The 142,934-nt window shown below is 36.1% G+C and overlaps 8 protein-coding genes across 13 annotated transcripts in view; 5 read left to right on the top strand and 3 right to left on the bottom strand.

The window, feature by feature from the left end:
• Positions 1–7,404, top strand: part of LOC127875123 (uncharacterized) — a 9,092-nt gene extending 1,688 nt beyond the window's left edge. The window contains exons 1-3 of the mRNA XM_052419953.1: positions 1–175; positions 1,619–2,616; positions 3,161–7,404. The exon at positions 1–175 is cut by the window's left edge and continues 1,688 nt beyond it. Coding sequence (XP_052275913.1) covers positions 1–175; positions 1,619–2,616; positions 3,161–3,513 — 1,526 coding nt within the window. The 3' untranslated portion in view covers positions 3,514–7,404. The remainder of the gene's footprint in view (positions 176–1,618; positions 2,617–3,160) is intronic.
• LOC127875134 (peptidyl-prolyl cis-trans isomerase FKBP2-like) overlaps positions 1–20,345 on the top strand; it is a 30,553-nt gene extending 10,208 nt beyond the window's left edge. For all 3 annotated transcript variants that reach the window (XM_052419970.1, XM_052419971.1, XM_052419973.1), the window contains exons 2-5: positions 10,442–10,619; positions 12,509–12,624; positions 17,150–17,232; positions 19,539–20,345. In XM_052419970.1, the coding sequence (XP_052275930.1) occupies positions 10,455–10,619; positions 12,509–12,624; positions 17,150–17,232; positions 19,539–19,600 (426 nt within the window). In that variant the 5' untranslated portion in view covers positions 10,442–10,454 and the 3' untranslated portion in view covers positions 19,601–20,345. The remainder of the gene's footprint in view (positions 1–10,441; positions 10,620–12,508; positions 12,625–17,149; positions 17,233–19,538) is intronic.
• A 1,437-nt stretch (positions 20,346–21,782) lies between these two features.
• LOC127875129 (AN1-type zinc finger protein 3 homolog) lies at positions 21,783–36,589 on the bottom strand. 4 transcript variants are annotated; one of them, XR_008047298.1, is made up of 7 exons: positions 36,411–36,589; positions 34,351–34,391; positions 33,883–33,939; positions 32,893–33,310; positions 31,273–31,406; positions 24,206–27,942; positions 21,783–24,060 (listed from the first exon to the last, which is right to left on the bottom strand). XR_008047298.1 is itself a non-coding variant. In XM_052419963.1 (6 exons), exons 1-6 carry the CDS (start codon positions 36,464–36,466, stop codon positions 27,791–27,793), a joined length of 858 nt encoding a protein of 285 aa, XP_052275923.1. In that variant the 5' UTR covers positions 36,467–36,589; the 3' UTR covers positions 21,783–27,790. The 4 variants fall into 4 exon arrangements, 2 of the variants coding, with proteins under 2 accessions (XP_052275923.1, XP_052275924.1); XR_008047299.1 differs by having other exon boundaries at positions 21,783–24,103; positions 24,394–27,942; XM_052419963.1 differs by having other exon boundaries at positions 21,783–27,942.
• Positions 36,590–36,599: 10 nt separating this feature from the next.
• Positions 36,600–86,072, top strand: LOC127875119 (mis18-binding protein 1-like). The gene is made up of 18 exons (XM_052419946.1): positions 36,600–36,813; positions 43,559–43,686; positions 43,902–44,338; positions 44,953–45,064; positions 45,809–45,939; positions 47,736–47,832; positions 48,346–48,371; positions 49,800–49,880; positions 50,626–50,842; positions 51,167–51,291; positions 52,435–52,797; positions 53,562–53,749; positions 63,286–64,199; positions 66,304–66,452; positions 72,371–72,516; positions 74,833–75,017; positions 76,930–77,023; positions 79,938–86,072. Exons 2-18 carry the CDS (start codon positions 43,559–43,561, stop codon positions 80,076–80,078), a joined length of 3,534 nt encoding a protein of 1,177 aa, XP_052275906.1. The 5' UTR covers positions 36,600–36,813; the 3' UTR covers positions 80,079–86,072.
• A 944-nt stretch (positions 86,073–87,016) lies between these two features.
• LOC127875128 (uncharacterized) lies at positions 87,017–92,912 on the top strand. The gene is made up of 3 exons (XM_052419962.1): positions 87,017–87,182; positions 90,337–90,538; positions 91,358–92,912. The coding sequence occupies exons 2-3, from the start codon at positions 90,344–90,346 to the stop codon at positions 92,306–92,308; spliced, it is 1,146 nt and encodes a 381-aa protein (XP_052275922.1). The 5' UTR covers positions 87,017–87,182; positions 90,337–90,343; the 3' UTR covers positions 92,309–92,912.
• Positions 92,913–94,033: 1,121 nt separating this feature from the next.
• LOC127875125 (cytochrome P450 2C23-like) lies at positions 94,034–102,642 on the bottom strand. The gene is made up of 6 exons (XM_052419958.1): positions 101,906–102,642; positions 101,488–101,773; positions 100,415–100,644; positions 99,878–100,097; positions 94,583–94,803; positions 94,034–94,331 (listed from the first exon to the last, which is right to left on the bottom strand). The coding sequence occupies exons 1-6, from the start codon at positions 102,243–102,245 to the stop codon at positions 94,141–94,143; spliced, it is 1,488 nt and encodes a 495-aa protein (XP_052275918.1). The 5' UTR covers positions 102,246–102,642; the 3' UTR covers positions 94,034–94,140.
• Positions 102,643–124,436: 21,794 nt separating this feature from the next.
• LOC127872382 (cytochrome P450 2J2-like) lies at positions 124,437–126,707 on the top strand. The gene is made up of 4 exons (XM_052415713.1): positions 124,437–124,639; positions 125,269–125,498; positions 125,801–126,012; positions 126,514–126,707. Exons 1-4 carry the CDS (start codon positions 124,437–124,439, stop codon positions 126,631–126,633), a joined length of 765 nt encoding a protein of 254 aa, XP_052271673.1. The 3' UTR covers positions 126,634–126,707.
• A 13,642-nt stretch (positions 126,708–140,349) lies between these two features.
• Positions 140,350–142,934, bottom strand: part of LOC127875127 (MAM and LDL-receptor class A domain-containing protein 1-like) — a 17,322-nt gene continuing 14,737 nt past the window's right edge. The window contains exon 10 of the mRNA XM_052419961.1: positions 140,350–140,617. Within this exon, the coding sequence (XP_052275921.1) occupies positions 140,428–140,617 (190 nt within the window). The 3' untranslated portion in view covers positions 140,350–140,427. The remainder of the gene's footprint in view (positions 140,618–142,934) is intronic.

Raw genomic sequence — 142,934 nt, 5'->3', positions numbered from 1 at the left:
ATTTGTTTATCAAGCATTCTCCTCATGGAAGGGGTGATATGAAGAAATGGCCAGTGGTCAAGAAGTTGGAAGATTTTCTTCTTAAATGTGATGTTCATAAAGAAGAAAACATTGCAAGTTTTTGCCAAGACCATAGCAAGCTGTGCTGCAATACTTGTGCTTTCCATTATCACAGGTATTTATATTATATTTGTCTGAAAAACTTTTAAGACAAAAAGTGTATTGTTTTATACTACTTTGAAATGAACTTAAATACTTGGGTATTCAAAAATAAATTAATAATATTTATAACACTGATGTTATTTTAATATTACAAACATATATATATATATATATATATATATATATATATATAAATTACAGTTTAGTTAGAGGAAAAATCCAGTAAGATTGTCCTGCTTTAATTAATGTGAAATTGCACACATAAAACATTAATGTCAACTATCTACTTTTGAAATATTAAAAAATTATTTAAAAAAAAAAAGACCGAGATCATAGAAGTAATGACATTTCAATACTTGTCACACTATTTTGTATGATATGAGCCATTAAACCCACACACCTTGAAATACAATACATGGCATAGTAAATTGAAGTATAAATAAAAAACATATTTAATATATGCCAATTTGAATATGTCTGGTGGTTAAAAGGTAGAACTCCGTCTCTTTTGCGCTTTAAAACTTAAAAATAATCGCGTTTGTCGAAATGGACGTATACGTCTATAAATCCTACTTTCGGTTTTAAATGTGGTACCGTTTGAAAAATAACAAATACTTGCTAACTAGGCTAAACATTTAATTTTATCTATGTCAATTAGAATATATCTGGTAGTTACAAGGTAGAAATCCGTCTTGTTTGCGCTTAAACTTAAAAATAATCGCGTCGGTCGAAATGTATGTATACGTAAAGAAATCCTACTTTCGGTTTTAAAATTCAAAAAAATAAATTACTGGCTAACTAGGCTATAGATTTAATGGCAATTTTGCACACTTTCAAATTGCATCTATATGTATTGATTAACATGTACTTCATTTCAAGGTGTGTGGCTTTAAAGTTAATGTATGGTACAAAATAACAAAGATTCACACATTATTAACAAAATACATGTAGATAATCAATGAATTTGTCTTTTATGCCCCCCTTCAAAGAAGAGGGGGTTTATTGATTTGCTGGATGTCGGTCGGTCTGTCTGTCGGTAGACCAGTTCGTTTCCTATCAATAAATAGTCAATAAATTGACTGATTGGCTTGAAACTTCACATATGCATTGGCCTTGGACAGTAGATGACCCCTATGAAAATTGGGGTCACTAGGTCAACGGTCATGGTCTCTGTCACAATAAGTGGACAAATTGTTTCTGATCAATAACTCGTCAACGAATCAACCGATTGGCTTGATACTTCCCATGTGCATTGGCATTGGGCAGTAGATGACCCCTATTGAAACTTGGGTCACTAGTTTAAAGCCCTGTTTGGGGGGCATATGTCTCCGACAACAGAACTCTTAATTACCAAGCTTTTTTTATCAGAGTTACATTGATCAATCTGTACAAAATTAGAATGTTTGCATGATTTATGAATTACTGGTTTTAATAAAGATAAAATGTTTTCTTACAGGCAATGTAAAACGGTGATGCTTTTATCTGACTTGGTTAAAATTACCTCCACAGACCTCAACAAAGTATTAGTTACTATCCAAACTTCTCTGGCAGAACTGAAGAAACTTCAGGACAATCAGAAAGCTAACATCCAGTCTGTGCAAATTTCATATGATGAGCAGTTGCACAAGATACAGGAAACTCGAAAAAAAATACTTGCAGCCTTAGACATGCTTGAAAAGAAGACTTTGCAGGAAATGACAGATACACTGACAAAACTACAAGCCTCTCTAAAAATTGATGTTGACAAATGTTCAACTCTTGGAAATGAATTAAAACAACTAAGAGACGCTATTCAGGACATAAACGATAAAAGCAAGCAAGAACTATCTTTTATAGCCAGCATTAAATGCAAGGACAAAATACAGCAGTTTGAAAACTATCTAAAGAAGAACTTTGCTCAACTTAAATCTTCTATAACTTTCGAGCCTAATAGTGAAATTATGCAGTACCTTTCCAAGTTGTCAGGTCTTGGGAAGATCGAACACAATACCCAGTCATTTACTGCAGTGGGCAGTGCAGACCAAATCATAAGGATTGATGGGAAGTCTGATATTGATGTACACATACAGGGTGATTCAACTTGCCATATCATAGACATATGTGTTCTCCCTAGTGGAGAGGTCCTTGTTTTAGACAACAATAATAATAATATTAAGCTGTTAAACCAGGATTACCAGGTGGTGAGTCACTGTAGTGTGTCTGATGCGGCACAGTACATGTGTCAGATCACAGCAAGTGAGGTTGGTGTTACTGTCCGTGCAGAGATCCAGTTTATCAAAGTCAACAACAACCAGCTGGTGAAAGACAGAAAGCTAAAGTTTCAACATAAATGTAATGGTATTGCCTTCCACCAGGAAGACCTGTTTGTTACCTCTAGGAGATCACTGTACAAGTATTCCCTGGATGGTAAACTAGTCAGTAAACTTCACCATGATTACTCAGATACATTGACAGGTAAGAATCATGGTGATTTTATCTCTTTTAACAGGAACATATTATTATCACAGCAAGGAAGTCCAAATTATGCAGTATAACTCATACTAATAGTTATTAATATATATTGACTGTCACTCCATGGTCTATGGTCTATGAAAAGAAAGTTCATGACTGTGAAAAGAACAGTTTTTGACCTGTTATTTTTATATTTCATTGTTATCAAATAAACATACAAGTGTAATATGGTACATGTATGTAATTAAACTTGTTTCTATATATTTTATACAGTCATGTGTCCTTCATTGATGCAAACAACAAACAAACAAGAATATAAAAAAAACACTTCATTTATGTGATTATAATTTTAGCAGGTTGCTTTTGTAACTGATTAAACAGTACTAGACATGAAAATTTCATGATTTTTTCTACATAAATATATTGTCCTTAAGTAGAAGTTACCAACACAACTTAATTCATAATTTTACACATGTATACAGTATGTTTTTGTGATTTTCACTCAAAATTACGCCAAAAGTTTGTAATAATGTTTCCTGTTTTGCAGTAGCGCGCTGTGCATTGAGCCCGACAGGTGACAAGTTGTATATCACAAAAACCTTCCAGAACAAGCTCCTCACACTGGCCAGGGATGGATCAGTCCTGGCCACATTCGAGGACCCTGAACTGAAAAGGCCTATGGGTGTACATGTGACACCTGCAGGCCAGGTGCTGGTATGTGGATATAATTCCAACACGATCCTACAGATTGACAGCCAGGGTAGTAGGAAGCTGGCCACTCTGGCTACAGAGAGGGATGGGCTTCAGAACCCACGGTCAGTCTGCTACAACAGCAACACTGACTCCATGATTGTGGGAAAGGAGGTTAATAACAAGATCCTTGTGTACAAAGTGATATAGCTTATCTTTCTTGTATCTAATGTGTGTAATCATGAGTGATACAAATTACAATAAAATTAGCTGTCAATCAGATAGTGCCATGTTACTATTCAAGAATGTTATTTTATAGTATATGTGCAGTAATAAGTGATATAAATGACAATAACTGATTGTGTAATAGTGTTATGTTGCAATACAAGAATGAATTTAAAGTGTAGATACTTTGACAACTTTTGTTGTGAGTTTGTTGTCAAGATAAGTTGTTTAGAAGTGTTTTGTTTATAAGCGTTTTGTTTATATATTATACAGTTATTTGGAATACGATTTGTTCCTTGAATTGTCCTTTGAAAATTGAATATTGAACTCATAATTTTGATGTAACGACTCCTTGATGTAGTGTAGCTTTTTCTGTGAGAGGTTTGGGAGGAAGCCGGACTGCAACGCCAAATAAAGAAACACCATTTATTTACAAAGAAGGAATGCAGTCAAATATACAAATACAATACACAAATTACTTAAAATCACTAATACACATTTACATAGGGAATAAGTCAAATTTAAGTCTATAGAGCCACTCGCTTTGAAACCAAATGTTAATGTACTAAACTGTAACAAACATAATTATTAAATTGATATTAATTAACAGACTTAATTTTATTGCATTGAAATAGTAATACAATTAATGTAAGTATGCATGTTTTATTTCAAAACTGACTTATCACTGAAACTGACAAAAATTCTGAATAAATCATTATATTACCATAAAACAGTTAAGTATTTGAAACTTAAAGTAAAACAATTTAAATCAAATATAATGTAGTAAAATCAGTTTTTTACCTGCAACGCCAAATAGAAAAACACCATTTATTTATAAAGAAGGAATGCAGTACAGATGGAGGTCTGCATTGCCTTTTTATACTAGTTTGGTGTAACCTAGGAATTTGTTGCATAATTGGCGTTACCATGTGGTTATAGAAAAACAATACAGAAAACATTTGTTGTCAAATCAAATCCACAATAAACAACACTATTATAAAGGAACCTTGATAAAGAAGTAAAACATATTGCATCATTAAAATGTTTGTTGATTGGCATGGAATGTTGTATCAATACAATGACAAAGGCTATGAGACAAACTTGTTAATACATGTAACAACCATTAATCTTATATCAGTAAGAATGCATTATAACAGATTTCTTAGTTCAAGTAACTGCTTATTACAAATGTCTTTGTACATGGATCCACAATCAAGCTGTGAAACTGTAAAGTTATGCAATAAGATTTATAAGCATTATTGAGAAAATTGGAAATATGCAATAAGTTTTTATAATCATTATTGATAAAATTAGAAAGTTTCAATATTAGGAACAACCTAGGGGGCAAAGGAACAAATCCCTATGAAAATACTTATATTTTTCTTTAAATAATGTTATTACTCATACTATGTTTAGAATTTAATTTATAAGATGTGTAACAACGAGATGATTTTTATGCCCCCAGAACATAGGTTATGGGGGCATATTAAAATCACTCCGTCCTTTAGTTAGATAGTCTCTCTGCCCCGATTAGTTTCCGCTCCATAAGTCAAGCATTGTCATCAGATCTTCACCAAACTTCATGAAAATGTGTAAGGCAATAACATCTAGGTCAAGTTGATAATCAGCCAAATTGACCCAGACACTCTTGAGTTACACCCCTTGAATCATCATAATTTTTTTTTTTTTTCTCATTTCCGCCTAATAACTCGAGCAATTGCCATCAGATCTTCACCAAACTTCATGAAAATGTGTAAGGCAATAACATCTAGGTCAAGTTTGATAATCAGCCAAATTTACCCTGGCACTTCTGATTACGGCCCTTGAATCATAAAAAAATTGCTTTTCCGCTCAATTACTCAAGTAATTGTCATCGGATCGTCACCAAACTTCATGAAAATGTGTTAGGAAATAAGATCTACATGAAGATACATTATCAGCCTAATTGACTCATGGGTCCACTTTTAGGTTTCGAAATCTGTGTTCAGGTTTCGAAAAAGCGTTCTTTGGGGGCATATGTCTTGGGATGGAGACAGATCTTGTTATCCCCCGCCAGAGGCGGAGGGATATTGTTTTGGCGTTGTCCGTCCGTCTGGCTGTCCGTCCGTCCGTCCGGCACTTTTGTGTCCGGAGCCATATCTTGGAAGTGCTTTGGCGGAATTCATTGAAACTTCGTATGAGTATATATTTGCATAAGAAGATGATGCACGCCAAATGGCATTGTACACCATCCGTTAAAAACAGAGTTATGGCCCTTTGTATCTTGAAAAAATGCTTTTTACTATAGGCACTTTTGTGTCCGGAGCCATATCTTGGAAGTGCTTTGGCGGATTTCATTCAAACTTGGTATGAGTATATATATGCATAAGAGGATGATGCACGCCAAATGGCATTGTAAACATCTGTTAAAAACAGAGTTATGGCCCTTTGTATCTTGAAAAAATGCTTTTTACTATAGGCACTTTTGTGTCCGGAGCCATATCTTGGAAGTGCTTTGGCGGATTTCATTGAAACTTGGTATGAGTATATATATGCATAAGAAGATGATGCACGCCAAATAGCATTGTATACCATCTGTTAAAAACAGAGTTATGGCCCTTTGTATCTTGAAAAAATGCTTTTTACTATAGGCACTTTTGTGTCCGGAGCCATATCTTGGAAGTGCTTTGGCGGATTTCATTGAAACTTGGTATGAGTATATATCCCCTGCCAGAGGCGGAGGGATATTGTTTTGGCGTTGTCCGGCTGTCCGTCCGACACTTTTGTCTCCGGAGCCATATTTTGGAAGTGCTTTGGCGTATTTCATTGACACTTTGTTTGAGAATATATATGCATAAGAGGATGATTCACGCCAAATGGCATTGTACACCATCTGTTAAAACCAGAGTTATGGCCCTTTGTATCTTGAAAAAATGCTTTTTACTATAGGCACTTTTGTGTCCGAAGCCATATCTTGGAAGTGCTTTGGCGGATTTAATTGAAACTTGGTATGAGTATATATATCCCGCCAGAGGCAGAGGGATATTGTTTTGGCGTTGTCCAGCTGTCCGTCCGTCACTTTTGTGTCCAGAGCCATATCTTGGAAGTGCTTTGGCTGATTTCATTGAAACTTGGTAGAAGTATATATATATGGATAAGAAGATGATGCACGCCAAATGGCATTGTACACCATCTGTAAATAACGGAGTTATGGCCCTTGATATCTTGAAAAAATGCTTTTTACTATAAGGCTATAGTGTCCTCCGTCCGTCCATCTGTCAGTATGTTCATCCGTTCAATTTGCACCCATCCTCAAACAAAGCATATGTTGCGGGGGATATCAATTTTACGAATTTGCTTGTTTATTACAAGATTTATTTGCAAGCACTCGTTGACAAACAGACAATATTTGCATGGGAACAATGATTTTTTTGTCCTCAAAGTGTTAATTTAACAACCCATTGACAATGTTAAAACATCTGATTTTTAGCTCACCCAAGCACAACGTGCTCATGGTGAGCTTTTTGGATCACTTGTTGTCTGTTGTGCGTCATCTGTCGTGGGTCGTCAACATTTTGCCTTGTTTATACTCTAGAGACCACATTTTTTGTCTGATCTTCATGAAACTTGGATCATGTGAGGTCAAAAACGAGGTCACTAGGTCAAATTAACGAAAACGCTTGTTAACACTCTAGAAGTCACATTTATTGTCCAATCTTCATGAAACTTGGTCTTAACATTTGTCTGAATGTTTTCTCAGCTGAGTTCGTAAATGGTTTCGCTTGATTGAAAAACATGGCCACCAGGGGGCAGGGCAGTTTTCCTTATATGGCTATAGTAAATTGGTCAGAACATTTGTTCTTATGATAGCTTGGCTGAGTTCGAAAAATGGTTCCTTTCGTTAAAAAAAAAGGCTGCCAGCTGGTGGTGCAGTTTTCCTTATATGGCTGTAGTAAAACCTTGTTAACACTCACATTTATGGTCCAATCTTCATGTAAATTGAACAGAACATTTGTTCTTATAATAGTTAATAAGCTGAGTTCGAAAATCGTTCCAGTCCTTCAAAAAACATGGCCGCCAAGGGGCGGGGCAGTTTTCCTTATATGGCTATAGTGCAACCTTGTTAACACTCTGGAGTAACATTTATAGTTTCATTGTCATGAAACTTGGTCAGAATATTTGTCCCAATTATTTCTCAGCTGAGTTCGAAAATGGTTCCGGTCCGTTGAAAAACATGTCTGCCAGGGGGCTGGGCAGTTTTCCTTATATGGCTGTAGTGAAACCTTGTTAACACTCTAGAAGTAAAATTGTATTGTCAATCTTCATGAAAATTGGTAAAAATATTTGTCCCAATGATGTCTCAGCTGAGTACAAAAATGGGTCTGGCCTGTTGAACAACATGGCTGCCAGGGGGCGCAGCAGTTTTTCTTATATGGCTATAGAGAAACCTTGTTAACACTCTTAGTAACATTTATATTCCAATCTACATGAAACTTGGCAAGAACATTTGTTCTTATGATAGCTCAGCTCAGTTTGAAAATGGTTGCGGTCTGTTCATAAACATGGCCACCAGGCGGTTGGGCAGTTTTCCTTATATGGCTATAGTATAACCTTGTTTAAACTATATTACCTTGACCTTATTAAATATGAACAATTTCCCCATGATGGCTTACTGTCAAGCACTCAAATAGTCGAGTGTGCTGTCTTCTGACAGCTCTTGTTTAAACAAGCTTTAACTGATTTATGAGAATAATCATAAAAATAAGATCTCAAATATACTGAAGCAAATAAATTCAAAATAAATCGGTATTCATGTTATACATTTGAGACGGGTTATATTTACCAAAATTGTGTTTGGAAAAAGTTATCTCTATTTGTGATAAACCAGTCTGGTAGTATGGCTTATTCCCTTTAAAAGCCGGGAAACAGAAAACAGGAAGCAAATAATATTAGAGCAAATAAGTTGTATTTTTTCGGTGATATAAAAATTATATAATGCAAGAAGATAGAGAACAATGTTCTACGAAATAAGGACTTTCGCAGCGTATCTTTTTCAGAGGTATTCATATACGTGTGACGTAGCATTTGTTGAAGTGTCTATGTAACTGAAGTGGTCTATGAATGCATTGCGAAAATATATGACGCAGGCAGAATTATTTTCCAGTGTAATAGATATGTTAAATACTATGTATATATTTTTGTCAGAAAACCGATACAAATAATGGTCAAGTGACCTGCGGTGCAGTGTCGGGCTTTTGCTCATATTAACATTTTTGTAAAATGTTTGAAATAAAAAATACAATGTGCATTAAAACCTGTGTTAAACTATGAAGATGTATGTCTGATATCATGGTGTCCATGAGGTGAAACTTTTTTGTCACAAAAAAATTGTGCGGATTTTAATTTTATTTTGTGAAAGTATTGAAATAAGAAACGGTGCATTAAACTCTAGATGTGTTTGGTATTTGTGTGTATGCATACATTTCTTGTCTAGAACTCATTACCAAATGAATAGTTTGAATAAGGTAAAAGTTGACCACGGTACAAGTTAACTATCTTGCAAGTTGCAGACATTCCCAAAAGTGTTGGACCGTCGGACCTGACCGACGTTTTAAAGACAGGTCTGATTGAAAATGCCATGTTGCCGGTCCGAATGTCCGGGAAATAATTCAAGAAGAAAAGTTGATTTATTTTATAGAATTCGTTCCTGTGAGCGATCATTTGAGAACGAATATTCCTGGGCATTCCGGAAATTTGCGCTTGGTACCAATTTCGTCCTTATTTTAATTATCGATTTCTAATTGGTTAGCGGCTGGCAAAGAATGAACGTTAACTGACGAAACCTATTCGCTACTTTCCGAAAAATCTTACGATTCTGCGAAATGCTGCTTATGTCCGCCATCTTGAAATTTTAAGTGATCGATTTATAGCAATGTTACGCACTGCAGTAGCATATTGTAAAGCACTAACGGAATTATATATTGATTACATATTTGCTAGGTTACTGGTTACTCGTTTACATTTTCTACATTCAAACGATTTGTATAAAGCACATGTTATTATATGTGCAAAACATGTACATGTTTTTGGAGTGTCGTATTCGGATACAGTATGATTTGTCAATTTAAATTTATTTTCCATGTTCTTTATAACATTTTTATAGAATGACGATACACATACGGTGATACGGATGGTATGGTTTATAATATTTTGCATTGTAGTCACCAGAAATTGCAACTAGAAATACTACAAAAAAAGTACAATAAGCTAGGTCACGGGGTGTCCCCATAGGGACTTGGCCCTTAATCCCGGTTGGGGTCCTGCGGTCCCAGACCCCTAGCTTAATTTTCCGGATTTCAAATTTGGGTCAATTGACACACATGAAATTAAGAAAACAAATATGTGACCATACAACTTATCGACTTAGGAAAACAACCAACACTTAGTATTAATGGAGCATCTGAGTTGTTGCCGAACGACATAACACTTAACTTCGCAAATATATAAATACGATATATATGATTGTACATTGATGTTTCGGTCCTATGAATCCCAGTCCGGTCCTGCAAGTTATCTAAGACTACTGGACCGGATGTCCTGTGGACTTAAAATACTTTTGGGAATGTCTGAAGTTGACTAAAATACGTACAAGTTGACCATGGTACCAGTTGAATTGGTTACCAGTTGACTTAAAACCCATGTGATATATCTATCTGTGCATTTAGTTTTCTTGTAAGGGATTTTTATATAAAAAAAGTCAATCACTCATTTTACCAATTGCGTATTGGTACAGTATTAATTCAATATAACATGAATGTAAAATAAAGCTCAACTTGGCTCAATGTTTTACTTTCCATTGAAAGAAGATGTCACAACACTATAACTACATTCTCATTTGAGTTCATTGCCATCATGATCAATGTTTGTGTTTCAGACATAGGACCAACATGAAGTTTGACGTTGTCTTTCTTTTGGTGGTGCTGATTGCATTGGCAAAGACAGATGATGATGAAGAAAAAAAGCCAAAGAAGTTGCAGATTGGCATTAAGAAACGTGTGGATTCATGTCCAATAAAGTCTCGGAAAGGAGATACACTCCACATGCAATATAGGGTGTGTACCAATGAAATTGTTGATTTAAATTGTCTTTACAGATATTTACGAATACTATATTTTCTTTCATCAATATTACTGGAAATTATAAGATTTAAATTGTATATTTATGTTTTTAGGGCTCCACTTGTACTGATCAGATCATCATTTATAAATATAACATTATCATATAGAGAATACTAGGTCAGTGCCGAATAAAGCAAAGTTTATTTTGCGAGGCTTAGAAAATCTGAACCACGAGCGTTGGCGAGTGGTTCAGATTTTCGTGCCGAGCAAGATAAACTTTGCTTTATTCGGCACCGACCTAGTATTCGATTTATCCCATCAATTTTCTTAGTCGTAAATTATTTCTTTAAACATAGAATAGGAAAATCGAACTAGACGGAAAATTCCAAAGATATTTTAAGCAAACATTGTTTCATTATTTTAATTGTGTCGAGCCTAATACATTACAAAAAGATCAGTAACCAACCTGTTTTTTCGTTAATCATACCTCTACGTCCCCGATTTTTAAGAAATAATGAAAAAAAGAGACACTAAACAACTGCATCTTTAGCGTGAAACTACATGCATTGTGTCGTATGACGTGTTAATAATGACGTCACGAGTACGCGCACTTAATATTTGTAAATAATGTTTATTTGCTTTTTGAGTTGCATTATGTGATAAAACTATATTACATCTTGGTATCAAATTGTTTGTTTTGTTGAATCTGATTCGATTTTACTAAAAATGATTACTTTATAGTTGATTCCGAGTAATATGAACATTCTTTGCCGCGCGTGACAGCTATATTTCAGCACTGCTGAAATAAAGGAAAATTTATTCCACAGTGGTTTATTTCGACAATGCACGTCTGATGATGGGATAAAACCTATTCAAAGACTTAACTCTTTCAGTTCTGAAACCGAATTTTGAAGGCCTTTGCAAACAGTTTGCATCCAGATGAGACGCTACAGAACGTGGCGTCTCATCAGGATCCAAACTGTTTGCCATTCTGATAGTATTCTTTGAAAAAAATCGAAGAAAATGCTAATTTTATAAATTCAGCAGACAACATTTTAGCAGACGACAAATTTCCCAGCATGCAAAGGGTTAATACCCCACTTAATAAATGTTGGGTTGCAGTTGAATACTCTAAAAATATGCAGTATAGTGTCATCTTTTTTTTCAGTGTTAGCTTTTGGGATCATCCTAGCCATTCGTTTCTCAGCGGTCATGCACTAGGTCAAATTATAGAAAATGCCTCTGAGCATTAGGGTCAACATTTGTTGCTTGTTCTCATTTCAACTTTATCAGATATCTGCCCTAATTATGTATTGGTCAAGTTTAAAACTGGGTTATTTGCTTTCTTTGTGAGCAGATGCGACATTATTTGCCGAATCACCTTGAAACTTGCTCTGAATATTTGTTCTAATGATGTCTTGATTTAATTTAGAAATGGTTTTTGAAACATCTCAAAAACCGATAAAAAACAATTCAAGTCCTTAGGGCCTGTTGCTCTCTTGATTTGTTTTCATGATGTCATTTGATGTTTTAGTGTTTTTTAGTTTTCATTTTATTTTATTTACTCTCTTAATGTAGAAAAATGCAGAAATTATTGGATAAATTGAATACATTAAAGTGTGGAACTCAATTAGTTTATTTGTTGACAGGAAAATTTAATGAAACAACTCGCGAAGGCTTGTGGCTTAGATTTTCTAAGCCTCACTTGATAACTTATCTGTATTCTACACTAACCAAGAATTCTATATAATAATTTATTTCAATTTATAGGAATTTATTAATATATAATATTATTTGTTCTCGATAAGTAATTCAAAATAACTTTTAAAATAATGCTTGAGGTAAATGGTTCAAAGATGAGAAATGAAAACATTGACTTGCAGGGAACCCTGTTTGATACAAAGGAGGAATTTGACAGCAGCTACAGCAGGAATCAGCCTTTTGTGTTCACCCTGGGTACAGGCCAGGTCATCAAGGGCTGGGACCAAGGCTTACTAGGGTACGTGGACATTAAGCAACCCTCTACAGTAGCGGGTGTGTGTTTACAGTCCAGCAACTATTTTCCTTCCTTATTAAGTACTGAAAAACAGCACTTTACCAATGAGGAAAATACTGAAAATTTCACAATTGCTGTCCGAAAAAATCCAAATTGAAGGTTTCCACACACTCACACACAAATATTTTTTTTTGGTAGATAAAATGCAACATTTAGTTATTTTTCCTATGGAGCTCTATGGCTTGAACCTAAGTAAATGTAATTTTGACAACTTTACCATTGTTAGTTATTAATTTTAAAGTATTTGTTAGCAACAAATTAAATACACCAATTTCCCAATCTGAAGTCTTCACAACACGAATTTTTCCAATATCAGTTTTTATGGCTTTATTTTTTTTATGCCCCCCTTCGAAGAAGAGGGGGTATATTGCTTTGCTCATGTCGGTCGGTCTGTCGGTCGGTCCGTCCAACAGGTGGTTGTCTGACGATAACTCAAGAACGCTTGGGCTTAGGATCATGAAACTTCATAGGTACATTGATCATGACTCGCAGATGACCCCTATTGATTTTGAGGTCACTAGGTCAAAGGTCAAGGTCACGGTGACCAGAAATAGTAAAATGGTTTTTGAATGATAACTCAAGAACGCTTTTGCCTAGGATCATGAAACTTCATGGTTAGATTGACCATGACTTGCAGATGACCCCTATTGATTTTGAGGTCACTAGGTCAAAGGTCAAGGTCATGGTGACCCGAAATAGTAAAATGGTTTCCGGATGATAACTCAAGAACGCATACGCCTAGGATCATGAAACTTCATGGGTAGATTGATCATGACTCGCAGATGACCCCTATTGATTTTGAGGTCACTAGGTCAAAGGTCAAGGTCACAGTGACCCGAAATAGTAAAATGGTTTTCGGATGATAACTCAAGAACGCATACGCCTAGGATCATGAAACTTCATAGGTAGATTGATCATGACTTGCAGATTACCCCTATTGATTTTGAGGTCACAAGGTAAATGGTCAAGGTTACGGTGACCCGAAATAGTAAAATGATTTTCGGATGATAACTCAAGAACGCTTTTGCCTAGGATCATGACACTTCATAGGTATATTGATCATGACACGATGATGAACCCTATTGATTTTCAGGTCACTAGGTCAAAGGTCAAGGTCACAGTGACAAAAATCGTATTCACACAATGGCTGCCACTACAACGGACAGCCCATATGGGGGGCATGCATGTTTTACAAACAGCCCTTGTGTTGATTAATATAAATATAAGCAGGACAGGGGAGGTAATACACTCTTATATACAGGGGATACAAATGCAATAAGTTTAAATTTATTGTTACAGCATTTGCCTCCCTTGTAATATATTTAAATTTTACCAAATGTAAGGCTAACTGCATTTTTGTAATGCATACTACTACTACTACTGCTGCTGCTGCTGCTGCTGCAGCTGCTGCTACTGCTGCTGCTACTACTACTACTACTACTATTACTTCTACTTCTACTACTACTACTACTTCTACTGCTGCTGCTGCTGCTGCTGCTGCTGCTGCTACTACTACTACTACTACTACTACTACTACTACTACTCCTACTACTACTTTTACTACTACTACTACTACTACAACTACTACTTCTACTACTACTACACCACCACCACCCACCCACCAACCCACCCACCCACCCACCAACCACCACCACCACCACCACCACCGTTCACAGTGACAAAAAACGTATTCACACAATGGCTGCTACTACAACTTATAGTCCATATAGGGGGGCATGCACGTTTTACAAACAGCCCTTGTTCCCAATTGGGCTGGTTTTGGTACTTTTTCCAACTGGGCAAACAAAAATCACTGCAGTCTAATTTGAGAACAACAATCAGTCAAGAGAAATGGCCAAAGTGACTGTTGTGGACATGGGACTGTTGTTCTAAGATGACCACTTTTTAGATGGTTGAACAGTTGATAGTTATACCAGGTCATTTTCCCCACCCACTGCAAACAGTGTACCGGTAATACAAACAAGGGCGAACGAATAGCTGATAATTTAGTATTTTAACACAAATTATTTTATTAAAAGGCATACCGGTTATTAAAAAAATATGTTTACCAAAAATAATGTTGTTTGCTTATGAATCTCGTTCAGTTTGTATTACGTTCATTGGAAGATATTTTAAAATAATGGTCGTCGTGTTCAAGAAATAGCGCATCGCTATTAGTGTTATAGAACAAGAAAACAGCATAAGAGTTTCGTCGTTATTCGATAAAACAGACACCAAAAGATCATAAAAATTTATTTGTTGTCAAACATCACATACAAAACACTTTTATTCAAACAACCACAAAAGCATCTCAGGGGGTGGGTGGGTGGTGTGGGGGTGGACTGTATTGACAAGTTTATGAGTACCTTCCGCATTTGGGTCTGCATTATGTTAAGACCCAAAATATGTCCTACCAAATAAATCACAAGACTCACAAATTTGGGACAAATTGTAGCTGCAATTTCCATCTATTTAGTTGTTATTGAAAGATTTTCGATTTTGATTAAGTCTTGGCATCTTAGATATTGGCCCCCAGTATAACTTTCTGTAGCCAAATTTCTGTTTTCTTTAATAAGATTGTATAGTTTATTAGTTGTTCTTTAAGCCATGTTTTGTTCAAAGTGTACCTTGACCTTAAAGGTATTTCAATCGATATTATTTTCTGACTAGTATAAGAATTCTGCATCTCAAACAGAGGACTCTGCTGTTTACCTATGCAATACATATACTCATATCTTTTTGCTAAAGTCGAAGACAAACATATAGAATGATCATTATCACTGCTATTAACATTATTCCAATATTTGTTTGGTTTTATTATGTCAATATTATGTGACATTAACTGTATTATGTAATTTTTTCATAACACAGAATTTTCATAGTTAACATAACTGTTTTAGTCATTAACACTTATGATAAGCCTTTCAACTAAGAGATAACTGAAAGAAAAACAACATGTACATGATTTTGCAGTATTTATGCAGTATTTATCTCCCTTGTTTAACCTGGTTCATTAATCTATTTTTAGTTCTGCTCTGGAATTTGGGAAGATATTGATCATTGATAAATGCACTGTTCTGAGGGAAAATTGACTACTCTGCCATTGATCTCTTCTGAACTGTATAAAATAAGCTGTTTTGGCTTATTTAAACACCTCTTGATGCTTTCTTGAAAAGTTAACAGCTCTTGAAAAAGGTTGGAATTTTGAAATAATTAAACTCTAAATTATTTTTAACACCAGCATCAAGACATTGTGGCATTATTTTCTAAATTTTTCTTATTATTTAGATTATTTATATTTGGCAGTTTCTATATTAGAAAGACTCTATTCTATTTCAATAACTTTAGTAAATTTTTCTTATTTTTAGATTTGATTCACTGAAGTTTCCTAATCTCTATAAATATTGTTCTTTAGATTAAATTAGACCTATTTTGTAAACTAGATTTTTGAAGCACTTTCTAGACTAACAGTAACTTATATTTATATCAGTTTTTTTGGACAGATTTTGAACTTCTTTTTACATTCATTAAGGTATTTGCTGTATGTTGTTCATTTTTGTAACAATACTTAGATTCTTTAGACTTGGCTTGTACCTGTTCTTAATTTTCTGTCATTGTTCTTCATTTTCCGAGTTCTTGGAATAAAAATTAGTTATTTTTGTTAAAGCTGCCTTGGTTTTCACTTATAAATTCTTTGAGTGTATTTAGGCGTCCCTGACGGAATGCCTTTATTAAATTGAATTACAACCAGTCAGTATAGTCATCCTGACCGGAAATAAGAGTTTGTCAAATAAATATTTCCGCATTACATGAGTGCTCACAAAGCTACATAACTTGTAACCGTCCTGTGACTTGTTCATTTGCGTAAGTGAAGGAGACCGCTCTACCACACCTGGATAGGACAGTTGAGTTTGATAATGGTTTGGATCGGTAAAAAAAACATGGCCACCAGGAAGGGGGGGGTCTTTTTCCTCATATTAATATAGTAAAAAAGCTTGTGAACACTCTAGAAGTCACATGTTTTGCCTAATCATCATGAAATTTTGTCAAAACATTAGTTATGTGGATGTCTCGGATGAGTTTGAAAATGGTCATGATCAGTGAAAAAACATGGCCGCCAGGGAGTGGGGCAGTTTTCTTTATATGTATATAGTGACAACATGTGAACAGTCTAGAAGACACATTTTTTTTCCAATCTTCATGAAATTTGGACATATCTTGGAAGAGTTAAAAAATGGTTCAGGTCTGTTAAAAAAACATGGCCACCAAGGGGCCATTTTGTTGTTCATTCTTCATGATACTTGGTTAGAACATTTGTTCCATTGATATCTTGGGCTGCAAAGAACAGGTCATTTCTTTTTATCTCACGTGAGCGACTTTGGGCCTTTCAGGCCCTCTTGATTCTCATAAAACGATAGATAACATGTCTAAATTCATGATTGACTTCATTTTCCTCTGTTTGTTTTAGAATGTGTGAGGGAGAGGAGAGGAAGCTGGTGGTCCCCGCTGACATGGGATATGGGGCCAGGGGAGCACCTCCGAAAATACCAGGTACATCTCCCATCGGATATGAGCCACGATCTGGAAAAACAGGGCATAATATGCATACTTGTAGTGTTATCCCAGATAAGCTTGTGCAGTTTGCACAGGCTGATTAGGCATGCCACTTTCGGTTTTTGATTTTTGTTTAGAGGAAGTCTCTTCTCAGGAAAAATTCGGTTTAGGCGGAATGTGTCGTTCCAGATTAGATTGTGCAAACTGCCCAGGCTAATGTGTGAAGACACTTTGCTGATTTCCTCTGATGAATGCCTTATTTCTGTTCAAATAGAGCTTGTATTTGCATCTTCTTGTCCCCTACCAGTGAAATAGTAGGGGACTTATGGTTTGCGCTCTGTGTGTCCGTGAGTCTGTCAGTCTGTCACACTTATCTGGATCCTGCGATAACTTTAAAAGTTGTTCATATTTTTTCATGAAACTTTTGGACAGATGGCAATGTGGAAATTATGCGAGTCATTTCATTTTGTTCCTACGTCAAGAATTCTGGTTGCTATGGCAACAAATAGACTATAAATATTGCTGAAAATGGTGGATCCTGCGATTACTTTAAAAGTTCTTCATATTTTTTCATGAAACTTGAAATATGGATAGATGGCAATATGGAGATTATGCACATCATTTCATTTTGTTCCTACGACAAGAATTCTGGTTGCTATGGCAACAAAAAGACTAAAAATATTGTTGAAAATGGTGGAGATTCTTCGGTAGGGGACCATATTGCTTGACAATAGTCTTATTTACAGATGAGTTTCATTGAGACCAATAAAGTTTAGCTCGCCTACATGATACTTTTTTTTTTACCTGCATCATGAAAAAATGGGTCTTTTCAGGGCTATAGATAACTTTTGGGGTATATGGGTTAATAAACCCCTGTTTTGACAACAATAGGCTTTTTGTAAATTCGATAGAGTTTTAGCTTCTACTTTTGAGCTTAATTGGGTTTTCACACCCGGTTTTTTAACTCAATTGGGTAATTTAGGGAATGACATATATAATATAATAAAAAACTACTAAGGTTACTATGTTATTTATACAAATGGAATTTAAAAACGTACCTGTACATAACAACAAACAATAATTGAATTTCTGAAGTTTATTCATTTTTGCGTTGAATAAGACCGAGTTCGGTGAACATCGCTGCACAATTAATGAAGTTATGGCTGTTCAAAGCGATGCACCCCGTTTTCGGGTTTTTGTACGCTTCATTTTGGATTTATTTACATTTTTGGTTATTTTAATTGTGTAATAACGCAAATACGCTTTTTATCTATAGCCCTGTCTTTTGCCATATGCAGCCAGCATAGGCCCAGACCAGCACCGGAGCTGTCTGATCAGGAGCTTCCCTGACTGCTTGCGAGACTAAGAAACCTTGCGTGACTTTGTTTCGGACTAGGAAGCTCCGGATTAGACTGCACGATTGCACATGCTGGTCTTGACGATGACTGCTAGTGCTATAAGAACAATTTTCCCATGATGCGGGTCTATTAATCTTGGTTTTGTTCATGAACATTTTTAGTGAATTTAATTATACATAAAGGTCAGTGTCAAGTTAATGTTGGCAAGCTCTAGTCACATCTGCAGAATTGTCTCACCTTTCCTTGATGATATTGTCTATCCAAATGTTACAAGATGTTGGAATGGTGTGGGGATGGAATAATATTGTGTGTTTTTACTCGGCAGAGGAGAAATAATCAAATGTAATCTCTTTTAATATATTTGATTTCGGTTTTTGGCAATTTAGGACAAAACACAAAAATATTATACCATCGCCGCAATGTTTCAGTCGATTGAGTTAGATGCCTTGATTTGTAACAAGGCCCCAACCAGTAATATTGTATTTTATATATCTTGGTGGTACTTACATGTCCAATATTTTCCTTTGATGTATTGGACAGACAAACAAAGTAACTGCCTTAACTGTTTGCCCCGTAAGAATCAAAATAAAAATGGCTTTGTGCAAACAGCATAAAACCAGAACAGCCTGCAAGTAACTCACAGTCTGTTCAGGTTTTATGCTGTTTGCTGCTCAACAGTATCTAAAGGTTTGAAATGAAGCCTTTAAAACTTGAATCTTGTAAGAAAAGTTTATTATATTTAACTTTATAAGTGGCTACAAATGCGTCAAAATACATATCTTAGTGGTAAAGGGTTAATGATAAAAGATTGGTGTGACAATATCAGGGACATGCTGGGGAAATTGTTAATTATCTGAAGTGATGTTAAGATGTGTTTGTGGTAACTTGACAAAGAAAAGTAGTCATACTTCTGGAGAGTTGAATTTTGCGTGTCTTTAATTTCAGCCAATGCAGTTCTTGTATTTGAAGTGAAGCTGGACAAGATTGAACGACATGGTGATTTATAGGGCTCCCTAATAGTGACGACAACACAAGCCATGTAAACTTATGCTTATTAACCCTTTCAGTGCGGGAACCGAATTTTAAAGGCCTTTGCAAACAGTTTGGATCCAGATGAGACGCCACAGAACGTGGCATCTCATCTGGATCCAAACTGTTTGCTATTCTGATAGTATTCTTTGAAAAAAATAGAAGAAAATGCTAATTTTAGAACTTCAGCAGACAACAATTTAGCAGACGACAAATTTCCCAGCATGCAAAGGGTTAATGTCAATATTTGTATTTGTAGCATCTTGTGCTATTTTAGCGTTAGGTAGATACAACTGATACAAAAGTGTTGTGAATTGAAATTTGGATTGTTTGTTATTAGTATATCAAAATGTGTGCTTGGAATGGCAGGTTTTATATTGATAATCACGTTTACTAGAAACAACGCAATGTTTTATTTCATTGATGTATGAAATCCATTCGCAAATGCATTGTGCAATTTCTGTATAATTGAGTGAACAAAAAAATTCATCTGAATGCTTTATAAAAACATGTTGATTATTCAATCAAAATATTCATTTGTATACATTATTGTGTTGTAAGATTACTTTTGTCAATTAATTGTTGTCTAAAAACTTACAATATTGCTGTGCTAAATCCTTTAAATGTATGTTTTGATAACGTTCACGTATTGTAAAATGATTGCATGCTGGCAATTACATGTACATTGTCATTATACCAAAAATAAACTCACTTTCAAAAATACATTTTCTTCCTTTGTTCCTTTTGGTATGGTCAATCATTGTCGATTCTTTAAAAGGAGTACTGATTTTTCACAATATTTGGATATCAAAATTAATCATGGCAGAGAAAAATTGATGGAACCTGATCTAATCAGAGAAGTGAATTTCTTAGAACATCCCCAATAGACTGTGTGTGTAATATGAGCCTCGCTTAATGCATGTTTGTAAAGTGTCATCCCAGATTAGCCTGTGCAGTCCCCACAGGCTATTCAGGGACGACACTTTAAGCCTAAACTGGATATTTGCTCCTTTAAACAAAAATACTAGTAAAGAAAGTATCGTCCCTTGTTAGCCTTTGCAGACTGCACAGGCTAATCTATGACAATGCTTAACACACGTGCATTAAACCCTGTTTTTCCAGAACAGGGCTCAATTGTATCTAAGCACCTGTGATTGACAGTTCAGGAACAGATTGCAAAACATCCTTCCATTACCAAAGGACATGGTCACAGTGGTGTAATGAATATGGTGTCTGCTTAGTGATAAGGGCATTGATCCAATTGCCACTCTTATGGAGCATTCTAAAGATCTTCTTCAAAGACACCAAGTACTGGTTCTATCCAGGAGACGGCCTTTAATGATTCAAAATGCCTGAAGCTTTCATCGCAATCAATCTTTAATAGGCTTTAAATAGCCTACTGACCCAGATTACAACATACCTAAACCCGGCATACTTCAAAGAGAAAGATCTAGAGTGAAATGTAAGTATCTTGCGCCCTCCTTGTTTTTTTGCTTTGTGAGGTTGGTCATCGCAAAACAATTTGTTGAAATGTTTACTATTTTGGCAAAAATTGAACAGCAAATGAAGAGAAATTGCTTTGCAACCTTATTTATATGTTATATATTATAAGAATTATTGAATTGTTATACGATGTCACTTTAATGGGAACCTAGCATAAACTCTTCTTATTGGCTTCACCAATCTCTTTATGAGCAGGGTAATAAGAAAACGAGTTTTATGCCATATGCATCCAGCATAGCTCCAGATGAGCCTGTGCACTTGCTTATTAGACCACAAAACCTTGCATGCATGGCATGACTTCAGTGGACAGGGTCGATCCTTGCCATACTAGTGGACAGGGTAGATCCTTGCCATACTAGTGGACAGGGTAGATCCTTGCCATACTAGTGGACAGGGTAGATCCTTGCCATACTAGTGAACAGGGTAGATCCTTGCCATACTAGTGGACAGGGTAGATCCTTGCCATACTAGTGGACAGGGTAGATCCTTGCCATACTATGCAGGCTGGTCTGGAGCTACGTTGGCCGCAGATGGGAAAAAGGCTCCTGCCACTACGCGACTCATATGATTCCTTAGGCTTTGTTGCCTACAAACTGTTACCATCATTTACCTGCAGTACAAGTGAAACGGTTTTGAAAAGAAAACAACACTTAAAAGTCAAATGCCATTACAAGCTTTATTTGAAAGTACCATATTTAAGTATATTGTGAAACAAGAGATGTGTTTGTCAGAAACACAATGCCCCCTAGTGCGCCGCTTTGAATTATTTTTTTGACCTTTGACCTTGAAGGATGACCTTGACCTTTCATCACTCAAAATATGCAGCTCCATGAGATACACATGCATGCCAAATATCAAGTTGCTTTGTTCAATATTGAAAAGTTATGAAGAAAGTTAAAGTTTTGGTTAAAGTTTTTTAATTTGTTTTTTTTACCTTTGACCTTGAAGGATGACCTTGACCTTTCACCACTCAAAATGTGCAGGTCCATAAGATACACATGCATGCCAAATATCAAGTTGCTATCTTCAATATTGCAAAAGTTATGACCAAGGTAAAAGTTTTGGTTAAAGTTTTTGGACACACACACACATACAACGACAGACAGGCCAAAAACAATATACCCCCTATCTTTCGATCCGGGGGCATAAAAAGTAAAATTATAACACAGGTTACTATAGTCTTCATATTAATTGCATCCCTCTACATGTTGTGTTAATAGAATTGAACATACTTGCATCATATGACATCAATCAATATGGATATATAACACTGAATGAACAGACAATAAAAACATAAAAAAGAATAAGGAACAAACAAACATGATTTTCTGAGTGGTTTGCAAATGTGATACAATATGGACATAAAACGGCCCTCTGGTCTTAAGTCTTGATACATGTCAACATAATGTTTTCTGAGCTGACAAAAACCTGACAATTATTCTTATCCATGTACCATATACTTTCTTATTTCTCTTAATAAAGTTCTTAAAAATTCATGTGAACAGTTGCACATTTACAAATAAGCAGTTCAGTCCTTTTTAAAAACAATAATGTGAGCCCATTGCGGAATGGTTAATAAAAATAACCATTAAAAGTAGATGATCACTTATGATTTTCATGACTTAAAAAATAAATAATGTCGTCTGAAATGAGACTACATATTTACCTTAGTTGGGTTGTTAAGTATGAAGTTAGAATGTTAAGTTTTACATCCTGCCAGGTGTTGCATTAATTGAGCTGAAACGATGCAACAATAGCTTGATTCAAATTGATATATTTATAACATCATTTAGATGTACATTTCCAAAAGATTAATTTCCTTTTTGAAACTAGCAGGTTTTTTTGCATATTGATTGGTCTTATCTTGCAAAGTAATAACATTGACACTATTATTACAAATAATTTTTTGGTGAATATGCATGCATGTACATTCAATATTACGTAGATTAAAATATGGGAATAACAACTATGTAAATACAATAATGACTTAAAGGGGCAGTCAAAAAGTCCTAAAATACCATCATTATATGCTTTATATTGATAAATTTAAGCATTGGATCTAAAAACCTCCAGTAAAAAATTAAGAATAAATTGAAAAAAAGGAAAAAAGTAACCCTGAACAGGGCTCGAACCACAGACCCTGGAGTCCTGAAGTAAAAAGTTTTCCATTTAGACCACTTGGCCATCTATGCTCATACAATAAGAGTTGTATTTTATACTTTATATAAGCAATCCTCTAAGTTTCACAAAATATAACGACAACAACAGAACTCTCCAAATAACCTGGTAGACATACTCAGTAAAATTGTATTACCAAATATATTGAAAATATGAAAACTTAATAACATTTTTCAAGTAATGTAATATACCAATCCTGATATTTTAATCAATATAAACTAATAATTGTAAAAAAGTAAAGTATTTTAGAACTTTTCTTTTTTTCATGATATATTGCAATCTGGTTGACCGCCCCTTTAATGATCAGTCTATGCTTTAAAAAACAATTATGGTATTTAACATTTGTATGTAGAACATCCCAATAAGCAATTTTATCTAGAATATTGAGAAATGTATTGAAGAGAATGACATTGAAATTTGCCGTTTGAGTAACAATAATTGAATCAGGTACTTCACAACCAACAGAGCTTTGCATAGAAAAAATTGTTGAAGCTCCATGCAGTGTTTTAAACTTAACAAGGGCTGTTTGTAAAACATGCATGCCCCCCATATGGGCTGTCAGTTGTAGTGGCAGCCATTGTGTGAATACGTTTTTTGGCACTGTGACCTTGACCTTTGGCCTGAAAATTAATAGGGGTCATCTGCGAGTTATGATCAATGTACCTATGAAGTTTCATGATCCTAGGCGTAAGCAGTCTTGAGTTATCAACCGGAAACCATTTTACTATGTCAAGTCACCGTGACCTTGACCTTTGACCTGAAAGTCAATAGGGGTCATCTGCAAGTCATGATCAATGTACCTATGAAGTTTCATGATCCTAGGCGTAAGCGTTCTTAAGTTATCATCCGGAAACCATTTTTCTAAGTTGAGTCACTGTGACCTTGACCTTTGACCTAGTGACCTGAAAGTCAATAGGGGTCATCTGCGAGTCATGATCAATGTACCTATAAAGTTTCATGATCCTAGGCATAAGCATTCTTGAGTTATCATCCGGAAACCATTTTACTATTTCCGGTCACCGTTACCTTGACCTTTGACCTAGTGACCTGAAAATCAATAGGGGTCATCTGCGAGTCATGATCAATGTACCTATGAAGTTTCATGATCCTAGGCATAAGCGTTCTTGAGTTATCATCCGGAAACCATTTTACTATTTCGGGTCACCGAGACCTTGACCTAGTGACCTCAAAATCAATAGGGGTCATATGCGAGTCATGATCAATGTACCTATGAAGTTTCATGATCCTAGGCCTAAGCGTTCTTGAGTTATCATCCGGAAACCATCTGGTGGACGGACGGACATACGGACGGACGGACCGACATGTGCAAAACAATATACCGCCTCTTCTTCAAGGGGGGCATAAAAAGCAAAACTAAAGCACAAATGTGAAAAAGAAATAAACAACTAAATCACATGCACTTTCAGATGCCACAAATAAAATAATGAAAACAAAAATAAATGAATATGAATATAAATTTTTAATTTCTGGTATATATTTATTTCTTAGCACAAAATACATTCAGCTCAGCAGCGTTTGCAACCAACTTACAAAAGGATATGTATTAAATACACCAGCCGAGTGAAGAGCCTGAAACTGCTGTTTCTGTTGTATCAGATACTATATTTCACGCTCAATCTTGTCTTGCAGATAATCGCAAAACCCTTGCTCCACTGGCATGAACAATTGTTACAGAATAATCATATGAGAACAATTGTAGAATAAATGGAATAAAAACATGTAGCTCACAAAAGTTCCACTCTACTGTGGATTAGTGTGAATAATACAACACTCCTAAATGATAACATTTATGTTTTTAAAAAAGATATGAACCTCTCTTTGGGAAAACAGAGCTTCATTAATGTGCGTAAAGAGAATAAAAGAATATAATATACATATTGAACTAAAACACAACATGATTAATGATGTAATTGGTGTTCTATACATTTGAGACCCAACCATTTTGCTGTAAAAAAAAAGCTCATTTTGTTTTCCTGCTTATCAGGAAGAATTATCTTCCTTTTTGTGCTAGCCGCAACCGATAAGGTATAGCCGCAACCGATGAGGTATGCAGAAGAAAAACAAGGTCAACTGGCCAATACACAGTGTCAAACACAAATACACACCTCTCTTGTCACAGTACCCAACTATAGAGGCTTTTATTCTCTTGTACAATAAACGTTTATGCAATCAATAAAAAAAAATATATTAAAATCTTATATTGTATACATTAAGTCAGATTATACACAATATTTGTTTAAATAAATGGGTTAGTTAAATACTTTAATCATACCTCTACGTTGATACCCACCTGATAAAAGGGTGCCTGATAAAAAAATGTACATCAGTCAATGATTGGTGGTACGATACATTACTCAATGTGAATACAGAATCAAGGCAAAACCTTTCATTTTGAGTAAAAATGAATCAGATTAAACAGAACTATTTTATACCCAGCGGTAGAAGATTTTGGGCAACAAAAACAGCTAAAATATTTTCACCAAGTTCAAGTGCTCATGACATCATTTTATTAACAGACAGTCCTGTCTGAAAAGAAGAGTTATAGCTATTATATTTATTTATTTCTTAAAACCAATTGCCGTAGAAGTATGATAAACAGAAAAATAGGTTACTGCCATGTCGTTTTGTTAAATATGTAATATATCGGACTCTGCATCAATACAAAAAAGGCTCGGCAATCTTCGCAATTATTTTAATCAAAGCCTCATCTGATAAGAGTACAAAACAATAGGGCAGTAAAATGTTATTCTCTTTGTATGGATATTTGTTAGAAACTTCACTCGGGTATTTCACACGCAAAATATGTACAACTTGTTTTATACAATTATTATCATTCATATTCAAGACAGCAAACAAACAAGAGGACCATGGGCCCTAAGGCTCTCACCTGAGACTCAAAGGAAAAAGATTATTCTGAAAAAGTGTGAGCTGATTCATGAAAATTGGACAACAAAAGTGTCTTCTAGAGTATTAACATGTTTTAAATGTTCTAACCAAGTTAAAGGAAGATTGGCCAATTAATGTAGGTAAGATAGCATCATGAAGTTTCACTATAGCCATATAAGGAAAACAGCCCTGCCCTCTAGTGGCCAAGTTTTCAACCAACCGGAACCATTTTGAACACGTTAAAGGTATAATTGGGACACTTGTTCTGGCCAAGTTTCATGAAGATTGGACAATAAATGTGGCCTCTAGGGAGTTAACAACGCAAATGTTGACGACACATGACGGACAAATGGTGATTACAAAAGCTCACCATGAACATATCCTGCTCAGGTGAGCTAACAAAAACAATGGCCAAAGACAATAACCATAAAAATTTTATTATTTTTATAAATTATGCCTTTTAAACACATTATAGAGACAACGAAAGTAAAGAGAAGGAAGGATTTCATTTGAAGCTTGGTGCTTGTACACAAGCCTCTAAATCATATATTAGTAAACTTTAAAATTGTAAATGCAAACTTAGTTTTTAAGTAAGGAAATCTTTAAACAATGCTGTTATTGAGATTGAAATAGAGTTATAATAACTGTTAAATGCTATCATTGATTAAAAAAACTCAGGAACAATCTTCAATACAATCGGATGATTGGTAATGCATCTTTAATGATTGGCATTTAACTTATTATGTTATAAAATGATCCCCTACTACTTACAAGTATTCATGGTGCACGAATTGGTTTAAATATGTTTACCTTGCATTCATGTTACATTTATTGTAATAATAGGAGGAATTTTGGCAGTCAATTTGAATATTAAATTTCTTATATTGATCTCGTGTTAATTTTGTAATTCCCAAGTCCATGTACCAGTATGTCGTTTCAACATGAACGCTTGTACACCCAAAATACAGGCATATATGAAACCTGAAAAATCTGTTGATAAAAGTTCCCCAATAAATTACAAATGACCCCAAATGCCAGAGAATGCAACGTGGTGTCTTTTGTTTTCATAACTATTGCCTTTGAAGGTACATCGTTCGCACATATACCAGTTACAAGTCATCATTAACTTACCCATATAAGATATAAAAAAATTAGATCACATTTGATAACAGCACACAGACTTATATGTATTATGATTGACGAAATAGGGGAACATGGCTTAAGTTTCAATATTAGGTATCAAACACAGGGGAACATGGCTTTAGTCTCAATATAAGTTATCAAACACAGGCAAACACACAATTAACATAAAATAAAGATATTATACATGAAAACATGCTCATATTTAAAAAAACACTATTTTTTACACATTAAAAATAAATCTAAATAAATATGATGAAATACACAAAACTCTATCCAAGCTTTGTATTCAACTAAATAACTAATTCCTATACACAGCTCACAACAATATACGAACATTCAGGAACAAGTTATAATTAGGCGTTTCAACTGCAAACAAATATTACAAACAGAAACAAAAATCCACAAGTAAAGATATAGCAGTCTAAATGGGATTAAAATCAAGAATCCGAGTCGAGCCGTTTGAAGGAAGTTCCAAGATGGCGGGTCGGTTTGATCATCTTTTCACGAGCCTGTTGTCTTCCATCTTCTTTATGATCAAAGTCACAGTTATGAAGTTCAGGGAGACGATGTAAGGAGCAAAACACATTCTCTGAAGATATTGACAAGAAAACACAATAAATGACCTGCATCATGCCAAGATGGGTCTCATGCAAAACCTGGCATGCGTGGCGCCAGACAAGCCTGTGCAATTGCGCAGTATGGTCAGGTGCTAATGTGTCCGCTATAAAATCACACAAGTTTTATGATTTCATTAGCAGACAGTTAAGCTCAAGACCAGTCTGTGCTGCTCACAAGATGAACTGTAGCTATGATAGCCATACATGGCACAGGGTCTATTCTGGATTGACTGTAGCTATGATAGCCATACATGGCACAGGGTCCATTCTGGATTGACTGTAGCTTTGATAGCCATACATGGCGCAGGGTCCATTCTGGATTGACTGTAGCTATGATAGCCATACATGGCGCAGGGTCCATTCTGGATTGACTGTAGCTATGATAGCCATACATGGCAAAGGGTCCATTCTGGATTGACTGTAGCTATGATAGCCATACATGGCACCAGTGCCTTCCCCAGGAATTTGTTCAGGCGCCCCGGGGCCGACCGGGGGTGGGACGTTGATTTTTTTTAATTTAACGTGTCAATTCACGTTCTGTGGTGCGTTATAACTCAAAGAAAAACAGCGTCAAAAGACGTCATTTGGTGCGCTATGACTCTTCAAAAAAATCCCCCAGTCATTAAAAAATAAAAATAAAATTATATTGTTTAATTGTTATAAAACTTTTCCGCACAGATAGTAAAATCCCGACTCGAACGATTCCCCCAATGCATCCGTTTCAACCCGACTCTATAACTGTATACTTACTATTTTTCAAGTTTCTATTTATTACCCGATAATCCCGTTTATTCCGTTTTTATCAATCTCTTTCTGGTAAATATTTACGATAAAAGCTTTCAGTTATTTCTTTAACACAAACCTTGCCATTTTTTTAAGTGACTATTTATAGATTTGATGAAATATTGCCTCTGAATATGCGTCAATCCCCTGACCTGTTGTGTGCTTGTTAAAACGCTCAATACACGCCATTTGTATGCAATAGACGCGACGTTGTATATGCTGCATAATTTTCGCGCTCTTTTTAATTGAGAAAAAGATTCGACACAAAATAAATTTGCACTGCTAATTTGAAGCAAAAATATTTAACGTTGCTGTAACATTTACATTCGGAAGTGTGTTTCGGATTAAAAACGCGTTAACATGGACTTACGGTAATGGGTTTCGGATTACAAATTTAATTATTCCCATTTGAGATGTCAACAAATATTAACCGTTGCGTTATAAATTCAACGATAATTTGTTTACACACTTTACGAGTCGAATAAATGTTTTGACGGAATTATGCATGAAATTCACGTTGTCCACGAGGATCACGACCGTTTGCCATCATCAGTCTTCTAACTATCGATTATCGGACGAAACATTTACAAGTGTGCGTAATTAATTCAACGAAAATTTGTTAAAGCGCATTACGTGTCGAATAAATGTCAGAAAAACGAGGTGAATCAGTTCCATAAATGGACATGTTGAAATATACATGTACTGGAATTAAATAAATTGTTATCACATAATTGTAACCGGGAGTCATTTGCACAACTTACTCGCTATAATAATTAATTGTTTACCACTTGCAATTAATTTCTCGTATTAATTATGAGTCATAGGTAACACTTGTTTACAGTAAAAAGGTGTGATGATGATGCCCGAAACCATCTTTAATGTTCTGTACTGTACTAATTACCGGTTTTATATTACTCAAATGGTACAACTTCTTGCAAATCAAGCTGCGATAAACTCTTACTTCATGCCCGACGTCAATCAAAAATAATGGTCGATAGTTAACCCCGCCCTCATAAGCATTCCCGTAACCGATTGGACGATGAACTTCACAGTTTGACGACTGGAAAGTTACCAGATACATCCTTGTCAGCATTTAAATGACCGTGTAATGTGGCTAGAATAATCGATACGCGCGTCATGCTATTCTCTTATCAGTGGATTATCCATTACCCCATGTGGTGTTTATGGCGATTACTTGTGAAAGTAGGTACCGAGTGCTCTTTTAAAACAGGGAATATTGATACACTGATAGGGAAACCTTGATTTTTTTGGACAATCTCCACTTTCTTTTACTGAAGAATACACTGATCGGAAAATTTCAAGCGCCCCGGGGACTCTGATTTCGAAATCCAAGCGCCCCGGCAAGGGGCGCTTAAATGGCCTGGGGAAGACCCTGCATGGCACAGGGTCCATTCTGGATTGACTGTAGCTATGATAGCCATACATGGCACAGGGTCCATTCTGGATTAACTGTAGCTATGATAGCCATACATGGCACAGGGTCCATTCTGGATTGACTGTAGCTATGATAGCCATACATGGCACAGGGTCCATTCTGGATTGACTGTAGCTATGATAGCCATACATGGCACAGAGTCCATTCTGGATTGACTGTAGCTATGATAGCCATACATGGCTCAGGGTCCATTCTGGATTGACTGTAGCTATGATAGCGATACATGGCACAGGGTCCATTCTGGATTGACTGTAGCTATGATAGCCATACATGGCACAGGGTCCATTCTGGATTGACTGTAGCTATGATAGCCATACATGGCACAGGGTCCATTCTGGATTGACTGTAGCTATGATAGCCATACATGGCACAGGGTCCATTCTGGATTGACTGTAGCTATGATAGCCATACATGGCACAGGGTCCATTCTGGATTGACTGTAGCTATGATAGCCATACATGGCACAGGGCCCATTCTGGATTGACTGTAGCTATGATAGCCATACATGGCACAGGGTCCATTCTGGATTGACTGTAGCTTTGATAGCCATACATGGCACAGGGTCCATTCTGGATTGACTGTAGCTATGATAGCCATACATGGCACAGGGTCCATTCTGGATTGACTGTAGCTATGATAGCCATACATGGCACAGGGTCCATTCTGGATTGATACGGGTCAAATCATGTGTATTATAATGGCAGGTGCATTGAACATAATGGTTCCATTCTAGTGCACTGAATCTTAGAAACAGACATATCTTTAAATGTCTCTTTCATTGCATTGAACATTTATTTTATAAGTCTTGATTTATAAACACAATCTTTCATAAATGAATTTATCTATATTACAAACTAAACCGCAGACAGGATAGGTGTTCAGACACTGAATTTTTTTTTGTTCATTATGAAGTGTCATACATCGGTTTAATGATAAGTTTCACATAATGGACAATTATTAATGGACTTATTTCAAGTAAACATCTAACCAAAGACAAAATTATAGCAACTAGCAAAACATCAGTAAACATGTAGTTTATAACACAGGTTTACAATGCACTCACCACATCTACACTTGCCGATGGCCCTCTGTGCCAACTCCAGTTTACATCGGCACACATTACATCGCCTCTTGCTCTTTCCTCCAGACTTCTCAGCAGCAGTTTCTTCACTTCCTTCCTCCAGAGCTCTCCTGTCCCTGAAATCATTAGCCCTTTGCATGCTGGGAAATTTGTCGTTTGCTCAAATGTTGTCTGCTGAATTTCTAAAAATAGCATTTTCTTCGATTTATTTTTCAAATAATACTATCAGAATAGCAGACAGTTTGGATCCTAATGAGACGCAACGTTCTGTGGTGTCTCATCTGGATCCAAACTGTTTGCAAAGGCCTTCAAAATTAGGTTCCAGCACTGAAAGAGTTAACATAGAAACATTTTTTATTATTTTTTAAACAAACTCAAAGCAAAACACTATGTAAGTTAATATTGTGCATCAGCCTTGTTTGATCAAGTGCTTACATAGTCTAAAGTGGATTACCAGGGCTGAACATTAACTTAAAGAGCAACTTGCCCTGCCGGGCAGGTACTTAGAAAATCCTTGTTGCCCTGAACGTAAAGCCACTTGCCCAAACATGAAATATCGCATTAACTGTTAACCTCTTTTTTTAATAAAGATAAAAATGATACACCATAAATCCTTTTTTTATTTTTGCACATTTAACAAAATGATTTCAGCAATTAAAGTCTAATTAAAGTCTTAATTAAATGCTTTTTTTTCTTTTTTGCAATTGCCTGGGTGGACAACTAGATTATAAAATGACTTGCCTGGACCCAACTTCTACTTGCCAGGGGCAATAGGACAACTGTTAATTTTGAGCCCTAATTACGGTTTTCATTAAGAAACAGGGCTATATATCTTTTACTTTTGGTAAAATTTAATAAAATTGACATTAAATAAAACAAGATGTGTTTTTGAAACACTATGTCCCCCCATATATTTGACCTTTGACCATCAAGGATGACCTTGCTCTTCCACCACTCAAAATGTGCAGCTCCATGAGATACATATGCATGCCAAATATGAAGTTGCTATCTTCAATATTGCAAAAGTTATTGCCAATGTTTAAGTTTGACGCAAACAAACAAACCAACAAACCAACAGACAGGGCAAAAACAATATGTCCTCCAGTATAGATTGGGGAACATAAAAATGAACTGCATTGTTCATCAGTTGAGAAACTTGATATATGAATATTCAACTGATAACTAATGTTCTTATTTTTGACATAAAATAAAACAAGATGTGTTTGTGAAACACAATGTCCCCCCATATATTTGACCTTTGACTTTCAAGGATGACCTTGATCTTCCACCACTCAAAATGTGCAGCTCCATGAGATACACATGCATGCCAAATATGAAGTTGCTATCTTCAATATTGCAGAAGTTATTGCCAATCTTTAAGTTTGACGCAAACAAACAAACCAACAGACAGGGCAAAAACAATATGTCCTCCAGTATAGATTGGGGAACATAAAAATGAAAATGCATTGTACATCAGTTGAGAAACTTGATATATGATCATTCACCTGATAACTAATGTTCTTATACATTTTCAGGCAATTAAAAGACTGCAGCAATAACCAAGTCAGTTGCAATATTAGCAATCTGCTGTAGAACAGTTACCTTTTGACACCTTTTTTTTCCGTGCTGTCAAGGTCAGAGTTTTGTGCCTTTGCATCAGAGATTGTCACATTACTATCTTCACTTATCTTTGCATTTGAAGTGTCAGATTTATTTGAGGTAGAGGCCACAACACTTGAACTGGCCAAGTCTTTAACAACCATACTGTTCTTTGAAACGGGGCTATCAACACTAATCTCAGTTTTTTTAGCATCACTTTTGTCTGTTGAGGCAGTATCAACTGCAACTTGTGAATCACCAAGCAGTCTAGCGGCTCCACTTTCAGCAGCGGACTGTTGCACAGCCTTTCGTATAAACTTTTCTGCTTTTTCTAAGGTCGAAGCGCTGGCAACTGAGTGACCAGCAGACATGAAGGAGGAGGTTGTAGCACCAACGCTGTCGTGACTTGCATAGGCACGGTCTACAAAATGCAAAAGTTGTAAAATTGTCACTGCAATGAAAATTTTCAACTAAGAAATTTATATTTAAAGATATACATTAACTTTTTATTTTACACATTTTGACATCCAGGCAACCTAAATATAATTATGCTAATGAACATAAAGGTAACAAGAGATTGCCAAGCAATATTGTCCCCTACCGGTGAAACTCCACCATTGTCAGTATTTTTTTAAATATATATAAGCCATAGCAACCAGAATTCTTGACATAGGAACAAAATGAAATGACGTGCATAATCTCCATATTGCCATCTATCCATGTTTGAAGTTTCATGAAAAAATATGAAGAACTTTTAAAGTTTTCGCAGGATCCAGAAAAATGTGACAGACAGACTGACAGACAGAGCGAAAACCATAAGTCCCCACCGGTTTCACCAGTAGTGGACAATAATGATTATATTATTTCAGTAGCCTCAGTATGTAACATCTAATGACACTTTAATTAAAATAATACCTGATGATATACATGTGTGTAACATGGCTGAATAGTTGTTTTAAGAAAAAACATAACCAAATATCATATAGAAATTACTTCTCATTAGCTCTGATTTGGGATCCAAACCATCCTGTGATTTTTCTTGAACAGTTGCTGCAAAGAGCAAAGGAATAGTATTTCTTAGCAATCATTACCATTATTACCAATAACTGATAACTCTATTTTTGTTTTAAGTGTTCGAGACTGTTTTAAATTTGACAGACATTGACTGTCAATACTTAATTTCTTACTACTGTTGGAAAACACTGATAGTACAGATGTCTTTTCTCTTTATTTTCATGCCCCAAATAGAAGTAAAATATCCACTCAAACTTGCTATAATATCAGTCAAAGCAAAACTCGAATACCCAAATCTAATGATAAATACTTTTAACTGCTTAAGAGTTAGAGACCTGGCAAACATACTTTGGCCTTGATGCTGTAATGACCTGCAAGACAGAGTCTGTTTGATTTAAAATGCCTTCTTTCAGGACCATGAAAGATCTTACTTACAGTTTTACTTACCTTTGTAGCATTTAGAACACAATCCAGATGTTTGTGCTGATCTAAAAAAGCAAAATAACTAAATATGAGTATGCATAAATTTCTAAAAAAAATATACCAATGTACAATGTAATGTACTTTCTTAAAGCAAAAAATAAATATATGCAAATAAGGTCAAGCAGAAGGAATATCTTCCAAATGCTGCTACAGTCCACAATTTTCAAACCCATAAAAATTAGCATTTGAAAAGAGCTTTTGGAGGACAAGGGTACTATTTTCTAAACCAGAATGTTTGTATAGTAGGTAACTTATTCAGTTATTCAGTTATTATTTTTTTCTAATTTATTCATTACAATACAAATAAGAGAACTTTGAAATGCAGTTAATGAACAATGAAGCTAAAAATAAGATAATAAAATTTGATTAAAATTGATCAAGTTTTCTGAAAGGCATGCTACAGGTGTATGACATTGGCCCTTCAAAACGCAGACGCTTCATATCACAATGCGCAAGAATATACGCATAATTTTACAAGAATGTTTATAGCAGACTATCTCAATTATCCCAACGCTTTTAAAAGAGTGGGGATATTGCATTGATCTGTGCTTTCTGTCTGTCTGTCCTGGACACATCCTCCTACACTTTTAGCACAAGAACCTTGAAACTTAGATACATGGTAGCTATGAGCATATGTGCGATGGTGCAATATTTGGAATATTGATCTTACCCCTGGTTCAAAAGTTATGCGAAAATACATGGGTAAATGGGTAAAAAAACAACTCATTTTACTAACAACATGCAACGCACATGTATAATAATAACTGTTGACCCAGGGACAGATCAACATTCCAAATAGTGCACCGTCACACATATCCTCATAGCAACCATGTGTGAAAGTTTCAAGGTTCTAGCGCTAATAGTGTAGGAGGAGATAGTGTCCAACCACGCCCACCCAAATGTTTGTTTTAACATAACTTCTTCATTTATTCACCAATTGACTTCAAATTAATACTAAATATCTCTTATGACAACACGGTCTATCTCGACGATCCATGTCCACATAACCCACCCCAGGGCCATTGATTTAGGTAAAGGCAGCTTGGTTCCCGTCCTCTTTCAAATTAATCGAGAGGTCCAGGGGCACTTCTTCCCCGTACCCCCAATTTTTTTTTTCGTACCCAAAATTATTTGTATCCCTTTTTTTTTCATACCCAAAATTTTTTTTGGTACCCATTTTTTTTTTCGTACCCAATTTTTTTTGCGTAATACCCTCATTTTTTTTGTATCCAATTTTTTTGTACCTATTTTTTTTTGCATATTTTTTTTTGTACACCAAATTTTCATACCCAAAATTTTGTTTTAACATAACTTCTTTATTTATTCACCAATTGACTTCAAATTAATACTGAACATCTATTAATACTCAACACGGTCTATCTCGACCATCCATGTCCACATGACCCACCCCGGGGCCCCACCAACATAGGCCTTGCCCACCCAGAATTGCCTTTTTATATCTATATATATATATCTATGGGGCGTGGGGATACGCGTCGGCCTCTGCCGCACCACTGTTAGTTATTACTGTTTCAGGAGCACCATGGACACCCGCACCATGTACCATTTAAGTTTTAGCACAGTACAAGTTCTCAAAACAAATATAGCATTGTTGTAATAACCCAAAGTAAACAGAAAGTTGCTCCCTTTGCTCTGATTAGTGTTGATTTCAATGTCAAATTCAGGGAGAGTATTGTTTTGTCAAAGCAAAATCAAACAGGGTATAAATATATAATTGTTATCAGGTACAGGTAAGTGTATAGTGTAAATGATAAGTATCCGATTCTCACAGTCATATGCCGAGTGAAAGACACTTGAAACTGGGAAGAGCAAACTCTGATTGCGACTCAAAAGACATAGACGGAATTTCTTCAAATGCAGCTTTTTTTAAATAAGCTGTTTGGACTCGCGAACCTTACCAATAAAAGAATAAGATTAAAATTTACTAAGTGACAAACTTGTTTTTGGTCGCGAACAGGCATGCATTTAGCCCTAGGTCCTAGCCACATCTTCTTATTTCTTACCCCCAAAATCCACACGGACATCTTTTAGATTGCTGGCCGCTATCAGATTCTTCCATTTTAAGAGCGAAAGCAAGTTTTTATGATGAAATTTTTCATACAAAAGAGACCAATTAGTCAATAAATTTGACACTTCGCTGCTTGTTATTTTGGGTATGGAAACGAGGCTTCCGGTTCAAAGGTCACCGACATCTATGTTGTAAAATAAATTATTACTTCGAATGATAATTTTGTTTAAAAAGTTTATTTTTGTATGCACTTATTAATTAAATATGATTGAGGAAGTTTTATAATTATGAATGCCAAAAAAGATGTTGAACTATATTCACAAAACCATAAGTCGTAAAAGTGAATTCATGGCGGCAGAAACAAAAATTGAAGAAAACTGACACACACATTTTTAAAGGTATACCGATATTTATATGGTGTTTTGATCTGTGGCTGGTGATTTTGTATTTGAATCTTGTGTCTGCGTGTTTAAACGTTTATGAATGACAGTCATTGCGCGTTCTACCTTTGAACCAGTGCGCAACAACTTTAGTTTGTAGTCCTATCCCTATCAGATTCAGATTGCATATGTAGCTCATCAATAACAGTAATAACAAAGAAGCAAAAAACATAAATACATGTTTACACTTATGTTAATACATACACTTTGTTTTGATTATGCAAAAATAAATATAAAATGGTTTGTTTGTATAGTTCTTTGAGATAAAAAGCTTTCCATTAACACCAGAGTCCCTGTCTGTCACTGCTGCATAACGACACCTTCCGTGATCTTTGATGGTGTTCTTGTACCTCTTACAAAGCTTCGAACCTTATAGCCAGTAACAAATCGTTCGACTTATCCTTGTCAATTCTTAAAACAACAGAAGAATAGCACATTTTAACTTGAGCGCTTTTACTTTTTTGTCATTTGTTTATACAAAAATTGTGTACAAATAACAAAGCAAAAATATGATTTATGGTATTTAAAAATGTACAACACCGGGTAAGTGAATATGAAGTAAATATTATATTTAAACATAAAATGTTTGTTAAAAAAGAAAATAGATAAAACTTCAACAGGTTGGTATATTTATATCTATGTTCAGTCAGGGACATATACAACATATGTCCCTGGTTCAGTTCAAAATAAATTATTTTGAACAATGCACACTTAATTCAGTATTCCAACATGTAGTATTTGGTTAATTTTTATATATTATCAGTTTAAGAGGTATATATAATAATGTGTTAAGATTAATTGCTGGATTTAGTTTAAGTATACACTTGCCTTGGACATTTATAACTTTCAGGCATACACAAAGTCTTGGTTAACAGGACCATCATGCTATTCGTCCATGACAATTAGGCATATTTGAAGGATGCCAAAATGGAATCTGAAACAAATCATTTGTGCATCAATCGTTGTCCTGAAATTGCAAACGAATAATGAAAATGTGTTATTTCACCCCCACCCACTACTGTACCACTAAAAAATCAAATTCGTCTGAAAACCCATCGAAATACAATTACTTGAGTGCATATACTCCAAATTCAATATAATTTAGGTAACATGTCCTTAGATTTGTCCTACATTATCTGACAAAAAAAGACATTTTGATACATACTGTATTCACCGAAGTTGATTATTTTCGTTATTGCGCAAGAAGAATAAATGTTTACGTTTAACCGGAAGTCATCAGTTGGTTATGCCGAAATGAATTATGGGTTACTGGAATATAGCGAATGTCATGATAATTAATATGATGTTTTAAGTAAATTCATAGACAAAGCCACATAAATGCACACGTACACACCTTGCTTCAAAATAAAATTATTAGTATTGATTATCATACGGAGTTATGTCCACTTGATTTTGTGCTTGTGCTATCCTTGTTGTCCCCCACCGCCGTACCGGTGAAACCGGAGGGGACTTATGGTTTGCGTGGGTCAGTCTGTCAGTCTCTCACACGTTTCTGTATCCTGTGATAACTTAAAAAGTTCTTCATATTTTTTCATGAAATAAATAATTTACTGACAATAGTGGAGTTTAACCGGTAGTGGACCACATTGCATGGCAATCTCTTGTTTATTCCTTGGTTGGCAGTTGTTTTTTTTCACCATTTTGGGAATGGGGCCGGGTCCCTTTGGATTGGGAAAATTCGCGGCGTTGGGACTAACATTGGGAAATTATTGTTGTTGTTTTGCTCCCAAATGCTTCAAAATTGAGGGTACAAGTCAGTGTTCTCCGGAAGCACCGGCGGCCGGCGATTTCGCCGGTTACTAACAATCTAGGCGCCGGCTACTTTTCTCAAAAATATACATTCGAAACGCCACAAAAACGCCTGTGTTTATACAAATTTTAACGCCATACTTTCGCTTTTGTGTTTAAACAAACTAGCTCGAAGTTAATATTCTAATGCGCATTATTTTCGCGCAGAGACAAGCACGGATAAACGATCGATAGTTCGTATCTTTACGTAACAGTTTTTCACCGCTTTATTGCACGCTCGTTTATGGCGGATATTTACGAACACAGGTATTTTTAGCTAACTACAGTAAGTTTACGGCTGGCTTATTTAACCTTCGACCGGTCATTTTCCAATTAATGCGCTGTATTTAAAGCGTTTGTTTGAAATAGTTGTTTAGAAGCAGACGTCACGATGCCTCCACCTAAAAAAAGACTTTCACAGTGCCAAGTAGACACAAGTCAAAGAACCCTCGCAGATTTTTGTAGGCGAATTCAAGGTAGAATGAAAAATCCATAAATAGACCCATTTTATATACGATCAAAACTTATTAGTTGATGTGAGAAATCATTTATAACTCAGCAGAAATCATTTATAACTCAGCACCTTGCATGTAATCGGTAGACTTTGTAGATGTTCTTCTGCATTCATTAACGGCTGCTACGTGGAGTTGCTTTGTTTATACCAGTACAAAATCGGTCATATTTATAAAGATGATTGTATGAGATACTTGTGTCGGACACGTTTGATATATAACGTGCTTTTTTTTCAAATTAATACTGTGTATTAGCAATGGATAATTGTACACGCCTTTGTATAAAGAATAGTTATGAATTTGAATATAAGCGTGCACACCAAGCCCTTGACCTAGCGCATGACTCTGACTCTAACTCTGATTCAGATTGTTGAAATAAAAAAAGTTGCAATTAAAATGCATTTTTTAAATTTTAGAGATTTCAAATAAATATTTCATTTCCTATGACAAATGCTTTATTACTTTCATTAAAAAAACACCCTAAAATGCGCCAGATCGCCATTTCACTCCATTAATTCATTTTTTCCCCATACCCCCCTGAACGGAGGGGATACCCTTCCCGAACCTACCCCGCTTGCCGCTTCGCGGCTTGTGAACACGGCATGCCGTGTGCATTATCGCCGGCTACTCTGTTACTATCGCTGGCTACTCCGTTTTTTACGGAGAACACTGGTACAAGTGTGTCCAGTATTATATTTACTAAGGTTGATCTTATTTGGATGGGAGATGAACAAAATACTGATCTAAAAAAGAAAAAAAAATTATATTTTTTTTTTTTTTTGTTCCATAGGGAATTTTTAGCTCCCATTTGGGAAAAATATATACTTTTCTTCCATTGGGAATCGGACCCGATTTTGGATGAAATAAAACACTGGTTGGCAATGAAAAATTATAGTGTGTGATTGGCGATTAAAGAAAATTGACCCTCTGATTTTTAATTGCAACTGATTTGGTTGTCCGAGGGTCATTTCTGAGATTCGCGGGAATTCTTTAAAAAAAAAATGGGAGTATGACTGATTCCACGGACGTATTTCATGGCCCAAAATATCCCAGGCCCACAAAACACTGGTAGATTCTACTTAAGCATTTGTATGCCCCGGATCGAATGATCGGGGGTATATTGTTTTTTGCCTGTCTGTCATTGTATGTATGTGTGTGTGTAAGGGTGTCACGATACTTGTATGTATGTTTGTGTGTAAGGGTGTCACGATACGCTCACCTTACGATAAGATATGTATCGCGGTACCATGTGTACGATACAATACGTCGTGATACGTATTTTCAGATGCAAACAACATACAAACCATTTAAAACCATTAATCAATTTTATTTAAAGACCTCTACATATGTGTCATACAATATAATTACAAAATACCATATAATGTCATGAAAGTACACAAATTGACAATTAGTTATTATTATTTACAAATCTAAATTTTGATTAAATATGAACATGAAATTATGAATATGTTTAAAAAATACAGACTGCTTTATGTTTCTTTTACTTTGATAGATTATTTAACTTAAAAATAAAACGTGTTTACCAACTAGTCAAAATGGCTATCTTTGCTTGTGCCATAAAAAACTCCAAGCGCAATTCTTAGAACCAGTCAAATATTGCACCTTGTTTCGTGACGTACTTGACACAGCACATTTTTGAGTTGTTGAAATTTAATTTTAATGGTTTAAAAGAATTTGCAAAATTCTAAGCGGATTCACAAAATTACAGCTCCTGCTTAGGAAATTCGTAGCGACTAAAGTCGTGATATAAGCAAATGTTTATACAAAATAAACACCTACCACTTTCTTACTCATAACACAAAATGCTTCCATATGTTTTTTATTAGAAGCTAGCTGGAGGTGATTTCAATTCAACTTCCGCCATTTTTTTGGGCGAATTACAGTTACTTCCCTTGAAATGCGTCATGGAAAATGCTGTACCGTACCCTACCGTATGGACTCGGAGGCGTATCAAGAACCGTACAGAGGGGAGACTATTCAATATACCGTCCCACGGAGTGCCGTGACACCCATATGTGTGTGTGTGTCACTGTTCCCAAAACTTTAACCAAAACTTTAACATTGGTCATAACTTTTGCAATATTGATGATAGCAACTTGATAATTGGCATGCATGTGTTTCTCATTGAGCTGCACATTTTGAGTGGTGAAAGGTCAAGGTCATCCTTCAATGTCATGATAGGTCAAAAAAACAAATCCAAGGGAAGTAATAACCTTTAAAAGGGAGATAATTTCTAAACCTGCCAAATGATATATTGAAATTTTATTTCAAAGCGGTGCCTTAGGGGCAGTGTGTTTCTGACAAAACATCTCTTGTTTAAACAAGTGTTATCATTAGCTGTCGTTTCCCAATCTTCCAATAAAAGTCGGTCTTTAAATATTATTTTTTTGTAATTTTTTGCTGATTTGTGTGCCAATAGTGACATTGTGAAGCAAAAATGAAGATTATTGAATGAACGAATCTTACAGAATCTCGGAGATCAGGGTCCTTGCCTTGCTACATTTTGGGGGATTGGGACCAGGTTCCTTAGAGGGGAGAATTTCATGTCGTTTTGGGCCAAAAGGGGAATTTTAGATCTTTTCACCAGCCACTATCAGCTGTCAGCAAAAGTATTCAAGTAAAAAAAAAAAAAAAAAAAAAGGAGGGGGAATTTTAAGCTGAAATAGTGGAAAAAAGTATACTATTTTAAGGAGGGAATGGGGCCGAATTTCGGCCCCAAAAACGGCCAAATGAGGGCCCTGGAGATTGACAAATTATTGAAAAGCAACTTCCAATGGGAATAGAAACAACAGTCAGTGGATATAAAGCAGAAAGCTATACCAATTTTTGAATTGGTACAGAAGATCGACTGTCCTTGTAAGGCAGTGTTGAAAAATTAATTCCATGTAAAAAAATCTTAATGTTGAACCACGCAGCCTGAGAAAAGTGTCGTTAATTGAACACTGTAACAGTGTTGACCATAGTTCCAAGGTAAAGACCTTGTTCTTAAAGGATAGGTTGCTGTCATTGTTCACAGGAATCGGAGCACGTATTGTTTTTGTCACAATAAATATTGTTTAATTTGCTTACCTTATATGTTAAATGTGAAGTTAAACACATTTCCATAAATAATTCTTGTAAATTTAATGAAGTTTATAAAAGTGCTTATTTAAATGTCTGTTTTAATGTTTATAATTGGGTGTACCGTGTCAATTCTCAGGGTGGTGGGCAACGGCAAAAAATTTATTTAAATGAGTGCCTGGTTTCTTAAAGTGTTTCAAATAATTTCTTTTTGATAACCATTTCTTCAAACACAGCTGGTAGTTGGGTGACAAAGCTGGGAGTATATTTCACTCATACTGATCTTAAAGTAAACTGTCAAATTATCTGGATTTTTGAGAAGAGGCAAATGTCTCAGGCTGGTGGGCAATCACAACAAATTAATTAAAATGATAGGTTTCAAAAAGTCCTTTAAATCAATTTCTTTTGGATAAATATTAACCATTTCTTCAAAAACAGATTGAGAAGGTACATGTATGAGACTCACTGTTGAGCAGTGAACACACACACATAAAATGATAAATACCCATTTCTGGGTACTCTACTGCCACTAGTGTACTGACCAATTAGCCATACCATATCATTGAAATAAATACAATTAAACAAATTGAACATGATTTAAGAGACATGGATTGTATGAGCCTTGTTCCGCTTTTATGTTTTTTTTAGTTTCAAGGAAGTCCCTCCTTACCGAACATCAAGTTTAGGCGGAAAGTGTCATCCCTGATTAGCCTGTGTGGACTGCACATTCTAATCTGGGCCAACACTTTAGGCACATGCATTATGCCCAGTTTTCTCAGAACGCGACTCATATGAGACTCAATTGAGAAATATATGAGTAAGCATTCATTCTGCCTGCATTTGTTATTATCTCAAAACGTTGATAGGATTTATGCAGGGCCCTTGCTACACTTTGGGGGATTGGGGCTGGGGCCCTTAGAGGGGGGAACTTCGCGTCGTTTTGGGCGAAAAGGGGAATTTTAGAAGATCTTATCACCAACCATCCAACACTTAAAATTGCTATATTTTAATGTAATTTACATAAATATACATGTTATTAAAGGTGCATAGCACGATACCAGCTGGCAACATAGGTATAAAAGTAAAAAAAAAATAAAATAATTATTTATTTTTTTGGAGGGGGGAATTTTTAGTTGAAATAGGGGAAAAAAGTATACTATTTTAAGGGGGGAATGGGGCCGAATTTCGGCCCCAAAAACGGCCAAACGAGGGCCCTGTTATGTGTAGCACATTCATCCATTACCAGTATTTGCATACATGTATACCTAAAATTAATACTGACCTACAGTGTTATGCTTCAGATGCACCAACGGAGCTTCAGTAACTCTGCCTACGTGAACCGCAGTCTTGAAGATTCAGGATGCAGCGCCATGTCAGCATCTGCCATACCGAAGTTGACCTCAGTTCCACCTCAGTTTGACCCCTTTCGGTACATTATTTTTTACTTATTTAAAGAAATTAAGAACATACTGATTATGCCCATACATATACAGCATTACCCTTTTTATGTTCATAGATTGATATTGAATTAATTTTTATTGTGTTTTTCAAGCATCATCCATGTAAAAAGTTATCAAAAATGAAGAAAAGATATTTAAATGGTTAATATTTCAATGATAAAGTACTCTGTTTTCCATTGAAAAGATCACCACAAACCTTGATGTCAGGCCACCATGCCAACACCAGCATCTCTGCCATTTTCAAGAGCCTGAAGAACTCGGTAGATCCAGATGCGGACCATTACGTAGAACCTGTCCTTTTACATTCACATCCAACCCAGAACAACACCAGACAAAACAGCATCTTTGAGGGCTTTCCCAACAGATACCCAGCAAGTAACAGTAACATTCGTCTTGGTAGTAGCGGTTTTAGCAGAAATAATAACAGCTCTCTGAATAACTTCGGAAATCATCAAGAGAAGGTGTTGCAGAGGGAGGGGCCTGCTGTGGTTGCTAGGACTGAGGGAAGCTATGTTCACCATGGTTACCAAGAAGTGAGCATTGAGGAGGAGGAAGAGTCTTATTCTGTGCATACTGAGGACAGTGACAGTGGTCTTTTGGGAGGAAACCTCATGTCACCGAGTAAGCCATTTACTAAGATCACCGTGTTGTAGTGGATATGGTGTCCGCCTAGCCATCGGGAGGTCACGGGTTCGATCCCCACTGTAAGAGCGTTCTCTAGATCTCTCCCATAGACACCAAGGAAAACAGACTCGAGAGCGTTTCATATAAGCTTAGACTTGTTATGCAATCGAGCTTAAATAAATAGGTTTAAAAAAATAAAATAATAAGCCATTTACTCTGACCTGCTGAGTTAAAGCATGCCTTTGACTTTGTTTATCATAAAATTGGTTGGAATATGCTTATTTTAAAGCTTATTACAGTCAATAGGTTTTATTTGCACTATTCAATGGATTGTTTTGACACCATCTAAAAATGGTATATGAGCCATTTATTTCCTCACAATGTTTGGAGAAACATTTTTGCCCACAACAATGGTAGCTACTATGATGGCCACTTTGGAGAATGAAAGTAAAGTAATTCTTGACAGGAGGGGTGGGGGTATTAATGTTTGCCATCTTTATTAACATAACTGGTCTAGAATTTAACAGAGAATACACATGTGAGTGTCAATTTTGTATTGGAGGAAATAAAATAATTATTTGCTAATTGATATAATATGTGTTGCTTTATAGCGGAGTCTGACAGTTTTAACCAGAGTCTTGACAAGGAGGCATGTGCTCTGTTCCAATGGATCATCAAACCAGTGCCAGGTGTGCATGCCATCTGTGTGGAGGGCAAGAAGGAGTAAGTGTCAGAGACACTCATTAAGTCTATGTTTTATACTGTATTGTGGGTGTTTAACTCTTTCAGTGCTGGAACCGAATTTTGAAGGCCTTTTTCAAACAGTTTGGATCAAGATGAGACCCCACAGAACGTGGCATCTCATCAGGATCCAAACTGTTTGCTATTCTGATAGTATTCTTTGAAAAAAAAATGAAGAAAATGCTAATTTTAGAAATTCAGCAGACGACATTTTAGCAGACAATAAATTTCCCAGCATGCAAAGGGTTAAAGTTACTGAAATAAGTATGTGAACAGTTTCACAACTTACGCATGAAAAGTGTGAGTAGGTTGACTGACCTTCATAATATGGCTGAAATACTTTAAATAACAGTCACAAATCCAAACAAAAAACAAACAAACATTTCAAGGTATTAGGCTTCCCTGGCTGAGGACTGACAAAGTCACCTTGTTATACAAGAAACTTTATATTGACAGTTAAGTGTATGAAGCTTTTCATAAATAAAGTTTGAAATCGTAACAGAGTTTCTGTTGCAAGATGTACAAATAGGGCAATATTGTGATAGGTATTTACTGCGTGAGCTCTGCTCCCTCAGATTTTCACTATGCTCATAAAGATTTTTTTTAAACTACTGGTTGTTTAAATTTCAATTTATTTCATGGAACAAATTATCAAAAAATATATTTTTCAGGAGATTCTGCAATTCTCAGACAAATTGATATCCTTCCATCTTTTTCCTATTTCAGTTTGTCTGACCAGAACTACTGGCACAGTGGCATCATTACCAGACGAATCAGTGAGAAGGTTGTTGCTACGACAACTGGGTCAGTGTACCGGCTGGTGGGCAACATAGAGCTGCTGGACGCTCTCTCCGCAGGTGAGATTCACCTTGCTGCTCTCGTGCTTTGCTTTTTGTATGCCCCAGCCATATTAATGGCAGAAATGCATATATATAGTATAGTCCCTGTCCGTATGTGTGGTTTCGTGGGACATTTCGTGTCAGACAGTTTTTTGTATACCATGTGATTTTGAAATACATTGGCTCACATGAACATATCATGCAAATGTGTCCGATGCAACAAACATGCCACAGGCTTCAATGGTTAAGTTCTCACTGGACCCTTGGGAGTGTTTGCATATTCCTTGTTTGTATCTTGTCAACTTACATGTAAGTGTCCAGGTAATTATACCCCCACAAATGAAGTTTAGGGGGGTATATAGGAGTGAACTTGTCTGTAGGTGGGTCGGTCTGTCTGTCCGTCCGTATTAAGTGTCCGCTCTCTAATTCAAGTAGTTTTCATCCGATCTTCACCAAACTTGGTCAGAAGTTGTATCTACATGATGTCTAGGCCAAGTTCTAACATGGGCCTTGTCGGGTCAAAAACTAGGTCACGGAGTCGCTTAGTGCGTTTTTTAACATTCAGCATTGTGTCCTCTCTCCTATTCAAGTAGTTTTCATCCGATCTTCACCAAACTTGGTCAGAAGTTTTATCTAGATGATCTGAAGGCCAAGTTCGAACATGGGCAATGTCAGATCAAAAACTAGGTCACAGGGTCACTTATTATGTTTTACACATTGAGCATGGTGTCCGCTCTCTATTTCAAGTTGTTTAAATCCGATCTTCACCACACTTGGTCAGAAGTTGTAACTAGATGATGTGTAGGTCAAGTTCGAACATGGACCATGCCGGGTCAAAAACTAGGTCACGGGGTCACTTAGTGTGTTTTAAACCTCACCATGTTGTCCGCTCTCTAATTCAAGTACAGTCAATCTTGTGCTTGCGACCACTTGAAGTAAGCGACTTTTGTCTTATGCGACCACTTTAAATCCCGCCCGAGCGTTTTAACTATATTTTCATATTGTATTAAGCGACTTTTGTCTTACGCAAACAGCGACTGCTGATTTTAGTGCATTTTGATGCCCAAGTCTTGAATTAAGCGACCGCTTTAAGGTAAAAGTGGTAAAGCTGTTGACGGTGCAAGGACAAATCAGTGTTGATTGTTTATCTAAGCTGATAACATGAACGATTTTACCTTTGTTTTGATTTCACACCAGCCATTTTCCTTTGTGTCGATGACCGGTTCTGACCGGTGTTAATGCTGACTGCGTATCAATTTTTTGGTGTCGAATAATACAGTGAGGTATTGCCAACAGTCTACGGGTTAAAGAGTTTACTATCTGGGACGTTAAGTGACAAATTTGATCGCCGATTTTATTGCAGAAACAATGCGCCGACGACGCGACAAACATTTTCACAGTGTTCTCGAGAGGTGTAAAAAATAAACTATTAATCGGTAACATGTAGCTAAATCTGTTCATTAAAAAATGTTATTGTTATTATACTAATTAGTTTGTGTTAGCAAATTTTCCAATCAGGCATATTTATTTAGTTTTCAATCAAGGTGTTTTATTTATTTCCCTATGTACCTATAATCGAGTCAGATATATATAAGCTTACATGCAGAAATTAAAATGTCAAAACAGAAAGTATTAATGTTAAATGAGAAAATTCGGGTATTGGAAGTGTCGAAGAGTAAAAGAGTAAATTTAATCACAAATAAGTTTGGAGTCGGAAAAACCAATTCTAGGGGACATATATTGCTTGGCAATAGTCTTGTTTTGAATGCTATACTATGCTAGGATTATTTATAATAACCTTCTAAATGTTGCAGGATTTCCACACAAGGTGATTGAGTCCTTTTGGCTGGGCTTCCCGACCGACTGGGAACAAATTATTTCATCCTACTTCAGGGACCACACATTGGACAGGTGTGTGAACCAGTCTACACAAGTTCTTAGCAAAAATTAACAGTTTATTGTAAAATAAGCGAAAATGTTAATATTTTGTGTGGACATTTAATTAAGTGTCAAAGTTTAAATGTGTTCCTATTACAGCTTGGCCTGACTTTCATCAGGCAATTAAAATATACTTGCCACAAATGTTCAACACGAGGTGACAGCATGTCAAACAAAAATCCCCTGTGTCTTTCTCAAAAGTCAATGTCACACTTCGTTAAATGGTCTAATTAGTCAGGATTTTGATTGTCCAGTTTTGGAACAACTTAACTTTAATGTTAAGCATGTGAAGACGGCATGTGGCAAGCCAGACCTGTTTCCCTAGGTAAGGTCAAAGATAAAGTCTTAATCACAGGAAGTTCCATGTATTTAGGGAAGTTTGGGCTAACAAAAAGATGCTCAGCCTTTAAGTGCATGTTCTGTGATAAGAGTGATTGTAATCTGGTGCATGCTTTTTAAAGTGTGTGTATGTTTTTGTTTTTTCAGAACTGATGATACAGTCTCAGATGATGGTAATTAGATTTTTCATCCATAAAGAACCTGTGTTTTAGCTAGTTTTGTTACTAAATTGCTAGTTGGGAAATCAATGTCTGCTTAGTGAATTATGCATAAATGATGAATGATAAGAATAAGATGACATTTGTCATTTTTAGCGAGGCTGTTTTTCTGAGAAAACCCAAGCTATTGTCATAGCCAGCTTGCCGTCCGCTCTAGGCGTCGTGCTAAAACCTTAACATTGGCCATAACTTTTTAAATATTGAAGATAGCACCTTGATATTTGGCATGCATGTGTATCTCATGGAGCTGCACATTTTGAGTGGTAAAATTTCAAGGTGAACATCAGCCTTCATGGTCTAGGGTCGAAAAAACAAAGTCAAGATAAGTAATAAGCTTTAAAAGGACATAGTTATCTGACCTGCCCACGAATATATTTTTGTTTAATAAATCAAAGCGGCCAGTAGGCGGCATTGTGTTACTGACAAACACATTGTGGTAAAAGGTCAAGGTCATGCTTTACGGTCTACGGTAAAAAATACAAATTTAAGGAAGAAATAAGCTTTAAAAAGGGAGATAATTATTCAATATTGAACATAGACACTTTATATATTTGGCATGCATGTGTATTTCATGGAGCCGCACATTTCAAGTGGTCAATCACAGTCACGGCAGTGGCTTTTAATTATTTGCTACTAAAAATAGAGATTTGTTAAAGACAATTATTTTCAAGGGAAGTAATTTATATAATTATAAATCTAATACTATATATTTCCTTACCAAGAATTGAAGTTCTTTTCACAGTTACTGTACAGATTTATTATTTTGATTATTTATAACTCAAATGATTGATTTGTCAAAGTTTTTTTTATGATATAATTATAATTTCTTTGATGTTCATTACATACCTGTGGACTTATGTCCATAGATACATGATCAACTCTGGCTATGATCTCTTTGATAAAACACAGGCCTTGGTTGTCAGTGATGTCTGACTTGGTCATTTTTGACTGTCTACAGACCTCCCCCCCTCCTCCTCGGTTGGATTGGACAAAATCCAAGGGAAGTAATAAAGCTTTAAAGGGAGATGATGTCTTTACCTGCCAAATGATAAATATAAATTTTATTTCAAAGTGGCGCAGTAGGGGGCATTGTGTTTCTGACAAACACATCTCTTGTTGGGTCACTAGGTCAAAGGTCAAGGTCACTGTGACCTCTAAAAAAATAAAATTCTGACAAGCTTATGCAGCCACGCGTGGCACCCGTTATGCCGTGCTCTTGTTTTAATAAACAGATAAAAGGCTTATTGTTGGTTGAACCATGAATTTACAGATTGTGATTTCCATGTGCAATTTAACTAAAAGTTTCCATATTACGTTTTTAGTTCCGTATTTGAAGGAATTTAATGGTGTCAAGTGAAATACAATTAATGTGTGTTTTGACAGAAGTCGCCACGCTAGATGAGGGCGCAGAATTGAACAAGGAAACTACAGTTGATGACTGTGATATTGTAGTCACAGAGGATGGTGAGTCTACCATATATCTTTGACTCTATTCGATACACTGTCCTCATTTTCCAAATCTCAAAGAGTTTGCTTGCTGATATATATTTACTTGTCATTTACCAGGTCAAAGTCAAGGTCTAATGATTTTGTATGAAGAAATGTTTGCTTGCCAATATCTTGAGAAGGCTTCGACATATAAGCCTTGTTCTGAGAAAACAGGGCTTAATGCATGTGCGTAAAGTGTCATCCCAGATTAGCCTGTGCAGTCGGCACAGGCTAATCAGGGACAACACTTTCTGCTTAAACTTGATTTTCGGTAAGTAGGGACTTCCTTGAAACTAAAAATACCATTAAAGTGGAAAGTGTCGTCCCTGATTAGCCTGTGTGGACTGCACAGGCTAATCTGGGACGACACTTTTCGCACATGCATTAAGCCCAGTTTTCTCAGAACGTGACTCATATGATAATCTAAATTCTGTGCTGGTTACATGGCAGGAAACAAAGATGCATATTGATTTTGAGGTCAAGATGTCACAAGTCAAGGTCACGTGTGCTTGTATCATGAACATTGCTTCCACACAAAATGTTTAAAATTCTGAGGAAAATATAAATTAAAATTAATATGCTGGTAAATCTTTATCAAGGATGATCCTAATAAACTCCAAATTACGAGATCAGCTGTCATGGTTACATAGACGACTGGCACAAAGTATTGCGATATACATGTTTTATAAACATCTCTTATTTCATTATATATTTTTCCTAGTCAACAGTGAAGACGACACAAACACAGAAGATACAGATGACATAGCAACCAGTCAAAGCGAGAGGGCACCTGTTGTTGCTGTGAAAGCAGTCCAGAAACCTGTGAAGGTGGCTAAGAAGACCATGCCCATAACCAAGGACAATGTTTGTGTCATCGAGAACTGGACCATCAAGGTGCTGCCATCGGGGAAAGGAATCTGCATAATGGGCTCTAAGCCGTAAGTAATAGTTCCAGTATGTTGTATGGTACTGTGGATAAATGTATGACATAAATGAAGTCAACCCTCTTACTTTCAGCAAGGCAAAAAAAATTCTCTTGTTATTTAACAATGGAGTAGTTTTAAATGGACTATTTCAGAAAGGTATAAAGGTTGCATATTTACTAAATAGTTATATTTTCTTGCGTATGTTTGAAAAAGTTTGTCTTAAATTTTCATAAAAGAAAATATTTTTGAAGACATTAAGTGTACACACCTTTTTAACGAGTTGAAACTTTTAGCATTCATGACTCTACCAAAATTGTAAGTTTTCTCTCTCATCAGGGACGGTCGAGTATGGAACAGTTCAGCTATAGCACAGAGGCTGGGAAGGCGTAGGTTACAATCCACTACAGGGACCATATACAAGCTGCAGGGAAACATGTATAAACTGATGGCTCTTGATACAGGTTGATTAGCTTTCGTAGTACCTCTTAACCCTCTCCTGCTCAGAAGTAAAGTGAATATGGTGATATGCAACCAGCATTAAACCTTAAAAGCCTGCGAGTAACAGACAGTTTGTTCAGGTTTTATGCTTTTTGCTGCTTTTCAAAGCCTTTCAAATTTTAATCTAGGAAGAAAGTTGTTCTGAAGGGACAAAGAAGCCCATTAATTTTGGGGAGGGGGGGGGGAAACAATTGATTGTTACAAATTTGGTAAAGAGCAGTGAAAAAACCCAGATATTAAGTTAATCGTAAAAGAATATGATTTCTGTCAAAGGTATTTCAGGGTAAAAGAGCCATGTTGAAGTTTTTTCTTTTTGTGAAATCTTAAATTATCCTTGCATACATAGGGGTATGAATGGAAGTTGACTAAGGGTCAGGGTAAAAAATGCTCCTTTTTGGTTACTTACATCATACTTAACTTTGTTTCTGAGATTGATACAACAGTAAACAAAAAATGTTCTGTATGTGTGCCCATTTTTTATAAGATTTCGGCCCTGTGTTTGTTTATCTTGTGATGTCGATGTGAATAGGTATTGTGTGTGTTACAAATGACAATATATTAGGTGGATTGAATTGAATTATATAAACAAACTTGATACTAAATTGTTTGACATGGACTTTGGTTTTATCAGGAAGAACTTTGAGCTCAAAGCATTTAAGAAGAACTACATGTAGGTAAATAACCATGTATACCGTAGAAAACAATGGATTCAACCAACACCATTTGACATGATATCCTATTAAGGAAGGAGTATGTTTTAAGCCAAATTTTTTAGCCAAAATAATATATAAAAAAATACTTAATTTTCGGACACTTGTAATTTTTTCATATTTTTAGGGTCTAAATTTTTGGACACAAATTAAAAAAAAAGTGTCTGAAAACTAGAGTAATTACAGTAGCCTGTGCAGTCTGTGTTTATGAAATGTTTTGTTAAAAGGAAGTCTCTTCCTTACACAAATGCAGTCTAGGCAGAAATCGTCGTCCCTGATTGGATGACACTCAACACATGAGTTAAGAATTGTTTTCCCAGAGGTTCAGCTCATATCTATTTGTGTATACATGTATTGAACAGCATTTGAACATGTTGATGTTTCTTTATAATTTAGGCTTACCGGAGAAAGTAATTAAGAAATTCAAAAAGGGCTTCCCAAAAGAATGGCTTGAATTAATACAAGAGCATCTTCATTCAACTACTGAGGCAAAAAGCAAGAAAACAAAGGCTGTATGGGAAAATAAAACTACGGATCTGAACACTCCCGCCTCAAAAAAGGAGCTTGTGAAAACAATGTCGAAATCAGAGCCGAAAATCAGCAGACGAGCATTGAGTCAGCCGGCAGACCAAGGAGCTAAGCGCATAAGGTCAGAGGTGAAAAGGAAGCGGTCACATGATGAAAGGTGTAAACAAAGTAGAAATTCTGGAGTGTCAAACACCTCGCGTGTCATCACTATCTTGGAACCAAAGAAAATTGGTAAGTGGTGAAAGTTGAAGTCATTTATTATGAAGAAACAGACAGAAAATGGTTTGTTCAGTTTGCACTGTAAATTGTTGTTTCCCCAAATAACAAGATTTTGATTTGTGTTAAGGGACTTTTTCACAGATTTTGGCATGTATTGAAGTTTGTCAGTACATGCTTTATATTGATAAATGTAAGAATTGGATCTAAAAAGCTCCAGTAAAAGACAAGAATAAAATTAAAGAAAGAAAAAATAAAGTAACCCTCATCTGCGCTCAAACCACTGACCCCTGGAGTAAAAGTCTTAATGTTTAGACCGCTCGGCCATTTATGCTCATACAATGATTGATGTATTAAATTTAATACTTTATATAAGCAATCCTCCTAGTGTCACAAAAAATAACGACAACAACAGAACTCTTTGAATTATTCAATTGTTTCAAGTTGCAGCGCTTTATAATTTTCAGATTTTAAATCGTCAAAAGATGCATATAATAGATATTTTAGAGCATGGTAAATGTTGAGTATTACTGTTTCCTCACAAATATCATAACTAAACAAAACTTTGCAAATCTGGAGAAAAAAAAAGTCAATTTACCAAAACATGAAAAGGCCCCATTAAAGCCAATGTAAAATAAAATGTAAAATAAATGAAACACTTTTTACACAACATTGTATATTTTATAATAAAGTACATTTTTGAAAACTTAAGGATTGTTAGCACACTTAACACAAAACAAAGCTTAACTTTTATTCAGTTTATTATTTTTCCCCGCTAGTGGTGACCCCATGTGGTCAGCTGCTGGACACAGACACGCTGGGGCGGTCAAGGAGTGGTCGCCTCATCAAGCCCCCCCTGCAGTGGTGGGCGGGGCAGAAACTGGTCAGTGAGGGAGATGTGTTCAGGGTTCACGCCCCTACTGTGGCATCACAGCAGTTCCTGTCCCAGTTTGAAGAGAGATACCATGTATGTATAGCACTGGCGGGTGTTACAGTTAATAATGCAGTCATGTTCTTGGAAAACTGAAGTCTGCATAGGCTAATCAGGGAGGATATTTTCTGCTTATATGAAATTTTTGGTATCAAATAATTGTCTTCAAAACAATTATTTACTGTAGGCGGAAAAAGTTGTCCCGGATTAGCATGTGCGGACTGCAGAGGCTAATCTTGGGTACCACTTTATGCCCATCGCATTTAGCCCAGTTTTCCCAGAACAAGGTTCATTGTATAACTATCATGGGCAGTTGAGTGGTAAATCAGGGCTCCTTGTAGCTCAATATTTTCTTCACCCAAATGTATCTTTATCCGTCAAAAAAGTGTGTGTATTTATATGTTTATAAGGTCTTTATCTCTCTCAGGCTAAGATACTAGATACTAGAGTCTAGAAAGTTGGGGTGATAATGTGGAATTATGGCTATAGTTTCCACCTATGTAGTTTATGGTAACTAATAAATATTTAATTGTGATGTGGTCTTGTGCTTTTGAGAGGGTTTGAGGAGGAAACCCCACCTGTCTGGTATGGTAACCACCAACCATGCTCAAAAGCGCTGGGAACAGGGATTAAACCTAAGGTCGCCTAGGTGAGGAGAGTGTGTACCTAATATTTTGCTAACGGGACAGCGGCTTCTGTCAGAATTTTTGTTTGTGCATGTAATCATGGGGTTTTATTCCAAAAAGTTGTGGCCATTAGGAATTTCTTTAGCTGCATTTGCTTATTTACAGACATTGGTTAATTTACCGATTGGCTAAGTAAGCCCAATAAATATTGAATCCATGGAGAGTTATTGCTACTCTTGGAATGTGTGCAGTTTTACTTTTTGCCTAATTTTATGATAACAAGATACAATTAGGCTGGTATTCGAGTAGACATTAGGATGTTAAGGGTCATGCCATTTTGACGGCATTGTCCAACTTGCAGCTTAGAATGTATGGTAAATGGATTAGTTGTCACTTCTACATAACTCATGTAAGACAACTAAATAGACAGCAATACATTTTAGTAAAAGTGAAGTTTTAATCAATGCATGTATCAAATTGTTAACAATATTGCACTTTAAATAACAGATTTGTTGCTGTCATAATGGACTGAAACAATCTTGAATTTTTTTATTTAAATGGGACTTTTGGTTTTTTACATTCTACACATCCAAACAACCTTATATTTTATGATATAAATGTGACATTTTATTTTTTACATTCTACATATCCAAGTTTAATGTGGCAAATAAAACTTCTAATCAGTGACTTTTGATTGTTTTAGCTCACCTGAGCACAACGTGCTCATGGTGAGCTTTTGTGATCGCCTTTTGCCCATCGTCCGTTGTCTGTCGTGCGTTGTGCGATGTCAACATTTGCCTTGTTCACTCTCTAGAGGCCTCATTTATTGTTCAATCTTCATGAAATTTGGTCAGAAGATTGGTTTAAATGATATCTTGGATGAGTTTGAAAATGGTTACGTTTGCTTGAAAAACATGGCTGCCAAGGGGCAGTGCATATTTCCTTATATGGCTTTATATGGCTTTAGCAAAATATTGTTAACACTCTAGAGGCCACATTTATTGTCCAATCCTCATAAAACTTGGTTAGAAGATTCATCCCAATGTTAAATTGGACGAGTTCAAAAATGATGTTGGTTGGTTGAAAAACATGGCCGCCAGGGGGCGGGGCATTTTTCCTTATATGGCTAAGGTAAAACCTTGTTAACACTCTAGAGGCCACATTTATTTTCCGATCTTCATGAAACTTGCTCAGATGATTTGTCCCAATGATATCTTGGATGAGTTCAAAAATGGTAACCTTGGCTTGAAAAACATGGCTGCCAAGGGGCGGGGCATTTTTCCTTATATGGCTATATATGGCTATAGTAAAATCTTGTTAACTTTCTAGTTTGCTCAATCTTCATGAAATTTGGTCAGAACATTGATTTCCTGTGTAGTAAAGTTTGGTTTTATTATGTCAATATTATGTGTCATTTACTGTGTTATGTAATTTTTCATAACACAGAATTTTCATAGTTAACATAACTGTTTTAGTCATTAACACTTATGATAAGCCTTTCAACTAAAAGATAACTGAAAGAAAGACAACATGTACATGATTTTGCAGTATTTATGCAGTATTTATCTCCCTTGTTTAACCCGGTTCAGTAATCTATTTTTAGCTCATCTATTTTTTGAAGAAAAAAAAAGAGCTTTTGTCACCACCTTGGCGTCTGCGTCGGTGTCGGCATCGGCGTCGGGTTAAGTTTTGCGTTTAGGTACACTCAGGCTTTTTCCACTCCATTTTGGGAAAACGCCACACTGGAATTTTGGGAATTTCGCGTCGTGAAAACCCCCATTTTGGGAAAAAAATTAATCGCAAAATTGGCTCAAATTATCGCATGTAAATTATTTAAAACAGTGTTTCTTATATTTCAAAGAAGCCGTTAACTGGTAAATAACGACTATTTTGATAACTTATTATTAAAATTTTACAAAATATTATGAACATGTGTGATTAGTGCAGGTTTTTTAATCTGAATTTGGGGAAAAGGCTTGGCCTTTTTGAGGTGAAAAAAATAGCGGGAAGCGCCGGATTTTGAGGAAAAAAAGGAAAGTCTTAAATAATCATTAACATATTTTACAGTTCTTAAAACAAATTCAAGGCAACAGATAATTTAATTATGCAATACTTTCTATTTTCTACACCAGATCAGGTCAACTTATATATTTAAAGGGTAAAAAAAAAAAAAAAAAAATTTTTTTTTTTTTTTTAATTGGGAATTTTTTTTTCAATTGGGAAAAAAACAACCAGATTTGCATTGGGAATGGGGCCGAATTTCGGACCCGTGGCATAGGGCGGAAAAAGCCTGACACTTTTCTCATAAAGTATCAATGCTATTGCATTCAAACTTGGTACACTTACTGACTATCATGAGGGGACTGGGCAGGCAAAGTTAGATCATTCTGGCTTGCATTTTGACAGAATTATGTGCCCTTTTTATACTTAGAAAATTGAAAATTTTGGTTAAGTTTTGTGTTTAGGTCAATTTTATTCCTTAAGTATCAAAGTTATTGCTTTCATACTTGCAATACTTACTAACTATCATAAGGGGACTGTGCAGGCAAAGTTATGTAACTCTGACTCGCATTTTGACAGACTTATGTGCCCTTTTTATACTTAGAAAATTGAAAATTTGGTTAAGTTTTGTGTTTAGGTCCACTTTTTATGCCCCCCTTCGAAGAAGAGGGGGTATATTGCTTTGCTCATGTCGGTCTGTCGGTCGGTCTGTCGGTTCGTCCACCAGGTGGTTGTCAGACGATAACTCAAGAACACTTGGGCCTAGGATCATGAAACTTCATAGGTTCATTGATCATGACTCGCAGATGACCCCTATTGATTTTGAGGTCACTAGGTCAAGGTCACGGTGACCCGAAATAGTAAAATGGTTTCCGGATGATAACTCAAGAACGCTTAGGCCTAGGATCATGAAACTTGATAGGTAGATTGATCATGACTCGCAGATGACCCCTATTGATTTTCAGGTCACTAGGTCAAAGGTTAAGGTCACAGTGACCAGAAATAGTAAAATGGTTTCCGGATGATAACTCAAGAACGCTTAGGCCTAGGATTATGAAACTGGATAGGTAGATTGATCAGGACTCGCAGATGAACCCTATTGATTTTGAGGTCACTAGGTCAAAGGTCAAGGTCACAGTGACCCGAAATAGTAAAATGGTTTCCGGATGATAACTCAAGAACGCTTAGGCCTAGGATCATGAAACTTAATAGGTAGATTGATCATGACTTGCAGATGACCCCTATTGATTTTCAGGTCACTAGGTCAAAGGTCAAGGTCACGATTACCAGAAATAGTAAAATGGTTTCCGGATGATAACTGAAGAACGCTTATTCCTAGGATCATGAAACTTGATAGGTAGATTGATCATGACTCGCAGATGACCCCTATTGATTTTCAGGTCACTAGGTCAAAGGTCAAGGTCACGGTGACCCGAAATAGTAAAATGGTGTCTGGATGATAACTCAAGAATGCTTATGGCTAGGATCATGAAACTTCATAGGTACATTGATCATGACTGGCAGATGACCACGATTGATTTTCAGGTCACTAGGTCAAAGGTCAAGGTCACAGTGACAAAAAACATATTCACACAATGGCTCTCACTACAACGGAGAGCCCATATGGGGGGGCATGCATGTTTTACAAACAGCCCTTGTTTCGTAAAGTATCAAAGCCATTGCTTTCATACTTGTACCACTTACTAACTATTGTAAGGGGACTGTGCAGGCGAAGTTATGTAACTCTGACTGGCATTTTGACGGAATTATGTGCACTTTTTATACTTAGAAAATTAAAAATTTGGTTAAGTTTTGTGATTAGGTCCACTTTTTTCCTAAAGTATCATAGATATTGCTTTCATACTTGGAACACTCGCAAACTATCATAAGGGGACAGTAAAGGACGAGTTGCATAAGTCTGGTTGTCGTTTTTACGGAATTATGGCCCTTTTTTTACTAAGTAACTTTGAATATATGGTTACATTTTGTGTTTAGATCCATTTTACTTTCATGCTATCATGAGGGTACTGTACCTGGCAAGTTGAATTTTACCTTGACCTTTGAATGACCTTGACTCTCAAGGTCAAATTATTAAATTCCTGACATACCACAATTGACTCCGTCCAAACCATCCCCCCCTTTATTATTTTTTTTATTAAAGATCATCTAATAAATGACCACCACACCCTCACACGATACCCCCCACCCCCACCCCAAAAAAATAATTTTTATGCCCCCCGGTAGGGTGGCATATAGCAGTTGAACTGTCCGTCATTGTCAGTCAGTCTGTCTGTCCGTCCGTAAAAAAATTAACATTAGCCATAACTTTTTCACTTTTTAAGATAGCAACTTGATGTTTGGCATGCATGTGTACCTCATGGAGCTGCACATTTTGAGTGGTGAAAGGTCAAGGTCATCCTTCAAGGTAAAATGTCAAATTTATGGTGTCTGTCTGTCCAAAAACTTTAACATTGGCCATAACTTGTTCAATATTAAAGATAGCAACTTGATATTTGGCATGCATGTGTATCTCATGGAGCTGAACATTTTGAGTGGTGAAAGGTGAAGGTGAAGGTCATCCTTCAAGGTCAAATGTCAAATATATGGCGTCTGTCCGTCCGAAAACTTTAACATTGGTCATAACTTTTTTAATATTGAAGATAGCAACTTGATATTTGGCATGCATGTGTATCTCATGAAGCTGCACATTTTGAGTGGTGGAAGTTCAAGGTCAAGGTCATTATTCAAGGTCATCCTTGAAGGTAAAAAAATTAAATCAAAGCGGCGTTCTCATAAAGCTGCACATTTGAGTGGTTGAAGTTCAAGGTCAAGGTCATCCTTCAAGGTCAAAGGTCAAAAAACAAAAATTCAAAGCGGCATTATCATGAAGCTGCACATTTTGAGTGGTGGAAGGTCAAGGTCATTCTTCAAGGTCAAGGTCATCCTTTAAGGTCAAAGGTCAAAAAAAAATATTCAAAGCGGCGTTATCATGAAGCTGCACATTTTGAGTGGTGAAGGTTCAAGGTCAAGGTCATCCTTCTAGGTCAAAGGTCAAACAAAATTTTTAAAAAATCAAAGCGGCGTTATCATAGCTGCACATTTTGAGTGGTGGAAGTTCATGGTCAAGGTCATCCTTCAAGGTCAAAAAAAATAAATAATCAAAGCGGCGTTCTCATGAAGCTGCACATTTTGAGTGGTGGAAGTTCAAGGTCAAGGTCATCCTTCAAGGTCAAGGTCATCCTTCAAGGTCAAAGGTATTTTTTTATATAAAAATTCAAAGCGGCGTTCTCATGAAGCTGCACATTTAAAGTGGTGGAAGGTCAAGGTCATTCTTCAAGGTCAAGGTCATCCTTCAAGGTCAAAGGTAAAAAAGTAAATAATTTTAAAGCGGCGTTATCATGAAGCTGCACATTTTGAGTGGTGGAAGTTCAAGGTCAAGGTCATCCTTTAAGGTCAAGGTCATCCTTCAAGGTCAAAGTTAAAAAAAAAAAATTCAAAGCGGCCTTCTCATAAAGCAGCACATTTTGATTGGTGGAAGTTCAAGGTCAAGGCCATCCTTCAAGGTCAAGGCCACGACTTTTATATTTCTTGGTTTACAAAACCGCCGACCCTAATTTTTGGAAAATGGGAAAAAAAATAAAATCGGAAAATCGTCTTTTTTTTATATATTTTATTCCCGACCGCACTGAAAAACGAGCGAAACGAGAAAAAAAAACGAGCCGGTTTGAGTACGGTTGCGAATAAAATCAAGTAAGTACAATCAACGATTGGTTCACATATATTACAGAGATCGGGATATTTTTCAATGTGACACAGTATGTACCAGTCCTTTTATGGGCACTTCTCAAAATTTATTTAATTACAGACAATAGGAAAATCAGCGTCAGTAAAATGTCGACCGCATCAAAATTTATTTCCGAGTCTGTGACGCAACTATATTGTTTAACATGTTTATTATATTAAACATACCCGATATTATAGTAGATAAAAAAGTATTACCTTGCAATTTGATAATTAGTATAAATAATCCAATAAAACACTGCCATTATTTACGATAAATGTGTTTAGGAATTTTGTAAACACGTCCGCCATAGTTTATAGGAACTGTACAGAAAGTTTGGAAATCGGAACAAATCGGTATATCTCGGAAAATCATTGATAAATGTATTTGTCGTTTTAATGCTTAGGGCCGAGTAATTTCGGCAAATCGGAACTCAACTTGCGTATTAAAAATACTAGCTCAATTAACCGTTAAACTCCGCCTCCGTTCTCTGCAAAAGATTCGAAGGCGGAGCTATGCACGTGCTATTATTAAATTGGAGGATTGCAATTGAGAAACAAACGCACGATTGGTTCGGCATGTTGATTGCTAGACAAAGGAAGCCAATTTTGTCGGCGCGAAATTTGTCGCTTTATTGCTTCAGACAGCAAGCGGCTTTCCTTTGATGACGTCAAACTGTCAATTCACACAGACTGCACATTTTCAGAAGACTTTAACTGGCTCCTTGTTTACAATTCCAGTAAAAACACTTGCTAACATTAAACTTTGGATTAAATTATCAAAATAAAGCAAAAGCCAAGTTGACAAATATGATTGTATTAATTCGCGTCAGTTTAAAAAAGACGTGTTGCGTTGTAAATCAACGAGTTTTCACGACAACAACAACTTTAACAAACATTACCGCGACGACGCGGGGATCGATCTACCTCGATTTTTTTCATGGACGATGTCATAAGTCCAATAAGAGCAAACACAAACTTTGTGTATGAGTAGTTTATCTTATATAAGATTTATGCAACGGGCATCGCATTGCGTAATGGTGCGCATCGAATTACGGAAATGAAGCGCAGTTTTTCGTTTTAATGGGAGAAGAACGCATGTCATTTAATGGAGTGTTTAAAATTGCCTGATGTTACAAAAGGTGCTTTTATGTGACTCATTTCATTTGAAGATATAGATGTGTTTCATTGCATAATTAGATTTTTCGTCTCTGTGTTAAGGTTATAAAAGATATGATGTCTTTGTTCTGATGTTATTAGTATTAACTTATTTTTCCAATGATGTTTTTTTGTTGTTTTTTTTTCGACCGCCCGATGGACCATTTTCAAAATAATTTTTGTAAACCAATAAAAAAAAAAGTCGTGGCCCAAAGGTAAAAAAAAAAAAAAAAAAAAAAAAATTCAAAGCAGCGCAATAGGGGGCATTGTGTTTCTGACAAACACATCTCTTGTTTTTTTCAAACATGGTTAAAAAACACAAATATTTATTTTTATTATTTTATTTTTAAAATACCATCTGACCCAAGAATCCCCCCCCCCCACCAAAAAAAAATAAATATTTTTTTTTGCATTTTCAGAAGATAATGTAATAAATGACCACACCCCACACTATACACCCCTCTCCACTCCACCCCTCCCTCCTTTGTGATTGAAATTGAGATAGGTCCCTACACCTTTAAAAAGAAGAATAGATGAGTGGTCTTCATCCGCAAGGCGGTGCTCTTGTTAGTTCTGCTCTGGAATTTGGAAAGATATTGATCATTGATAAAATGCACTGTTCTGAGGGAAAATTGACTACTCTGCCATTGATCTCTTCTGAACTGTATAAAATAAGCTGTTTTGGCTGATTTAAACACCTTGATGCTTTCTTGAAAAGTTAACAGCTCTTGAAAAAGGTTGGAATTTTTAAATAATTAAACTCTAAATTATTTTTAACACCAGCATCAAGACATTTTGGCATTGTTTTCTAAATTCTTCTTATTATTTAGATTATTTTTATTTGGCATTTTCTAAATTAGAAAGACTATTCTATTTCAATAACTGTAGTAAATTTTTCTTATTTTTACATTTGATTCACTGAAGTTTCCTAATATCCATAAATATTGTTCTTTAGATTAAATTAGACCTATTTTGTAAACTAGATTTTTGAAGCACTTTCTAGACTAACAGTAACTTATATTTATATCAGTTTTTTTTTGACAGATTTTTAACTTCTTTTTACATTCATTAAGGTATTTGCTGTATGTTGTTCATTTTTGTAACGATACTTAAATTCTTTAGACTTGGCTTGTACCTGTTCTTAATTTTCTGTCATTGTTTTTCATTTTCCGAGTTCTTGGAATAAAAATTAGTTATTTTTTTTAAAGCTGCCTTGGTTTTCACTTATCAATAAATTCTTTGACTATGTTTAGGCGTCCCTGACTGAACGCCTTTAGTTAATTGAATTACAACCAGTCAGTATATTCATCCTGTCCGGAAATAAGAGTTTGTCAAATAATTATTTCCGCATTACATAAGTGCTTACAAAGTTACATAACTTGTAACCGTCCTGTGACCGGTTCATTTGCGTAAGCAAAGGAGACCGCACTACCACACCCGGATAGGACAGTTGAGTTCGATTATGGTTTGGATCGGTAAAAAAACATGGCTGCCAGGGGGGGGGGTCTTTTTCCTTATATTTATGTAGTAAAAAAGCTTGTGAACACTCTAGAAGTCACATGTTTTGCCTAATCATCATGAAATTTTGTCAAAACATTAGTTATGTGGATGTCTCAAACGAGTTTGAAAATGGTCGTGATCAGTGAAAAAACATGGCCGCCAGGGAGTGGGGCAGTTTTCTTTATATGTATATAGTGACAACATGTGAACAGTCTAGAAGACACATTTTTTTCCCAATCTTCATGAAATTTGGACATATCTTAGAAGAGTTAAAAAATGGTTAAGGTCTGTTAAAAAAACATGGCTGCCAAGGGGCCATTTGTTGTTCATTCTTCATGATACTTGGTTAGAACATTTGTTCCATTGAAATCTTGGGCTGCAAAGAACAGGTCATTTCTTTTTATCTCAGGTGAGCGACTTTGGGCCTTTCAGGCCCTCTTGTTGTTATGTTTACAATCATGGTCTATTGTGATATCTCACTGTATTCTCATTATTCCCTGCTTTTAGATTTCAAGCCATAAAGTGAAACCATTCTGGAATCCAAGGGAAAAAGGTAGAGATTATTCCTTAAACACAAGTCAATCCTCTGCTAACACCAGCACATCATCACAAGGCGATGAACCAACCACCCTCGATAACCAACCACCACAAAGCTCGAAATCGAAGGAGCAACAAAAGCTGTGTGAACAAAGCTCGTCTACTAGAGGTAGGAAGACTTGTGGCACTTTGGGAACTTCCAATCTCATGAAAGACACATTAAAACGACTACATGCTGGAAAAAGTAAAAAATCTGATCATGTCTCGAATGATACAAGAGGTGCTGTGAGAAAAGCGTCTGCCAGGGCTCAATTGTCAAATACAGGTATAACCATGGAAACTGAAGAGTCGTCAGAAAGTGAAGTTGAAGAGTTGAGGACAAGACGGTCAATGGGTAGACCAAGCAGAAAGTCTGTGATTGGCATAAATAAGGAACTTAAAGGTAGCGACAAGGCTGCTGTTGCAACACAGGAAAACATCATATCTTCTAGCACAGCTGAGCCAGAATTGGAAGATGACAAGGAAGAAGGGGAGGGTGTGCCAGTGAAGAAGTCAGCGAATGTTATTCAAACAACGCGGGCAAGGCGTGAAAGGAGCAGAGTGGGAAAAGTTGAGTTACAACAAAGTGTTTTAGATTCTACTGTGGATAAAGTGTGGGAGGACAATCCAAAGATGCTTCGGAGATCTTTAAGAGCTTGTAAAAGGACTCTAGCGATAATAGAAGAGGATGATTCCTTGTCCGAGGACAGTAAAAAAGTAGAATGGACAGGGAAGGCTGTGCAGAAAGGCAGGAATATAAAAAAGAGGTCAATGGAGAAGAACACATCGGAAGAGGCACAGGCTGCAGACCGCTGGACTAAAGAGGAAAAGGAGAGGCTACATGAGTAAGTGTTCATAATATGTGTAGCTAGTTCAATATTTAAAAAATGATATAAGTTTTTTGTTTTTTTCACTTACAGTGTCCTCTTACATGTTTGTTGTCAGTGCACAAAACTTGTTCTTATGTATTACTCTTTCACTGTTCTTGTTAATGCATTTGAGAATGTCTTGTATGACCGAGTTTAGGTTTCATAACCTCTGCTCATTTAGTTTATTTTGCTAAAGGGATTTGTAATTAAATTTGTAGTGACTTTTTACTCAATGTAACATGATGTAAAATGTATGATGTGAACACCTGAGCATGTGTGCAGATGGAAATATTTGTCAGGAGCATTACTTTGTCCAGCATAGATGTATTTCTAATTATAACTGGCACAAAAGTGATCTGCATGATGTGATGGAGTGTCACGCCCAATAACCAGGTCCTTAGATGAAAGGTTTAGGTCACAATTCTAGGTCAAATTTAGGAAATGTGTGCTTGAAACTTTGTCCGTTGCATAAATATGTCCATCATGAATTAATTTTCATATAACTGGCCATAAGCAGGGCTCTCGGAAACGCTTAGTCAAGCATTTTTGTACGCATAAATTTGACAAATGACGCTTATCGGAAAGCAAATGAGAGTCCCCGGATGTACCCTTTTGTATAACTGGGTATTTCAAGTCAATTCATTAACAATACCTGTAAAGCAACCTCATATTTAAATTCCAAGCCAACACAATTTATTTCCTCACATCTGTTTAAAATACAATTAATCCATCCAGTAAAATGTTAGGATAGTTCTCTTACATCTAATCCTCTATGGAACTAATGCAGTAATGGTGTATCTGACAGTTTGTGCATGCTTCCAGTAATGTAGTATTGATTAATGCCGTTTGAAATTGCCACTTGCTGATGTGTAACAAATTTACAGTGTTACATTTAACTAACTAGAAACTGGCCCCATCTGGGCATTCACATCAAAGACCTTTGATTTCTTCCAAGAGCATTCCTAGCTTGAATTTGTTTGAGGCATAGATTTTATTGATGTCATAGGTAACACAGTTGTGATTGTCAAAGACTGGTGTATTTAACTGGTTTTATTGTTGTTTCAAATGGAAATATGATAGCAAGGTAATTGTAATGTTTTGTTTTGAAAAAAGCAAATGTATAAAAGTGGGGTGTGTATGTAAATACATGTATATTAAGCACTTAAATGCACACTTGCCTTGAGAGAGTTGTTTATTTTGTTGTTGCTATTTTCTACATTTTTTTTTTAATTTAAGTCATAATACAGAGAATATAATGAGAGTGATTCCTAATGGACCTTTTGTAAAACAATTATAATATGTTATATTGTATTCATTCTTTATTTAAATGGATTTGGTGGAAAATTTGAAGACATGTGCAATATTCAATTGGACTCCTACTTTTCCCAAGTAAGGAGTCCAAGGACTCCTGTTTTAAAATCCTAGTGAGACCCCTGCATAAGAGATCTACATGATGAGATGAACTTTAGCAACAAGAACCACGTCCCTAGGTCTAAGTTAAAGATATGAATTCAAGGTCAACTGTCAAATTTATGAAAATATAACATTTTTCTGTGTGTGGAGAATAACTTTTTTCCAGCATGGATGGATTTTAAATAACTTTGCAAAAGTTATCAGAATGACAAGACAGATTGTAACACACAAACTAGGTTACTAGGGCAAAGGTCAACATACAAAATCAAGGTCAAAGCTTGGTTTGAAGCAAATTTAAGATTTTGAAATAACTTTCCATAATTAGTTACAAGCATACTTAGTTGTTTACTTTATAACCAAGTCACTTGTTGGAAGGTCAAGGTCACAATTTTAGGTCAAAGGTAAAATAATGGAAATCATTGGGACTTTCTTATATCTTGTCCTGAAATAAAATCCTGACAGATTTATGTTTGTGACAAAGGCATTGTTGTTTAATACTTTACTTTACAATAAAAAAAGTATATTGATAACATAATGATTGGAAAGTTCAGGTAGTCATACAGTCTTGAAGATATGTTAATAAAAATAACAAAAATAATGTATGGATTTCCTCTTAACAAAATGTCTCTTTAAGGAAAACTAACTGCTATATTTCTCTAACCACCAGTGCCTGCCAAGCTCACGATCCCGGTAACCCACTGTACTGGTTTAAAGTAGCTCAAGCCGTGGCTACCAAGTCTGTGGAGGAGTGCACCAAGATGTTTTTCCAGGATGGGCTGAAACCAAGATCGGAAAAGAAAAAACCTCCAACAAAAGGTTTTGTACAGTAATAATGATTTTAGCCTTGTTATGGGGAAATGGGGCGTTATGCATGTGCTTAAAGTGTTGTATCGGACAATCAATATTGACCAATGAAAGCGCGCGCTTTATGAGCGACAGCACTTGCAGGCAGGCAATACCTGTAGTTAAATCATGCAGACAACTTCAGACGTACATGTATTTAACACAGAAATTTTATCAAGTTAATCAGAAGAATGATGATGTCAACCGGCTGTAATCCTCATTGTGCATTTCATGCATTATACTATCAAAACATTTTTCGACTCGTAAAGAGTTTTAACAAATTATCGTTGAATTGATTACACAGCTTTCAATGTTTTGTTAAAATTTCAAATGAGCATAAATAAATTTGTAATCCCAAACCCACTACAGAATGTTGATGTTAACGTGATTGTTATCCAAACAGACTTCCGCATGTAAATGTTAACGCGAAGTAACGTTGACGCATTCTAGTTTCAAATAAACAATGCTAATTTATATCATGTTGATTCGTTGTCTCAATATAAAGGGCGCGAAAATTATGCAAGATGTGCAACGTCGTGTCATTTGCATGGAAAGCCTGGCTGTATTGATTGTTGTATAAACACGCACACATCACGTCAGGTGATTTACACATGTTACTGGGAGTATTTCATCAAATCTTTAAACAGCCAGTCATGCCGAAAATTGATTTTGTACTTAACACAAAATTGTGTTTATGAAATTCTAGAGCACTTTTATCGTCAGTATTTACAAGAGTTTGCTTTTTAGAATAGAATATACTGGATTATCGGGGTAATGAAAAGAAACTGGAAAAGTAGAAAGTATGCACTAATAGAGTAGGATTGATAAGGATGTTTTGGGTAAATGTTCGAGTCGGGATTATACTATCTATACAGTAAAAGGTTTGAACAATATTTTTTTAGCTCACCTGATTGCTCAGGTGAGCTTTGTGACCGGTCTTTGTCCGTCGTATGTCCGTCCGTTAACATTTGCTCGTAAACACTCTAGAGGCCACATTTCTTGTCCCACCTTCATGAAACTTGGTCAGAAGCTTTGTCCCAGTGAAATCTCGACCGAGATCGAAACTGGGTTATGCCGGGTCAAAAACAAGGTCACTAGGTCAAAAATAGAAAAACCTTGTAAACACTGTAGAAGTCACATTTCATGCCCAATCTTCATGTAACTTTGTCAAAATGTTTGCCTTAATGCTATCTTGGTTGCGTTCAAAAGTGGTTCCGATCCGTTGAAAAACATGGCCGCCAGTGGGCGGGGCAGTTTTCCTTATTTGGCTATAGAGAAACCTTGTAAACACTCTAGAAGTCACAATTTTTGCCCAATCATCATGAAAGTTGGTCAAAACATTGGTTCAATTGATGTCTTGGAAGAGTTTGAAAATGATCGAGATTGGTGAAAAAACATGGCTGCCAGTGGGCGGGGCATTTTTCTCTATATGTATATAGTGGCAGTTTTCCCTATTTGGCTATAGAGAAACCTTGTAAATACTCTAGAAGTCACAATTGTTGACCAATCATCATGAAAGTTGGTCAAAACATTGGTTTTATTGATATCTCGGACGAGTGTGAAAATGGTCAGGATCGGTGAAAAAACATGGCCGCCAGTGGGCGCGGCATTTTTCTCTATATGTATATAGGGAAAACATGTGAACACAAGTCACATTTTTGGCCCAATTTTCATGAAATTTGCTCGAAACATTTGTTTCCTTGATACGAGAGTTGAGTTAAAAAATGGTTCCAGTCAGTTGAATAACATGGCTACTTTCGAAGAAGAAGGGGTATATTGTTTTGCTCATGACGGACCGTCCGTCCACCAGATTGTTTCTGGATGATAACTCAAGAGCGCTTATGCCAAGGATCATGAAACTTCATAGGTACATTGATCATGACTCGCAGATGACCCCTATTGATTTTCAGGTCACTAGGTCAAAGGTCAAGGTCAAGGTCACGATGAACCGAAATAGTAAAATGGTTTCCGGATGATAACTCAAGAACGCTTATGCCTAGGATCATGAAACTTCATAGATACATTGATCATGACTCGCAGATGACCCCTATTGATTTTTAGGTCACTAGGTCAAAGGTCAAGGTCACGGTGACCCAAGGCAGTAAAATGGTTTCCGGATGATAACTCAAGAACGCTTATGGCTAGGATCATGAAACTTCATAGATACATTGATCATGGCTGGCAGATAACCCCTATTGATTTTCAGGTCACTAGGTCAAAGGTCAAGGTCACGATGACCCGAAAAAGTAAAATGGTTCCTGGATGATAACTCAAGAACGCTTAGGCAAAGGATCATGAAACTTCATAGGTACATTGATCATGACTGGCAGATGACCCCTGTTGATTTTCAGGTCACTAGGTCAAAGGTCAAGGTCACAGTGACTCGAAATAGTAAAATGGTTTCCGGATGATAACTCAAGAATGCTTAGGCCTAGGATCATGAAACTTCATAGGTACATTGATCATGACTGGCAGATGACCCCTATTGATTTTCAGGTCACTAGGTCAAAGGTCAAGGTCACAGTGACAAATAAAATATTCACACAATGGCTGCCACTACAACTGACAGCCCATATGGGGGGCATGCATGTTTTACAAACAGCCCTTGTTTGACCTTGTCATTGACCTTCTTTTGGACTAATTCAGAAGGTCAAAATTCTTGGTTAACCAAAACTTATGTGTTTTGTCTAACATTAACAATCCTTTCTACAAAAACTTGAGCTTTGATACTGATGAATACTGTCAGCAAAGTCACATCTCCTGACCTAATGTTGATCATGACATTATCCTTAAGCGTCATTTAGACGTTGACTAATTGAAAATGTATTATACTTGGTTAACACAATTTTAGCCAATTTTTTTTTTTTGCATTTTTATAATAAATACAGAGGAAGTGTGGAAAGAGGCATTGATTGATAAAAATCCATGCTGTTTAATTTTCAAACACATTGGTGTTACACTGACAGAGGAGGTCAGAGTGATGAGTCTGACAGCCAATGTGAGAACATTAGGAAAAGAATATTTAATGCATGTGCGTAAAATGTCTTAGACTAGCCTGTGTAGTCCGCTGAGGCTAATCAGGCACGACACTTTCTGTTTTACAGTAATTTTTCATTTAAAGGAATTGTTTTTAGCTCACCTGTCACGAAGTGACATGGTTAGCTTATGTGACCGTGTGATGTCCGGCGTCTGTATGTGCGTGCGTGTGTGTGTGCGTGCGTCCGTCAACAATTTGTTTGTGTAGACAGTAGAGGTCACAGTTTCATCCAATCTTCATGAAATTTGGTCAGAATGTTTATCTTGATGAAATCTGGGTTGGGATTTTATTTGGGTCATATGGGGTCAAAAACTAGGTCACTAGGTCAAAAACTAGGTCACATAATAGGTCAAATAATAGAAAAACCTTGTGTAGACAATAGATGTCGCAGTTTTCATCCAATTTTTAGCTCACCTGAGCACAACGTGCTCATGGTGAGCTTTTGTGATCGCTTTTTGTCCGTTGTGCGTTGTGCGGCGTCAACATTTGCCTTGTTAACTCTCTAGAGGCCATATTTATTGTCCAATCTTCATGAAATTTGGTCAGAAGATTGGTTTAAATGATATCTTGGATGAGTTCGTAAATGGTTTTGTTTGCATGAAAAACATGGCTGCCAAGGGGCGGGGCTTTTTTCCTTAAATGGCTTTATATGGCTATAGTAAAATCTTGTTAACACTCTAGAGGCCACATTTATTGTCTGATCTTCATAAAACTTGGTTAGAAGATTCATCCCAATAATATCTTGGATGAGTTCGAAAATGATGCCTGTTGGTTGAAAAACATGGCCGTCAGGGGTGGGGCATTTTTCTTTATATTGCTATAGTAAAACCTTGTTAATACTCAAGAGGCCACATTTATTTCCAATCTTTATGAAACTTGCTCAGAAGATTTGTCCCACTGATATCTTGGATGAGTTCAAAAATGGTAACCTTTGCTTGAAAAACATGGCCGCCAACGGGCGGGGCATTATATGGCTATAGTTAAATCTTGTAAACACTCTAGAGGCCACATTTATTGTCTAATTTTCATTAAACTTTGTCAGAAGATTCATCCCAATAATATCTTGGACGTGTTCGAAAATGATGCCGGTTGGTTTAAAAACATGGCCGCCAGGGGGCGGGGCATTTTTCCTTATATGGCTATATATAGTAAAACCTTGTTAACACTCTAGAGGCAACATTTATTGTCCAATCTTGATGAAATATGGTCAGAAGATTTGTCTTAATGATATCTTGGATGAGTTCGAAAATGGTTACGTTTGCTTGAAAAACATGGCCGCCAAGGTGCGGAGCATTTTTCCTTATATGGCTATATAAGGCTTTAGTAAAACCTTGTTAACACTCTAGAGGCCACATTTATAGTCCGATCTTCATGAAATTTGTCAGAAGATTCATCCCAATAATATCTTGGACGAGTTCAAAAATGATGCCGGTTGGTTTGAAAAACATGGCCACCACGGGGGCGGGGCTATTTTCCTTATATGGCTATAAAAAAACCTTGTCAACACTCTAGAGGTCACATTTATTTTCCGATCATCATGAAACTTGGGCAGAAGATTTGTCCCAATGATATATTGGATGAGTTCTAAAATGGTTTTGGTTGCTTTAAAAACATGGCCAGCAGGGATGGGGCATTTTTCCTTATATGGCTTAATATGGCTATAGTAAAACCTTGTTAACACTCTTTAGGCCACATTTATTGTCCAATCTTCATGAAATTTGGTCAGAAGATTGTTCTCAATGATATCTTGGATGAGTTCGAAAATAATTGTTTGCTTGAAAAAATTGCTTCCAAGGGGCGGGGCATTTTTCCTGATATGGCTATAGTAAAATCTTGTTAACACTGTAGAGGCCACATTTACTGTCAGATCTTCATGAAACTTGGTCAGAAGATTCATCCCGATAATATCTTGGAAGAGTTAAAAAATGATGCCTGTTGGTTGAAAAACATGGCTGCCAAGAGGGCGGGGCATTTTTCCTTATATGACTTTAGTAAATCCTTGTTAAAACTCTAGAGGCCACATTTATTTTTCGATCTTCGTGAAACTTGGTCAGAAGATTTGTCCCAATAATATTTTGTTATCTCAGGTGAGCAACTTTGGGCCTTTCAGACCCTCTTGTTATGAAATTTGGTCAGAATGTTTATTTTGATGAAATCTGGGTTGGGAGTATATTTGGGTCATCTGGGGTCTAAAACTAGGTCACTAGGTTGAAACTAGGTCAAATAATAGAAAAACCTTGTGTAGACAGTAGAGGTCACAGTTTTCAGCCAATCTTAATGAAATTTGGTCAGAATTTTTATCTTGATGAAATCAGGGTTGGGATTGTATTTGGGTCATCTGGGGTCAAAAACTAGGTCACTTGGTCAAAAACTAGGTTAAATAATAGAAAAACCTTGTGTAGACAGTAGAGGTCACAGTTTTCATCCAATCTTTATGAAATTTGACCAGAATGTTATCTTGATAAAATCTGGGTTGGGATTGTATTTGGGTCATCTGGGGTCAAAAAACTAGGTCACTAGGTCAAATAATAGAAAACCTTGTGTAGACAATAGAGGTCGCAGTTTTCATCCAATCTTTATGAAATTTGGTCAGAATGTTTATCTTGATGAAATCTGGGTTGGGATTGTATTTGGGTCATCTGAGGTCAAAAACTAGGTCACTTGGTCAATAATAGAAAACCGTCAACAATTTGTTTGTGTGGACAGTAGAGGTCACAGTTTTCATCCAATCTTTATGAAATTTGGTCAGAATGTTTATCTTGATGAAATCTGGGTTGGGAGTGTATTTGGTTAGTCAGGTGAGCGATTCAGGGCCATCATGGACCTCTTGTTTAATATTGGTGCTGCATGTAAGAGAAGGCTCGGGGAACTAGTCTGACTGCAAATGTGGGGACACTGAAGAGGAAGCAGCAACTTAAGGATCTCATCCAGCAGAGCAATGAAAACTATGAGGACGATATCTTCGAGTCCACACCCCTCAAGGCCATCAAAAAGAGAAAGGTCAGTGCAATATTGTACTTAATAAACATAGAAGAGCCATGCTCTATGAATACATACTTTTATCAGAGCCTATGTGTTTTATGTATAATCTACCAGGCAGTCAATAAAAGATATCAGAACGATACATACGGAATATTGCGCTAGTCAATTGTTCCAAGAGTTTGTATCACTCGAGTGGCTTGTGTGATGACATATCTTACGAGAGGCGGAGCCTCGAGTGTGATGCGAAATAGCACAAGCCACAAGAGTGATGCAAACTCTTGGAACAATTGACTAGCGTAATATTCCTTTCATTATATACAATAACTAACGAAAACAGTTAACAATTGTATTTTTTACTTTAAACAAAACTGACAAAACAATGACTAAAAGTTTGGTACGCCATAGTTTATTTAAGACGCGTATGAATACAGTTTATGTAAATTAACGTGTAAACATTCGAACCGGGAAAACACAGGTTTCCGAAACGCTTACCTGAATGCCATCGTTAATCCAATGTTTATAACAATTAAGTTGACAACTTTAAATTTTAATCCGATGTGTATAACAAAACGTTGAAAACGATATGTACTTCCACTTCTACCTTCCATGTCTTTATCGAAACTTAGTTTAAACCACACTATTGCATTGTATTCCTTTCGAAATATACATTTATACATGATAAACACACATTCCAAAATACGTTTTGAATTCATTCTATGTTTTTAACAAATAGTTTACTGTTAAAAAACACCACGTCCGACATGTCCTTAAATTCCAGAGAGTTTAGATAAAACCATTGTGTTTCGTCACAGAAATGATGTCACACGATGTACTAAGTAATATATTTTGTAATATAAAATATTTTTATTTTCGGTGCGCGTAATGTGACGTCATTAAATGGGTCGAAGTAGTCCGGCTAGTATGGTAATACGGAATTGGAAACAGCGAGTAGCGTAATACGGGATTTTTTATTTCAATGATTGATACAACCTGTATTTTGTAAAAAGCATTAAAACATGTATATAATAAAGGCTTTTATGCATGTGCCTTAAGGGTCATAACAGATAAGCCTGTTCAGGAGTGCACAGTCTAAGCAATGAAAACACTTTAGGCTTAGACTGAATTCTTATTTACAAGAGATTTTCTTTAAATGAAAAATTCCATAAAAGCGGAAGTTTCGTTCCTGATTAGTCTATGTGGACTACACAGGCTAATCTGGGACAACACTTCCCTCACATGCAGTAAACCCTGTTTTTCCAGAGCACTGTTTCCTTTTCATCCCCATTTACCCAAATATTCTTTATTTGTTCTATAATCATGGTGTCACAGTATTTCATGCTGTGTGTATGAGAAATGCCAGTTACCAAAGAACAAGAACTTTTTATGCCCCCGTTAGGAGGGCATATAGTGATCAAACTGTCCGTCTTTCCGTCACACTTTGCGTGTAGGTTTCGAAAAAATGCTCATAACTTCTATGTCCCTTGAGATGTAACCTTTATATTTGGTACGCATGTGTAAATGGACAAGGCCTTTCCATACGCACAAAAAATTTGACCCGTGTGACCTTGACGTTGAACTTAGGGTCTGCGTTTAGGTTTCATAAATCTGTGTTTAGGTTTCGAAAAATGCTGTTGACTTCTATGTCCCATGAAATATAACCTTCATATTTGGTATGCATGTGTATATAGACAAGGCCTTTCCATACGCACACAAATTTTGAACCCTGTGACCTTGATGTTGAACTTGGGGTCCGCGTTTAGGTTTCAAATCTGCGTTTAGGTTTCGAAAAAAGCTCATTACTTCTATGTCCCTTGAGATATAGCCTTCATATTTGGTATGCATGTGTATATGGACAAGGCCTTTCCATACGCACAAAAATTTTGACCCCCTTGACCTTGAACTTAGGGTCCGTGTATAGGTTTCGAAATCTGCGTTTAGGTTTCGAAAAAAGCTCATAACTTCTATCAAGCGTTTATAGGGGGCATAAGTCATCCTATGTTGACAGCTCTTGTTTTTTCAGCATTTGAGTCGCTCTAGGAAAATCTGGCTAAAAGCATGTGCCTAAAGTGTCATCCCAGATTAAATGTTTAGTCTGCACAGGCTAATCATTCAGGACACTTTTGCCTTAACTTTTTTAAACAGAGACATCCCTTAAACAAGAATTCCAAAATAAGTGGAAAATGTTTTCCCTAATTAGCCTGTGCAGGATCCTACATCACTTAATGCACATGCAGTAAGTTCGGTTTTTCCCAGATCAATACTCATTTGGTATTTATTGATATCCCTTTAACACGATCGAAAAGCGTAAAATATGCTATATTTGTTTGCGCACAGTTACCTATTCTGGGTATGGATGATGACGGGGACAACCTGTATGAGGAACATGCCAGGAAGCAGGGCAAGGCACGCTTTGAGACGCCCAAGGGTGGCGATGTTGGCGTGTCGTACATCAAACCTCGACTAGCCTCTGCAAGGAAGACTCCTGCGTCTCGTGTTGAGACTGACATGTTGGATCAAAAGTGAGCAGGACTAGTTCAGACGAGAATTTTCATGTGTTAGTTGTTGAGGAAAACCAAATCCTCATACTGTTGTGTAACTTTGAAAACATGATATTGAATTTACCTTTGATCTTGATTTTTACATACAAACATTAAAGACAGTTGAAGTTTGCTGGCTGAATTTGTATGGACAATGACTAAGAACAATAGCAGAATACATGTTTCTTGAAGGTAATAAGATATTTTCTTAAAGTTGATTTTATTGTAGATTTTAGTTGTTTTAATTCAGTAATTATTTTAATAACAGCATGTTTGATGATTCACTTCTGTAATGTGCAAACAAATATTGTTCAACTTCATTACTTTCTTTGTTTGGTTGTCATCTTTAATAAGTTGCTTTATTACTTTACAATTTAGAGAGGCAATACACTGTAATGCTAGTTATATATGACATGATTTAATACAATTAACAGGGAAGGAGAAATTGTGCTCTTTTCAGAAACATGGCTGAGAAATTGTGACTACTTGCACAAATATTGGAGAGTTGGCCTTCGCAAAATTAAATACACACTTAATCGGGCTTCATCTTTTAAGGCATGTGTCATATTAATTTGTCAAATGTTTTCTGGCCAGAGACATGGGTTTTGCACAGGCTGTTATTGATATATGGCTTCTGAGTTACAACAGTCCACCTCAGCTTCTGTGGTACTGTGAAACCATTATTATTCGTCAGACATTTATTTTCGTCTTTTTCGTCCTTCGACCGATGGACGAATTCAAGATCCTAACGAACAATCATGTCCCATATTTGAAACAAATGAGACTTAATTACCGAAGGCATAAGGCATTTAAATCCAGCGTAATCCACGCATATACACAGGGCTCGAAATTAACACTCGCACACTTGCAAAATGCGAGAAAAAAAGATTGCAAGGTAAGTTATAAGCCACTAGAATTTTTTGCAAGTAAAGAAATAGTGAAAAAAAAACAAGTTATATTGCTAAATGCGTTCGACGGCGTGAATGCTAAACGGTAGGTCAATTTTTTGTACGTCCGAATACCCATATGCGGAAGCGCGCACCTTGTTTGTAGACTGGTATACGTATAGTACTGATACCCGGATAATATTGATACAAAGAACATGAACAGTCGACTATTCGCACTCAAGTTAAATCCGGTTTTGACACAAAGGGGTGTACATTATACAGTGTACTGACAACTGACATTTCCTGTAAAACGCGAATGCAATAAGGCTGTATCGAATGCGTCGACTTCGTTTAGGTATAATAGTGTTGATTAGCGCTAATTGTTAACAACTTTATTACCCATTGTGTGTATTGTGTTTTTCAGGGGTGTTGCAGATTATACAGCCAACACGCGGCGAATCCGGATTAAAGACAATACTATTAAACGCAATTAAAATATGACGATGTGTGATCAACACCTAACTGAAATATATTCTGTGCTTTTATTACAAATTAATAAAGAACATATTGATTTGTGTTTGGTTGTCCGTGATTGTAATGGAAAAAGACTAATTGGCAATTGGCTTCGTTGTTTGGAACACTCGTTAACGGTTATTCAGTCCCACTTATCCGCTAATCATAAAAAAGAACGTGTCAATGACATAAAATAATAAGGGACAGTTGCTATCACCTGAAATAACAGACTTGTTAATTGGCATATGCCAAACAAGGCCCACCTCCTGCAAGTGACTACCAAGTGTCACCCCTCTTTCCCCAGCACGATTTTTTCGCAACCGCGTATTACAAACATTACAAACAAATCGGACGCTTTTTTTTTCAAAACCAGAAATGGACGAATTTAAGTGCTGACGAAATAGTCATTTTTTAAAAAAGGACGAAATTTCGTGCTGATGAAAATAAATGGTTTCACAGTATATCATGTTATAAAACTGTTAATATGTTTTCAGGCGAGATGTTGATGGTTATGTACACCGGATCATGAAGCGTAGACTGATGAACAAGAAGTCAAAACATAAGCAGGGAACACCAAAACCACCAAAGGTCAGTGAGAGAAAGCATTGTCAGGGAGGGGTGGCCTTAAGGTCAGTGAGAAGGTTCTCAAGGTCGGTGAGAGGCGGTCTTAAAGCCAATGAGAGAAATTATCAAGGTCAGTAAATATTAGGGATGGCAAAATTATTCGAATAATGGAATATTCGATTGAATGGTCAGCATTCGAATAATAAAAATGATATTCGCATATTCGCATTTTTTTCCAAACGTAATTTCACCAATATTTAACGACCTGCGAACCGCTTACTAAAAAGCAACCGAAATCACTTGGGAGTAACATGTTTGACGTGACGTTCTTCGTGTCAAACTGATAAAGCGGCCCGTATCAGTGTTGATTGCGCAATGCAATATACACGCTCTAAGAAAGCCCCCGACTGTTGTTTGTCAATGGGGTGCCAATTAACGATTTCAATTGATTGGCGAATAATAATTAAGTTTTGTGATCACAGTATGTACAGCCATTAAAATGTGTGATTTACTCAAATGGCGCAATGCAATATACTTACTATTAGAAAGGGCCCGAACTGTTGTTTGTCAATGAGGTACCAATTAGAGCTTCAATTTACTTGCGAATAATAATTTAGTTTTTGTGATCACAGTTTGAACAGACATTTAAATATGTGAATTACTCAAAAGTAACAGATGATATAAATTAAACAATCATCAAGGAATCATAAATCAAATCTGAAAATGCCAACAGCCCCTTCTGCAGTATGGAATACTTTACACGGTCTGTGGATAAGAAGACCGCAACGTGTAATGTGTGTAAACTTAGTTTACATATGCGCGGTCTGCTACAAATCTGTGGAAGCATTAAAAAATAATTGTCTATGACACGATGTTTTTCATTCTATTTGTGATCGATCACTGATCGGTCATAGTATTAGTCGACAGCGATACAATTATTCCATAGCAACGTTAATAAACAGCCTCGTATTTAGCAAACGGATATAACTTACAAACCAAGGAAATTAACACATAACTAGGTAAAATCAATCCAGCCGTTTAATGCGAATATTCGAATATTCGATTGAATGAATTTGCGAACATTCGAATACCGATATTGGTATTCGATGCCATCCCTAGTAAATATGGACCTCAAGGTTATTGCAAGGGGGTTTAAAGGTCAGTGAGAGGGGCCACATAGTCAGTTAGAGAAAGTCTCAAGGTCAGAGAGGGGTCTCAAAGTCAGTGAAAGGGGTCCTCAAGGTCAGTGACAGGGATCTCAAGGTCAGTTAGAGAGAGTCTCAAAGTCAGTGAGAGGGAGCCTCGAGGTCAGTGAGAGGGAGCCTCAAGGTCATTTAGAGGGTCATCAAGGTCAGAAAGGGGCCTTTAGTTTATCGAGTGGGGTCTCAATGTCAGTGAGATGGTCTCAAGGTCAGTGAGAGGTAGTCTCAAGGTCAGTGAGAGGGAGCCTCAAGGTCAGTGAGAGGGGGTCTGAAAGTCAGTGAGAGGGTCCGGAAGTTCAGAGAGGGAGTCTCGAGGTCAGTGAGAGGGGTCTCAAAGTCAGTGAGAGAGAGTCTCAAGGTCAGTGAGAGGAAGTCTCAAGGTCAGTGAGAGGGAGCCTCGAGATCAGTAAGAGGGTCCAAAAGTTCAGAACTTGAGTCTCAAGGTCAGTGAGAGCCGTCTCAAAGTCAGTGAGGGAGAGTCTCAAGGTCAGTGAGAAAGAGTCTCAAGGTCAGTTAGAGGTAGTCTCAAGGTCAGTGAGAAAGAGTCTCAAGGTCAGTGAGAGGGGGTCTGAAAGTCAGTGAGAGGGTCTGGAAGTTCAGAGAGGGAGTCTCAAGGTCAGTGAGAGGCGTCACAAAGTCAGTGAGAGAGAGTCTCAAGGTCAGTGAGAGGGAGCCTCAAGGTCAGTGAGAGGGAGCCTCAAGGTCAGTGGGAGGGGATCTAAAAGTCAGTGAGAGGGTCCGGAAGTTCAGAGAGGGAGTCTCAAGGTCAGTGAGAGGTAGTCTCAAGGTCAATGAGAGGTAGTCTCAAGGTCAGTGAGAGAGAGTCTCAAGGTCAGTGAGAGGGAGCCTCAAGGTCAGTGAGAGAGGGTCGGAAAGTCAGTGAGAGGGTCCAGAAGTTCAGAGAGGGAGCATCAAGGTCAGTGAGAGGGAGTCTGAAAGTCAGTGAGAGGGTCCGTAAGTTCAGAGAGGGAGCCTCAAGGTCAGTGAGAGGGGATCTCAAGGTCAGTGAGAGGGGTCTTAAAGTCAGTGAGAGTGTCATCAGGGTCAGAAAGGGGCCTTTAGTTCATTGAATGGGGTCTCAAGGTCATTGAGAGGGGCTCAATGTCAGTGAGAGAGTCTCAAGGTCTGTGAGAGAGGTCTGAATTTTCGTAAGATGAGTCTCAAGGTCAGTGAGAGTTGTCCTCAAGGTCAGTGAGAGAGAGTCTCAAGGTCAGTGAGAGAGGGCTCAAGGTCAGTGAGAGGGAGCCTCAAGGTCAGTGAGAGGGAGCCTCAAGGTCAGTGAGAGAAAGTCACAAGGTATGTGAGAGGGGTCACAAGGTCAGTGAAAGCGGGTTTCAAAGTCATTCATTGAGAGGGGTCTCAAAGGCAATGAGAGGGCGTTTTAAGGTCAGTTATAAGGGACCTTAATGTCAGTGAGACGGGTCTCAAGGTCAGTGAGAGCGGGCCATTAGGTCAGAGAGGGGTCTCAAGCTCTGTGAGAGGAGGCATCAAGGTCAGTGAGAGGTAGTCTCAAGGTCAGTGAGAGGGGGCCTCAAGGTTAGTTAGAGGGGGTCTCAGATGTCATTCTTATACCTGTATATAATCATACAAAAGACTCAAAATGTCTATAAAAAAATAACTAGCATGTTAACGTTGTCATCAGAAATATCACAAAAGGACACGAATTCTTTGGACATCTCTGATACTCCAATACTAATTTCTATCTGCCTATGCAAGCATGTTTGTTTTCTTTTCAGAAGGTGGTCAGTGAGGAGGCGATACAACAGAAGCTGTTCCACAAGTTCCTGACTGAGCGTAAGGATGACAAGGAGAACTATGTGGATCCAGACCAGGAGGAGGACTACTACTGGGACGAACAGCTGGAGACCTCACAGTAGTAGAGTGTAACCTGCCAGCTGATGAATTCACAGAAGTAGAGTGTAACCTGCCAGCTGATGAATTCACAGAAGTAGAATGTAACCTGCCAGCTGATTAATTCACTGTTGTAGAGTGTAACCTGCCAGCTTGAGACTTCACAGAAGTAGAGTGTAAAATTTCACCTGGAGAATTCACAGAAATAACCTGCCAGCTAGAGAATTCACAGAAGTAGAGTGAAACCTGCCAGCTGGATAATTCACAGTAGTAGAATGTAACCTGCAAGTACTAGGAGAAACAGCTGGAAAATTCACAGAAGTACAATGTAATCTGCCAGCTGTAGAATTCACAGTACATGTAGTAGACTGTAACTTAACTGCTAGAGAATTATAGTAAGAATATAACCTGCAAGTATTCTTATGAACAGCTTGGTAATTAATATAAGTACAATGTAACTTGCAAGTACTGGGGTAAACAGCTAGAGTATCCACAATAGTAGAATTTTACCTTCCAGCACTGGGATGAAGAGCTGGATAATTCATAGTAGTAGAATGTAACCTACCAGTACTGGGAGAAACAGCTGAAGAATGCATTGTAGTAGAATGTAACCTTCAAGTACTGGGATGAACAGCTGTAGAACTCGCAGTATTACAAGGTATCCTGCCAGTGCTAGGATGAACAGTTGGTGAATTTCTAACAGTGCAATATAACCTGCATTTAGGATGTACAGCTGGTAAATTCACATCTGTAGAATGTAACCTGCAATTGAAATGATGCACAGCTAGTCAATTATTTAAAGTAAAATATAACCTGCCATTACTGGGACGAACAGCTTGTCAATTCATAATAGTAGAATGTAACCTACCAGTACTGGTATGAACTCACTTAAGTAATATGTAAACTGCCACTAGTGGGATAAACAGTTTGAGAATTCACAGTGGTAGAATTGACAGCGTAGGATGTGCCTTATACACCTAACTTGATCCCTTGTGTTTGAGTTTGACAGATCAATTAAAATGACTTAGCTTAATTTAAGTGTTCATCTTACAGCAAATAAAAACCAAAGCTTCAATATAAATATTGTAATTGCTAAATATCATAAGTTAAGAATCCTTTTTTGTAGATGTGGAGCCTGATTATAATTGTTGATAGTGAAACTACCAGTATATTGCAACTGAACAACTTTTATGTATGCACACCGGTGAGGCAGTTATATGTACATGACAGTCTGTGCTTAATTGCTGTTCACTCACACGATGACTCTATTTATACTTGTATGTGCTATATATGCATGTGAACAATGATACAGACAATGTTGAATGCACACACAATGTCTTCTTTTGTGGCAGCGTTTCAGAAATTATGGCATAATGATTTAAAATTGAACACTTTCAGTGTCTGATAACAATTGCTATCTTGGTGTAACTAACAAATCAGGGCTAATTATTTTAACATTATGATTTGTCAATGGTACACCCAACTTTCTCTTGATTGTGAAATGTTCCGTTGAACAGAGATCTGTTTTAAAGTGCTTCATGAAGTATTATTAGCTCTCATTGCATGATTCAAGCCACTGTTGATTATCAATTTGTATCTATATTTATTGTTTACTAACTGAGTTATATGCATTTATACTCATTTGGAGGTTTTTGTATTGTTTTCATTGTACTTGATCATTCAGATATTCAATCCTGATAATTCTGTTTTTACGGCAGTACATTGATTTGAAATACTGTAAGTGTGTGTACAGATAAGATGTATTCACTTATTGTAAGTCCCCTACCAGTTTCACCGGAGGGGACTTATGGTTTGCACTCCGTCTGTCTGTCTGTAACTCTGTTATTCGGACTCAGTCCGTCAGTCAGTCAGTCTGTCAGTCACACTTTTCTGGATCCTGCAATAACTTGAAAAGTTCTTAATATTTTTTCATAAAACTTGAAACATGGATAGATGGCAATATGGACATTATGCACGTCATTTCATTTTGTTCATACATCAAAAATTCTGGTTGCTATGCAACAAATAGACTAGAAATACTGCTAAAAATTGTGGTTTTCTGGATCCTGCGATAACTTTTAAAGTTCTTCATATTTTTTCACGAAACTTGAAACATGGATAGATGGCAATATAGACATTATGCACATCATTTCATTTTGTTCCTATGTCAAAAACTCTGGTTGCAGTGGCAACAAAAAAAAAATGACAATGGTGGATTTTCTGACAACGGTTGAGCCGATAGGGGACATATATTGATTCAATTTGCTTGGCAATAGTCTTGTTGAATGTTTATTGTCTTTTACTGCACAACACATTAATTGAAGATGTGTCAGGTACTGGCAACACATTATTATTCCCCTGCCAAACCTGGAGGGATATTTAAATGGCGTTGTCTGTCCGTCAGTCTGTTCATCAGTCTGTTTGTTAGTCTGTAACAAACTTTTCAAGGCTATATCTCAGAAACTGTATAAAATATCATCACGAAACTTCATGGGCGCATAGATATCAATGAGAAGAAGTGCAAGAACCACCCCCTTCTTTTTCGTAAATAAGAGTTATTGCCATTTTTTTTTTTGTAGGATGTAACTTTTCAGGGCTATATCTCAGATACTAAGTACCATACAAGGTCATAACATGAAACTTCATGGGTGTATTAATATCTATTAGAAGTGCCATATTTAATAACCATAACCCTACACTTTCTTAAATAAGAGTTATTGCTCTTTGTTGTTTTTGTATGATGACACTTTTCAGGGCTTTATCTTAGATACGCTACAAGTTTTCAACATGAAACTTCATAGATGTATAAATATCAATGAGGAGAATTGCAATGTATAAAAAAATTACCCTACACTTAATTATGTATTTTGGATTATACTGTATATCAAGGGATTTCCACCTTTCCATAAACACAATTTATTTGGTGGGGGATATCAATGCAACGAATTTGCTATTGCTTGTTTGATGCAAATCCTTTAATTATGTTAATGTGTTGACTTTTTTTAGTCTGACTATGCCCCAAATAGTCCTAGCTATATTACACACCCAAATGTGTGTGGGGATGGGGAGGTGTTGGGGGGGGGGGGGTCTGTGTAATCCTCTTTTTGAGGATTACATGCAACAGCTCCATATCCCTGTTCCTACTACAGGTTTTCAATTGAAACTTCACACATGTGTTCAGAGCTATTGTTTGAGTCAGTGACCAAGTTCCATATATCTAACCTGCAATTTAGCAGAATTATGCCCCTTTTTGTAGGAAGAAAATTTTGGTAAACATTTTGGTGCAACTACTCCATATCTCTATTATTTAGTACAGATATTGAAATAAAATGTTACATTTGTATATTTAGCATCTTGAACATTTACTGGCCAAGACCTATAAATTTACGAGCCATTACGCATGCGTGTGCCCCTTTTCAAAAATCAGGTTAAGGTTTGTGTGCAAGTAGAAATTCAGGATTAAGTTTCAATGCAACAAGTACATATCTCTGTGTCTGATATTCAACTGAAACTTCACAGATGGCTTCTGGATCATCATGCGAGTTCACAGAACAAGGCCCATAACTCTTACCTGCAATTAAGCAGAATTATGCCCCTTATTGTTCTTCAGGCTAATTCTGGAAATTCCTATCTCTTACTCTTGCCGACATACATTACTGTTGCATTTTTGGCTGGTGTTGTCAAGGTCAAATATACTGTTGCTGTAAATTTATCAAAAGTTTGCACTCAATCGTTTCAGATAGGATTGAATTATTGGGTTCACATTGTTTGCGTAGGTAGGTTATAAAATGACATAGCAAGGGATAAGATTAGTTGCCCTTACTGCAATGAGAGATTTGTTTGTAGGTAGCTTTCACGGAGACCTAGGGTTGGATTGCATTTCAGCCAGTAAGGTCAAGGTCATTGTTTCTATAAAAAAGGTTCCCACTCATTTCCTTAAATCTGGATGGCAGAATTGTGCTGTAATAGTGTGTATAGGTAGCTTAGTGCCCACCTTGCTCTCAAGGATAATCAAATTAAAATGAATTAATTGGTTAAAAATCTTTTTTCCTGGCATTGTCACATTTTTTGTTGTAATTTAAAAATTTAAACTTTAAGTTTACATATATTAAATAACTGCCACAAATATTAAATGTAAAAAAAACATGTATTTGTTAATAATACATCAGTTCACTGACAGAAATTGTAGATTATACTATCAAAGTGGGAGAATAGACGAGCGCACTGTTTTGGTCTATCTCTTGTATATTTTGCTGTCATCTTTTTTTCCATACTTCATTGCTTTTTATGTTTGTTTACCTTTTCACTATCTTTATTTTAATTGGTATTGTCTTAAATCTTTTTTGTTATATAGTCTTTTATTTTAACAGTTGATTGCCGTTTGCTTATGTACTGTGGTTGTGATTGAATATATCAGAAAGATTCTGATTGACTTTTAAATCACAAGGGCCTGTATATGTTTTGTTATGCTCCCCCAAAATTTATTTTGGGAGAAGCATATAGTCGCCGCTTCGTCTGTCTGTCCGTCCGTGCACAATTTTTGTCTAGGCTTTTTCTCAGCAACTAATGACCGGAATTCAATGAAACTTTATGGGAAGCTTCACTACTTAGAGGAGATTTGCATATTATCAGCGGTTTCTGGTCGGATGATTTTTCACAGAGTTATGGCCCTTTGAAATTTTCCATTAACTGTACATATAGTGCAATTCTTGTCCGGGCTATTTCTCAGCAACTAATGACCGGAATTCAATTAAACTTTATGAGAAGCTTCACTACCAAGAGGAGATGTGCATATTATCAGCGGGTTCTGGTCGGATTTTTTTTTACAGAGTTATGGCCCTTTGAAATTTTCCATTAACTGTACATATAGTGCAATTCTTGTCCGGGCTATTTCTCAGCAACTAATGACCGGAATTCAATGAAACTTTATGGGAAGCTTCACTACCAAGAGGAAATGAGCATATGATCAGCGGGTTCTGATCGGATTATTTTTCACAGAGTTATGGCCCTTTGAAATTTTCCATTAACTGTACATATAGTGCAATTCTTGTCCGGGCTATTTCTCAGCAACTAATGACCGGAATTCAATGAAACTTTATGGGAAGCTTCACTACCAAGAGGAGATGTGCATATTATCAGCGGGTTCTGGTCGGATTATTTTTTCACAGAGTTATGGCCCTTTGAAATTTTCCATTAACTGTACATATAGTGCAATTCTTGTCCGGTCTATTTCTCAGCAACTTATGACCGGAATTCAATGAAACTTTATGGGAAGCTTCACTACCAATAGGAGATGTGCATATTATCAGCGGGTTCTGGTCGGATGATTTTTCACAGAGTTATGGCCCTTTGAAATTTTCCATTAACTTTACATATAGTGCAATTCTTGTCCGGGCTATTTCTCAGCAACTAATGACCGGAATTCAATGAAACTTTATGGGAAGCTTCACTACCAAGAGGAGATGTGCATATTATTAGCGGGTTTTTGGTCGGATGATTTTTCACAGAGTTATGGCCCTTTGAAAATTTAAATTTTCTATAAAAAAAGTATTGTTCCCCAACTACTGTGCCCTCAAGACGTTTCCTTTTATCTGAATATATAGTGCAATATTGTGACAAAAAACCTTTGGGGAGCATCACCCGTCTCCGACGGTTTCTTGTTTAAATAGCTTATGTACAAAACACATATTTACCTTGTTTTTTTTCATAAAATAAACTTCATAATTAATTGTATTTTGCTTTTCTTGTAACAAAGGCTTGTGTACATTCAATATAATATGGATAAAATAATTTGTTGTGTAATTTTTATTCTCTTTGGGGATTTGGTAATTAAAGTTGTATTACTGACTTCTGTCTAAATGCCTACCTAGTTTATTGACTATTTGTTATTGTAAAGTATAATTTATGTGATGCAAAATCTTTTATTTCATAATTAATGTTTTGCTTTTGCTGCCTCATTTCTTGTTTATTCTGCATTAAGCATGTGCCTTATCTCCATTAAACAACTGTTGTTGCGTTGATGCATTGTTTTGTGGTCTATAAATTTTGTTCAAATCAAGCCCCTGTTGTTGACATTGGCCTGCTCTGGGGGTTATTGATTCTCCTTATATGTATATAGTGAAAGTTTGGAAAATCTCCTCCGAAAATACCCAGAAGCTTTGTATTTTTCATTTAATATCAGACACAAATTGAAAGTGGAGTCCATTTTAAATCATCACAAGTCTTGAGAGTGATCTATGTTTAGTATAAACCGGTAGTATTGTATTTATGGAAATAAAACATTCGACTTTGAAAAAATCTTGATGCATGTGCATTTCAATCTTTAATTGATGGTTGTTTTATAGTAATGGGGGGGGGGGGCGGACAGTAAGGTATCGTGTCATAGGGTACCAAACGTGACAGAAGCAATTGTAATGACTGACTTCATTTAAATATAAAATTATATCGAACAATGGTAAAAATAATAATGCTTAAAATAGTATTTTACTTATGTGACATTGTGCTAAAGACGAACTGGGTAAATCTGAGTTGTCAAATCAGACAGCCTGAGTTCAAGATGTTGATTATTGCTTTATGTAAATATACTTAAATAAATAATTTAGCCAATTTTAGCATTTGATTTCCATGCAATCGATTGTTGAATGCATCAAAGACCTATAGAATACATGTGTTCTATAGGTCTTTGAATGCAGCAATAACAAGTTTATCACAAGACGATGATAACGATGAATAGTAAATTACATCAAAAACATTCTTCGAAAATATGTTAATTTACTAATTTGCTTCATGAGAAAAATCAGTCAAAACAATGATCCTTTGTTCAGTGATATATCTTTTGTCAAAATGAGTGAACTCTCCAAAAAACGATTAACGAAGTTAAACACAGTAAGACTTGTCAAACGTATTCGCAGTTTGCTCCCTTTAAGCGTCTGACGTTCGGTTTACCTCGTTACCAATAACAACCAGGTAAATATAATAGCCTAAAAATAACGAGTGAAAGGTTATGCAGTAATAATACCACATTGCCTGAACATGTTTTGATCCGTATAAGATATAGTTATAGTGACAACGAACAAACAACGAACAAAAAAGGATAACCTAGTGACTTTGATTTCGTTCGTACAAGAAAGGTGAGTTAATTATATTTTACGTGTTTTAAGCGTATTAAAGTTTAAAAAGTACCAATGGTTATTAAAAAGTAAATTACCATGTTCATTGTGCACAAAATATTAAATAACCCCAAAGCCATGCTTGCTTTTCCGTTTTTGCTATTCTTATTAAAGGTTGCAGGGACTTGTACAAACAAACTTAGTATACCGGTAGATCTATGCTGCATGCATGATTATTTCTTCTTGAATTCTCATAGCTTTTATGAGTACATGTACTAAAGTTATCCCAGAAACCCGGAGGGTCAATAGCTGGGAGTTGGATTATTGCCACTAGCATGGTGATCATTGATGCATATTTTTGTACGTACATGGACAACATAAACACAATGGTAACACCTTCTTGGTCTATATGTACACGTTTGTAGATTGTTCAACAACGCAATCGTACCCCAGATGTAAAAACAATATTCACTTTGATACGAAACAATGTCTGGTATAAACATGTGCACTTTACGCATGAATAATTCCCACTTGGTATGTGGTTTGTGAAAGTACACGATTTAAACATGCTTTGTACACAACACAGGCGTCAGATTTTAGCGTTCAATACAGTTTGAAATATCATGTGGATAGAATATGGGTTAAAAACATGTACTGTAACACAGGTGGTTAGCGTGTGGCTATGATATTAATTAGTGAAAACATCATTTTGAATGATAAATAATCATATTATAACGAAAAATTAACTTTTCTGACAAAAAAAATTTCACTATCAAATATATATATAACAAGGTATGCAACTCAAAATCAGCCCAAAACGGGGTGCATCGCTTTGAACAGCCATATCTTCACCAATTTAGCAGCGATTTTCACGATCTCGGTCTTATTCAACGCAGAAATGAATTTCCTTTCTGGAAATGTATTGTCTTGCAATATTTTTACAAATGCTGGGTCAACTTTTAAGAAATAACACGATACACAACACGCATGACCCAGTTGACAGTGATCATGCTGTCTTTAAGACTGAAATCTTCACGGAGTAAAGGGCAACTTCCCTACAAAGTTCATGTAGTTCGATACCATAATTCAATAAAACGTATGAAAAAACATTATTACCGTTCTTGTCGTTACATTCTGCATCAAGACTAACTGTCCAGCGCCGTTTGAAACCTTTGTTTACATACATTTCAACTAACTGACATTTTAAACATACGAGTGATTTCATTGGTCCAATGCGGAGGTGTGTCTTTACAACTGGAGATTTCATTCATAAAGAATACATGATCACTGTCAACTGGGTCATGCGTGTTGTGTATCGTGTTATTTCTTAAAAGTTGACCCAGCATTTGTAAAAATATTGCAAGACATATACATTTCCAGAAAGGAAATTCATTTCTGCGTTGAATAAGACCGAGATCGTGAAAATCGCTGCTAAATTGATGAAGATATGGCTGTTCAAAGCGATGCACCCCGTTTTGGGCTGATTTTGAGTTGCATACCTTGTTATATATATATTTGATAGTGAATTTTTTTTTGTCAGAAAAGTTAATTTTTCGTTATAATATGATTATTTATCATTCAAAATGATGTTTTCACTAATTAATATCATAGCCACACGCTAACCACCTGTGTACTGTAATACACAATTCGTCAATGTACAATACTTTGCAGTTCGGAAATTAATGCAGCTTAATCAACATTATAACACGCAAAGTCTATGTATCTAATCTATTTTTGGTGACTTGAAACGTAACTTTTTTTCTTTCTTTTAAATGGGTAAATAATAAAGTAATAACAATAATTTTACTACTTGATACATATAGTCTAATAAATAATAATGATAATAATAATTATAAAATAATAATAAGTAATTATCATTTGCAAATCTAACATTATTACTGTCTTTACATCATAACATTATCATCGTTACCACAGGTGGTTAGCGTGTGGCTATGATATTAATTAGTGAAAACATCATTTTGAATGATAAATAATCATATTATAACGAAAAATTAACTTTTCTGACAAAAAAAATTTCACTATCAAATATATATATAACAAGGTATGCAACTCAAAATCAGCCCAAAACGGGGTGCATCGCTTTGAACAGCCATATCTTCATCAATTTAGCAGCGATTTTCACGATCTCGGTCTTATTCAACGCAGAAATGAATTTCCTTTCTGGAAATGTATATGTCTTGCAATATTTTTACAAATGCTGGGTCAACTTTTAAGAAATAACACGATACACAACACGCATGACCCAGTTGACAGTGATCATGTATTCTTTATGAATGAAATCTCCAGTTGTAAAGACACACCTCCGCATTGGACCAATGAAATCACTCGTATGTTTAAAATGTCAGTTAGTTGAAATGTATGTAAACAAAGGTTTCAAACGGCGCTGGACAGTTAGTCTTGATGCAGAATGTAACGACAAGAACGGTAATAATGTTTTTTCATACGTTTTATTGAATTATGGTATCGAACTACATGAACTTTGTAGGGAAGTTGCCCTTTACTCCGTGAAGATTTCAGTCTTAAAGACAGCATGATCACTGTCAACTGGGTCATGCGTGTTGTGTATCGTGTTATTTCTTAAAAGTTGACCCAGCATTTGTAAAAATATTGCAAGACAATACATTTCCAGAAAGGAAATTCATTTCTGCGTTGAATAAGACCGAGATCGTGAAAATCGCTGCTAAATTGGTGAAGATATGGCTGTTCAAAGCGATGCACCCCGTTTTGGGCTGATTTTGAGTTGCATACCTTGTTATATATATATTTGATAGTGAAATTTTTTTTGTCAGAAAAGTTAATTTTTCGTTATAATATGATTATTTATCATTCAAAATGATGTTTTCACTAATTAATATCATAGCCACACGCTAACCACCTGTGATCGTTACTTCATCATAAGTCACCCTTGAATCATCAACATTGACAGCTTTATCGTTTCTTTATTTAAATTAAAATGACTATTAAAATTGTACATTTTCATACGCTATCACATAAAATCATACATTATGATGCAGTATTGATTAATAAATGCTAACTAGTTACTATGCATGCATTTGGTAAACTCGGAGATACATTCTGAGTGCTTTCCTCAATCGTTTGCTTTTCAAGTTTATATACCCCGGTTCATAATCTGCACGATGTCAACATCTTTCAGGAATAGCATGGTGTCAAGACGCTCGAATCTACCCACCACGGGAGAGGTGAGCGTTACGGAACTGAAGTCGTACAACTACATCAAGAGTTTCTTCGAGTTGCCCAAACTCTCACCTGAGGACGAGAAATTGCCGTTTTTTAAAAGATTTCAGAAGCTTCGAGAGATAAAATCAAAGGATGGGACAGGCGCCACAAATACAAAGGTACCTACTACATGTAGTATCATAGATCTTTATTTGAAGTTCCTGAAAATGGGATGTTATCCGTTGATATGTTATTGCTAAAACATGCAAACCCAGTGCAATCAACTTCATAATACATCGACAGTAAATCGATGCTTATGAACTATGAGTCACGTTCTGTGAAAACTGTGCTTAAAGCATGTGGGTAAGGTTTCATCCAAAATTAACCTGTGTAGTCCGCAAAGACTTATAATGGGCGAAATTTTCGCCTAAACTGCATTTTTGTTAAGAAAAGATTTAATGTAAACGACAAATTCCATTATACACATGTAGCAGAAAGTGTTGTCCCAGCGCGGACTGCACAGGCTAATCTGTTACGACAATTTACGCACATGCTGTAAGCCCAGTTTTCACAAAACGAGGCTGAAATGCTCTGATTTTTTTTTACTTTTATCAGTTGCAACTTGCATGGATAAGATTTGTTTCATGTTGATGTAGGCCTAATTTTCTGAATATAATGAGTCAACTATAAACTAATAGAGTGCCCAAATATAGCTAGGCTCTCCCGGTTTTCAAAAGTATGTCTGCTGTGAAACTTGATTTATGGTAGGTCAAATATGCGTTAATTTCATGCTTTTGTTGAGAGCATTTATTGCATTACTGTGTTTTCACGTATTCTGGTGTACGCGGAACCGTTGATAACTTTATAGTGACTCTGTCGAAAACGGTTAACCCATATTTTCATAAAATATCATACATGCTTGTTGCAATTATACATTATGGTAGAATTTTACTGCAAGAAATGCATCCATTTCACTACCGCACGTTCCTGTATTTCAGATCCTGATGCGAGGTGTGATGTTGTTCCAGGCGCCCACAATGCTGTACGCGTTCTTGTGGCACATAGTGCCCTTCTTCTTCTCCGACTACGGCCCCTGGGCGGAGTACTACATGCGCGTCCTCTGCTGCTACATCTGCATCAATGGCCTTGCCAACTGGCTCTGTGTCATACTCTACGACCCTGCGTACCGGAAGTCGAAGGACAACCCGTTCCTGCAGGTGGGCGGTTACGATCAGCCGCCGGACCAGTTCGTGCCGATGATCGAGCAGTCCTCCGCCAATGGAAACGGGCACTGCGTGTACGACATGTCCAACAAGGAGGCGCTGCCGTGGGAATACTGCAAAGACTGCGAGATGTACATACCACCGCGCTGCCACCATTGCAACATTTGCAAACGGTGCATATTAAAGCGCGACCACCATTGCTACATGGTGGGAAACTGCATTGGTTTTAAAAACCAGCGCTACTTTGCCGTGTTGGCATTTTACGCCATGGTCACAGGATTAGTCGGCGGTTACTTTACATTTAAATATATACAGCTTGTCGTTTGGCCCCAGTTAGACTCGTGGGCGTATTTATTCTTCCCTGTGGCAATATGGAAATCTCTTTTTGGTGCAATCCCCGGTTTTCACGTTCTATTACTTGTTCATCTTCCGCTCGAATTTTTCTTCGGATTTATCGGCTTCGTGTATGTGACGTCCCAACTGACGGTTATATCGAGCGGCAAGACGTTGCACGAACTCGCTAAAAAAGTGCCAGTGAAAAGTACGCTGAGTGTGAACAAGCACTTTCGTTCAGTTTTTGGCGACTTTTGGGCACTCAACTTCCTGTTTCCAATGACATTGATATTTCGACAGAGCGACGACGGGTTACATTGGGACGGTATAAAAATTGACCACAACGGGAATGAGAAGAAAAATTATGGAGATTACGAAAATAAAACTGTGTAGGATGAAGGGTGTTCATTTAAGCCTTGATCTGCAAAAACGGGGCTTAATGATTTTTTTGTATAAAGGATGTCTTTTTTTTAGCGAAAATCCAATGCAGGAAGAAAGTGTCGTCCCTGATAAGCCTATGCGGACTGCACAGGCTAATCTGGGACGACACTTTACGCACATGCATAAAGCCCCGTTTTTCAAGAGCGAGGTTTATGTATTTATTATAATGATATAGGTAAGACCCATCAATTTGCGTCTGAGATCATGTCCTTAGTATACAAGCGTCTGTGTCTAGGTAAAACTTGGTAATAATAAGGATAATTAATCACACAATCTGCTTTAACACATAACATGTTTATGCTCAATATAACATATTTGATTGTAGTCGACACATATTTATTGTCAATGAATCTATACAATGTTGCCATTGATACACTGTTTGATATAGTAATGCTTGCAGCACAGACCATCTGCTGTTATTGGCTCATGGCACTATGACGGTAAATATTTGTGTGACATTAAAGCCATGCACAGAACAGACTTCATTTTTACTGTTTTTATCGATATTTGTATTTTACTTTTTAAACATGTGAAGGAAATAAAAATAATATTCGTTGCTAAACTCGGTTGAATTTATTCCAAACATAATTATCCATTATCAAACACGTGCTTTGTTTGAACAGATAATTTGAAGCACGGACTCGATGAATCGTCATTGAAAGTAAGGAATACAAAAAAACATAATATGTTCCTTCTATATGTTTCTGGTACATTACAGAGGCCCAGCAAACTAACGCTACATAGTTCGTATACATATCAATGGCGTTCATGTTCATTGTATTTACTAGTACTGCGCATTCGTTGCCTGTTTGCATAGATAGTGTTACCGTATGTCGTAATTAATAGCAAATAAAAAACAACGGGTTCATCAACATTTCTTACTTTTACTTTCAGTATTACTCATATCATTTCTAAAAGAATATATAAAAAATTGCATATGCAAACATTAAAATATTCATACCTCCATCTCGTTACTTTTTCTTTCGAATGTTATGTATTTAAAATTTAAATGTATAATTCGTTTTAGTACTAAGATGGTGTCGCTTTAAATCTATTTTGAAAATGAAACTTGTTTACTTTCGAATCCTATATTTATACTTTTTTCGGACACAAGGTCCATGAGAAATGGCTGTTATTAAAAAATATCTTCCAATGAAAATAATTCGAAAAGAGGAATTTACCTCATGAATGAGATGCAGGCGTATACAACAATTTTATATTAAATTGTGGACAAATGCCTAAGTTTAACAATAGGTATTAATTTAAAACAATTTATGCGATATTAATATTTATATTATAGTTTAAAAGAAATTATTTATGTTACTCCAATAAGCCTTTGTTTACATGACGATACATATTAACGACTGGATGGGGTAACGACCTAGCAATTGTTCACCAAGTACTGACTCCAGTTAGATAAGCAACTTTGATTGGATAGGATGAGCTTGCAAAGTAAAATTATTTGAAGGTTAACTTCAGAGATTTGACTGAAATACTTAAACATTAAGGGCCATTAATGGGAAATTCAAGAACCTATATTTCAGCAATTGTGAACATAATATATTTAAATATATATTCATCTTTTTTTTGGCCACAGAAAACTTTAAATGTAGATCTAAATCGCTTAGGAATGCATCTATTATGTTGGGTTATACATAAAACATTCAAAGCCACATGCTGTGTATTAGGCCCTTTAATATTTTTTTTCTGACCTATACCGGTATATACAGGTATACTGCAAAATCATTCTAATGTCATTCTGCGCAAATCACATGTTCTGTCAGTCAACCGCCCCTAGGGACTGCTACAATCCTGTAAGGCTTCGGCGCATGCACAATTCCGAACGCACCGTCCGTGGTCGCCATGGAGACTTCTTCCCCAGCCGGACTTTCGAAACGAAACCTCTGTACGAGGCTGCTTAGAAATATCAGCAGTTCCATCCTTGCCAGTGACTCACCGATACAACTGCGTTTGCCTGAAGGCAACGGTGGGTGTAAACGTATATTAGATGAGACAAAGATCTGCATGTTCTTTATTGTAACACATTAATATTATTGCATTAGCGGGGGATTTTAGAATCAACAGCATGACGATGCGTAATTGTCATCAATATATAAATACTTATCTATAAAGAGCTAATGTATCTCATATGTCACGTAATAAAGTGCGTCTATATTGAATAACGTTTCAAAACTGTACTTTAATACACATCTTGCAAAATCTTACCAATGAAAAATGGAATGAACTCATCCCGTTTGATTAACTTCCCGTGCTCGTCAATGAACCTGTCTGGTCGGAACACGAGCGGGTCGCCCCATATGTCGGGATCACTGAATACGGATATGAGGTCGTAAATAACAGCTGCATTGGATGGTATAGTGTAACCTCTGAAAGTCACCGTCTCGGTTGAACTGTGCATCAAGGAGATGATTCCTAAGCTGCAGAACCTAAAATTTAAATACATTTTAATAAATTAAAAATATGAAAAAAAAACTGACATGTCATCATAGTCCTCAAATAGGCAGGATTAAGATATTAGCCGTATTTGTTATATTATGTATTGCATTATATTATACATGTTACATGTAAAACCAACATAGATAAATAAACGCAGTAAATGCAAACAAGCCTATGAAAATACCTCATAGTTGGCCTAAAATTTCCCGAAATCTGACATCTGATGGCAATTGTTAGGCATGGCTTCCTTTTATGTTATAATGATTGCAAATACATTTAAAAATAAATCTGGAGGGGATGTCACCCTCTGGGATGCTTGACGACCATGTAATTAGGTCAAAAGGTCAATGAGTGTATTTTGCTTTAAAAATTGAGGTAACATTGCCAAAATTGTGAAATATCATATACTATAACTGATTCTACTCCTGAACTGACTAACCGGTATATTTGATACTTGAAGGGTTATCTCCGTTTTTAACTGATTTTGGCTTTTCATAGGTAGGTCAAAGGTCATCAAGTGCACTTTTATAACCTGTATGGAAAGTAAATTGCAGTGTATGTTGAAACCAACCACAGATCCCTGCATGATATATATGTAAGTAACTTTTCAAGGAGAGATGGATACTTTGATGATGAAGAGAGTATTTCTCTGTTGTATCTTAAGTGAATGTTCCTAACTTTGTAAATTACGTTACCTAAATTAAAAGAAAAACATGTTCATTTTTAGACTTTTAATACTTATTGCGTTTTATAGTATAACAACTTTTTATAATAAGAACCAAACATTTTTTGGCATTATCCTATCAACACAATTTATTTCGTGAATTTAAACAATGACAGTATCGTTACAAGTAAACATTTGTGATTTGCGTTACAGTCTAAATATCTATATTGTTTTATTTGCATATTATGCTAAATACTATTTTAAATAAAAGATTTCTGCTCAAATAGTATACTATAATGAAGTTCTTAATACCATACGTTCTATAATGTCATATTCATGCAATATAATTTATTTTTACTTAACCAAATTAGTAAACATTGTAATAGATATGAATAATGTAAAACAGAAATTATTTTACCAAAAACAGTGATCTATTTAGTAATATATTTCAAAATATTTTAGAACCATTTATACAGTAAAACAAATGTTCATCTGACTTCAATGCACTATTATGACCTACTGTATCATCATGCTGAAGATAATGTCGGTCTTGTTTGATAATTTATTTAATATACGGTACATAAATTCACAGTTTTGTTCCAAAACACGAATTACTATGGCAGTATCTCCCTATCTTTGATCGTTTTCAATAATTATCTAGGGTTTAAACAGCCATTCGCTTCACATGCGCATTCAAACATGCATCCTTGGTCGGATCGATAGCACTTACATCGTGCTGCACTACACTTGGTTTGACAGCTACATGATACTAACTGGACACATGCTGCAGGGACCTTTGGTTTCCTCATCCATACCGGTTTCAATGAATTTTCTTCAAGTTTCCATGCGCCAATATCAAGAGGATCATCAGGTTCAAAATCCTTATCTATGGCATTTAGCCATATCTTTGCCAAATAAGTTCCCCTTTTAATGTGAAGTTCAAGCGCATCATTTGTAGGAGGTAACCAATTCAAACTCTTCCTGGCTTTCAAAAACAACTGAAACCTACATGTGTCAATGTTTGGTGATTGGTCCTGACAGCAGCCATACTGCACACACAGAAATTTAGAAACTGCTAGAGCATCACCATCTCTACTTACAACCTCCAATGTATCAGGTTGTGCAATACACTTCACCGAGGCGGTTTTCTTACTTATTCCATTTAGAGCAGAGGTGGTGTCGCATCCTGTCAATGCGTGAAACTCCAAAATGTTCCTTTTAACATTGTCACCTAGTTTTTAAGAAACTGTGTGCACATGATAACATTTTGTTTGTTTGCCTGTACCAGATATCATATATACATCGGCGTCAGCTCCAATGTGGTATATTAACAAGAGCAGAACGTCAGTGTCTCTACAATATACTTCTAAATGCCTGAAGCCTCTATCAAAAGCATCTCTTGAGTGCATTATCATCCGCTTATCTGCCTCCTCGTGATTTACACATAGGTTTGTCGCATCAAAAGTACTCGACTGTGAATCAACATCACCAGGAAATCCACCTCCAACATCTATGGTTGATCCTGCTGGAAGATTTTCTGATTGTTTAAGCAATTCGTTTGAGAGAAATTCAGCCAAGTCTGCTTTATTGTCATCGTGTGTGATATAATGTTCCCATATTTGCGGAAAAGGAACGGACTTGTTATGAGCTTCCTTATAGGTCGACGCTTTCCTTAACTCTCATTTCTTCTTTGATATATTTACTTCCAAAGTATCGACCAAAAGTCACATCAACTTGGGTAGTGTTTGCGCTAAAATGCCTTAAAACAGATGTAACAAAAACAGTTGCATATTATCTAAATGTTTGACAGTCCTTAGGATTACATAAACGCTGTATTAGCGCGTGTCCATCTTTTATTGCACATGTTGCATCAGTCGTTGTCGGAACAACTTGAGGCGTCACTAAATCATTTTCCTTTGTAAGCACTTGGAGTATGTTTGATTTCTGGGTTTCATGCATTTTCCCACTAGCCTTTGCAAATTAACATGGCAATTCATAAAGATAATGTTCTTGTACAGATGCTGTTTCTACGGCTCTCAATTAATTAGCTGCGTTGAAAAGTCTCTTCTCTATCTTTCTGTCAGCCTTTAAAATCTTTGACACTGACTGTCTCCTTATAAAGATGTGCAAATGGTTTGGACCGTACATTTTGAATAGGAGCATACATTTTAACATTTTGCTCTTTAAGCCTTTTCTCTGCAAATTCCTTGAATAATGTTTTACCTCGACTTTTAAAGGTTAATCATCTGTGATATCATAAGTTGCAACTTCCTTAGATGCTATTGAGAACAGTCTGTTCTCCTCTTCATGCACTCCGAATATATCATATGAACCAAAGAGCTGCATCATTTTCTTGACGCATTCTTCATCTGAAGAAACTCGAGTTCCATCTGCTCTATTCTTCAATATTCCAAGATCTTCGTCATCATCATTTTGATTGAACAATTTCATGGTACTATTGGAAACCTCAGATCTTACTGACCACGTAATGCAAAACATATCTCTTGCCTGGTCCTGTCTTGTTATTCCAATGATTTCCCCTGTCGTTTTACACATTCTGTTTATCCACTCAGTAGCTTGGTCGACAGGTACTCAGTTGAATGCTTTTTCCTTCAGCGTGACTACAAAGTGACCTTCAATAAACTCTCTGAATACTTCAGGTGCTGCATATTCTAATGCTTTTATGTCTGCTAGATCTACAGGACCTGTACGGGCATACTTTGTGTGGTCGTTCACCATTAGCCACGGTGCAACAGCCAATCGCCTACTCATTGGGCTTTAATGAACTTCATAAGAATGTCAACCTAATATAGGTAGGAATTCCAGATAGAAAAGTTCTTCACTTCATTTTTCTCTTTGTCGAATTTGTCTAGTAATTCACCAGGGATAAGTTCAGCAATATAAGATATATGCCGTTTAAACAGGATGAAGAATGTACACTTAAAAACAATGTAATCAGATACTGAAATATACAAATGAGTTTCAGTCTTTTTTTTAAGCGTACGTTGTGCTTCATTATATATATAATGGATCCTTTTAATTTTTCTTTTTACTTTACAAATATGTTTAAAGAGTTAACAACAATTAGCAAAAACTATTCCATTGTTTAAAAAAACTTTTTGAACATAATATTTTATTCTGTTGATAATCAATGCCAGATGTCATGTTTATTTTGGCATAAAAGTGCAATTAATGACCGTTTGACCTATATAAGTGAACACTAGAATAGATAAAATTTTAATTAGATCCAAGAAGGTTCATTTTCAGACAATATTACTGCCTTAAACTTTTAAATTTTGGTTAAAGATCACAATGACATGTATTTCATCTCCTAAACAACTGACAACTGTGCCCATTGACCTTTGACTTAATTAAAAGGATGTCAAGCACCTGAGAAGGTGACATCCCCTCTAGATTTTCAGCAGAGGGTATCTAGATACCAAAAAACATAAAAAGAAGCCATGCCTAAAAATGCCAACCAACTTTTTTTCCAGGCACATTTCTCAGATTTTTAGGGTAACTACCAAACAAACGAGAAGTCATCGTATAAACGAACTTAACTGTGCAATATCATTAACCGTTGTGTAGCCACTAGTCGGTCTTTTGAAATGGGTTTAAGAGTTCATGCCAATAAGGACTTAATTCTTTTAAACCGATTCGTTGTAGTGCCTTACATGATACATTTTTATCAAGTAAAAATCTAGTTATTGTTTTACCAAACATCATGTACGTCGTTCTTTACAATAAAAAGACTGTGACAATGTAGAAACATGAAACTCTATATTAGCACGATTTTATATACCGGTACATTAAAATGCAATCTACATGTATTACGTTTGCATCATTCTAACACTTTCTCAGGCCCTCTTTAATTTACAGTGAACTGGTTCACGCATTTTTAATACGAATCAGCATATATCTCATGAAGTCATCCAGAAAGACGGCATATAAATTCCTGGTATATGCACAAACAAGAGTATTTGGAGCCCAATTGGTCCCGAATTGTGTTTTCATAAGGTATAGTTCATATTAAATATTAGCTTGTTTTGGTTAAGAAACAAAACCGTGGGTCAAGGAAAAACACCATTGGGTAAAAAATAAACGTCCATGGGTATGAACAACCATGGGTAAAGTATTAACACCCATAAGTAAAGGAAAACACCCATTGGTCATGTATACACATCTATGTGTAAAGAATCAACACTCATGGACATTGTATAAACACATACGGGTAAAGAAAGCTCACTTGATAAACTCACTTCGTTAAAGCGACTGTTTTGACGACACTGTGCATACATGTAGATATGTAGATCTAATTATATTATAATCAGTATACAAAATACCATGTAATGAGTTTCTCTTTGCACGCATACACATTATAAAATCAACATGCACCGAACCTTAACACTTCCATGTAGAAGGCCTCCACACGCACTAAGGACGATCTGTCTAAGACAGACGGAGGCCGGAAATTACCGATGCTGCTCGTTATTTCCGTGTACAAGCCTTCTTGAATCTCGGGATATTCCGTGAGGCAGACGAGACTCCAGCGGAGCGCGGTCGACGTCGTTTCCGTTCCGGCACTGAAGAGGTCCATGATAAGTATCTCGAGATACTCGACTGAAATAAAACAATTCACCCACCAAGTAACATCCGAATAACTATTAAATTGAACACATAGGTGTTGCTGCTTCAGCTAAAGTCGCTGCCCATGCCAACTTTGAAATTAATAAGATAATTATGCTTATGCTTTTATTGAAACGAAATAGGCAGAATCCAGTTGAGAAAACAATTATGACAGAAAAACTTTTCAGTATAATTCAGTAGTCGTTTTCTTATTTGGCATATCACATGTTTCTTGACATTAATGAATCTTGAACTGTAATACAAACATAAACTTAACTCAGAGCAGACGGAACAGACAACATAATACGCACAGCTCATAGTCGTCTGCTCGTTCGTCTGCTCGTGCTTCTTCACCTCTTTGATGTACGCGCTGACCAGGTTATCGATGCAGTTCTCATTGTACGTCTCCACGTGCTCACGTACTATATCCGCGCAATAATCGCGCAGGGTGTTACAGTTGGCTATCACCCGTCCGACACCCAAGGGATCACCGGGCATGTGGGCCGCCCATGGGAAGAAGTTGGCGAGGCCGCCCATAATACTAAAACATAATTATGGTATAGCGACACGAAGGTGTGTTGTACCTGGGACAAAACCGTTCATTAATAGACCATGGCTGTAGAGAATACTACTTACAGCCACTTAATGGAATATGTCCGTTGCGTAAACGGGATCACATTCATTAAACGGGAAGTAAGGCGTATTGTCTGTCCAGATTAATGAATAAACACAACTTATTGAGTTCTAAATCCCATGCATTTGGAGAATTCTTTATGTTTTCGTGCCGAGATATTAAGCGTTTCTGTATTCAAGACTCATTTTGTATTATATTTATACCATCATTTTTATAATGCTTACCAAAACGGCAGAAAAGCACAACAGTCACCTGATGTCGTCAAAGCATGTAATGCTGATCCATGGCTAAGTTGGGGGTTTAACGGACCGCATTATATAATAAACTATTTCTCCTGGTTTTGCAGCTGAAGGTTAACCCATTTATGCCTAGTGGACTCTCCCATCCTTCTAAATTGGATCAATTTATTTCCAAAATTAGGGATGTCTAGTATATTTATTTCTATATTTAGAATATTTCTTACAGAAATTCCTGTAAGCAAACAGCGTAGACCCAGATGAGACGCCGCATAATGCGGCGTCTCATCTGGGTCTTCGCCGTTTGCCAAGGCCTTTTTTTTCTAAACGCTAGGCATAAAGGGATTAATTCCGACTACGAACGTCAGATGATTGGATAACATGGACCATATGAGGTTTGGGCAGATATATCGTATGCTACCATAGGGCCGGAGTGTTATGGCTGATTTGCTTAATAAGGTAATCATTCTCAGAGACATACTTGGAAGTCATGTACAATAAGTAGTTAACTCACCGTACATTTTCATCCAATATTTTTATCAATCCTCTAAACCGCGGGTCGTCGTGTTTGAACTGTCTTCGGAACAACATGGAGCAAATAACGTTGGCAACATGGGCACTTATCACATCTTTGGGATCGAAAGGTTCACCATTGTGCTTTCCTATCTCCTCGACCATCAATGCAGCTTGTTCCTGTATGGTGGTGTCTAGCCTAGTCTTGCCCATACCGAAGTCCTTCAGTGTGCCAAGTGTGAATCTTCTGTGCTCCCGCCATGGTTCCCCGCTCACCATAACTATGCCTAAGAAAGCGGGCAACTTATTTAACTAAAGTGCAAGATCTTTCTACGTTATGAAAACGCTGTATTATGTATAGTTAACCTATTATATTTGTGATTTGTTTATATGCAGTCCGTTGAAATGAATAGTCGTACCTTTTCCTCTGGTGAGATTTTCCGTAACGGGCAACTTCGGTCTCGCCGCGAAAAGGTCGGCCTGCTTCTTGAAAGCGTCCACAATGACATCATATCCGCTAAGAATCACCACCGGCACGCTCCCCCACTTCATGTAATACACGTCACCGCACTGCTTCCGGAGTCGCGCCAGTGTCGGCCTCATATCCTCCCGAAGGAGGTAGATGTGCCCGATGATGGGCAGGCACAGGCCGGGAGATGGCGGCAGGTTTCCAGCGCTTCTGCTGAACAGAAATCGGTGAACCAGGATGCATAACATGAAAATCAGTCCGACTGACGTTAAGGACAATTCTTCCAACATATCTACGCACTGTATGTGTTAACTTCACTGATTCTTACGTGTAGTTTGGTATACAGTTCACTCTGGTTCTTACTTTTAGTTTGATTTCCCCTTGTTTATTGTAAGTCCAGTTTGTCCTGAAGTTATAAGCTTCGTCTACCTACGTTGATTTCTCTCCCTGGCAACAACCGTATTCGTATTTTTTTCTTATATAACTTTATATAACAGCATGATCCCAACGAAACAGTCTTATATATTTTTTGTTGAAAGTATTTAATAGCGAGTATTACAAAGTTAAATCCCATCCGATTGATTGACTTAAGCGTTCATAAGTCTTTTTTCGGCGCATCTGTCTAACTCAGTTTTTCAGCTTATTGACATTTATCAACATCTGAAAAAAGGTCTGTGTTTGGAAATCCGTACTATTCTCTGCATGTAGATATATAAACAAGTTTGGTCCAGTTACTATTACGGATTACGTTTCAAATGGCCGAATTTCAAGGTCAGTGATCGGTCAGTAAATAGCCAATTGAAAACAGAATTGGCTATCGAATAACGCCTTATGATAATAACGCAGTATTGCTTTCAAGAAATACAATAAAACGAATTATAGGATAAGAAATGAATGAACAGACGCATTGTGAGAAAAAGTAGTTCTGAGCCGTGATGAGTGGAAGGCGTCTCATCCAACCACACATGTGTGGCATTCATTTCCAATTCTACGAGTGTATGCAATAAACTTTTAAAGTTATTTAAATAACTGATTTTAATTGAAGGATAAAAGACAAACACGCAATGCACATTGACAAGCGACTTTTGTGTATCAGTTATTGAATTGTCTGGAGACAGCGTTCATTAATTAATGAGATTATAATTGAAATAATGGAGGGAATCAGGAATGTGGTTGTGTATTTACTGGTTTTATTGGTCTGTTTGCAAAGGTGTTTATACAGCGTGACTAATCTATTAACTATCTAAGATAATTGACGTATAATTCACAGTTCAGAGTCTCGCTACTTAGACATTTGAATCTAAGGTACAAAAACTGATCATTTGAAAATATTCGAATAATTTAAAGCGAATATTCGAGTATCATTTGCAGTATTCGTTCCCATCCATAGATTTTGTCTATAAATGCAGAGACTATTTTGCAGCTACTTCGCAAACCATAAATGTAGGGGTTACCATTTTGCGCCTATAACTACAAATAAAGCGTTTTATTTCGAGCCATAACATGTTACACTTTTCAGATTGTTAACCAACTGACCCCAATATAAATGTTTTACAATCGAAACTGAAATTGTTATCAATATTTTAATGGCAGATGTGCTGTGGGGTAAAAAACATTTGTATGCCATTGCAACTCCAAATAAATGAACAATAGTTTCAGTTTTTGTTTTACAGAACGAACATTTCTCTGAGTAACTTATTTTCATTTTCTTTAACTAATTATTTGTGGCTGATGTATTGTGAGTCAGTCTTACTTGGAACCATTGGTTGTATGAATCTTTTGTGATTTTAAATACCCATGCAGGGAGACTTTCACATTATGAGCTTTCAAAACTGAAAAAGCTATTAGATTCTACTCGGCCTGTTTGTATTTTATTGTTGTGTATTAATATGATATATATATATGTGTGAATTATTTCTGTTATTTGTGCAACAGTATAGGCGTAATATATCCCGTAATAATTGGGAAACAATAATCATCATTTATTGTTGTGATGTTATCGAGTTTAAGCAATCCTAAGTATTTTTAAATGCTTGTAGTATTCCTTTATATTATAGAAAATGTACACTAGCTTTTTGTTCAAATTTCCCCTCTAGTTAAAATGCTCAATTGTAAGTCATAGTGTGACGATTTTTGCCGGTACTTTATCCTTTAGGTTCATTATTCTTTGAGTTATTTCCTATTATTTACACCAAAACGAAAGGGCATTTCCCGCGGGCAAGCATTCGACTATTCGGTAAGTTCCCCGCAAATAGCGTGTGTATTTTGGATTGATCATTGTATTTTTATGTACGTAATTTGATGATTTAATAATACAAGTCGATTATTAAGATGCACAATATGTATTTCATAATATAGCTACAGTAATATGATAATAGGTGCTAACTAATTTACGGGAAAAAGCTTATTTGATAACCACGTATCGTAATAAATATTTGGGCATTATTGTGTACAAAACATTATAATTGTTTCAATAATAAAGTAACTCAGCCAAAATAAATCTTATGTTTTGCTTGATGAAAAAAATAGCGTTTTACATCTGCCAAGCTTTAACATTTAATATCTCATAATTGTGTGCTTTTTCAGCCTCTGGAATTTAAAGCTGGTTCGGTGGCTGCGGCGTAGTAGATATGGTGTCCGCTTAGTGACTTTGGGGTCTCGGCATTGATCCCTTAAGTGGAAGTATTCTTTAGATAACCCTTAAGATGCCAAGTACTGGTCCTACCCAGGAAACAGGTTATTTCATAAAATGTCTCAAGTCAAAGTAAGCTGTTGATTCAATCATAAACTGATTTAACATGCTCAAAATAATGTAATGTGTCAGATCAATTTTGATTGACAGGATTATCAATGTATAATTATGTGAACTGTAGGATATCTTACTTATTTTTTATTTTTTTGCAATTGAAATATTTCATTAATACTGGTATCTCCCAAGGATACAGTTTTTTTTTGCAAACTATTGTCGCATAGTTTAAATAAGGTTTCCACTAAAAACGAGCCATTTTGTAGTAATTCAAAAATCACAGTCTAAACTGCATACACTAAGTTTGTAGCTGTATGGTAAATATTTAAATGCAAACAAACATAAGGTTATATCATCCATATTTTTTTAAAATTTATACATTCTTTTAACACAAACAACACACACATATATAATTATATTTCAGTAATCATATGAGCTTATTGTGCCCCTCCAAAGGTGAAGGGATATTGTTTTGGCATTGTCCGTCCTTCCGGCACTTTTGTGTCCGGAGCCATATCTTGGAAGTGCTTTGGTGGATTTCATTGAAACTTGGTATTAGTATATATATATATATATATATATATATATATATATATATATATATATATATATATACGGATAAGAGTATGATGCACACCAAATGACATTGTCACGTCTGTGACAAAGCTCTAGTTTGGCGGGGAATATCAATTCAACGAATTTGCTTGTTTATATGTCAGTCTGTCTAGGCTTAGAAGAAGCATGTTAATTATGTTAGTATATTCAGTCCATATATAAAACTTATATGGAAATGCATTGCGATACAATATAAATAGTGAACACTTCACATCATTTATTTGCAAATAAAAGACTAGTAACAAATCAGTAATGCTTAAACACTGTCATCAGCTTACAAGAATATTTATGTATTATGTAGTTACAAAGTGATGTTATCATTTGAAAAACTGTTGTCAGAATGAATTCCTTATGTATCATAATCCATTCAATGCATTATGAAAAACAAGAATAATACAGAATAGTATGCAGTTTATTCAAAACAATATATTATACATACAATTTTATAAATAAACAATGCTGTTTTTTTACTAGTGCATACAATATTTATCATGGACAACAACAATAAACAGCAAATTTATTAATTTATGATGCTAGTTGCTACTGTTTATTATTACACTGTCTTACTAAATGATGACAACGTCTACGTATGGAGTTCTTTTACCAACTTGTGGTAAGTTGTTTTATTGCAAGTTTAACATTTAGTTGCAGACACAATCGCTTTTCTTCAACATGTTAATTGCCTTCAAATCGTCAATTTAACAACCCATTGACAATGTTTGCACATACGTCTTCATAATGTGACAGCTGATTTTTGTTTACAGAGAGACAGATATAGACTCTTCAAAGTTCTATAAAAGTTCACATATTTTCCTTTGAAATTGAAGTAAACCTACACGCACCAATTAACAAGATCACCATGGCTAAAAACTTCATTCCATGGAAACTTTGATAGTTCAGGAATCCCTCCTTTGTTGATTTCTGGAAACCAACACTGTCAGTTTTGCTCAATAGAATGGCTTGTGTGATGTCCAGTGCTTGGCAGAACAGCTTCTAAAAATGGAGAACCAACAGTGAGCACAAATCTTAAAATTTGATAAATGATGCAAGCGTTTTGTAAAGTTTTTTGTTTAATTTTGAACAATCTGGAATATTGTGATACGAAAATTCGACAGTGTTAGATTTAGGGGTTTTAGGCCTAATCTGTATATAGTGATATGTAACCTCGGCAAAAGTGTGACACAGCAAGGTGTAAACAAGTTGAAACTAAGCTAAAATACAAAACAGTTAAATCGCAATATCGATATATTTTGTAAATAAACTTGTTTCTGGAGGATTACAACCGCAACTTACCAGATTATTGCTAAAGATCACATGTAAAACTCCTTTCTGAGAGCGAATGCAAATTGTGTCATGAACTCTGACATGTGAACAGCACGTACTGTAGGGTGGCGCATTTGAAATACCGCGAGAATACCGATGCCGACTATAATATTTTAAATGACATTATTTTTAAACAAGCGTTTATTGATTTATGAGGATAATAATAACAATCAGAAATCAAATATATCGAAGCAAATAGATTCGAAAGAAATCTGGATTTATGCAATACATTTAAGACGAGTTATATTACGGGAAAATATGTTGCCCAAAGTTATCGCGTTTTGTAGTAACCAGTCTGTGGAATATGACTTGTTTCCCGTTACGGCTAAATGCCGGGAAACAGGCAAACCGGAAGAAAAAAAAGCATTTTTGGCGCTCAAAAACATATAATACAACAACATAGAGTACGATTCGCTACTTAATAATAACTGCCATGCCGTATTATTTCATGAGGAATGCATCTACGTGACATATAGCGTTTGTCGAAGTGTCTATGTGCTCTAGCGCTCTATGATTTTCCATCGCGAAAATAGGTGAAGGCAGGAATTATTTGACTTGATAGCCTATAAGGTAATGTCTCTTTGTATTTCAGAAAAGTTATACAAATAAACGGTCAACGCCCGCTTCGCGGGCTTTTGCCCGCATTATACAATTACTGTTTGAAACGGTAGGGTTGTGTTTACATGAAATAGTAGGGTGATGTCTTTAGAAAGCGGGTCACGTGGTATATATATCAGTATATGTCAGCAGCTGGAGCGTGCTCGTCGCGACCGAGGCCAGGAGCCGCCTGCAGAAGATTGATATCTCGCGGCTTGATCTTCTGCGGATGGCTCAGCAAATCCAGCTGAGTCCGTCACCCTTGAGCCGGACGTCTTCTTCACTGCTGAGACTGCTGTCTTCTCCAGGATGCTGCGGATCTGACCAATCCGCTGTTTATCGTCGAGAGCTCGCCTGCCCGTACCGGTCCAGAGGTCCCGTCTGTAGAGGGACGGGTACGGCGGGACAGCAAGACCACCAGTGGTAGGACATACGGGACGGACTCGGGGTTCCTTCGTTATCAGGCCTCGACACTAACGGTGGTCCGGGGACCCGAGGCCCCCATATTTTGGCGAGGACCACCAGTTCTTTCAAGCTGGGTGGTCCTCCGGGAACCCTAAATTTATAGAACCACTTTGTCTTGATTGACCATTTGAATTTTTAAAAGTGCCTCCAATTTTTAAAGAGCGGCGTATAAATGTACTGCGTATCGAAAGCACGCGACTGAGCATTAGCGGCCAGCGTCTGTCAGTTGTAAATATTGATTTTCGACGATGTAAGCGACCTACAGTGCAGAGAGTATATTGAAATCACTGAAGCGTGTAAGTGTTACAAACGGTGTTTTTACTGCTATTGTCAAGTTTTATGGGGGTTATTATCGGATTATTATTGGCTCCTTTATGATATTGAGCCCCCCAAAAAGTAACATTGGGACAAACTGTCACGACGATCAGTAATTATAATAATTATTAGGGCCGCTATTTCTTTAATCAAAACCATAGGCGATCGGGCTGGCAAAAGCATTTAATTTCTCCACAAAAACACATGCCGGTATACACTTTTTTCTACAGGTATTTGCGAGCATTTTTGTTTAATAGTTCCATTATTATTATGACCTTGGAAGGATATAATTTGATTAAGATACCAACAATTTCTGAAATAAAAAGTATATCGTTCACTTGGTGTACTATATTTCGGATATGTTAAAATTCGGACATTTAAAGATAGTGACATGTATGTGTTTGTTTGTTGTTGATAGTTTGTAAAAAAAATATGCTTTATGTTATTTCAGGCAACTAGAATAGATGGTGGTAATTATCTGGGCCTTTCTGTCAGGAAATAGGCGTGATCAACTATAATTTAATTGATCCTGGAAATCATCCACAACTAACAGAAAACGTTTTAACAACAGAAGCTGATGTATGACATGTCCAAATGACAATATATAACTGTTTAACAAATTAAGTGAGATGATTTATTTTCTGATGTTTTATATTTCTTTTTCCCTTTCAAATGATGTAAATTGGTGTGATTTTATGTTTAAATAATTAATTTTGAAACATTTAGGCAGCATACTGTTTAATACATTGAAGTTAACATTGTTATATTATTTTGGTTATCTGTGTTGTTTATCAAGTTGAAAAAAAAGGTTTTTATATACAAATAAAGCTTATTAAGACTTATGAAGGTATGACTTATGAAGGTACTTATTGTTTTTTATGTAATAATATACTTTTTAAAGTGATAATATAGGCAATGACATTAATGTAGTAAGGTTTCTTTAAATGATTGTTCTTATTAATAAGGTTGGAATAATCGACAGTTTTCACGGCGCGAAAAAGTTGCAACAAGTTTTGTTGAGCCAGTGAAACCCCTGAATGCGCGTAATTACCTTTTATTTCTTAAAAGTTTATAATAAGAACTTGCAAAACGCTAAGTTCTGGCGGCGAAGGGCAATGCTGAAGATGATAATGCTGAAGATGATTATGACAAGGATGACGATGCTGATGATATTGATGAAATACATGATATCAAAAGTTTACAAGACAAGGTTATGAGCTTTTAATGGGTCTGCTTTAAATGGCAACAGAATTGAATATAGGAAATAAAAATGTGTACTAGTATGCTTCTTGTAATATTTGCCCTAACGCCGAGAGTAGCTGTGTGTTGAAACAAGAGGACTCCCTAGTTTGGGTGAGGGCCACCAAAAGTTGAAAGTAGGGTTCCCTCCGGGTACCCTGTCAAAAAAGTTAGTGTCAAGGCCTGATGTACCCCACAATAGTGGTGGGGGGACATAAAAATGTCATTTTCAAACTAGACATATGTCCAAAGAACATGAATGCCCCACTCCTTTTTGGACTGCACACACAGAACGTGCAACACTTCATACATCATCATTCTTCAAAAGGAAATGGGATACCAATATACATGTACTCACTACAGTCTAATGCTTTCACAATGCTTGTTCTTCAAAAACAGATTTTGTTAGTAAATTACCAGTGATGTAAACCAGCACAAACCACTAGCCCTGCACTTGTAAACAGGCCTCGACACTAACGGTGGTCCGGGGACCCGAGGCCCCCATATTTTGGCGAGGACCACCAGTTCTTTCAAGCTGGGTGGTCCTCCGGGAACCCTAAATTTATAGAACCACTTTGTCTTGATTGACCATTTGAATTTTTAAAAGTGCCTCCAATTTTTAAAGAGCGGCGTATAAAAAAAATCGGTAAAATCTTATCCGAAAATGTACTGCGTATCGAAAGCACGCGACTGAGCATTAGCGGCCAGCGTCTGTCAGTTGTAAATATTGATTTTCGACGATGTAAGCGACCTACAGTGCAGAGAGTATATTGAAATCACTGAAGCGTGTAAGTGTTACAAACGGTGTTTTTACTGCTATTGTCAAGTTTTATGGGGGTTATTATCGGATTATCGGATTATTATTGGCTCCTTTATGATATTGAGCCCCCCCAAAAAGTAACATTGGGACAAACTGTCACGACGATCAGTAATTATAATAATTATTAGGGCCGCTATTTCTTTAATCAAAACCATAGGCGATCGGGCTGGCAAAAGCATTTAATTTCTCCACAAAAACACATGCCGGTATACACTTTTTTCTACAGGTATTTGCGAGCATTTCTGTTTAATAGTTCCATTATTATTATGACCTTGGAAGGATATAATTTGATTAAGATACCAACAATTTCTGAAATAAAAAGTATATCGTTCACTTGGTGTACTATTTTTCGGATATGTTAAAATGCGGACATTTAAAGATAGTGACATGTATGTGTTTGTTTGTTGTTGATAGTTTGTAAAAAAAATATGCTTTATGTTATTTCAGGCAACTAGAATAGATGGTGGTAATTATCTGGGCCTTTCTGTCAGGAAATAGGCGTGATCAACTATAATTTAATTGATCCTGGAAATCATCCACAACTAACAGAAAACGTTTTAACAACAGAAGCTGATGTATGACATGTCCAAATGACAATATATAACTGTTTAACAAATTAAGTGAGATGATTTATTTTCTGATGTTTTATATTTCTTTTTCCCTTTCAAATGATGTAAATTGGTGTGATTTTATGTTTAAATAATTAATTTTGAAACATTTAGGCAGCATACTGTTTAATACATTGAAGTTAACATTGTTATATTATTTTGGTTATCTGTGTTGTTTATCAAGTTGAAAAAAATGGTATTTATATACAAATAAAGCTTATTAAGACTTATGAAGGTATGACTTATGAAGGTACTTATTGTTTTTTATGTAATAATATACTTTTTAAAGTGATAATATAGGCAATGCCATTAATGTAGTAAGGTTTCTTTAAATGATTGTTCTTATTAATAAGGTTGGAATAATCGACAGTTTTCACGGCGCGAAAAAGTTGCAACAAGTTTTGTTGAGCCAGTGAAACCCCTGAATGCGCGTAATTACCTTTTATTTCTTAAAAGTTTATAATAAGAACTTGCAAAACGCTAAGTTCTGGCGGCGAAGGGCAATGTTGAAGATGATAATACTGAAGATGATTATGACAAGGATGACGATGCTAATGATATTGATGAAATACATGATATCAAAAGTTTACAAGACAAGGTTATGAGCTTTTAATGGGTCTGCTTTAAATGGCAACAGAATTAAATATAGGAAATAAAAATGTGTACAAGTATGCTTCTTGTACTTATTTGCCCTTACGCCGAGAGTAGCTGTGTGTTGAAACAAGAGGACTCCCTAGTTTGGGTGAGGGCCACCAAAAGTTGAAAGTAGGGTTCCCTCCGGGTACCCTGTCAAAAAAGTTAGTGTCAAGGCCTGGTTATGGGAGGGAACCCATGAACATCGAGGGTGTGGCTTTAAAGAGGGACCCCGGGGCGGCGGTACCTAGTGCGCTCAACGCGCTGGGGAAACATTCTCGGGGATGAAGACGACAGCCGGTGACAGCGAGAGGGGCCATAAAGGCAGAGCGGTGCCTGCACTCCCTTGGCGGAGGCGTCCAGACAAGAATTTATCTGGAGATTGTCCCCCCTGAAACATCACAGGTTCAGGTCGATACCAAATGTAGTCGTGAAGACGCGGAAACGACCTGTAAATAAACTACAACAACACACACACACACACACACACACACACACACACACACACACACACACACACACACACACACACACACACACACACACACACACACACACACACACACACACACACACACACACACACACACACACACACACACACACACACACACACACACACACACACACACACACACACACACACACACACACACACACACACACACACACACACACACACACACACACACACACACACACACGGGAGCGAGCAGTCATTTCATTCCATTCCATTCCATACTCATCGTTAATCTCGTGGCGAACGGACGTGTTTCTTGCGTTAATCTGATTATTGGATTAGCTTAACTAATTTTTATGCAGCGTACAAAAATATTACTGTTAAAATTGATCGAGGTCTTCTGCCTATGCCTCCTAATGCGATCGGCTCTATTGTAAGGCAACATGTTTTCAAATTTTTTCGAGACACGGTATACCGGTAAAATTAAAATATCCCGATAACGAGCATTCATGGCGAAAGCCATATTAAACTGAGCAATAGTACTATGGCACATCGCGTGGGTGAGACGATGCCGAGGAGCTAGTATTAATGAATACGACTATATATTTCACTATCCCTGACTTATTATACTGCACATCGTAAACCCGAAACAATATCCGTTAGACTACATCCTAATGATAAATTAGTTTTAAATCCCCAATTAGCTTGGAAATGAACAAAAATATCTTCAAAAAGACTAAATTGGAGCCTTTTAACGATTTCTAATTACCTCACCTGCAATAGTATATATATATATAACTCAGTTACAGGAAAAGTAATTATATAATTAAAAATAAAAACAGTCTCTGCACGTTAACACGTTTAAGTTTATACAATCTTTATTACATCTACTCGTCTAAATAGTAATTACAAGTAATAGCGATGGTAAAACCGAGCAAATTTAAAGTTTTAACTCACAAATTTAGACCGATTAAAATAGGCATCTGTACTAAATACCCCTTCTGACGAAAATCAGTCTAAAACTGAACGGGTAGTTTTTTTTTGTTTTTTTAAATCAGAGTTTATTTACAGGTCCTACCGGCCTCTAAACGAGGTCTTTGAGGTCCGACCTGAAGAACGGGTAGTTCCACAGTAATAATGTATTATATGAACACCTTATATCTGTACCAATATCCATTTTACTTAATACTAATAGTAATTTATTTTTCAACTCATCACCGACTTGAAAACGAACACAAATATAGGAAAAAAAAAGACTCATTTTAGAACTCTAACGGCTTATAATTACCTCCCCTGCAATTTGAAACATATATGGAAGCTCACATCCCACAAAAGTCCGAAATCTCAACCATTTAGCTTCGCAAAATCTGTTCTGTTAAAATTAATTTTAAAACTAATTGCATGCCTGCACTTAATCCGTACAATAAAGCGATACAATAGGGCATACTAATCAATCTAGCGTCTTCTTGTATAAATTATCGCCCTTAGGCTTATCCGAAATAGCAAAAATATGCGTATAAACAAATCGCGTACCTTACATAAGTGCGAATATAGCGCGTCACAGTGCCAGAATAAAAACTAGGGATGGCAAAATTATTCGAATATTCGAATATTCGATTGAATGGTCAGTATTCGAATAACAGAATTGATATTCGCATATTCGCATTTTTTTCCAAACGTAATTGCCTTAATATGTAATGACCTGCGAGCCGCTTACAAATTGGCTACCGAAATCACTGGGGATTAACATGTCTGATGTGACGTTCTCCGTGTCAAACCAGGTAGTTTTAATAGTTTATTAACGTCTCTTCAATACACATATTTGACAGCTATATACACATACAAGTTATTCATAGATTACAAGTGTATTGCCACTCAGTACAGAGTTATAAGAGACAGCTCTCTATCTAAAACATAGGTATTTAATACTTTATACATAGAGAAATAGAAAAATAATAAAAATTAACTAAAAAAAAACATAAGCATAGCATAAAATAAAATCAACTTAACAACCAGATAGGTTATGAGCTCCAGTTGACAGATTAAAATACATGTAGTTTCTAAACAGCATGAGAGATAACATTTATATATATATATATATATATATATATATATATATATATATATATATATATATATATATATATATATATATACACTATAAAATCAACTAGACACCCAGATACTAAGGTTATGAGCTCCAGTTGACAAATTTAAAACAGCATGAGAGATTACATATTATATATATATATATATATATATATATACATATACATACATATATATATATATATACATACACACACACATTATATGTAGGATTTTTTTAAATTGAACTCATCAACAGATAATTTACAAATTTATATGTGAGCATCACTAAAATCTGATAAAACATAGGTCTTGCTAAAAGTTAAGAGAAGGCTTAAAATGCTATTTATACAAGAGTTGTGTTCGTGTAGTTAAGATCATATGGCAGGTCTTGGCACTGATTTTTACCATGTTTTCATTTGAAAGTACAAACACTAGTTTATCATTATCACAGAGCGAGTTAAAAGATCTGTTTATCTCATTAGCTTTAGAGATAAGGTCAATCCTAACACAGTTGTAGGCATCACAGTGAAACAAAACATGAGATTCATTTTCAATATCTAGCTTACATAAGGGACAGATACGCAGATTTTCGGGAATATTATCATACCTTCCAGTCTCTAATCTAAGTGGAGCAGTTCCACATCTAAACTTAGCAAGAGCAGATCTATGTCTTAAGGGTAGTGTAGATGTAACATACGTTTCTACAGCAAATGTTTCTTTAAACTGTCTATACGTTCTAAGTTTATTACGCCCCCCTACCAGATGGCCCAACTTCAGCATTAACATTATTTGTCCATATGCTAACATATTTATGCATGGTGTGGGACAACACTTGTTCACAGAAATCTCTCAGGTTTCTGTCTCTACAGTCATTCAATGGATTTAACAAACATATATCATTAAAATGAGTTTTACATTCAAACTGCCAATTCTTACAAGTTCTGCTACTTTTGACGGAACAGAATAAAAATACTTTTTGATTCATTCTACCACTGTCCATATTAACAAGTCTATACCAATGGTGTGCAATAGATTTCCACTGTTTAACATGTGGTGGTTGCCAGGCAGTGTCGCCATACAAAGCATTTATAGGTGTGTATCGGCCTGTACCAAGGAAGAATCGAATAGCTCGACTTTCTACTGCATTAATACACGAAAATGATTTAGTGCCCCAAATGGCCGCACCATATGAAATTATAGGCCAGACAGTCGTATCATATAATTTGGTAAATACTTTATATGGCAAACCGCCTGCTGATTTACATTTAGCAATTAAAAGACCAAGCGCTCTGCCAGCACTTTGTGCCACACACTTAGCAGTGGCACCAAAATCTAGATGCTCATCCAATAGGATACCAAGGTACATATACTTGTTCACAACTTGCAAATTGTAGTCACCACATGTAAATGAGATTGTTGTTCTATTTCTACAATTAGGTCTAAAATGCACTATGTGACTTTTATCATGATTCACAACCATACAATTGAAAGAACACCATGTATTTAAAACATTTAACATAGATTGTAGATCCTGCTCATTATCAGAGATAAGAACAATGTCGTCTGCATAAAGTAATATACACAGTTTTTCATTATCACTTATGGATATTCCTTTATCCAGGGCTTTAATTGCAACAGCTAGATCGTTAATAAACAGATTAAAAAGAAGCGGTGACAGGCCACAGCCTTGTCGAAGGCCACATTGAACCTCAAACTCTTCGGTATAAAGGCCATTAATTCGTACACATGATGTTACATTATTATATAACGATTTGATAGCTATGACAATTTTTCCATTAACACCTATCACTGAAGTCAACTTATTCCACAAAATGCCTCTTTCTACGAAATCATACGCCTTTTTAAAATCAATGAAGGCACAGAAAGTAGACTGCCTTAAACGCTTTCTTGTTTCAATAATATTAGTTAGAGACGACAAATGATCAAATCGTACTTCTATTTTTCCGAAAGCCATTTTGCTCATCAACAATGACATCATTATCCTCAGACCATTGTGATATTCTGTCATTTAGAATGGAGCTATATAATTTATACATGGAACAGGATAATGCAATGCCTCTGTAGGACAGGGGGTCTCGTAAATCAGTTGTACTTGATTTAGGAATGGGACTTATAATTATTTTACCCCACTCAGATGGTACTATACCAGAGTTAAAACAAACATTAAAAAGAATATGTAGAAAAGAAACACAGACATCATTTTTTAACACATCTACAGGTATTGAGTCATTACCACATGCTTTGCCACACTTTGCTTTAGTAATGGCCTTCCATACTTCAGATAGAGTAATATTTTCATTTAAACTTTCACAATTTAGATTGTTCCCAACATTGCTATTTCCTAACCATGTTTGATATTGAAAAGAATTGTTTCTGTTGCAAAACAGACTGCTAAAATCATTCTTCCATTTTGACAAAACTGTGTCAATATTATCTGAAATAGAGCCATCATCACAGACCACTTCTAAAGGGATAGCTTTATTTTTGGATTGAGCAACACCAATTTTTCCAATGGATTTCCAAAACTCTACCTGATTCTCTTCACATTGAGAGGCGAGATTAGTTTGAAATGAGACCCAGTATGCCCGTTTACTTTTCTGAACTTCACGGTCAAAAGCACGTCTTGCCGTTACAAATAAGTATTTGAGATGATTTTTGGCATTGGCCTCTTTACAATTTAACCAATCCTTTTCTGCCTTACATTGGGAATTCCATAAGTTAGACAGTTGTTCATTCCACCACGGTTTGCCTATTCTTCTTTTCTTGTTATCTTTACTAAAAAGTATATTAACTTTTTTTATATTCTAGTTTGCTATACATTTCTTTTCTAATAACAGTGCATATATCAATATAGGCTGAATCGACATCTGTTTGCAATCTGATACTCTGTTCTAATTTAAAAACAGTATCATGTAATGACTTGATCACACTGTCTGCCGTAAGAAATTCATTATTAATATTATCTACATTAAATCTATCATATGAGGCATTACGACCTGATTGATGGTCATCAGTGCAGCAATTATGTGCATAAAATTGATCCTGGCCTTTTAAAATATACGTCCATGACAAAATAGAATGATCAGGAACAGATGAGGGTAAAATACCAAATTGAGCATGTAGCTCATTTAAAATTTCCGTGCTTCGTGTGACTTTGAAATCTTGAAACAGATGAAGATTATCATGGTGAATAATGCAATAATCAACCACTGCACAGCCTTTTATAGACACCGAGGTAAAATCATTTTTAACAAAGTTGCGACCATTAAGAACACACATGTTACTGTCAATAAGAAAATCGATAAGTTTATCACCATAGGAATTTGTTGTAAAATCCACAACATCTCTCACAGCAATCTCATCAACACCAACAATATAATCCTCATTCTCCCCAATTCTACTGTTGAAGTCACCACATATGCAAACAGTGCCAGAGTTTTGATATTCATATACATTAGTAAGCAAAGTGTCATAAAAATCACAAACATCAACCTGTCTTGAGGAGTTATTTGGTGGCAAGTAACAAACACAAGCATAGAAAGTATAATTAGTACACTTATCAGAAAATTCTAACCATAAAATACCATCATAACTGTCATTTACGATATTAATAGAAAAATAATTAGCAATATGTTGTTTTACAAGAAATCCAACACCCCCAGACCCTGTCCTAGCATTGACATGCGTAAGTTTTCTATTATTACCAAACCATAAATAACCTGGTAAGTTTATAACATTCTGTCCTGTAAGTTTAGTTTCACTGATGCCTATAATGTCAATGTCTAATTTATCAATACATGATTGGCGTATAATATAGTTATCACTATTAGTACGTTAATACACATACCTGGTCAAACTGATAACGCGGCCCGTATCAGCGTTGATTGAGCAATGCAATATACACACTCTAAGAAAGGCCCCGAACTGTTGTTTGTCAATGGGGTGCCAATTAACGGCTTCGTTTGAATGGCGAATAATAATTAAGTTTCTGTGATCACAGTATGAACAGCCATTAAAATGAGTGAATTACTCAATTTGCGCATAATTTATATTTCAGCTAATCTGTCGATCAGATCTCCGACTTTCATTCATAAAATACCGGATTATTACGCTGGTGGAAAATGTATCGGCATGTTTTGGTTTTGTTTAGTTACAGCGCGTGCTTTCAGTGTATAAGCTCCGCCCATAATTATTCCAGAATAACCCATTGACGATTTTCTTCTTTGTTTATATGAAATTTGGCACGTGCCGTGCTAAATCGAGGCTCGCTTTACGTAACCTACGACGGGCTTCTTGGTTTCTAACCGGCATCGGTCGGCTAGGCAACGACATATGACATTATTATTATTGGGAAAATACGACTTTGTGTTAGTATTGTGCTTGTTGATTTTGCAAAGAAAGTGCATCAATGGTTCAGCGCGAAAAATGACAAAAGTGTGTCGTTTTGGCATTAAAGTACGTTATAAAGCAAAATAAAATTCTATGACATGATGTTTTTCTTTATATTTGCTCTTGAATATTTGGTGTACTTTGCATGCCTTATGATATGTTTCTTTGTTAAAATGTACACGCAATCGTTACTTTAAAATTTCAAATAAAAATAAAATGATATAACATGAAACTTTATCTTCTATTTGTGCCCGATTACAGTATTGGTCATAGTATTAGCCGACAGCGATACAATTATTTGATAGCAACGTTAACAAACAGCCTCGTATTCAGCATACAGATATAACCTACAAAGCAACGGAAGTTAACACAGAACAAGTTTCACTCTTTTCTGATGTATTTCGCTTAAATAGGTTTTACCAAAGTTTGTTTTTACAATTAAGCTACATTTTCTTTCTATTTCTCAACACAACAATTGTATATTCAATTGTATTTCTGTGTCAATTTATATTAAATATCCCAACTGGATACTAAACTGAGTAAAAGAAGTTATATCCAACCAGCCGTTTTATGCGAATATTCGAATATTCGATTGAATGGATTTGCGAATATTCGAATACCGCTATAGGTATTCGATGCCATCCCTAATAAAAACACATCTAGGTAACTATATAACATTTACCCTGTCTCCCGGACCCTGTCCGTGGACTATAGCCATGAGAGGATCCCCTGGGCGGACACGGATGACGGGTCACCTTTGTATTGTCAATGGGGCCACTCGCCCGAGCCCGCTCAGAAGGAGCCTACGGTATTATCACGGCCCGAGAGTGGCACGGATATGACAACCGACCTATAGTTACCCCGTCGCAGGGCATAGCCGACGGGTCTCACCGTTGATCACCGTGGGGCCCCCTGGTCTGTGCCCTGTGACGACGCCACGGATGGGCACGGGCTAACAGGCTGCAAAATATCACCCAGTATAACAACATCAACACTCTCTTAAAACAACGACGTTGTATGACGTATCGCTGAACTTTAATCTCCCCTCGAAAACCATTAAGCAATCGGGCTAACAGTATCCGGGTTCCGCGAGACCCCCCCCCCTTTTTGTGCTGGTCCTTTTAATTCTATTTTTTCCGCTGCATCCAGCACGCAGCAACCGACGACAAAGTTTGTGGGGGAGAGCACACAGACACCTCACCTCCGTACGAGCACGGAGGCCGCAGACTCTCTTGAGATACCTACAGTGCAACCCCTATAGATGTGAATATTGTAACATTCATGTATTTTCCCATATGCATAATACTAAAATATGTTGGTTGGAGCGTGTCGGCTGGGATGGTAAAACGTGCCCAGCCCCAAAGCAATATGTCTCTGCCGGCGCGACCCACCCAAGATTACCAAAAAAAGAAAAGAGAAGTTTATTATTGTCATTGTGCTTCTCGTTGTATTGCAGCGAGGAGAATAATTGATTGCATGTCATATGTCTACTAACCATTATATCCACCTATGTAGCCGGATTGAGCCCATAGAAAGCCAAGCAACAGCTCCGGCCACGATACCAAACGGCCATAATACAATAACACATAGGATTGCTGCCTTTGTAACCACATACATTATAACCAGGAGCAGTAACGTATGCCCTCCCTAAATACCATTAACACTAATACCTCAAACTCAGCCCCTCTCTTCTCTCATCAAGTAAATGATCTTTAAAAACTAGTCTGGCCCTTACAACACCACAGTGTCACAGACACCCAACTCTGCAAGAAGAAAGAATGGATCTCGAAATTGTCAATGTCAACAATGAAAAAGTCATCTCGGTCCAAATTACACACACACAGTCCCTTTCTACTATCGTCAAGTAAACGATCTTTCAAAAAAAAACTAGTCTGACCCTCACAACACAATACAACCAATACCCATAAAAGCAACAGGGAGAGCCCACATCACAATACAAAGGCAGCACATTTATATTTGACCCAATACTAACACCATGTACTAACATGTCCTCCGCGAGGGACGTTAAACGGGGGTGCAGTGTATCGGTGCTATACACCGGGCACTTAAAAGAACTAGGGGCGCCTCTGGAATCGGGGCGTTTCCTGTATCCTGCTCGAACTCCCACTGACAACTCTCTCGGGGCGGAGAGCACAACAACCACACATAAATATAGGAAAAATAATAACAAAGCCTTAAACAACCACACCAGGATCTTCACAACATAATAACAAGTATAAATAAAACCATCAATCATATGCTATATAAATGATATCCTTCTCCGTCTATTTAATCTAGTTATTATCATAAAATAAATATAAATTTAATACAGCCCAGCCTGATACGAGGACTGGATGTTTGGCGGCGGGTGGGAAAGAACGATGGTGACTCCGGGTGTGGCTTTGGGAAACTCCTTGGTCGGTTTTTGGCTGATCTGTTGTCGCGCGCAGCAAGAGGGTGGATGAGGGTGCTTGTCTCGGGAGGCTCCAGCGGTTGGGGGCTCGGGGCGGGGCCGTATGCGGGCGCGGGGGGGGGGGGGGGGCTCGGGCCCGCTCGGCGTGGGTGCGCTTGCGAGGGGGCGGGGGTTATGCGCCCTGGGAACTGAAATGAGATACAGCCTTCCACGATTGACCGACGGACGTAAAACACCCGACAAACTCCTCCTCTTCCGCTCCAGACAAAGGCCACCACATAACACAAACTATACATAACCATCCACATATCAACAACACAGGACCCAGAATACACCCATGCAACACTCACAAACACATCACTCACACACAAAACACGCCACATGATCCACACCACACCATCAGCACACGTTACAGGGCACATTAAGGTCTCATTGGCCAACGCGCACTGAACTATTCAAACAAAAATATTAATAAAAAAAAGAAAAAAAAGAAAAAGAAAATTTATTATTATTTGGCGAACACCCGGACAACCGGGGTAAATTTGGCCTACTTTGGCTCAAAACTAATCTTTTTCCCCTGAAAAGTCACAGGGGCAGGTCCAGCTAAAATGACTCCGTGAAGGGGCGTGGGACCTGTAAATAAACTCAGAACAAGAACAACGGGAGCGAGCAGTCTGCGTTTGATCGTCGAACAGAACACAACGTTTAATACGTTATAGTAATTAGAGACCAAATACCATTGGAAGTATCTGTGACTTTGGATGCCTATTGAGTAGGGGTGACCCAAGCAACTTTGCGCATAACATACCATAGCTTGCTGGGTAAGCTTGAGACTCATACTAGTCCGGGCACAGGTCTCCTTTGGTAATATAAGTCAGTGCACTTTTCTGGTCTCTCAGGTCAGCCTGAGCAAGGGACATCTCTGTGACTTTGGATACTTTCGAGTGGAGGTGACCCTGGCAACTTTGCGCACAACATGCCTTAGCTTGCTGAGTAGCCTAGAGACTCGTATATAAGTCCGGGTCAAAGGTTTTCATTCCACTTAGTGCACGTGTTAGGTCTCGTAGGTCAGACTGAGTCTGTCAAGCTTCTTATTGACGCTTGTACAACACTGACCAATTGTCCTGCTTGCATAACGCATACATTGAACGCTCTGCAGACACGTTAATATAGGTCAAGTCGACCCAAGACGATCCAAGTCGACCCAAGTCAACTCAAGACGACCCTAGTCGACCCAAGTCAACTCAAGTCGACCCAAGTCGACCCAAGTCAACTCAAGACGACCCAAGTCGACCCAAGTCAACTCAAGTCGACCCAAGTCGACCCAAGTCAACTCAAGACGACCCAAGTCGACCAAAGCCAACCCAAGTTGACCCTAATCAACCCAAGTCGACCCAAGCCAATCCAAGACACCTAAGTCAACCAAAGTTGACCCAAGTCAACCCAAGTCACACATGGCATATGAAACCGGCTTGTGAAGTGATTAAACGTTCATCATACCAATAATACATACATTACAAATCATTAATAGTATAAATATTCATTGATTCCAGTCTAAATTGAGGCAGTTGATTATCTAATCAAACGGCTAAGGAAAGCCCCAGGAAAAGCTGTGTGTTGAAACATACCACTGGTGTTTGGAGCCACCGTATATATCCCGAAGAAACGACGAACACGTTACAATGATATCTTTAACGAATCGTATTCCTTTGTGATACAAACTAGAAACATAAAAAGGTTCGTGTCCAACTAAAATTTTATTATTAAAGAATAATGGAAGTTGCTGAAATTTTGTGATATGCGAATGAATCTAAGACGTCTTTCCGAAATGGATTAAATATCTTTCTTGCACATGATTAAATGTAGTATTCTCAGACGTTAACTATTTTTTTAATGCAATTATATTTTTAAGTGTAAATCCAAATCATTAACTGCTAAAAACTGTAAAAAGCCTGTGTAACCATAGAATGTTTAACTTTTTAACATACGAATATACTTGTTTTAACCTCCATTGACATTATCTTTAATAAGTACTTTATATTTAATTGTTTGCTTACCTTGCCAAACAAATTTGAAAAACATGTTATTATAGTAAGAAGCAGTAATAAAAGAGATAAACAACTTATAATCTACAAATTGGCGATAGCGCTCTTCTATGCCAGTATTTGATACATTTTTCAATTCTTTGTATTTTATCATAAACAAGAGACGTGTTTGTCAGAAACACAATGCCCCCTACTGCGCCGCCTTGATACATGTTTTTGACCTTTGACCTTGAAGGATGACCTTGACCTTTCACCACTCAAAAGGTGCAGCTCCATGAGATACACATGCATGCCAAATATCAAGTTGCTATGTGAAAGGACATAGAAGTTATGAGCATTTTTCGAAACCTAAATGCAAAGTGTGACGGATGGACGTACGCAACGAGCGACGGAAGGACGGACTGTCCGATAACTATATGCCCTCCTTTGGGGGCATACAAATTAAGGATACCATGTTCTCAAAGCCAATATAAAACTGCATGCCAAGTTGTTTTAAAATATTGGTACCGAAAACCAACTTCCATTTTGTTTTTATGGAACAAGTGCTATATTTTAAAGAACCTATTCAAATAACATAGGTTTTTTTATCGAAATTAACTTGTAAACCAGAATATTGGGAAAACTGACGAAGAATCAAGCAGTAATGTTGTATCATCAGCAAATTGGGTTATTTTATATTCTATGCCATTTATACACATATATGCGCTATTCTTATGTTTTTTTCCATATTTTGATAGACACACTTTCAGCTCATAAAATGAATAAATATGGACTTTCGGGATCCCCTTGTCTACAGCCACGGCCTATGTTAAATAATTCGAAAAGAAAACCATTCAACTGCCCATCAGTAAACGTATTATGATAAAAGAGTGATATCCAGTTAATAAAACTGGGGCACACCAATAAACTAGATAGCGTTTTTCAAACAAAATAAAAAGACAGGGTATCAAATGCTTTTTCAAAGTCTATCTTCATCTTTAATATAGGTCTATTATGTTTTTCAGTATCATAAACATGTGTAAGGTACGAACATTTATTTGAACGTTATGAATAAAGAAATTCAATACAAGCACTACAGGTTTAAAGGGACCGTCAACCAGATTGACGAAAAAAAGAAAAGTTTTAAAATACCGTTTTTTTTTTACAATTATTAGTTTATATTGATTAAAATATCACGACTGGTAGATTGCATTACTCGAAAAAAGTTCATATTTTCAGTATATTCGGTAATAAAATTTCGTGATGCGAAATCGAAAGTACATCGCTTAAATAGGTAACATGACGATATACACACTATAAATAACGCAAGTAGATTGATCATTTTATATATAGAATATATACAATTCACTACGCATGCACAATTTGCATTCCTGGATAAACCACGTAACGATGATGATCAATCTACTTGCGTTATTTATAGTTGACTGGTATTTACCTGGTACACATACCCAGTAACATTTTATTACCGAATATACTGAAAATATGAAAACTTAACAACTTTTTCAAGTAATGTAATATACCAGTCGTGATATTTTAATCAATATAAACTAATAATTGTAAAAATACGGTATTTTAGAACTTTTATTGTTTTCGTCGTTTGTGGTTGACGGTCCCTTTAACATACATAATTAATTTTTGTCTATTAAATATGGATATCTCAAACTTTAGTCTGTTTGGTTGTCCGCGTTCTCAGGCATAGTAATGGCAAGCGGGGAACCATGGCGGGAGCACAGAAGATTCACACTTGGCACACTGAAGGACTTTGGTATGGCCAAGACTAGGCTAGACGCAACCATACAGGAACAAGCTGCGTTGATGGTCGATGAGATAGGACTTCTCAATGGTGAACCTTTCGATCACAAAGATGTGATTTGTACCCACGTTGCCAACGAGATTTGCTCGATGTTGTTCCGAAGAAAGTTCTCAAATGAAGAGAATGGATAAAAATGTTCGATGTAAATGTACGGTAAGTTTAGCTTGTGTTGTAATCAAATTTGCACGAATGTGTATGAAAATCATTACATAATTAGCGATTCAGTCATTACACATTATACCATGTATGTGCCTTATCCGTTTGCGTTTCATATGATCTCATAATTAGACGTGTATAGTCGAAATGAACTATCAACTGTACCGGCAGGTGAGAGATCAAATTATATAACGCGGTCCTTTACACCCCAACTAAGCTTTATGTCAGCATTGTACATGATTGACGCCATTTGATGAAAATTTGGATTTTTTGGTAATCATGAACAAACAGAAAAATCGTGGAATATATGATAAAACAAATTAATCTAAACATAAAAACGCTTATTTTATCTGCACGAGAACATGAGCAACTGGCCAAATGCTCGTTATTTATTCAAAGCCCACTTAGCATCACCCCTGGATAGGCAATAGGTGATCCCACTAACAAAACGGATAAAGTCCCTTTAAATGGTGATGTGTAGAATTTTCTTTAGCCATAGCTTTTTAACAAACGGTTTATCGCAGGTACAAAGCACCTTCGTGTCACGATATCAGTGTGTTTCAGTTCCGCGGCGGACATCGCCATTTTCTTCCCGTGGGCGGCCCGTCTGCCCGGGGATCCCTTGGGAGTCGGGCGGATGATCGCCAACTCGGATGCCCTGCACGCCTTCTGCGCGGATATAGTACGTGAGCACGTGGAAACGTACGACGAGAACTGCATAGAGGACCTGGTCAGTGCCTACGTGAGAGAGGTAAAGAAGCACGAGCTGGCGAACGAGCAGACGAGTATAAGCTGTGCGTATTATGTTGTTTTAACGGTCAGTTTTTAGTCAAGTTAATAATGGCTATTGCAATCCAAGATTCATTAATAAAAATACCATGTGCTTTTTCGATATAAGATGACGATTCAAATGTGTACTGTACATATTTTTTAACCTACATTGTGCTTTTAAATGGAGCCGGCATTTCGATAAAAAACTAAAACATGTCTGATCAATTTAAAATAACATGAGCAGCGGTGTGTAGCAGTAGCAGCAACTCCTATGTAATTAGTTAAACAGTTTATCGGATGTTTCTTGATATGTGGATTATTTCAGACGAGTATCTCGAGTCACTAATCGGGGACTTGTTCATTGCCGGAACCGAAACGACGACGACCGCGCTTCGCTGGAGTATCGTGTGCCTTACGGAATATCCCGAGATTCAAGAAAGCTTGTACAGGGAAATCACGAGCGGCATTAGCAATTTCCTGCCACCCTCTGTCTTTAACCGGCCGGCCTTAGTGCAGGTGGAGGCCTTCTACATGGAGGTGTTAAGGTTCGGTCATGTTGAGTTTTATTTATTTGTATGCGTGCAAAGAGAAGCTCATTTGCATGGTATTGTTACGTAACGAACAATTTGGGCATTATTGAATTAATATAATAATCGAAATTTGGTTAATTGCGTTGATACAAATTTCGATTATTATATTAATTCAATAATGCCCAAAATGTAGGTTACGTTACATAAGGTCTTCAATAGTGAGTCATGCCTAGAGCAACGTTGCATTGCTTTGGGATATCAAACGTCAATAAGACCGGACATAATTCCTTGTTTATCTTGTTTGTCAAAACATCGGTCAATGTCGTATGTATTCGTTTTGTGTCCGTTGCAAACGTCATATTACGTTGCAATTGTTAGACATGACTTTGCACACGGCCCGTCAGAATTTGCACGCGTTACAATCATCCTTTTATATCATTATTTTGACTTAATTAACTAGTCAGTATCACGCTAACAGCCGGATAGAAAGCATACCAATTGTTTGCAGAGGTTTCGTTTCGAAAGTCCGGCTGGGAAAGAAGTCTCCATGACGACCACCGACGGTGTGTTCACAATGATACATGCGCCAAAGCCTTACAGGATTCTAGCAGTGCCTAGGGGCGGTTGACTGGCAGCGCGAATGACGCGCTGAGTGACAATCCAATTGTTATGTATTATGCATATACATAATTCATGTTAGCAAACATAATTTTTTAAGCGAATGAAGGGCAATGTTTGATCAAACTTTAAATAAATTATGCATTCAACTTGTGAATGTTCGGTTTATAATGATCACATTTGTGATACTTAATGAGTAGGTTTTTTTAGTTTACTCACTGCAGTGTACTCAATGTATTTTTTCCGTTGAAAGTTCAGAACTGCTTAGCAGTCTCAAAGGTCAATACCTAGTGTACTCATACATATCTATGCAAACTGTTAAACAATGATTGTCTGACAACTGAACAAACGTCTTATATTACGCACTGTTGATGACGAATTATCCAGCCCATAATTCAATTCATTTAAGCTAATATAGCGCCAGTTTGATAATTGAAAATTAAGTGTTGGAATACAGACGACTTTTTTTCCTTCATATGTTTCACAAGTTAAAATGACAATATCGCTAATGAAAGTGTTAATAAAGTGTTTTCTTTGCATGGCGTTTATTTATCACAGAACATTAAATACAAATTTAATACAAAAAGTCAATAATATAAGATGGTCAGTGCTGCAAATCATAATATAAAACAAAGTATCCATTTAGATAAAAAGTATAGTACATATTTCTTGAGCATAAAAAGTGTCAACTAAACGCGTGTTTGTCTTGGTTTTAAGAAGGTTGCATGGTTTATAACCCTCACTATAACCACCTTTACATGCGTAAATCATATAACGCGTTGTGCACGCATCAGACACTGTTCATATTAACCAAGCTACCATTGAATTTAAATAAAAATCGATTGCAATATGTTGGATTGTTTTCTCAAAATCAGGATAACACAAATAATGAAGTTCTTAGCAAGAGTATTTTTTGGTTCTTTGTTTTAAAAGATTCATTTATAAGACGACGGTGAAATTTAATGGTGTATGCTGCATTTCCTTGTTTAATGACATACACACAATACAATTGTTTTGACACACACCATGTGCTTGTCTTAAAGGGGCTTTTTCACAATGTATTGAAGTTTTTCATTAAATGCTTTATATTGATAATTGTAAACTTTGGATCTAACAAGCTCCAGTAAAAAACAAGAGATGTGTTTGTCAGAAACACGTTGCCCCCTACTGCGCCGCTTTGATTTATTTACTTTTGTTTTTATTATATCCCTTTAAAAAATATTACTTCCCTTGTAAAAATGATCTGTACCTGCCAAATGATAAATATATCTCCCTTTAAAGCATGTAACTTCTCTTGGATTTGTTTTTTACCTTTGACTCAAGATGTTCAGCTCCATTAGATACACATGCATGCCAAATATCAAGTTGCTATCTTCAATATTGCAAAAGTTATGACCAATGTTAAAGTTATCGGACGGACAGACGGACTGATAGACAGTTCAAATGCTATATGGCTACATACCAGAGGCATAAAAACAAAATTAAGATTAAAGAAAGAAAAAAAAGTAACCCTCAACTGGGCTCGAACCACTGACCCTTGGAGTAAAAGTCTATCGCTTAGACCACTCGGCCATCGGTGCTCATACAATGAGTGATGTATTTTATACTTTATATCAGCACTCCTTGTAGTATCACAAAATATAACGACAACAGAACTCTAAAAAATATTCAATCGTTTCGTGTTTTTATGTAATCATAACACATATAGCGTTGAAATTGAGGATATTGCTATAAGGAAAACTGGTAGTTTAAGTGTTAATGTTATTTTACGAAAATTTACGGAATGTTCGTTGATTTTTAGCGTTATAGAGGCTTTAAAACGGACTGAAACCAGTTGCAAGAATGCGTCTTCTTTCAACAAACTTATAAGTCTCCGGCCACACTGACGTAAACACAGGGCATGCATTATTGCGAACAAGATATATACACGAGTTATGTGACAATATATACTCAGAATCATTGAAACCCTAGACATTTCTCAAAGAACTTACTTGTACACTGTAAATGAACGATAAATACCTACATCGTCGATCAGGTACTTTAATAGTGTTTTTCAAAGACTACGTGATGTTTGTGATACACATTTAAAAAAGCTACATCCCCAATTCAGCTGTCAGTTCAACGACTGTTTTGTTAGACTTACAAACACTTTCTACAGGCAACAGCTGGTTGATTTTTATAGTTCTTTGGTAATTGATATCGCTGTGCTTTTTTTTTCGTTTGTTCATGAGTAAGTGTGCATGACTGTATTTGTTTGAGTGAATTGCAGCTATTGTTAACAACAGTGCATGAGATTGATTGTATCAACTTCTAGTTTGTGACAGTTGAAGTAAAACGTTGCATATTGAGTCTGGATAATATTGCAAAAGAATTAATGATGTGTTTAACAGTTTGTCATGATTTCCCAAACATTTGATCTTATTCCAGGACCGCAGGGCAGGCACATAATTTCTTGGACAATACCGGACAATAGCGTATGTATGGCATGAGAATCCCTTAATACTGTATTCCTGCACCGAATGGCCTGAACCTGAAATATTTCTTTATATGTGAGGTTTCTTAACACCTTTTATATATCAGTGTAAACGGATGTCATGCAGTTTAAAATGTGAATGTACATGCAGTATACTAGTGATAAGCTTTACATTCTCCCAATATATCATTTTTGCACTAATGTATTCACTGAGAACATAGCAATATACTTTTATCTTTTTTTATGCTCATCCTCTATTGTATTCTTGGGCTTTGTTGGTTTTTGTTCGTCGAACGTTTGCACCCTTCAACCTTAATCCATGAACATCTGACTCTTTACTGTCTGTATTTACAAACTTCCTTTTCAACAATCAATTTTGAACTGAAAATATAATTGATAAAAAATAACTCCAGCTCGTACATATTATGTGTTATAACAAGCACAGTTATTGTTGATTTAGAGATGCATCAATACGCAAGACACTCAATCGACTCGTGAGTTAAACATGTGTAGTAAATGTGCAAGAATTACACTCAAAGGCATCACTAACGCATCTATTTTGTTATTCTAACTTCTAAACAAAAACACCTCACGATATCATCTAGACGTTTTCAGAACATTTTCTTCACACCTGCATGAAACCGATTCATGATGCCCTTGCACTTCTGGAAACATTTTGGGTGTGGCTTCCTTACGCTGCACGAGCAATCGAAATAAAATGTATATCATGATTTTGTTTTGCATATTTTTTATTTTCCTGAGACAATAGGATCGCAAAAAAAACCACATTAGCAGACGTATGTGTAAAATAATACCATTGCGCAGTGGGCAGAGTGGCCGATCGTAGCATAAGCGATATATTTCATTAGAAGCTTGTACTGCATGTGCAGTACACTTATAACACAAGTTTTACATCGCACTTGAAGCGCGTTTGCTCTGCCAGCAAAATAACTTTTGACACATTTTTCATATTTTTTTGAAATAAATTGTTTTCAACCCTTCAAGCGTAGGGAAACTTGGATGGACCCTTTATCGTGAATAGATGAACATTTCATCGGTATTCAGCTACTAGTGTTTGTTCTTAATGAGGTAAATGTTCCAATATGTCATGACAGCAATAAGTTTATATAAGTAAAACTGCGAAGTCAAATACTGATACTTATCTAGGACATGTTCGATTGAAATGAAGTGTTGATTGAATATCTTATTAAAGTAAATATTTTAGATTGTGTCGTTTTGTGACTTCTTATTATTGAGGGATTTTTCTTGTTTAATGCCTATTCATCGATTCCTGGATCACTTGAATAACATTCCTATGAGCTATTAAGATTTTATTCATATTCCGTCGATATATAATCGACAAATTATAAAATAATGTAAGTGCTGCGTTACAAATGCCAATAAGTGTTCATGTTCAAGTTATGTGCAGTACTTGTAGAAATAACATTTATGCATTCGTTTCGTTTATTTCAAAATTCACATTTTCACATTATGTTAATAGAATGCGCAAATACAGTTTATATAACATAATAACAGAGTCACGTCATTTACAGGAAAAACGGTAAATTACAACGTTCAGGAGCACTAGGTGAAAACATAAAACATGCAGAATTGTATAGTGACTAAACTTTGTTATATTTAATGGTCATTTGGACCAAATTTACGAATAATAAGGTGTTTACTTGTAAGAGATCAAAATTTATTTACTGATAAGTGAGTTCTTTGTTAATCTAATAGATGTTACCCGTTTGCATTGATTTACCACTGTAGGGTATTTTAACCATTGTTCTCAATCACAGGTGGTTAGCGTGTGTATGATATTAATTAGTGAAAACATCATTTTAAATGATACATTCTAACGAAAAATCAACTTTTCTGAAAATAAATTCACTGTCATATATTTATAATATATATATATATATATATATATATATATATATATATATATATATATATATATATATATATCTATATATATATATATATATATATATATATATATATATATATATGTATATATACCCAGCATTTGGAAAATTCTTGCAAGATATATACATTTCCAGAAAGGAAATTTATTTTTGCGTTGAATAAGACCGAGTTCGTAAAAATCGCTGCACAATTGATGAAGTTATTGCTGTTCAAAGCGATGCACCCGTATATATATCACTTGTGCAGCGATGTTCAAATGGTGTAATTGTATTGCCAACGCAGAAATGAATTTCCTTTCTGGAAATGTACATATCTTGCAAGATTTTTCCAAATGCTGGGTCAAATTTTAAGAAACAACACGATACACGCGTTACCTACTCGTTTAAATCCCAACACTGATCCGACGATTTTCTAATCGTTCAAACGAACGGTTGCACTTTCTTGAAAAAATACTTATTTGTTTAAAAAAATTTATCATGATACCGATAGAAGACTCACACGAATGAGCGGGCTTTCCACTTAATCCAATTAAAAATGGTGATCTATTTAAAAAGACATCCTTAAAAATGTTACCTAGATCGCGCTTTATTCTCCCTACACAGATCTTAAAAAGTCACGTGGTATAGGCACCGTTTTATTGCAAATAGATAGCAAATAGGCACTACGCCTACGGGCAAAAACACAAATTACGTGTATAACGTGGTTTTACCTGTCTGTGATTTATTTGTGATTTACCCGTGAGTTAATAGTTGTGATAAAAGCATAATTATCAAATATCAATCATAATTTACATTTGCATCTTATCTATTTATTACACGATGTTTACTTGTTGCGTTTCTTTACTTTTTATTGTATTTATTGTTAATGCTTCTGTTATGATATAGCAATTGAGACTTTAATATAGTTTCATAAATTAAAATTGTTAATTAAACATACACTGCGTTGTCTTAATTTTTGAAACAAAATGAATGAAAACATAACAAATCGGTTAAAAAATTATGCAAAATCCATGTAATTCGTTTCTCACAGAGAGGGAGTAAATCTTCGTTGTTCGTTAACTGCATGGATCAAATCATACGTAAAAAGCAAAGGCAAATGAGCATTTGTATTACATTATACTTTGTTTTTATCCCAAATTTCTCAATTATCTCTGTCTCACGCAATGCTCAATGTCGAAATATAGCATGGAGTATTATCTTTTGTTATTGGCAGTTTAAATATTTTATAGTTTGGGAAAAATAGAGTTTTTAAAAAAACAACGTATGACTCAATGTGTTCAAAGCTTCAATTAATCATCTGCAAGCAATTACGATAAGATATTCAAAGGCGACAATACAAACATACCATTAACATTTATAAGAGTGAGGTAAATATTCAGCACTATTCACTTAAATACTGGAATAAACACATTAAGCACATGAATAATTATATATATCTCAAGTCAAGCTACTTGATTCAATCCCTCTAAAACACGGAATTCTACAGAAAGGCGGTATCTAATAAAATGTCTTTTATGTCGAGTCCAAGTCTATTGGGTGTACAATCCGTCCCGTCTCCACCCGCCACCTTTCAGAAAGGTGCCACAAAAGCCGAGAACTAGCAAGTGTGACAATGACGTCATGTCTACTGACAGTTCTTGCAGCCAATCAATTACCGAGTTACTGGATTCTGCTGAACAGTTAACGAAATCCGAAGAAATCCGAACTGCGAAAAGAAATATCAAACAAATAGCACCAATTTTACATATTCTGTCCAGTGGCACAAACAGCAGTGGGAATAATACTACTCATTGTATAAACACTGTTTAAAAATGACCACGGTAAAACAATGACCACGGTAATTTTGTACAAGCGGATTTACTGCGTGGTAACGCCACCCTAAATTCTGCATTTACCCAGATTTACACGACCACGAAGATAGACATGTGAGGTTCGCATTCACATAAAGACGTAAAATAAACGGGGATTTATGTTTTCATCCTACAGAAACCGGAAGGTGTTTTTCAGCAAAACTGGAAATGTGTCCACCGTTCAAGGATGCTAAAGCTACTGGACAAATACATGAGTGTAGGCTGGATAGTCATTATGTCAAGTTACTAGAACGTTTATAGTACAAACATTAACATATAACAATAACTTTAAAAATAGTGGAGCAAGAGTTGTGGTTCTGGCGCATTGCACATCCCATATAAATGATTTACCTGCCCGGGAAGTTTCGTTTTGATACCTCTTTTAGGTTTCAAATACATGCTACGGAAATATGTACAAAAACAACAAAGAGAGATGATTCTTAAAAATGGAGGCAGGAGTCGTACTTTTTATGCAACTCACATCCCAATAATGAGATCTACCTACCTTTCAAGATAATGTCTATTTAGTTCAAGATATACCACAGACAATTTGTTGAGTTCAACAATAACAAAGGAAATAAACTCTAAAAGTATATTTATGTTTTTTGATGCACTGCGTATCCCTTAAAGAGATATTCATGCCTCTTCAATTTCAAGTTGACACCTTTTTGAGTGATTAAGATATGAGGACAATATTTAAGCACACAAATGCAAAATATTAATTGCTCTTAAATATGTCAACACGATTTATGGTGCTTGTGCATCGCACACTCCGTTAATGGGATCTGACTTACTCTGAAGTTGCAGGATGGTAGCTTTTTTAGGTTTTGAGTTAGCTCTGGACAAAAATTAAGTATGCGGATTAACAAATATAAAACAAATTAAGTGCCAAGACGCCAAAGTGCTTGGTGGGATTCGGCTGATTAATGACTTAGGGCTCAGATTCATCTAGATAAACGTTTCCTTACCGTTTGGTGATGATCGAATAAAAAAAACTGGTTGAATTACAGAGCGTGAACCAACAAGTGCGGATAATTCAAATGAGTGACTGATTGACGGACTGTACGGAAACAATATCGGCTCTATGGGTGCTTTGGAATTATGAATTGTCACTGTAACAGTTTTAAGCAGACCACACGTATTGGTGCCAAAATGCAAAGTTTTATTGAAAAAGTATGGACGAAAGTGTTTAGGCAGGCATGAACTGGGAAATTCCGTAAACTATACGATAATGTTCATTTCAAATTAAATTGTAAAACCTCTACCGGTGTTCGAGTATAGACAGTTTCTTGCAACAATCAAACTCAGTTGATGAACATAAGCTGAACTATTTTATCAGTTCAAATGTCAAATAAAATAAACACTTGTTTGTGTTTGTGTTTGCTGAACTATTTTATCAGTTCAAATGTCAAGTATAATATACACTTCGTGTTCGTGCTTACCATGATTATTGTGATAAATTTCAAATTACTATGTATTGTGCTAAAAATATAAGATTATATCCAATATATGGTATATCCTATAGTTGCTAATATATCGAGCAAACAGCTCGACAAAATATTCAAGTTAAAAAAGATCAAATCATAGTATGAACTTAAGAGTAACGCGCTAGATTTGAAATTAACGATAAAATTATGGTCCGGGAAGTCACAATTAATTTTAAATTTTAAGCCTCTTACCGTTACATTTGACCATTTATATTATCCACGCGCGTGACAAACTGTCAAAGTTAACTACACATTCTTAAAATTGACATGGTATAGAGTCCTGGATATTGGATATTTTTGGTGGGCCATCATTGTATTCATACAGTGACGTCACTACGTTATTGTCACATACCTTGACGTCAATACGTTATTATCATTTACCGTGAAGTCACGACGTTATTGGCATCTGTTCGATTAACATAATAAGAAATCGTAAATGTTGGCGATTGAACTCCACCCGGAAGTTCATTACGCCGGCGTTTTTTTTATACAGGTGCTGTTTAAAAAAATATATTAGGGTTGGTATTTGACCCGAACCTACAACCCGCAGGCTACTAGTCCGTTACTATAACAAATATATATTACTTTAATGATGTTATTCTCAAACTGAAAGTTTAACAATAATGCCACATTTCATTATGTAAATTGAAAAAAGTTCGAACCAGTTCTTGGCGGTAAATTACCCAGGTCGGTATGACCCAATATGTACACAATGGCTGGGGCCTTTCGAAAAGCTTTTCACGTAATCCTTCAACTGATACTGAGTTGTTTCAGTAATGGAAGCTAGTTTTGCAATATCTACTTATCTATTTACTAGCCATGTATAAAAAACGGTAAGCAGAAGTGAAGGAACAAAGTTAAACGGACTGACAAAGCGGCGACTCAATAACTTCCTTCGAAAAGTCGGGGTAAATTATAATAACAAGGATAGTCTCAAAAGGTAACACTATTTTATTCGTACTTTCACATATAATTATACAACACTCTTTGGCAAGTATGAAATACAAAGAATTTCAACGCAAAAAAACCCCTCTACATATGAACAAAATTCGTATAAGATACATGTAAAACCATTTACTATACATAGTGGCTTATACTATTTAGTCGTGCATTATTTGATCTCCGATGCAACATACGACTTTTTGTAGTATTTATAACACATACGGAACGACCTTCCGATGTCCAACAAACATATATATATATATATATATATATACATGTCATAATTCTAGGTGGGTTCTTACAGCAGGAAAACATACAATTCATTCCAACAAGAGTTGCGTTTGTGAAACCCAATGCCCCCTTACTGCGCTTCAAAGCCGCACATCAGATGTTAGAGAAAATTGATAGGTCCCAGAATTGTTACTTCGTCAAAAATTAATTGGAAGGAATGCAACTCAAACTTGATCTGTAATTCATGTAGGTTGACTCACTTTACAAATAAGGTCATTATATCAAAGAGTTTCAGAGAATCTGGAGATGTGTTATTTAAGTGAAAAATGGTTAAGGTCAAGGACCTTAATTTTGTCATAAAATAAATGGACCCGATCCAAAATCAAACTTGATCTATAAGTCATGCAAGATAGACTCAAACACTAACAATCAGGTCACTATATGCAAGCGATAAGGACAAAGAATCCTGAAAACTGTTATTTTGGGTATCTTGTATAAGTCCAAGGCCCGTAAATTCGCCAAAAACCAATGTACCGGATCGAAACACGAATTTGATCTTCAGGTATTCACATACCAAAAATCAGGTAAATATCTGCAAACATGTATGAAAAAGATCCGGAAACGGATTCCAGATAGACGGACAGGCGGTTGCTATATGCCAACCTACCGGGGGCAAAAAACAATATCACATGCTTGAATATTCAAAAGCGCAACCGCTCAATTGGCATGTTGAGAGCCGGTCAGTCAGTTATACGTGTAAATTTATGCGTTTTACTTAAAACATTGTTACAATTTTACGTTGTACGATGTTGAGAATTTGAGATTTGTAGTGAAGTTGTTTTATATTTGTTTAGTTGTATATGTTTGTGTTGATAAATTCCAATTTAATTTAGCTCTACCGGAAGTGGTAAAAATGTGTCCAAGTTAAAGCGAGATTATACGATTTTGCCAACTTATTATTAATGTATATAAAATGTGTAAAAAAAACTTATTAAACATATATTGTAATATAAATTAAAATAAAAGTTAAGAAGAACATGTGTCGAAAAATGCTAAATAAGCCAGATATTTAATTCTGAAATCGAAAAAGGCTGTACAGTCGAATTCGCCAGCATGTAAATCATGCATGTACGATGTGAATCTAAATTTAGTTTAACGGTTCATTTTAAATTCTTGCAACGATATCTATTCATACGACACACGAACACTAACTAAAAAGACGAATGCTTCGGTTATTGTAGGAAATATGTACGAAATATTTTCGTCACAATCAGTTCGGGGCGCTAATTTGTCTTTGCTGCATTTTATGAAATTCGTCTTCAATGTATTATTGTTATTGCCTATTTTGTGTTATTATTACATATTTTTTTAATATATTACAATTAAACACATATAAAAATCGTATAATCTCGCTTTAAACAATATCCGTTCAAACATAAATGAGCAATATTGATTTTAATACGTGTTGCGTTAGAACAGTCTCCAATGGTACATGTTTGCAAATTTGTACAAAAGAAACAAAATCTGAGGCACGTTTTGTTGAGCTATTTTTGACACGGATTGCAAGGCAGTGTGTTTAATAATTAAGAAATTAACAAATCTTGTCGTGTTTGAATGTTGTCAGGCACGATTTTGCCAATTATGGCATCATGTTTGCGGGTGTTTAAATTTCGGAATAGAAAATCAAGACTGATTTCAATTTCGACAAATGATTATGTTCACTTTAAAGTCATAATTTATCATAGTTTCTAGTGCAGACCATAACAAAATTAGGCAGACAAATTAATAGAGTATATTACGCCAAGCAAGCAGATTTTATGATTTAGTGGAGGCTATGGTGTGTTGTGTGCATTATTCTGTATTCCAATTGGTTACTAGCCTTAACAAACTGTATGTTACACACTCATTTCTCTTCATATATTTTCTTCTTAAGTTGCATTATCCCTATATAATCAGCGGCGTTACACATCATCAGTTAAATTTGACCGGTTAGTTCATCCCATGCAAGAATATACACTAAATAGCTCTTTAAAGGAAAAGTTTCTTTATCAAAAAATTGATGTAGTGAGACTTCGATGGTCATGGCAAGAAGAAAGAGTCATGTGATGATATGACTGGATCTTGTGATTATTTTGCACTAAATATGAAAATAACAAGCAGTCAAACACAATATAATGCACGTATAATAAATAGAGGATATTTGTTTGATTTAATGGAATATCGATTTCATTTCACGAGTTATCATCTAAAATAATATTTTCTTGAGTGGCGCAGCCACGAGTATAAATATGTATTTTCTATGATCACGAGTGAATTAAAATCGACATACCATCGAATCCAACAAATTTTCTTTTAATTTTATGCTTGTTTTTTTAGTTAATTCATATTGTTAAAGAGTTCAACTGGATAATTTCGCTGGATTTATGACGTCATTTTGTCGAAAAATGACGTCATTTCACAGTAAAACAGTAAATGAAACAGTACAAAGTCATTAATAAGCCAATGTGACCTGAAACTGAAAAGATGTCTTTGTTTTCTTCAAATTACCCATCATATCATTGTTCATGATCTTTAAAAAAAAAGCTACGCTATCATGCTAAACAAATTTCATGTTTGAAGTCCTTTTTACCCTGACATGTCACCTGAAAATCATTAGGCGGCATATAATGCATCTAAATAAACATCATACTTATGTTCATTATAGTACTTTGAAGCGTTCTCATGATATAATGCTTAATGCTTATCATGCTTATCAGTGTATCTAACATCACCATTGAGTGCTATTAGATATCATATAGATAATATTGCAATAAAGTTAATGAAAATAGTAATATAAACGCATTTTGGTAAATAAAACACTCCTTAGAAGTTATTGATTAAATTAAAAAGAAAAAATATAAGGTGTCACAAGTAAGCACATATGATTTTTCTAAACTATATACAACGCTTCCTCACACTTTAATAAAATCCCAACTTGTTCTTTGATTGAAAAAAAAACATTTGCAAGAGAGAAGTGTTCTTATCTTGCGTTAAGGGGTGTTGCGGCAGTTTTTTTATCCGAGGATATATTTATAGTAACACCGATGATGCTATTATCACAACTCAATATTTTTGTTATCACAATCATCAGAAATGACCAAGTTTGTTCATAATATAATTGTCAGTGGTTCGATCCCAGGTGGGGTCAACTTTTTTTATTACTTTTTTACTTTCTTTAATTCCATTCTTGTTTTATACTGGAGCTCTTTAGTCCTGTTGTTTACATTTATCAATTTAAAGCATTTAATAACAAACTTCAAAACATGCCGAAATCTGTGAACAAGTATATGTAAGTTACTAATGTTTAAGGTCGAATTTGATACTGTATGGTATTATGTTTGTGATTAAATATTGTCTTTTATTACTGTCTTTTGGTTAGCTATTGTGATCCCATTTAAGATTGTTAACAATTTCTAATGTTTATGCATATTTCTAACAATCTATGTACCGTTACTTGGGTTTTGCCTAATTGCTGTATTTTATGAAATTTGACTTTGACGGTAGGGATAGTTAAAACAAAAAATCTCTTTAAAAAGTGCGTTGACCCCCTTTTTTATTTGTGTTTAATAATGACAATACGAAGATGAACATATTTTAGCAGTTTCGCAGAATTCTATTAGACAGAAAAAATTAAAATTCCATTTATGTGGTTACAATAGTAAAATAATGACATTTTTGGGGTGACATAAAAAATAAGTTTCTTAAAATTTACCTTTTGTACTCCATTTTATTGGTAGTTTGTGGTTTAATTAAATGGTATATGATGTATCTTAGCTTATATAATATCTACATGTTGCCAATTTTATAGGTTATTAATTATTTTTACGCATTTAGAGATTTTTCAGTTTTATTGAAAAAGTACATTTTACATAACGGTGAAAGAAATCAAAACAACGCCGCTGACCCAATGTTTTTATTTCATTTTTCATATAGTATTTGTATATACATCTTAAATATGAATTTTGGACAAAATCTATTAGATGGAAAAAATCAGCAAAACTGCAGCAACACCCCTTAAACACTAAAACATCTTCAGCACTTAACTTTCTTGTGGATAACTTGTTTGTTGAATTTAATGATACAATATTTAAATAAATTATCGGGGTTCCTATGGGTACTAATTGTGCGCCACTTATAGCTGATCTTTTTTATATTGTTATGAACGCGATTTATGTTAGAATTAACGAAAACTAGACAACTAGATTTGGTTCAACGTTTTAACCTAACTAGTAGGTACATTGATGATATACTAAATTTAGATAACCCATACTTAGAAAAATATATTCACAAAATCTACCCGAACGAACTAGTCTTAAATAGATCGTTTCAATCCAATACAGATACCGCATATTTGGACTTATAAAATCTCAAGACATTGTGCGTAAACACATTTATGTTATACACCTTTGTGACCTTGACCTTTAATCTGTTGGTCGCAAGATCGATAGGCCTTCTCCTCCCAAATAACACTCATACATATCTACAAAATCGTAAGCTCTATCGATATGATGCGGTAAATAGAAAATGGAGCATAAATTATGTTACAAGCCCTGTCACTTTTACGTTTGACACGATGATCTCAAAATTCACTATTTTTTTAAATTATTTACTGATTGACGGGCCAAAACATATAGACAGGTGCTTCTGCAAAGTTGGTCTCAAACATGTATTATCATTGAATGAATAACATACTTATAACATACATTTCATAGTTGTTTTATGTGTGCAAAATACTAATTGATTGTTTTAAATATCACTTCTGTATACAAAAACATTAATGTTTCCCTTTATTTCAGTTTCTACATTCAATCGCACCAGGACATCTGTGTGTGAAACCCTGTCCGTCTATTTCGTCTATTTTTTGGGATGCGTGTAGAGGGTGTCTTGAGCAGGCTTGATATCCCTGTTACAGTTGTCCGTGGTGCAGCAGTAGGTACAGTGGATGTACTTGAACGTGTTCTGGTCTGGTTTGTAGTCCTGACAGTCTGGATCATCACTCGTGCTGTGCCACCAGTCGTTCTCACACTCGTCATAAGTGCCACATCTGTAAAAAGACAGCATTCATATTGGCGTCTTTGTGAAATTTGACATTCGATTTGAAGTTTGTAGTTAAGTATATGAAGAAGTTTTTACATTGATACTTCCCATGATTACATTTTATGATTAAGTTAAATTTAAATTATTGCAGCAGTAGTGTTTTGTTTGTATAACCTCTATTGACGTTTAACCGCTGGTGAAAACAATTGCTCATAAACCACACTTGGTGTTCATGTGTTTACCTAGAAATTACGTCTTAAATGTTGTGTTTTCATTTCGTGTAGTACTACATGAAATTGCATTTTAGTAGAGACGTGAACAGATTCGAAAATTCATTTTCGTGATATTCGAACATGATATCCTAAATATCAGCATTATCGGTCACATTATGGGGATTAAGTTTCTTATTTTGGTAATGTATTGTATATTTTTTATGAAAGGCATTTATAAATAATTAGATATACTAACAGTATAGGTAATAAGATCGTTTCAAAAAGAAACGTGTTGATCAAATAAATTAAACTGAACAGAAAACAAACCGGTACAGTATTAGGCATTTTTTTGTATCAAAACACCGGATGCTGGCTCCTATGTCCAATCAACATGTAGACGAATTATGTTTCCATAAAAATAAAAGAGTATTTATATATTGTTTGTTGCTTACATTATTTTTCCATGGAAAGTACAAGAATTCCCGTAAAACTGAAAGATGATGGTGCGTTGTGTGAATCTATGTCAGTCTATGGGTTTATTCAAAGTATTGAAACATTTATGGAACCAATAAATCTTTAAAATATCAACAATTGACCTGACATGTAAGCCGAATAATCTGCATGTCCAAGCTATTCTGCATTTAAGTTTTCAAATTGAAATCATTAGGGTCAAAGAACATATTTGAAAATCAATAACTCCATACAGTCACTAAATTGGAATAACCTGACAAATGCGCATGACAATCCACTGAGAAAACCACAAATACAATGTTAACCGATTTTGGATCATTGGTTCAAAATATTTCGCGCGTTTAAGAACAACATAAGAACATCGTTTATTTTTAGTTAAAGGGCAATACATTCTGCATTAATGTATTGAAAATGCGCATTTGTTCAAGGTCTTGAGTGAATAGGGGAAATAACTTCATGAAAACGCACTGCAGCGAGATGATATGACATAGGGATACTGCATGTAACGTTTCATCACAGTCGTATCATTAAAATCACTTTGATCTGACACAGAAACGTAAACTTTATTAGACAATAGGGCCATCATGGTCCTTACCAATTCACCTGAGTCAACAGAAAAAAGTTGTTAAAGACTTTACCTGGTTTTTAACGCCACTTTTTCCATATTCAAATCTGTCCTTCATATAGTCCAGATGCATGTTCTGGTGAAGTTTATTCTAACTGGCTAATTAATGTGGGTTCTAGAGTGAAACAAAATTGTCTCGAAGATTTAATCTGTTGAAATAATGTTCGGAGCTAAGTGGCCCGGGTTGAATCTCTCCCACAGACTTATTAAGTTTCATTAAACTTGAATGAAACATGTGGCTCCTAGAATTCAGACGTTACAATTTCACGACGAAATCCGCTGGTCAAAGGGCGATCACAATATCTCACCTTGAGCATTTTGTGTTTGTTTGAAAATGTGATCTTTAAGATCTTAAGGGTGATCTTGACCTTTGAGGTTGGAAGGAAGGTTTTATTAGCGCCTTGTCATTATAAATTAAGTTATATGTTGTGTCAAGATATCTTATAATGAGTGAGTAGTTATTCGAAATCCATCAATATTGTGTGAAGTTGTCGTATAATCTGTACCTAATAATCTATCAAAATCCATCAATATATGGCAAAGTTATGCAGACAGAAATGTTCAAGTCTATTTATGGCCATGTATGACTTTTGACTTCTACGTGTGACCATGACCTTTGAGGCAGGGAGACGGTTCGTTGTCTTATTATGGTTTACTTTTCTGTAAAGTTTTGTTTGAAACCCCTATATAAGACAGGAATTGTAAAGTAATTTAAAGGCCAAACGTCATCTTTATTTATTTAGTGTAACCTTGACCTTTAAATCAGGGAGACATGAATTACACTAAAACGTAGTCTAATAATAGTGAATATTTTTACATTTTACAATTTTGTTTCAATATTTTGGTTACGTTATGGCTGAGAACGGAAATTGCGCGCATAACTATAGACCGACAATGCGACTGCTATATAACGCCTTCTTCCAAAGAGGGCAAACATTTCGAACATCAATTAGCAATAACTCACAAATTATGCTCTCACGTTAATAAACCATCTCGAATAACGCTGCAGTCAAAAA

The sequence above is a fragment of the Dreissena polymorpha genome, chromosome 3 (assembly GCF_020536995.1).
Source record: "Dreissena polymorpha isolate Duluth1 chromosome 3, UMN_Dpol_1.0, whole genome shotgun sequence".
In the NCBI taxonomy this organism is placed as follows: Eukaryota; Metazoa; Mollusca; class Bivalvia; order Myida; family Dreissenidae; genus Dreissena; species Dreissena polymorpha.
Note: the sequence above shows the minus strand (reverse complement) of the source record. Positions and strands in the feature narration are given on the sequence as shown.

Excerpts from the sequence above, each read along its gene's own strand:
- LOC127875129 (XM_052419963.1), bottom strand. The coding sequence starts at position 36,466 with ATGGAAGAATCTGATAGCGGCCAGCAATCTAAAAGATGTCCGTGTGGA. Across the intron at positions 31,407-32,892 it reads GAAAAAAAAGGTGTCAAAAG|GGACAGGAGAGCTCTGGAGG; the intron begins GTAACTGTTCTA and ends TAATGATTTCAG. Across the intron at positions 27,943-31,272 it reads CATCGGCAAGTGTAGATGTG|AGAATGTGTTTTGCTCCTTA; the intron begins GTGAGTGCATTG and ends CAATATCTTCAG.
- LOC127872382 (XM_052415713.1), top strand. The coding sequence starts at position 124,437 with ATGGCAAGCGGGGAACCATGGCGGGAGCACAGAAGATTCACACTTGGC. Across the intron at positions 125,499-125,800 it reads CGAGCAGACGAGTATAAGCT|ACGAGTATCTCGAGTCACTA; the intron begins GTGCGTATTATG and ends GGATTATTTCAG. Across the intron at positions 126,013-126,513 it reads TGGAGGCCTTCTACATGGAG|AGGTTTCGTTTCGAAAGTCC; the intron begins GTGTTAAGGTTC and ends AATTGTTTGCAG.
- LOC127875119 (XM_052419946.1), top strand. The coding sequence starts at position 43,559 with ATGCACCAACGGAGCTTCAGTAACTCTGCCTACGTGAACCGCAGTCTT. Across the intron at positions 47,833-48,345 it reads AGGGACCACACATTGGACAG|AACTGATGATACAGTCTCAG; the intron begins GTGTGTGAACCA and ends TTGTTTTTTCAG. Across the intron at positions 53,750-63,285 it reads AGTTTGAAGAGAGATACCAT|ATTTCAAGCCATAAAGTGAA; the intron begins GTATGTATAGCA and ends CCCTGCTTTTAG.
- LOC127875125 (XM_052419958.1), bottom strand. The coding sequence starts at position 102,245 with ATGTTGGAAGAATTGTCCTTAACGTCAGTCGGACTGATTTTCATGTTA. Across the intron at positions 101,774-101,905 it reads AAATCTCACCAGAGGAAAAG|GCATAGTTATGGTGAGCGGG; the intron begins GTACGACTATTC and ends CCGCTTTCTTAG. Across the intron at positions 94,332-94,582 it reads GTTCATTCCATTTTTCATTG|GCAAACGCAGTTGTATCGGT; the intron begins GTAAGATTTTGC and ends CGTTGCCTTCAG.
- LOC127875128 (XM_052419962.1), top strand. The coding sequence starts at position 90,344 with ATGGTGTCAAGACGCTCGAATCTACCCACCACGGGAGAGGTGAGCGTT. Across the intron at positions 90,539-91,357 it reads CAGGCGCCACAAATACAAAG|ATCCTGATGCGAGGTGTGAT; the intron begins GTACCTACTACA and ends CCTGTATTTCAG.